This window comes from Podarcis filfolensis, assembly GCF_964270895.1.
Source record: "Podarcis filfolensis genome assembly, chromosome: 11".
Taxonomy (NCBI): domain Eukaryota; kingdom Metazoa; phylum Chordata; class Lepidosauria; order Squamata; family Lacertidae; genus Podarcis; species Podarcis filfolensis.
In genome coordinates this window covers 28,103,687-28,208,289 of record NC_139613.1, presented here as the reverse complement: position 1 = coordinate 28,208,289, position 104,603 = coordinate 28,103,687, and the positions used below count along the sequence as shown (strand labels likewise).

Below are 104,603 nucleotides of genomic sequence, written 5' to 3'. Positions count from 1 at the left end.
CACGACTGGACCTTACGGTCAGGGGTACCTTTACCTTTACCTTTATATGGTAATTTATGGACCTAACAGGTATCTAAAGCCATATTCACATAACAAAATATGTATTTTATCAAAGTAATTGTTGAACTGAAATACAATTAAGAAGTATATTAATAGTGAAATACAATTAAGAAGTATATCAATAGTGTTTTTTATCTTATATTTTGGAAATGTACATCCAGTGGTTTTAAATTTTTTGGGAGCCCTAAGCTACAGCTTCTTTAGCTTATACGTAAATCCGGCACTACCTGGGAACGTGTCTGGCTCTGCTGTTCGGCGCTCCGCGAGCTCGACGGCGGCGCGCAAAGCGACTCCGCCTCCGCGCCACGTTCCAGAGCCCTGAGCTCACCTCGCCCCCCTCCCGAGGGCAGCCAAGAGCGCCTACCTACAGCCAGGCGTGGGGGGAGGGGGAGGGCAGGACTGGAGCGCTGACGTCACGGAGGTGCTGCTGAGGCGCCGCCCCCTCCCGAGCCCTCCACCTCTCCCTTTTTAGGTATCAGTGAAACTGCCCAGTCGCCGTCGACGCTCGAGGAGGAAGTTGGTGGTGGCGCCTTCGCAGCGAGGCGCGTGCCGCGGAAATGGGGCGCCTCAGCCGGGCTTGGCTGAGCTTCGTGGTGCTGCTTGGAGCTCTGATGCTCGCTTCTGCCACAGGTAAGGCACGCAGAGGGGAAGAAGGTGGCGGGGTCCTTTTCTCTGCCTGCCCTCCAGCCTTTCTCCTCCTGGAGATTTCGCTGGCCTCTGGCTCAGGTAGACTTGGTTTGCCTCTTCTTAGTCCGAGCAGCAGGATCGGATCCTTGTTTACGCAAAGTGGAAGTAAGTGCAGTGGGACTCCCAAACAAATGTGCAGAGAGACTTGCACCTTTGGGGATGTTAACCATCCCCCTCCCCACTTTCCATTATTATTTCTCCGTGTGAGGTAAACAAGGCTTAACTTAATGTCCTGCTTTGAGTGCATGGCTGCAAATCGTATAAGCTGCCCCAAGCATATACTGAATGATTCCCTACCCCTCTTTTTTAACTTCTGGGTCGCCATAAGCCGTGTTTACCTGGAGTAAAGCTCTTCAGCAGTGGCTTTCAGACTGCTCAACTTTATGGAGTCTTCTCCACACTGATTTATTTGCCTTTAGAAAGTGCGAACACCACTGACTTACACTTCCTCCTTGCACCTTTTGGCTTTCACTTCAAAGCCACCAAGTGACTAATTTCAGTGCCTAAAACATTTCTTTTTTTGGCGCGGGGCTGGGGGGACGACTTAGAACATTGTGTTAATGTCTGATTTACTTTGAAGTCTACAAGAATTATCTGTGTTCTTGTGAATGGGTACTAGGTGTTATACTTCACTTTGATCTCTTCAGTAAGGCATCCAGTAAATCTTGTAAATAACAACAATAAAAAATTGTCTCTAAGACAGAAGGTTCTTACATAAACCTGATATCTTGACAATGCTTTCCTTTGAACCATGGTTTATATTTAAAATATGTATGTAAAATAGCTTGACACAGACTGATTTTTTTACCACATTAAAAAACCTAGTCTGAAAAAGAAAACTTAAAGATCATTGAATCTTTAATTAGGCTCTCAGACATTAGTTCAAAGGATCTGATCTCCTGAAAAAATCAAAGTATAATCTTTCTGACTGTAGCAAAACAGTTCTATCATGCATTAATATGGGATTTTGGGGCGCAATGGATAACACTTTAGGCCTGGGGTTAGCAAACTTTTTCAGCAGGGGGCTGGTCCAGTGTCCCTCAGACTTTATGGGGGGCCAGACTATATTTTGAAAAAAAGAAGAACAAATTCCTATGCCCCACAAATAACCCAGAGATGCATTTTAAATAAAAGGACACATTCTACTCATGTAAAAACATGCTGATTCCCAGACCATCCACGGGACGGATTTAGAAGGTGATTGGGCCAGATCCGGCCCCTGGGCCTTAGTTTGCCTACCCATGCTTTAGGCTGTGAGATTCAAAATAATTTTATTAGGCTTTGGTATTAGCTTGTAGTAAATGAATAGAATGCATAATCTAAAAGGTTAGGAAAGTTTTGGTAACTTGGGGCTCTTTTCATGCCTCCTGGGTATGCCTTGCAGTGCAAACATTCTCAGGACTTCATTTTACATAAATGCAACTTGTACAATTGTAAAATGGCCTTATACCAGTTCATTGAAGGCTCTTCTTTGATCACTAAATGGACACCCTCTTTTGCTAACTACTTTTTGTAAGAATTGACTGGGCAGTCCAAGTTTCCAGGATACTAAGATTGGATAAAGAAAGTATTTACTTTGTGTCTAAACTGCTCGATGTCAAGGAGTATTTATATATTTAAAGAGAGATAATGTAACTTTTCTGCTTTGCAAAGGTTTCTCTGCAGCTTTTAATTTTGTGATGGTGTTAATGGTTGTTTCCGCATCTGTTAAGCTGCTGTTTGAATCCAAATGTCTTTTATGGTTCCTGCAACTTCTGCCTGTGGAGCACAGTTAATTAAGAACAATCCAATACTTCTTTTCTATGGCATCTGTGCATTTAGACTCTGGTTCTGCTGCTCTGTTATATCAGCTTGAGTAATTTTCTAGAAAAACCACTCTCGTTTTTAAAAAGGGTTCAATATCTACAAAAGATTTTGTAATATATTTGCAGGAGTATAGCACCCGCCCCTAACATCTCTTTCAGCAGAAGCCAATGAAGTGGACTAAAAAGTCTGGCAAACTAGCTACACACACAATTACTCATTTATACCACGCCATTGATGCACATGAAGCTTTCTGGCGTAAAACCAAAAAGGCAGTTCCTGTCATTCAAAGAACCTGTATTCTGAAGCTGGAAAGTGGGGGGAAAGCAGAAGTATGTTGGAGACACGTACATATACTTTGTTGTGTTTGGAGATAAGCTGTATTTCCTGGAGTGATAATCATACAGAAGGTCCCAGATTCAAACCCCAGCATTTCCACGTAGGGCTAGGAAATACTGGAGAGCTGCTGCCAGTCAGTGTAAGACAGTATTGAGCTAGATGGACTAGTGGTCTGACTCAGGAACGTACCAAGAGAGTGGGTGGTTTTCCTAGCCAGGTCTGCCTTGTCCCTTGGGAGTGTGTTTTGCCTTCTCATACTGATCTGTACTGAAAGGGTAGCTACTACCACTTGCGCACTGCCTGTTCACACATAATGTCACTGTATCTAAACCATCCACTGCAGCTCCTGCAATGTGCCTTGGCGCCCTTTTCAAATTTGACACTGGAGATTGTGATTTACATCTTCCTACTGCAGGAGGAATGGTGGAGCAACATTCCTAGGGCTAAGGGACTATATTTGACTCTGTGAGAAATCAATGGGTGTAGTTGTCTTGCAAGACCTAGCTGCAGACGCCAACCTTGCTTCTGAGGATTTCACAATATGTTGTAAAAGAGAGAGAGAGAGAGGGGGGGGGGGAGAGAAAGCATTTTGTAAAATTCCATATGGCTGGCCCTACCATTGGGTAGACAGAGTTGGCTGCCGTAGTCTGCAGATGCTGTAAGGTGTGGAACGATGACAAGATGTTGGGTGATGGAGCTCTGGGCTGCATGGCCTCTCCTGCACCCCCTAGGCTAGCCACCACCTCCAGGGCACAAATGAGGTCGCTATGCTATAATGGCTATTTGATTAAGATCCAACTGTCAAACTTGTTGGTTCCTGTACATAGACCAATGGGGTATGATCTTTTCCTTTAAGCCGGGCAGCAAAATATATTGGGCTGGCCCTGCAGAGTGAGTTTAAAAGTGAAATTAGAGCAGACTTCACATTGTGACCTTTCTGTGGTAGGACATGGGTAATAGTTCCAGAGGCTAAGAGAACACTGGAGGTAGGAGTAGGAGCATGTTTCTTGCTACCTCTTCTTTCCCATACCTCCTGCTCATTATTTGTATACACTAAAAACACTTGCTAACAAAGTGAAAACATAAAAGTTTCAATACTGGTTTTATCAGGTACTTTCGAGTGTGTGCTATACAAAGCACAATCTATTCCAGTTTTCTCCTGCTCATAGCGCTAATGAATGAGTGAGCCTTTTAGTCAGTGGCTCCAGTTAGCATCCAGTGTTAATATCTAACTACATAATGGCATGAGTTGCAGCTGTGTAACAACTGTGCTATTAGTCAGGGCCAAACCCTCTTGCAACCAAGTGTGCTGACCGTGTTAGGTAGTTGGGAGCAGGCGTTGAAGAGAACTTTGGCTTAATGCTCCACCTACTATTGCATTAGTTAGGCAGAACTACGTGCTATGATTGAAACATATTGTTCCCAGTCCTGTGCTTACTTTATATCACTTATGTAGAAGAAAGGTAAAGGTAAAGGGACCCCTAACCATTAGGTCCAGTCGCAGACGACTCTGGGGTTGCAGAGCTCATCTCACTTTATTGGCCGAGGGAGCCAGCATACAGCTTCCGGGTCATGTGGCCAGCATGACTAAGCCGCTTCTGGTGAACCAGAGCAGCGCACGGAAATGCCGTTTACCTTCCCGCCAGAGTGGTACCTATTTATCTACTTGCACTTCATGCTTTCAAACTGCTAGGCTGGCAGGAGCAGGGACCAAGCAATGGGAGCTCACCCTGTTGCGGGGATTCGAACCGCCGACCTTCTGATCGGCAAGCCCTAGGCTCTGTGGTTTAACCCACAGCGCCACCCACGTCCCAGAAGAAAGGTACTGTTAAGTATTTGGGAGATAGATAGATATAGATGAGAATGAATGAATGAAGACAATGTGTTTCTCTCCCTTGAGCCCAAGAAAGGGTTCAGTCCTTTTTGTTTTCAAAACTCTTTCATAGCAGTGCATAGGTTATTAATCCATAGCTTGTCTGTCCTCACCAACTTTTCCAGACAGCATCTGCTTGAAGTCACCACACCCCCAACTTCCACCTCCTTTCCCCAATACCATTTATTCTTTGTGTAATACACTTACAATACAAATGCAATACAAATACTCACTGGATTGCTTGAAAAACTCTTAAGGCACAAAATAATAAGCCTAATTGGCGGCAAAAATGGCTGAGAACCAATGAAGTATAGTGGTTAGAGTCCCAGGCTAGTACTGGAGAGACCTGGGTTCAAATCCCAACTCAGCCATGAAGCTCAAGGTTGAGGCCTTTCTTCAGAAACAATCTTATTTGCATCACAGGATGTTTGTGAGAATAAAATGAAGAGGGGGAAGCAGTCCACCTCCTTGAAGGAAGGGTGGGATAAAAACATGATAGATAATAAAGTAAAATGACCTCCATAGGCTTTAGCAAGAACAATGGTCAGGCATAAGGAAGGATTAAGCATGATGGATAAATAAGGTAAGAACAGCCACTGAGAGTTTTTCCAGGAACAATGGACAGGCATAGGAAGGATTAAGCATGGCCTTCACACTCTCTTCTTCAAAAGATTCTAAATTTGTGGGTAGTCTTGATGGAGTCAAGCTTGCCAGATAGCCCTGTCAGTTGAATGGTAGAACTCCCCCAAACCAAATTGAATTATAGTATCCAATTAAGTATTTAGGAGTGTTCTCTATGTAGGCTTCATGATGATCATGTTTGGTTTTTCACCAATGAGCAGCTAACACTCTTGCTTTTATCTTCTTTTTAGAGAGAAATCCAACCAACTGGACAAAAGGAAGAAGCTTTATTGGTCATAAGGTCAATACAAGCGACACCTCTAAAGATGCATACACTGTGGATGCTTTTGCAGCCAAAATCCTCACTGGCAAATTGACTACAGTCTTCCTTCCCACGGTCTACATTCTAGTGTTCATCATTGGCTTGCCGAGCAATGCTATGGCTCTGTGGGTCTTCTTCTTGAGAACGAAAAAGCGGCACCCAGCGGTGGTCTATATGGCTAACCTGGCAATGGCAGATCTCCTCTTCGTTATCTGGTTCCCTCTGAAAATTGCATACCATATTAACGGCAATAACTGGATCTATGGTGAGGGCTTGTGCAAAGTACTCGTTGGGTTCTTCTATGGAAACATGTACTGCTCTATCCTTTTCATGACATGCCTCAGCGTACAAAGGTATTGGGTGATTGTGAACCCCATATTGCACTCAAGAAAGAAGTCGGAAATTTCTGTGGGGATTTCAGCTGCAATATGGGTACTCATCCTCCTTGGCACCATTCCATTGTATCTCGTTGACCAAACTGTTTATGTTTCTAACCTCAACATCACCACTTGTCATGATGTCCTGCCTCATGCAGTGTTGGCTAAAGACATGTACAACTACTTCCTTTCTCTAGCAATTGGAGTTTTCTTATTCCCCGCTGTTCTCACCACTGTTTCCTACGTCCTCATGATAAAGACTCTGAACGCTTCCATTACAGATGAGAACATTGGCAAGAAACGGAAAAGAGCCATCAAGTTCATCATTACTGTCCTTTCCATGTACTTGATCTGTTTTTTGCCCAGTAATGTTCTGCTCGTGTTACACTACGCCCAGATCACAACCCACAACACCAGTAATGTATATGCCTTGTACATTGTAGCGTTGTGCCTTTCTTCCCTAAACAGCTGCATCGATCCATTTGTCTATTACTTCATTTCAAAGGACTTTAGGGACAACCTTAAAAACGCACTCCTCTGTCGAAGCGTGCGCACTACAAGGAGGATGCAAGTCTCTCTCTCGTCAAACAGATACCCAAGGAAGTCCCCCTCTTATTCCTCCGGTTCACAGACTACGAAGTCAACCTACTAAATTTATATTTGGATGGAAGTTTGGTCTCCTGTTGGCAATGAAAAACTGAACAGTGTTTGCCTTACATAACTTCATAAGAACTTCCAAACTGCTCTATCCTTCCATCTTTCCTTTGGGATGGAAAAACCAAAAGCAGCTGGCCTGATACGTGCGCTAAATAAATCAACAGGTTTCTGCTTCTGTAGACAAGTTTGTTGGTTTTAAAGGGAACCTTCAGTGTAAATGCTAATAGCCACTGACTGCTAGTTCCCAGGTTTATTGTTATGGTCTTATGTAATCACTAATCTTCAGTAATAATTAAAAGGTTTGCGTTTTGAGGGTCACAGTCCTTCATGAGATAAGTCTTACAACACACATGTAGCAGTTTGTAGACAGATGATTCAGTTATATGTTTGCCAAACCTATCTGTTGCCAATCTCTCTCAAGGCCCTATTGTATTACTGATGTCCAAGTGAGTATTGTTTGCACTGAGATATATATAGATATATATCTAAGGTTTTTATATATATATAATTTATAGACAACTCTTTATATTTTAAATATGCTGTGAATATGCAATGAGACCAATAATGTAGTCTCAGTGTAGCATGCAATTATGTGCTTTTTTTCTAAAATGTACTTTGCAGTAATTTTGTTTCCAATATTTTAAACTTTTTATAAAGTGGTACTTTTAATAAACTCCGATTTTTGTCTATTACGTTTAAGGTATTAATATTGTCTCAAAAAGCATTAAAGCAGGGGTGGGAAACCTCATACCATGGAGCCCAAATGTGGTCTTCTAGACCTCTCTGGACTCTTCCCAAGCGGCACCCCTGCAACTTGCTCTGCCCATGAACTGAGCCAAGGTAAGGGTGCCTTGTGATATTTGTATGCTCTGCTCACAGGTAACAAACTGACCAATGACCTTTCCGTTCAGCAAGTTCTTAAATGTGGATTATATGAGGGACTATGGGATCCAGTTTGAAAAATAAATTTGCAGATTTTTAAAAGGACTTATTGGCGACATTTGCACATCATGCTAAGCCAAACGGTCTGCCTTCTGCAATGGTGATTGCAGCCACTTTGTTCCTCCCTGGTTCTTTTAGCTCTGCATAATGCAGCAGCTAAGCTCTGCCTGTTATAAAAAACAGGAATTGTGCTTAAGTTCTTTTTTTCTAACCATGATCTGTAGCCAAGGTTTTTTCTCGGGTACAGATCATGGTTAAGGAGGACTTCAGTGACTAGTATGCATGACACACACTAAGCCAAACCTGAGCAACAAGAATTTGTCAGGAGCAAAACGAGTGTGAGCTTTGCATGAACTTTGCACAGTCCTGCTAAGCCATAGTTTAGTTCAATGAGGCCCTTCTTCATGTGTCTCCTCCATGAGAGGTCCAAAAGGTGACAACACAAAACAGGGCCTTTTCTGCAGTGGCTCCCCATTTGTGGAATGCTCTCCCCAGGGAGGTTCGACTGGCAGCTTCATTATACAGCTTTAGGTGCCAGGTGAAAACATTCCTTCAACCAGGCCTTTGGCTGATTAACATCAATACCCTTTTAAATGAGTTTGTGGGAGGGGGGTTATTGGTTTGTTTTTGTTCTTACTATGTATTTTGTGTTTTTTATATTACAATTTTATGTTGTGAACCTCCCTGAGATCTACGGATGAAGGGCTGTGTACAATTTTTTAAAAACTAAGAATAATAAACATAAATAAAGTGTTATGCAAAGTGGGCCACTGTGTTTCTGAGCCATGGAACAAGAATTTGGTTGGTGCTGTGTTTTGCTTCGTTCTGCTAATAATTACAATCCCTAACTTTTCCTTTAACTCCCGAAGCATGCCATGAGAAACGAAAGGCTCTTGTAGACCATTTTACTTAGATAGCTTCCTGTTTCACCAGCTAGTGTTCTTATTTTGTCTCCTCTGAGTCAGCTGCTGGGGAGACTGGTCAATGTTGCCATGTTTCTGACTCAGAAGTAACTGAATCATCATAAGGTCACTGTAGAAAGACCCACCCTCACAGGTGACTGCTGGCTTCATTTTGGCACAACCAGCCACTACTGGGCTGTTCTCCTAGAAGAGAATCATGCTTTGAATGACGATGATTCATGGAAGAAATACTGGAAGGAGTGGGTTCCTCCAGTTCTAACTTTCTTAATAGCTGGGGTACAAGATTGAGTCGTGCTTCTAATTCAGTGAAGGGTCAAAATGTACCTAAGCAGTTCAGAAAACACTATAAAAAAGAGTTACATAAAGTGTGTCATCACACCTTGAATGGAAAAATTAATAGCTCTGGTGCATCATCAAAATAAAGGACCATCTGGCCCAGCATTTTCTTTCCCCTAGCAGCCTACCCACACATCCCCAGAAAGTCCGCAAGTGGGGCATGAAGACAATAGCCCTCTTCTATTCTGGTTGCTGCTATCAGCAGTTGGCCCTCAGAGCATATAGCTACCATGATTTGCAGCCACTTGTCCTCCATGATGTTTTTTTTAAAAAATGAACCTGAGTTCTCCTGTGTTATAATGTATGCTCAACCGCTGACCTATGGACATGCCAATTTAGTGGGCTGAAATATAAAGTCAGAAGTGACTTTGGGGGTACACCAGCTGAAGCCTTTGCTCAGTGCAGGACCTGCAATGTCAGTTGCAACTGCAGCTTCCCTTATAGATAATGGTTCAACCTCTCCTGAAATTACTCCAGTGAAGGAGAGCCCACCATCTCCCTCTGTAGGCCACATTTAAATCATGCATTTAAAGCACTATTGATACCACTTTGAACAGTCATGACCCGCCCCTCCACGAAAAAGAAAATAATTCTGGGAGCTGTAGTTTGTTAACAGTTCTGAGAGTTTTTGGGAGATTCCTGTTCCTTTCACAGAGCTACAGTTCCCTGAATTCCCTGTGAAGAGGTAGGGAGTGATAAACCACTCTGGCAACTACAGCTGTAGGAGGGGAATAAGAGTTGCCTGGCAACTCTCAGTACCTTTAACAAACTACATATATATAAGAAAGGGCTAATTGGAGTTTCTGGTATCATGCCAGCCTGAATGAGTGCTCTGGTCTACTGTATGGAGAAATAAATTGGACTCTGGCACTTGAAGTGAGCCACTGCAAAGTTCATGATCCTGGGAGTTCAGGTAATACCTGATACTGTATATCATTTTCATTCCATCTCATGTTTTTGGATCAAGGAAGTGCTCTTGTGTGTCCTAATCGTGTTATGTAAGGAATAACAAAGCGCTCTGGGAGTTGCCTTCCCAGAGGAAGCAAAGGGAGGAATCTGAAATACACAAAGCAAGCAGGTACTGTATTCATACCTAATCAAGCCAAGAATGTTGCAGAACAAGATTATTACTGTTTCTTGTTCCAGGTTTCATGCCCTTAGGGTTAATATACCAAATCTACAGGACCATGCTTTGTGTGAATAATAAACTTGATTATGATAATTATGATGGTGATAATACATTTCTTGGACCTGCCCAGGGTGACTAGCAACCATCAGAAAAATACAACCTGATGACCAAAATTTTCCTGATGCAGCACATATAGAAGGCATTAAGGTGTCACTCCCAGTGGATGTAGTTGCCCAAGACTCACTTCCATAAAGCAGCATGCTCAACACACAGGCCTGTTAGACCTTAATCTTGGTGTTGGACATTAGCATCACATTCTCCCATACCCTTGTGGAGAGGCCAGCCATTGGCATTCCTGCCTTGCCAATATGCTTGTCCAGCTCAACATCACTGGAAAGGTTGCTGGTTATGGTGGAGCTCAGGTAGACAAGATAAAAACATTATTCCTTCTTAAAAAAAAAATTAAAGTACAATATACTGAAGAAAATAACTGAAAGATATGGGGCAGACAGGGCTGGCCCAAGGCATTTTAGCACCTGAGGTGAACAACAAAATGGCCAAAAAACAAAACAAAACAAAAAAACTGCTAGGGAAGAAGGGCTGAGTGGAAATCTACATCAGGAACAAGGGGGAAATAAAGATGTGTAATGCTTTATTAAGGAATGCGGGTGGTGCCGTGGGTCAAACCACAGAGCCTAGGACTTGCCAATCAGAAGGATGGCAGTTCGAATCCCCGCAACGGGGTGAGCTCCCGTTGCTTGGTCCCTGCTCCTAGCAGTTCGAAAGTACATCAAAGTGCAAGTAGATAAATAGGTACCGCTCTGGCAGGAAGGTAAACAGTGTTTCCGTACACTGCTCTGGTTCACCAGAAGCGGCTTAGTCATGCTGGCCACATGACCTGGAAGCTACACGCTGGCTCCCTCGGCAATAAAGCGAGATGAGCGCCGCAACCCCAGAGTCAGTCACGACTGGACCTAATGATCAGGGGTCCCTTTACCTTTAATGCTTTATTATGTTTTTATATATGTTGTAAGATGCCCAGAGTGGCTGGGGCAACCCAGTCAGATGGGTAAGGTACAAATAATAAAAATAATTATTATTTACATCTAGAAACGTCCAAGGCATTTGCTTCACCTTGCCTCATGGGTGGGCCAGACCTGGGGAGAGGACTCAGGAGGACTAGAAATGAGCAGCAGCAGGAGCAAAAAGGAAATGAAGCAGGGAGGTATGAATACTCCATAATCCCCAAACCATGATATGCCAAATGTGCATCACAAGGGACAATGAAATGTAGTTGTTTTAGGAAAAAAATTCAGGCTACTATCAGCTATGCCAAAAGCAGGTTTTAAATCCAGGGAAACACATGTATCGCCTAGACAGAAGAAATAATATGTGGTTCACATCTCCAAAATGCAGGAACAAATTACGGTACTAGCCGAATTTTGAAATGGTGCAGGTAAGCCCTCATACATTAGAATAGATATAGTGTATTCTATACGTCATAAGAGCTCCCTCTTCTGGTTATAGCTCATATTAAAGGTCCTTTATAAAAGATCTTCCGATCCTTAGCTAATTTAGGCAAATATCTTTCTTAGATTTAAATATTGCTTCTTAGTTCTCAATATATTATGATTCTCACTACACCTGAGCTATGAACTTGTGTCCTTGGGATCCCTTTCACCCATCCCTCTTTCTTGAGATGTGAGCTGTGACTTGTTCACAGCTGCGTTGTGCCCTTTGCTGGCGCCCAAGGCTCATGCACATGCATGCACCAGGCAGGACCAGAGGATTAGCTTGAAGGCTGAACAAAACCCACTGCACCAGCCCAACCCTCCCTGCCACAGGCACAGAGCATGCATGGTTCACGGGACCGCACTTTGCCACCTGCCTGCCTGCCCACAAAGTGGTCGGCCGGCCGACAGATGCAGCCCTTGTCAGATGAATCCCCCCAATGCTGTCTGGTAGGCGTTCGGTGAGGGGGACAAGTGTGCAGCAGCAAGGCCAGGCTGGGCTCTGGGGCCCAGAGACTCCCAGTGGCAGGCAGGATGGGGATCCCTGTGTGGGGCACCTGGCTTGCGCCCGCTCAAAATCATACAGCTGGGGCCACGGCCCTCCCCATGCTATGCCACTGCTTTGTTGTTGTTTAGTCATTTAGTCATGTCCGACTCTTTGTGACCCCCTGGACCAGAGCACGCCAGGCACTTCTGTCTTCCACTGCCTCCCGCAGTTTGGTCAAACTCATGCTGGTAGCTTCGAGAACACTGTCCAACCATCTCGTCCTCTGTCATCCCCTTCTCCTTGTGCCCTCCATCTTTCCCAACATCAGGGTCTTTTCCAGGGAGTCTTCTCTGCTCATGAGGTGGCCATGGTATTGGAGCCTCAGCTTCAGGATCTGTCCTTCCAGTGAGCACTCAGGGCTGATTTCCTTAAGAATGGAGAGGTTTGATTTTCTTGCAGTCCATGGGACTCTCAAGAGTCTCCTCCAGCACCATAATTCAAAAGCACCAATTCTTCGGCGATCAGCCTTCTTTATGGTCCAGCTCTCACTTCCATACATCACTACTGGGAAAACCATGGCTTTAACTATGCGGACCTTTGTTGGCAAGGTGATGTCTCTGCTTTTTAAGATGCCGTCTAGGTTTGTCATTGCTTTTCTCCCAAGAAGCAGGCATCTTTTAATTTCGTGACTGCTGTCACCATCTGCAGTGATCATGGAGCCCAAGAAAGTAAAATCTCTCTCTGCCTCCATTTCTTCCCCTTCTATTTGCCAGGAGGTGATGGGACCAATGGTCATGACCCTTATATTTGAGGCTGCTGATCCCTTATTTTCAAATCTGTAAGTTGACAGCTATGCATTTTGCTTGTGTCCCTTAACTAGGTCCATGAACCTTCACTTTCAAATGTCAAAAGTTTCCACTGCCTGAGGCACAGTTTGACTACCCATGATCAAACTAGAACTTGAATCAAAATCTCCTTTAAAAGTGCTAAAATAAAACTGGACAGAAGGCAAGGCCAAAACCTATGATAGCATGTTTCATAGGAACTTATTTTGTTGCTGATCTGTACCTGGCTTCCTGTTGCTGCTTCTCCTCATTTGCAACTGGGGCAGGCCCTACCATTAGAGTGTGGCAGCTGCCTCAGGTGGCACATGAGTTGAGAGTGACATCAAGGCTTCAAAGGACAGAGACACCCTATCTATATCTATCTATCTATCATCTATCTATCTATCTATCTATCATCTATCATCTATCATCTATCTATCTATCAATCTATCATCTATCTATCATCTATCTACCTATCTACCTATCTATCTACCGGTATCTATCTATATCTATCTATCTATCTATCTATCTATCTATCTATCTATCTATCTACCGGTATCTATCTATATCTATCTATCTATCTATCTATCTATCTATCTATCTATCTATATCTATCCATCCATCCCACCTGTGAGGATCTGCCAGGCAGAGGTATAAGTACCTAGGGTCCCTTGTACCCTTGGCAAGGAGTTCTGCTGAGGCACTCAGAAGAGCCTGTGCACTTCACCCAAGTCGCCTAGAGCAGTGGAGGAACGGCCTGGGGGGGGCGTGCGCAAAGGGACAGACTTCTAGCCACTCCAAGCCAGAGTGGAGAGGCACAATTTTTGCACCCGCTGGGCCTGTGCTCTTGCAAGGACCAACCTGGCAAACACCTAGGTACACATCTGCTGCCAGGGATGGCCACAGGTAACCAAGGTAGCTCTTACCCACTCCTCCAAACTGGATATTGAGTTGGGAGGTGTGTGCATGTGGCCCCACTGAGTACCACAAACATGAGGTTCTTTGGGGGTTTTTTATTTCTAGAGGCAGCTGGTGATCAAGGTTATTCTTCTAGCTGTCCCAATAAATTGCAGGAATCAGAGGTGCATAAAGCTTAACTATTATTTCCCATGATATTGTTTGTTGATTTTGCTGTCCTCACAGCTTAGAGGACTTAGCTAGCTGTTTAAGGGTTTTTTAGGTAGGTAGATTCCACGTCTATGTGTTTGCTTCTCTAGCAAGATAGCACAGAAAACACTTAACTGTGCCAGTTAAATCTAAAGTAATCAGCATATAACTCCATTTCAGCACACAAGGGGGAGCCACACTCCAAATAAAATTTCGACTTATAATGCACAAAAAATTTCCACCAACAATTATATCTGAACCCTGTAATAGAAGTGTGCATTGGCTCTGTTTGTTCCCTGAATTAAGAGATGAACTTCAGTGATTCAGGTAAGGTCCTCCTGCTTCCTAGTCAGATTGCACCGTTCACAAGGCATCTTAAGATGTCTCAAAGTTATTGAGTGGCTCTGTAGTCTGGCTGTTCCTAACATAAACCTGCTAGTTCCACCGACTCCCAAGAAATGAAACCAGGCTTACTGGGGAAATGCTCAGAGCCAAAAATATGTGGCAGGGGACAGAACCCCAACAACAAGCACCCTTGGGTAACAGGGCCATTGCTGAGGAGTGACATTCCCCATTGCATATTTCCTTGGGACCCATGCTCTTTTTTCCACCTCCACCCATCCCCTCAATGCAAACATCTCACTTTGTGTGAAGCAACCCTAGACACGCCCAAAAACGTAGCACAGGTAGGAAAGATCTTACACCTTCCAGAGCAACCTCATCACCTCCTTAGGGAGGACGACTTCATGTTTTCTGAATCATAGCCCTAAGTGCCAATTAGTAGAAATACAATTTGCTGTATTTACTTCTTAGTAGGGATTGAGAAGAAATTCGATTCAGATCACATGTAAAAGTTGAATCTATCGAATCTGAATTTTTCAAAGCAATATGAGAACTGACACACAGCCATTTTTTGAAATTTTGTGATGCAGTTCTCCAACTAAATAAAGTTTACAAAAATGAACATATTAGGTAAAAGTGGGCATAAATATGAATATATTCTTGAAGATGACATATAAAAAGGCATTCTGTTAAGAAAAATTACAGTACTTGCAAAAATGTGTGCATACAAAAAAATGTGTTAGGAATTTGTACTCAAATGCCAAGTTATTTTGTGAGGATTAGAAAAAAAATCAAATTGCTGTAGAAATGTGAAGAGCCAAATTTTAGATTGGAAAAAATGAGAAATTGGGAAACCAAAATTGATGGACCCTTCCGCTCCTACTTCTAGTGAAGCAGTAAGTTGCAAACAGCATATTCAGTGGAGTGATTGCTTTTGCTACAGTGGTTTCTAAGTGAATTTTCCTGCCATTCTTTCATGAAGAGGGCTATCTTTTAGTGGCACCACCTGTGCTTTGAACGCCTTTGCGTCTCCAGTACTCTTTTGAGTTTGGAAATTATATGCTGAAGGTTCGGTTTTGACTTCTGAAGCGTGACAATCCAGTCTCACACCGGATTGAACTTAGATCAATACCTTATGAAATCAGAGGCAGCCTTCCTTCACCTGGTGCCCTCTAAATGTTTTGGTCTACAACTCCCTTCGTCCTCAGTTTGGATTGGCTGTGCTCAGTGGCGTAGCATGGGTTGTCAGCACCCGGGGCAAGGCAAGTAATTTGCGCCCCCTAACCTGTGGATTTGCGCCCCCTAACCCTAACCCCCAGATGTTGCGCCCGGTGCGGCCGGCCCCCCCTGCACCCCCCACGCTACACCACTGGCTGTGCTGGCTCACTGGGACTGATGGGAACTGTAGTCCAAAACACCCCAAGGGTACAAGGGGAAGGTTAGTGTAATGATTAGTATGTTGGAGTAGCACTGGGAGGAGACAGGTTCAAACCCCCCCTCAGTCATAAAGCTCACTGAATGATCTTGGACCAATCCCTATTTCTCAGCCATCATTACCTCACAGGGTCATTGTAAGGGTGAAATGGGGGAATAGGGGGTAGGAAATGTATACTTCCCTTAGCTCCTTAGGGGAAGGATGGGATATAAATGAAATAAATCATAAGGCAAAGCACTGTATCTTCTTGTTCTGTATTTGTGGTATTCCCTGTGGTTGGCTTCCTAGCAACTAATTGCATTTCCATCCTCGTTGTTTTAATGAAGTTGCCGCTTTTATACTCCTAGCTCCTTATTGAATGCTCAGGGAAGCCAGCCAGCCTCAAGAAAGCCACCTGGGGAAAGATACCTACACCTGTTGATGCATAACAAGCAGTCACAAATAAAGTGAAACCCAGGAAGGGGGAGACATTTTATCATTGGTGATTTCCCTCTAGAAACCCCAGGGGAATTTGGTAAGCTAGGGTGGAACCCTCAGAATAGAGTTGACTACAGTCTGTACCTGCTGGAGACAATACTTTATTTGGGGCCACTTCAGAACAGGTAGGAAGAAATGCTTAAATTTTGCCTTGTTAAATGTATTTTGCTTCTTTTCCCTTTCAGGAAAACGTGTGGCCGCTTAGAGATGACTGCACATCCAATGAGCTCAATACATTTCTTCCTGGATTCATTTGTAAAAGTGCTCTCCTAAATTAGCGTCATAAACAAGTTTGTGCAGCTGGTCAGATGATAAATATTTAGTATCACAGAAGCTCTGAATCCTATATTGACTTTCTGGGCAACTGTGTTTATCTCTGTGCATATACAGAAATGCTTACGTTTTAGATGGTTCATGCAAGGTTGCTGTAAGCCTTCCCTTTATCTCCCTTTGTAGTATGCCAACACTGCTGGAAGGTGCGATGGACACCTTAATCAAGGTCTTTCACCATTACTCAGGAAAAGAAGGGGACAAATATAAACTCAATAAAGGAGAACTCAAGGAGCTCCTCACCAGCGAACTTACTGACTTCCTTTCGGTAAGACAGAGTCATGGTTAATTTTTTTTTTCACCGACTGCTTGCTGGACATGGGGAGGGGGAATAGCTACTGGAGGATCCTTGACGAGTATTTCATATGCCGTTTGTTCACCCAGACATGCAATTAAGTCTTTTCTGCAACAGCAGCTGTACTGTGTGCAAAAATAGTTGCTATATTTTGCCACATCCAAGGAAATGTGCTTTGGTGACCAAGTACTTAGGACCCTTGATTATGTTATTATTAGAAACCTTTATCCAAATAGTCAGCTATAATGTTAAGTTTCGATATGGATGTGAAAGTCTTGGGTTCAAATCCCAGTTAACTTATAAAAGTTGCGGGCTGGCTGTGGGAAAATCTCATGCCATAGCTCAGCTGAATATCTTGTCTAGGCATTACAACCAATGCGGTAGAACTCAGTTTGTGCATTGTGAGCTTCCCTGCCCCCACTGACATGGATCAGTGGTGGACGAACTTGGTACATGAAGACAAGTAATGGGATGGGAAAGGTAGGAGATGCACAGTAGTCATGGTGATCCCCATAGCAAATGTAATATCTAAATGAATGGGGAGCTGATTTTATTCATTCACTGGGGAAGAGGCGATGTTCCTTTTCAAAGTAGAAAAACTGTGTTCCACAGAACACAGCTTCAGTATTGAATTAATGACACAAGTGCACACACTCAACTGTTCTTAGCAATAAAAGCAAAACTAATTCTCAGCTGCTATGTTTTTGCTTAAGAGTTTAAGAATATTTCAAGTGCCATGTTATTTAGAACAAACTACCTATCTAGTCTAAGAATATGGAAGGCTCACAAAAGTGCTGCAGAAGTGAATCATCTGATTTGTTTTATTTATTTATTTTCCTTTTATTCTTTACTGGCCGGTCTTCAGCTGCGGCTCTCAAAGCAGCTTACAACAAATCCACAAAAATGCAATATAGAAAAGAATCCAGTGAAACATACAAATTAGAGCAGAAAACTTAAATGTCCTCTTTGACGTACAGAACAATTCCTCTGCTGCATCCTGCCGTTCCTATAGAGTTTGTATCCAAAGATAACCTCATCCCACTGGCTTTCTCCTCTTTTACCAGGATTTCTGTTATGCCCACAATAGCTGTACTCTTCTTTAAATCCAAGCATTCCAGTTCAGCCATCTTGGCCAGTGTATTAATTGTATTACATTGCTCAGAGGCAGTAAACCTCTGGTATCAAAATAATGCAAACAGCAAGGGGTGGCTATACCTTATTCACTAGGCTAAAGCTGGGACAGAAGGAAGTTGGGTTGGGGTTATGAGACAGAGATTCTATTTTCTTCGATGGTGACCATAGGTTCTCTTTGGGAATGGTTTTAATGTGGTCAGTTAGCTGCATGTGACTCATAGCATGTACAATGTACAAATAGGTATGGGAAAACTGGTGGGTGAGGTTTTTTTTACTTGCATTCCTTTCTCTTGGTTCCTTCTTAGACTGCATATACACCATATATTTAAAGCACATTTCACATGCATTACCCTCCCCCAAAGAATCCTGGGAACTGTAGTTGAATGGTGATTGGAACTGTATCTCCGTGAAGGCAGATTAGTGTCTGGGGTTTTGAGGGGGAAATGTGCTTTTGTATACACAATCTTACTCGCTCTGTCAGCCTCATAGGCTCTCTCTGCATCATCTGTGCAGCTGAATCATAGCCACAGGGTGCTATCCCCAACTGCCTCAAGGGAACCTCACCCCTGCCTCTTCGAGTCCTTTCCCTCTTCCCTTCAGACCTATTCAGCTGCGGCCATGTCAAGCATAACGTTATATGCCCCATTCCTTAGTATGTATGGTTGAGAAGCATGCAAATAGGCCTGATATGAGGGTGGGGATTAGTGTAATGCAGGCGTAGGCAAACTCGGCCCTCCAGATGTTTTGGGACTACAACTCCCATCATCCCTGACCACTGGTCCTGTTAGCTAGGGATGCTGGGAGTTGCAGTCCCAAAACATCTGGAGGGCCAAGTTTGCCTATGCCTGGTGTAATGGCTGCCAATGTCTCAAAGGTACTGATGCCTCCCCAGAGCAAATAATATTCCCTTAGGTAAATTATTAGAAAGAAGAGGCATTTAGGGTATTTTAATAAGTGATAATACCTAGGCGAAAGTTTACAGCAGGGGTGTGCAACCTTTTGGGAGCTGAATACCATTGTGGGCAGAGGTGTGAAGTAGGCAGATCAATGGATGTGACACTTACCTTTGTAAAGTAGGCTACATATCACAGTTAAAGGATGAGATTCCAACTTGGCAAAAGCACTCAAGGAGAGAGCAGATCAGGACAGGTGAGCTGTTCTGCTGGGGAGAGCCCCAAGAATTAGATGGAGAGGCCTGGTGGTTACTCATCCCTGGTTTAAAGAAATCTCAATCATAACTTGCTATCTTCTCCTCCACCTTTCTGGTGGTATTGCTGTTGACCATGCTAGTAAGGTGGGCAGATGGGCAGAAAGATAGAATATGTAGATCAAAGAGTATGTAGATCAAAGTGTATGCAGATGAACTTTGGTCTATGTCTGGAAATTTTCTTGCTTTTTAAGTGCTTCTTCAGGCCTGAAGCCACATGCAGTTTTATTCATAGGTTGATTGGAAAGTCCTGTGGACTCTAAATATAGCTTCCTATCTATCCTGAGCAGAGAGGTGGCTGAGAAGAGCTCTCGCTACAGGACACATTATCAGTCCTGATGTGATTTGTGTTCCTCTATTTTGTTCCTAATTTATAACGCCGCTGAAGTTCTTATGTTAAAAAAAGAAAGATCTGATATATAAGTGGCATCCTGTAGTCTATTAATCCTAAGAAATCGCATAGTCTTAAAAACTGGCAGCTCTGCAAAAAGGGGAAGAAATAAAAAAAGGAACCTGTCATCAATTTTCTTGGATTGGATTCTCTCTGTCCTGCATTCCATCTTAATAAAATATCTCTGTTTGTAGCGACCCAGTCCCCAGAGTAATCAGCCAGCACTAACTAGATGTGCTTCAGACTTTTGAAGATTAAGAAGAAATAGTGGATTATATCTGGTTTAGGTTGAGTCCACATGTTAGCTTCCAGTGCTCCTAATTTAGTCCTGGTTTGTAGAGCATATTTCACACATTAGGATTAAAGCAACTTTTGCTTCTGTCGGGTTTGTAATGATGATTTTTAAAAACTGTAGGAGCCACAATGCTAATTCATATTGCAAATTCGTCTTCTACACAAACAACCATTATCATTAGCATGCAAGAAGCTGAAAACCTCACATGTGAAAATGCCCTTGAAATAATTTCACTAGTACACAGAAGTTCATATAAATCTAGAATGCAAGATACATAGGGTCGCAGAGCGGTTATCTATACAGCTGGTGGTAATTAGGGTAAATTCTAGGTTTAGATTAATTGGGATACAGATACTGGAAATTACTACAATATTTTGAGTTTGGGGAGCTGACTAACAAAACTCGGGTTGCAATTCTATACCCACTTGCCTTGGGAGTAAGCTTCCTTGAACTCTATGGGATTTAGTTCTGAGTATACGTATACTGTATAGGATTGCCATCTTCAAAGATCAATTCCCTCTTCTCCCTCCTACATGAGAGAACACCTCTCTGTGCTCTTGCTTGCAACATGCGTGTGAGGTCCCTAAAAACAAGATCCTTTCTTCTTTTGGGGTATAGCTTTATTTATATGCAGATATAACCAGTTTGTTGTCTAAAATTCAGATACCTGATCTACTAAGACAATACATTGGATGATGGCCCTAGTGGGAAAATATTGACATTTAGCTTATTAATAAAGTAAACCATCTACACTATTAGAAATAAATATTATGTTGTTCAAAGTTGAGGCACCTCTGTCTTGAGACAAATACCTGCTGCAGACACTGGTAAATATCACAGCACATATAATATAAGCACATATATAAGAAATTCCCTGAGGGTTAAGGACAGTGTATGCACATGCCCTCAAGGAAATAAAAAGAAATCTCTAATGTAATTTAACGCACATCTCAGAAGATTCTCTAACTAATCTATCTATCTGTTTTTGTCTTTATAGTGTCAAAAGGATCCCCAGTTGGTTGATAAGATTATGCAAGATCTTGATAGCAATAAAGACAATGAAGTGGATTTTAACGAATTTGTGGTTCTGGTTGCTGCCTTGACTGTTGCATGCAATGATTTCTTTGAAGAGCAAATGAGGAAAAGGGGAGAATAGAAATGGTAGGTGAAGCATGTTTAATTATCACTGTAGCACTTTTCTTGTCTAATGGTTGAGCTCATTGAACCTGGATATTATGGATAACGAATGAAGTTATCATGGAGACATTTCAGCTTTCCTCTCACTTCCTTGTGTAGAATGTCCATCCAAATGTAACTTGCCAATATGAAAAAGAGAGAAAGGAAGAAAATACAAACAAAGCTGAATGTATGCACCTTAATGTGGATAATTTCCTTTTCCTAAGCATGATGTCATTGCTAAATACCTGCTACATCTCTGTTTGCATTGACAGGTTGCAGTCGCCTTTGGGAGACAGGATGGGAGACAGCAACTTCAACGGAACCAATATTTCACTTTTTGTTTTGTGTTTGGCTTTCCCTTCTCTTCCAGCAATACAAGGTTTCCTGTCAACACTCCCACTTCTGTTTTTATATCAGTGCACAATGAGCAGTTCATCCATAGGCAAGATGTGTTCCAAAACCCAGCCATTTACTTTCAGCAAGTCTCTTCGTATGAACCCACCCAGACCCTGAGATCATCATCTGAGGCCCTTCTTCATGTACCTCCTCCATGGAGGGTGGCAACAGGGGAATGGGCCTTTTCTGCAGTGGCTCCCCATTTGTGGAATGCTCTCCCCGAGGAGGTTCTGCTGGTGCCTTCATTATACACTTTCAGGTGCCAGGTGAAAAGGTTCCTCTTTAACCAGCCCTTTGGCTGATGAACATCCTTTTACCCTTTTAAATGTGTTTGGGGGATGGGTCTATTGGTTTGTTTAGTTCTTGCTCTTGTTTTTATTATGTATTTTTGTGTTTATTTATCTTGCATTTTTATGTTGTAAACCACCCTGAGATCTATGGTTCGGTATACACATTTAATAAATAATAAATAATATTAAATAATAATAAATATGGCTGCTGTATGTATTGGACCTTTAGATCTGTCATCACATGGCATATTAGGTGCTGTGTTGTAGGTCAACCCTTGAACCAGTTCAATTCTATTGAGTCCTTTTGAGTAGTGCTGGAACAGAGCCATATAATAGCTGCATAGCTGTTAGTGTGCAGAGCCTGATGTAACAGTGATTTTTACCTTAAGGTTAACCACACCATTGCCACCTTTCTCTGGATTTCTCAGCAGATGGTGAGAGGTAGATATGCTGGAACTAACTGTATGGCTACAGGCCACAGCCACACACGCATGGTGTAGGCATTTATAGCAAGGTTTTTCAGAGGTCACTTGACTCCACCCATAATGCAGAGTTTCAAGTGTATGAGTAAACGACATCTTTTCCATTGCTCTATAAGCTACTAGTTTAAGTGCAAGGCCATAGGAAGAGTACAGGTGTTGACCAGTTCTTTCCTGGTGAGAAGAATATTTAGCTAAAAACAACAGCCTGGGGAGAGAGGAAAGCCAGGGCCACGCACACTTCCTAAATGTTTCATCTGGCCAGATTGAGCCAAGAGCCTGAGATAGCCTCACCTTTAATGGATCATGGCCCCATCATGTCCCTAGTACCCTGCCAGTGACTTAATAAGCGTTATTCAGCTTTTTCTGCTCTAAGAACTCACCAAAAGAAGTCGAATACTCTGTCCCCCAGAACTCGGCACCCCATCTTCCTGACTCAGAAGTCTCCTCTCTCAATCTTGCATTCTTCTGAGTATCTTCCTCCATCTGTTTGAAAAACCCATCCAAATTATTTTCACAAACCATTTGTGGGTCCAGTTTTAGAATTATTGGGTTCAGGGTTCTATTGTTATAAGGATGAAGGTGGTTCTGCTGAATGGCTTGTTTTTTCTCCCATTAACATTTTGTATATGTTTTTCTTTACTTTTAATGTCATTTAAATAAACCACAATAAAGTACTAGACAGAGACTCTGATGTTGGGATTTGTGTATGAAAGGTACACGAGACACTTTATGTGAAAATTATGCTTCTGTCTCTTAACCAGTTAAGAAGGTATGACGTATTTTGTTGAGTCCAGAGTGATGCATCTGTCATTGTGGGTAACCTTTTCCCTCTAAACTGATTTGTTAAGAAGGAGGGCAGTGGTGTTACTGTAGGTGCTAATTTCTGGGGATGGTTGTTCCAGATTTTCATCACAGATTTAGTTGATCAAAGACATTTAGGGCTTGAAATATGCTTTTTATTTAAAACTCTTAAAGTCACTAGAGAACATGAATAGACTTTCTCATGCCAATAGGTAAGCAATAGTCCTTTTCCATATCTCATTTTGAAGCAAGGAAATGGAACAACAGACCTTAACAGCTCTTTTGCAGCTGCCTGGGTATTTAGGAAGGAGCTACATGGTTGACAGCAGAAGGGCTGCATGTGTTGAGGATGCTGGGGGCAGGGGGAGAATGGGGAGTGTATCCACTTTCTTCAACAGGAAGGATATAGCCCATAATTCTTTGTTCTAGACAAAACAATGCTGTATTTTCTATTAGTGTGATCAATTGCAGAGACGGAGTGAGGAAAGCAAAGTCAGATACTGGAGATTTATCTGCTGTCTTTAATTAAATTGCTCCATGATCATGAATTTAGACTAGCCTCCCCCTTTGAACAATGGAAAACGTGCTCACTACATGGGCTTATCCAAACATTCTCAGCTCTACCATTAAACACTTAAATTAAGAAAGGAGTCTATATCAGAGAGTCTACCTTAAAAAATCAATAGAAAAGTAAGAGCTATTTATGGTTTAATATCCTTCTCTGTACATGGGAGATCAGTAAAAATACAGCAGTGTCAAACCATCACTTCTTAAGAGTCTACAAGATCCCGGTTGCATTAGATGTCCCTAAGTTGCTTAGAAAACAAACTGTATTGCCTTTAAGCCTATAGGCATTGGCATTTCCTTTTATGTCTAAATGACCATTGAAGCAGCACTGGGGGAAATTACTGGATTAATGTATTTTGGTATTTGGCAGTTCTGTTTCAATAAGCTTTATCTTCATCATCAAGTGCTTTATCCAATCAGAAATCAGGATAAGGTGCCCGATGACATCAATGAGCTGCTGCTTGCTTCAGAATTCTGCAGTTCTTTCAGGCATTGACTCTCCAAGTAAACCCATGTCAAGGCAACACCTCCTCATCTTCGCGCATTAGTAGCCTGTGTCAAATGGCTCAAGAGCAGAGACTATCAAGGTGAACTGGGAAATGCATAATTGAACCCCAGAGTTAAAAACGAGAACAAGTGAGTGTTTTGAAACTCTAGGCACAAAAATATTGCGGTAAATGGAGAAGAAGAAATTGGAAATGTCATTGAGGGGGATACAGCTGGGTTGTGTTTCCCTTCCCTCTGTTTGATAATTGATAGTATCATTAAAATAATGGCAAATGAAGGAATGAGATGCATTTTGACATTAAAGTCAGGAAGTACCTGCAGAAGTTACAAGGAAGAATCTGGTTCCATTCAAAGGAACACACCATACATTCAGCATTCTTAAACCGTCACTGTGCTGTGAGTTATTCAGGTTGTTACACATGTGAAAATAATGATGGTCGTAGGTTTGTACTGAAGGCACAATCTGCTTAGGATTCATTTTATTTATTTACTATTTGTTTTAAGTATTTATCCGCAGTAGGGTGGTGTACAAAAAGCACAGATAAAATTAACACAGCATAGAAATTTGAAGCCAACAAATAAGCACAAAAAAGACACATTAAAATGAACCAAAAACTAAAAACAGAATACAAATTGCAAAACACATCTGTAATCTAAGGCCTCTCCCAGAAGACCTGTTTATTGACCATTCATTCTGATTTGTCTGCAGCGAGGTTAGATGACATTGCATCTGTTATGTGTTTATCTCACACTTTTCAGTGTATTTTCCCACCGCCTTCCTCATCACAAAAAGATTGATCTTTTGCCAAAGTGGGTTGCTACACAACACCCCCTCACAATCGACTATAATTGCACTACTTGAATTTGACAATATGTGACTGAGTCCCACCCATAAATTGCAACAGTCTGGAAGTGCCCTAAAATGCTTGAGCAAATAGGTAGGTCTTCATGTGGCATCAAAAAGTTTATAATGGCCCTGCTTGACCAGCCTCCTTAAGGAGAGCATTCCAATTTTGTGCCACCATGAAAGAAATATTTGTCAAGGCACAGTATACCTCAGCTGCGTAGTTGAATAAGGACCTCTCCAGAAAATCTTATGAGAAGGGCAGGCTGGTATGAATCAGTCATAAGCAAGTTCTAGGTTTAGCACAAAATCACCTTTCTTAGTTCTTAGAGAGAGCACCAGAAAGTCATAAAATGGTCTACAGAGCAAGTGAGATTTATTTGTTTATTTACAATATTTATACATCTTGTTTATCTTGCTCATGCTTTTTATGCAGTGATATGACATCATCTCCATGTCTAATAAGAGTTTTTGACTGACGGGATAATAATTAACGAATTCTCCATTATTCAGAGGTAATTAGGTTGGCTGCACACTACTGAAGTGTGGCTTCATTGTTCTGAGGCAAACAAGCTATACTGTCAATGTTATCTGCTTTTAGCCACATGTTACTAGATGCAAGATAGTCCTTTGTTATTTGTTAGAGTTATTTGGCTTATTTTCTAAACCCACAGGAGTCTGGACACAACTGCATCCCTTGGAATCACACAAAGTAAACAAACTGTGAGTACAGGGGAAGATACTGTGTTCTTGAATCATGGAATCAATGAAAGGAAGACTATAAACAACAGACTCATAGGGTGCTTGAGAATTTTTCCAAAATATATGGTGTACTAAAGCTTGAAGAGCTAAATGCAACCAGAGGCTGGAATATTCCATGATGGTGATCATTATTATTTTTACCTAACTACACATTTGCTTCAGGAGGAATTCAACATAGTGCTAAGTGGATCACTCCAGCAGCCCAAACATTTCTGCCTACCTGGTGGAACAATGTGCCTTCTCCAGCACCATGTTCTGTTCTGGGAATTCTCCCAGCAACTTGTGCAGTTTGGGGGGAAAGCCCCACTGCACCAGCCGTAGTCCTTGCATGGGCTTTCAGTGGTGGCACCAGTACCGTAAGTTGAATATGGCCCTTTGTCTTCCCTAACACCCCATACCCCCCCATACCCAAAGTGGTGCAGCAGTAAAACAGCTGGCCCACTTGCAAAAGATAAGCAAGCTTCAAATTGTACGGGGGACCACATGCTGAGATTCTTGCATTGCAGGAGGTTGGACTAAATGACCCTTGGAGTCCCTTCCAACTCTATGATTTGATGAAATAGGACTTTTTGATACACCAGGTGACCAAGGTCAATCTTCCTGAATACTGATGAGTGTTTGTTATCATTAGTCCAGGCATAGGAATCAAAGCATCTCTGATATCCTTTTACAGCTGGTACTCAGGGAGGCACTTCAGAAATACAGTAAATGGTGGTTAAAACAGCTTGAAGGACCAGTATAATTACAGTGATTTGGTTGCATCCATTTTAATACAAATGACATAGATCCAAAGCTTGCCAATTTAAAGTTTCATGGTAGGAAAACTGTCTGTTTTTGTTTTTTTGTTGCTGGAACTCTTTTGTGTTTTTTAAAAAAGAAAGTACATATCTTGTATGTACTTTAGGGTTACAGATTTAAAAAGATGCTCTAAAGTACCTAATGATTTTCTGTGTTTCTCCAGCACCATCCACATTCAAAAATAGTAGTTACGTCAATGATGCCATATTCATCCACAGAAAAAATGTTCCATGTAATTACTGTTGGAGGCAGAATAACCAGAAAACGATTTCCCTTTATTATCCTTTATGCCAGGTCAATTATCAATTGATCCAAAATAAAATGACAGTAGTTTATCTTTGAGCTTTATCACCCTTGGCTTTCTTCTGCTTGTCTCCTATATAGGTATCCAATATTGCACTTATTGTGAAGGTTCAATTACTTCCATATTTAAGCCAATATACAATTCAGTTTGCTTGGTGGGAGCTAAAGATGCATGCTAAGAACTAGAAATAGGTTCTCTTTCTCAAATGAATAATGTTTCAAACTGATGTAAGACACAGAAAGGCTGGTAAACTGCTCCACTGAGTGAGCTACAATTTTGAAAAGAAAAACCTTATCCTGTAAAAATCAGCTTTATTTTGTCTCTAAGTTCCCTTCACAGTTCAGATTGTGGAATGTTTATAAGAAGAATGAAAAACATACTTGATAGTGAATAGTGCAATCTAAGGGTTGTGAATTTTGCCATCAACTGTTTTTTATAGTCTCACTGACGCAATTGCATTTTGAGCCTCTGCGTAATTAGAACAAAATGTAAAAAAAATATTGTGGTAGCCTAATTTTAGCATTGAAAAGAAAGTGAGGTTTTCCGTTTAGTAAAAATTATTCAAACATAGCCCTTTGGGGGACTAGAATCATGGTCACAAAAACTCTGATTTAATAATGGTAGCTGATTTTTTCTGACTCAACTGAAAGTTTACACAGGATATGGAGAAGTGAGAAGTAACAGCTAATATTGTTAAGACTGGTTATGGGGGAAAATAGAATTTGCATAGCTTGGGGCATAAAACTCATGAGTTTTCTTGTGGCATTGCAGCTGGTCACGGCTAGGATTATGAGCAAGAGTGACCATGGATGTGATTGTGGGCGCGACAACTGGCACAACAAATCTTGTGTTGCTCATGTTTTAGCATGAGTTTTATAATACCACCTACCAGCAAGCTTCTGAGAATTTATTGGAGGTGCCATGAAAATTATCCCAAATCTTCAGCTTAATCTCAAAAGGAAAAAGGTCAGTGTGGCTTTTATAGCCTCAGAGTTTGTTTTTGACAAGGACTCGTTTATCTTTTAACTCACACTGTGGAACTTTAGTGGTTCTAAAACTCTTATAGATGGGCAAACAACACTTACGTAATTGGGGGGAACTCTAACTGATGATGTGGTTTGGATGTAATTTATTCCTTTTTTTAGTAGAGTTGCCTACCACTGAAATATTTTTATTTGATAAGTCATCTACCTTTTCACCAGTTAGAATAATAATAGGTTAAAAGCTTAAGCAAATGTGTGCATTATAAAATCATTAAAAAGTGTATTTCTAAGATACTGAAAAAAGATAACTAATGAATTAATCAGCGAATGTTATCTCTTAGTGTTAAAAGGAAAAAACACATTTAATATTGCTCCCTAGTATCATATAGCCTCAAAAAATAAAGGTGTGTGCAGTTAACTAAACTAAAATGGTGGTTCCATATGGGTCTTAATAGAGTGATACATTTTTCAGCAATGCCCATCCACATGGCCAATATCTTTTATATATATACTATTTATTAGATTTATATACCACTCTGCATAATAAGATTTAAGGGTAGTTAACAGAATAAAATATAAAATGTTTATTCAAAAGTAAGTAATACTCAGCAGAAATCCCTTGCAACTTTAATTAAAGCTTATTATTTGTGGTTTCTGCCTTTTATTTCTTCCCATTCAGTAATATTTTGCAACAAACTAAAATAAAGTTAAAAATGAGTAACTGAGCCCCACTCCCTTGGGAACAGGCTGCTGAATTAAGGGGCAATTAATCAGTAATGCAACGGTACACTAAACAGAATGAAATTACAGGCACCTTCTATTTGAATGTGCAGGTTCTGGTGGAAAGACTCAACATCATATACAGTGGTACCTTTGGTTAAGAACTTAATTCGTTCCGGAGGTCCGTTCTTAACCTGAAACTTTTCTTAACCTGAGGTACCACTTTATCTAATGTGGCCTCCTGCTGCCACCACACCGCCACCATGTGATTTCCGTTCTCATCCTGAAGTAAAGTTCTTAACCCGAGGTACTACTTCCGGGTTAGCAGAGTCTGTAACCTGATGCGTCTGTAACCCGAAGTGTTTGTAACCTGAGGTACCACTTGTAAGCTATACCTGCAGAATTCCCCCCTTTTTAAGCAGAAGTTCAAGAGGCCTGTCCTCTTCTGCACCTGGTCTAAAGACCTTGAGAAAAGCCCAAAAGGCTCCACGTATTTACAGTGTGGTCTTCCCAAGCCCTTCCATCTGAGATCCTTTCAGTGCTGAGGAATAAGTCAAGAGCTTTATGCCCAGAATGTAGGATGCTGCCCTTATACCAGATCAGGCCCCTGGTCCATTAACATTGTGCCCATGGGTGCTGTGGCACCCACAAACCCTATCAAGTTCCCCGCCAAGTTTTCCATCTTCCTCACACACACCCCAAGTGAATTTCAAAGTCTAAGCTTGAGGAAGCTGTCTCAGTATTCCTTCCTGGTTGCCCACTTCTGCTGAAGCCTCTCTCTTCTTGTGGGAATGTTGAGGGTGGCAGGAGAGGATATATTGTTTATTAATATCCTTCCCAACTTGCGCTAGCAAGTTTCTTCACTTAGCAGAGTGCATCCCCCTTCTTGCGCAGCAGAAAACTAGTTGCAACTCATGTGAGTTTCTTAAGGCAATAAACTATTCAATCTGTCTTGCCCAGATTGAGATATGTTCTAATATTCTTGGTAGGACTCCTTTGAATCCCTCCTAAAAGAATAAAGACACCACAGTCTTATTCATAACTAACAAAAAGTAGTTTTACTCATGATCAGGCAGAGCACGGTGTGATTCCTGAAGGCAGGCTTTAGGCTTAAAGTTACAAACATGTACAAACAGGTTTACCCCATAGAGGAGAGAACCTGGGGGACTGCTTGGCTGGCAGCCAGCAGTCCAGTCCAGGAAGTTCGCAGGACAAAAGGAAGATTGAAGAGAGGAAGGTAGCTGCGTGACTTAGCCTTTTACCAGGTCTGGAAAGGTCACACCCACCTCCTAGTCACATGCAAGGAAGGATGCTCCAGGCCAGGAGGAACAGGAAGTTTTGACTGGCTGGACCAACATCCCCTGTATGACCACTCTAGCAAAACAGGTATTGTTGTACTTGACTGCTCCCAGTGGATTACATCCCACACTTCTGTGATGACCACAGGATAAAAGCCATCAGAGTTTTCAATGGACGCTGGCATTAGACACCAAGGAGAGGAAGAGATAGAAAGGAAAGGGAGAACTATAGTTTGTTCAGGAGCTGAGAATTATTAGAAGACCCCCTTTCCCCTTGCAGAGCTAACAACTCTCAGCACCTTTAATAAACGACAGTTTCCAGGATTCTTGAGGAGAAGCCATGATTGTTTAAAGCTTGAAATGTATGGTGCAGATGAGGCACCTGTGATACTCTTCTGTGTTGTGCTCTGAAGGTTTGAGAACTAACTTTCAAAAGGCTGCCCACTATTTGGGGAAGTTAGAAAAAATCCCCGGAGGGTTAGGTTGTGTTGTGTCTCTTGCAGCAAAGACAGCTAGACACCTTAAAGACTAACACATTTATTCTGATGTATGAAGTGTTATCCTAAGTTGCAAGTACATGGTTGCAAGGTGGGAATTGTAAACAGTCAAGTTAGAAGAAAACAAACGGAGAAAAGTACAGTCTGTTGTCATTGCATTGATAGCACTGCTCATTAACAAAAAAAGAGGAGGAAACAAAGCCAATGGCCATCCAGAGAGCTGGCCTGGCATCTACATCAGTATTTTCTGCACAGATTGGATTTCAGGTCTTTCCCAGCCCATACTGAAGATGCCAAGGATTGCTTATGTTTTGGTTCTCATATTATTTCAGAAACTGTGAATTTTAGAGATTTGAAGTGAATCAGAATTCTCTCCCATTCCTAGTTCTGAGTATTAGCTGGGTTTAGGGAATCTGATTTGATATTGCTATGAAAGCTTTATAACCTGTTTAAACAAGCAAATTAACAGTATATTTTCAATAATGAGGACAAAAAAATGATAGCGCTAGAAAGCCGGATAGAAAAGGTACAATAAATACATAGGAAAGGAAACCAACCATTTAAAAGCTGCTCTGAACTTTCTGCCACCTGTGTGGAAGCCAGGCAGGAAGTGTGCAATGAACTACAATGGTGTTTTTATATCTCCAGTATAAAACTATATTTTTGGCTAATTGGGCAGTGAGTTATGAATGTGTGATTTCCTAGTGCAGATGAGGCCCCAATAACATGAAGCAGAAAACTACATTATTTAATGTTCCCTGAAGCAATGTTAGTCTCTTGATGTGTTTTCATTAGATTATATAATAACAAATAAGATTCCTAGCAGGTGCTAACAAAAATCATCTTAATGAATGCCATGTGAAACCATATCCATTTGCCTAAGGATATGGCTGGTACAATGTTTCCTGTTACAATGTTGTTTCTGTTTCCATTTGTGTTTGTGGGAAACTTAAGGGATCTTTTTGCTGAAGTATTTGGACAGAGCCTTGGGAGATAAAACTGGAAATTCTGTGGTGCAGCTCCTAAGAAACAAAAGTAAATAAGTTCTGCCGGCACAGCAGCTAGAACCCCATTTCATCAGATTTCCCTTCCTGCAGGATTTCTGATGACCAGACTAGATCCCCAAATGCCAGCTTGTCAGACTTTCCTACTATGTGTGTTAGATCCTTGCCCTTCCTGGCTCATTAAAAAGACCAGCGGGGGACTAGCTTGAGTAGCCAGTGCCTCCTTGCAACAAGGCAATGTTCCAGCATGCCTAAAGGAGGACGGCCCTTCCCCCTCAAAAAAAGCCCTTCCTGAATCCCACCACACTGGATACTTCTCAGCCAGCCTCCAATATCCCATGCATGTGGTGGCATCTCAGCTCCAGGGGTTTCTTGGTTATCTAGCTCCATTTCAAGCTGGTTTCAAGCCTGGTTATTGGATGGAGACAGCTTTGGTCCCCTCGGTGGATAACTTACACTGGGAAATGGATGGGGGAGTGTGGTTCTGCTGGACCAGCACAGAAGGAAACAGCACAGAAATTGACTCTGGCTACAAACCTGTGCATATTTTCAGGGGAGAGCAGGTAAGAACATAAAAATAACCTGCTGGATCAGGCCAATGGCCCATTTAGTCCAGCATCCTGTTCTCACTGTGGCCAGCTAGATTCCTGTGGGAAACCTGAAAGCAGGACCTGAGCACAACAGCATTCTCCCATCCTGAATTTCCAGCAGCTGGCAACCAGTGGAGATAGGATGTGAACTTTGTGGCTAGTGCCCACTGAAATCAGCAGGGTTTAATTCTGGATAGACTTGAATAGAATTACACTGTCCATCAATTAAAATGGGTTTCGTTTAGTCAATTTAGTCATGGGCCATTGTGGACATCATTCAATCAACCATTGCAAAAAATAATGAGGATCGAGACCAGGAACAGAGGAAACGGAAGGAAGAGAAAAATAGGCTTTGTAGCAGGTTTTCAGTATGGATCCCTTTCCTCCAACTGAAACAAACAGAACACAGCTAGCACAATGGAAGCTCGTCTTCAGCTGCTCAGCACAACTCTTCATTACAGTTAATCATAAAAAAAATTGTTACCATCTGCAAACTAGTAGATAAGCGTATCATAGTAATATTTCTTCTCATAAATTTAAGCATCACTTTGCATTTCTTTTGTTCAGCAAATTCATCAGCTATGTGTCCTAATTTAATTTTCCTGTGTTCTTTCATATTCAGTGGATAATAGCTCTAAGCCATAAGGACTCCCTTGTTTCAATATCTTCCTCATCTGTATCAAATGAAACTGCACATACAACTCTCAACTCATAAAAGTGGTGTTGTTACTATAGCTAAGCAGATGGTGCTATTAAAAGGCTGGTCACAGTTGCAAATGAAGGTCACACCTCTCTGACATCACATGCTCCATCACACAGTTTATTTCACTTAGCCTCTGGATCCCATCCATACCCTGCCAAGTCCCCTCTGATATCTTAGGTGGGTATCTAAGGTAGTCCATCTGTCTACTGAAAGCAACTCCAGTGAGCCTTACTTGCAATGACCAGTGCATCATAATGTTTTATCACACCCCTCTAAGCAGCAAGCAGCTCCTCTTGGGTTATTTACAACCCTGCCTTGGTTTTCCAGCATAAAGGGGCAAAAGTTCTGACACCCAGAATCTTCAGGCAGCATCAGAATGGTTGACAATGTATCCACAGATGAGTCAAGCTGGAATTAGAACATCTCTGAAATGATACTGCCTTAAAAGATGCAACCAGATGGTATTTGTGAAGGGGTACAAATTTTAATCCTGTGCAAAGGTTGGCTTGATTAACTATCAGGTTGGTGACCCCATCACAGATTTGCAACTGGAGTGCTTTCTATTTATTTCAGAGAACCGGCTAGGACAGCTCTGTAGCCAGCCTTCTTGGATATATACTGCACCCAGGGTTGAGGTGAGGTAAAGTTAAGTGCAGCCACACAGTAATAACATAACAAACAGTGGCAGAGTTTATTTTCACAGAGGTTGCCTTAGTGCTGTTGGTTCTATAATGTTGTCCACAAGTGAATGCAGCCCCAAGGATGAGAAATGCTTCTGGCTAGAAGAAACGGTGACTCTGTGTCCTTCTCAGGATTTGATTGTGTAGCAAGGCCAGCTGGTCACTGGGATTCATTTAGGATTGCTGGGAATTCTAACTGTGAGGGGTAAACCACAGTACATGAGGGGGGGGGGAATGTGCTTTGAATGTGCTTTAAAAAGTATAGTGTATATCCAGCTATGTTTGAGATGAGGAAAGAGAAAAAGGTTTATTTGTACCTCCTTCATTTGGGAAAACCAGGACTTAATTTAGACCAAGGCTTGGCCCCAGAGCCTGACTTCAGCTTGCAGTAAACTTAGCCTTGGGGCATGTGGTGGTTAATGAAGAGCATAGTGCTTCTGAGCATGTGACAACTGCTTTCTTCCCCCCACCACTGAGAAGACTCTTGCACATCTGGGATGATTAGGAGGAAAGGCTGTCAGGTAAGGGAATGTACCTTGCAAGCATTCTTAAAAGCCTGACAGCTCTCCTATCAGAGGTGAAGCAGGGCTGCAAATCTTGATATATATATTGATTGTTGGCTGCAGGGGGGTTGGACTAGACGGCCCTCGGGGTCCCTTCCAAATCGACAGTTCTGTGATTCTATGGTTCTATGATGTATGCAGTTTGCATTCAGTTTAGATGTGGAAATGCTAAATTATCCCAAAATCTGGAAGTGGGCAAACAGCGAGCGAGAGACAGCACATCTCGCTGGGGCTTTGCAAGCAGGGAGTGGGCACGAGGAGGCGCGCAGCTGTCAATTTGGACCCTCCTCGTCATCGCCACGCACTTTGTCGCCCTGTCAGGAATCCCGTTACCATGGGTTACCCTATCAGACAGGGGACAGGATGCCTCCCCTTCCCAAGTCCTCTATAAAAAGAAAAAGGGGGAGAGGGAAGGAGCCCCATAGACGACGCTGCTGCTGCTGCTGCTGCTTCCTCCTATCAGCGGAGGCAGGAGAGCAAACTTCAGCGAGGACCAGCGTGGGAACAGCAGCATGGCTCTCCGGCTCCAGGCTCCCCTCCTCCTGGTCTTCCTGGCAGCCCTCCGGGTGGGAGAGAGCCGGTACTTCGAGGTGAGCAATGCCCTGGCGCTCGGACGCCCCTTCCCCTCTTAGAGATCCCCAGCCTGAAAGCGCTTAGGATGTGGAAGAGAGAGCGTGTCTCTCCTTCCGGAGCTGGGCGCGCTGCTGCTGCTGCTGCTGCTGACGCCGCTGTTGTCCTTTTTGCCTTTGTGTCTCCAGGTGAGGGACGCGGGCGCCGAGGAGCCCTTTCTGCTGCTCAACGCGGAGCTGAAGAGGGAGCTCTCCGAGGGGCAGTTCTACCGCCGGGCGCTGCGTGAGTCGCTTCCTTCTGGGCGGACGAGGAGGGGAGCCCACTTCGTGGATGGGACTCCGGGCTGGGCTGGGAAAGGGATGGAAGCCGAAGAGCCCGGGGAGAGGAGGGGATGGAGGCCAGGGGAATGCGCCAGGCAGCGCAGTGTAGTGGCTAGAGCAAAGGTGAGGAGACCTGTGGCCCTCCAGGGAGTTGAACAGGAGATGGGATTTCTGCATCCTGTCAAACTCTTTTGTATAGCTATGAAAGGCACAGGACAGGAGGAACCGCAACTAGTTCTCCCCAGAAAGGCACTCTGCACATGTTCAGAAGCACTTTCATTTTTATTCTTACCAAGGCCATTCTTTGGCATTCTCAAAAAGGGCTCCTTAGCTAATTTCCCATTATGTAGGTGTAGACTAGAGGGAAAAGCTAGGAGCATGGGAGAGTCCCAGGTTGAAATGCCGCTCCACCATGAAGCTCTTTGGGTGACCTTGAGCCAGTCACTCTCTTTCAGCCTAAGTCTGCAGTCCTGGCGCCAGTTACCTGAATTCAATAGGACTTACTTCCAAATAGGCGTGGTTAAGATTTCACTGTAAACTGAGTTATAAAATTGGGGAGGAGGGGTGGGCTTAAAGGTTACAAAGGGAAGGAATGAAGAGGTGATAAATACATATACATAATGGGAAATTAGCTATGGAGCCCTTTTCTTGAGTGCCAAAGCACAGTGTTGGCAAGAAAAAAGAAAGTGCCTTTGTAGGGTGATCTGCAACATAAGCCATTTCTTTAATAGTACAGAGATCGTTGCATAGCTACATAGAAGAGAACAGTTTGACAGGAGAAGTTTGCAGAAATCCCTTCTTCTGTTCAACTCTGAAAAATATTGTTCTGTTTTGCATCTGATCACTCCATGCATTTCGGATTCTAACAAATAAGGACAGTCAAGCATCCTTTTCCCCCCTGGAATTAAGGAGCCAGGACCTCTAGTTCATGGGGCTCACTTCCAGGATGTGGGGCTCACTTCCAGCTTCAGCATCTCCCCAGTGTTTCTACAAATGAATTCTTCTTGTGGTGGAGTTTTGACAACTGGGAGATGATGACCTAGAGGAAGTGCGGCAGGAAAGAAAACTGAGGGAGAGGAAGAAAAAGTGTTGTTGAAATATGAGTACAGAGGGCTGTGGTGACCTTTGAGAGGGAAGAGGGAACAGAAGTTGGTTAAGGGAAGTAGTACGGAGAGAGATTATGAGGCCCATCTCGTCTTAAAAGTAATGCTGCTTCTTTTGGAATCCCCTTACCACTAATTCCCAATATGTCAGTTCTAATTTTGATTCTTTTGTATTGAGAGAAAAGCACCCTAGGGTGTGGCCTTCATTGCGATGTTACACTGCTGAGCCCTTGCACTTCCAAGTTTATTAACCCCTAGCTGGGGAAACAGGAGGTATGGATTCCCTTTGGGAGGAAAAACTGTACACCATTCTTTTCAGCGAGCGTTATTGTGGCTGCCACCTCAGAAAACAGTGCTCTACCCTGAGCAGAGTGGGGACAAAATAGTAGGCAATGAATGCCAGGATGTGGGGGGGAGGCTTGACAATGTTCTGCTCCTGACAGTGTTCTGCAGAGAGCATCTCTGGGACAGAGAATTGAGATGTGCTCATTGGGAATAGATGGATACCGAATGAAAGGCAGATTGTACGTAAGAGCTCCCTTCATAAGATGCATGGAGTGCTATCTTCAGAAGCAGTGTGTGTGTGTGTGTGTGTGTGTGTGTGTGTGTGATCTCTCACACTCTTTCTCTCTCTTCCACACACACAAATGTAACCACATATCCACATACTTAGAGGAGAAATTGTAAATAGTGGGGTCAAAAGGCAATGAAATAAAAGAGAGACATTTTACGGCCATTCATTGTAAAGTTTTTAGGTTTACAAAATAAGCATAGTAACTGTTATCTTTATTGCGTTAATTTTAAAAACTGAGGACGATGCCTTATACATGGTCAGACTATTTGCCCATATGGCAGTGTCAAGAATTCCATCCATCCTCCACCAGCTCACTCACTGGCCAGCATGGAATTTCTGGTTCGCTAAGAGGTACAAGCAGGCAATTTATTAAAGCCGTGGTTGTCTTGATTCCATGAAGATCAGCTTAAATTGATGACTTGAAAAATACTTATTAGAGTTGTCCATTAAGGAAACCAAGATGGAAATATGAGAAAGCATCATCTTTAGATTGAGCTACCGTAAGCCCAGTGAAGCTTAGCAAGGTCTGAATGCATAAATAGGAGTCAGGTAATACTTAGCAGGGCCACAAAAGGTGTTTTAGAGGGAAGCTTAACATCATAAACAGGTCACTGGGAACAGGTTTTCTTTGGTAATTGGATTTTCCATGAAAGGGGGCAATCTCGATTAAATTGGGGGGGGGCGGATGTTTTAGTATTTTGTGCAGACCCCGCAAGCAGCTTGTGTTCCTGAGAATTGCTGATCCCACAATACATCACTCATCAGGAACACCCTTGATGAAAGGCTGTTTTACTTTTCATTCTGGTATCTCTGTTTGAAAACAAAATATAGAATGAGAATCAGCTGTGAGACAGAAAGGAATCACTCGGTTGCCTTTATTCTCCCCATCTCCAGGATGCATTGACATGCTGAGCATAGAAGGACAATTCAGCTTCACGGCGCAGCAGCCCCAGCTGCACTGTGCTACTTTCTTCATAGCAGACCCAGCCGAGCTCCTCACAATAGACTTTGATTTTGTCAACATTGACTGTCAAGCAGGAGATTTCCTGAAGGTATGAGGTTTGCAATGCCTGATGGTCTTAGCAGGGCTGTCCTGAATGTGTGAATGTGTGCAGCAGGGCAGAAGAGAGAAAACTGTTGCCCCTTTTGGAGGATTTGGCATGCTGATTTGGCAGTGGATACACAAACAGGGTCAGAATAAAGGTTGTCCTCCCAATCCATTCTCAAAATTTTCCCAGTTAATCACACACATGGCAAGTGGAAGAACTCACCATACCAGAATCCCTTCTCTGCAGGTCTGCTGTTAGCTGCAGGGCTAATGTTTGCTTCAGGGTCAGCCCACCCATAAAGCAGACTGAAGCATCTGCCTCAGGCAGTGGAAACCCACTGAACAGTGCCCCTGGTACCACGGTGGTCACATGAGATCTTGCCGGAAGCTGCCACATGATCTCAGTAAGCAAGGTTTCGGCAAGAGAGCAGGAGGGACAGCAGTTGGGGGTGCCACCTTCCCATTTATCCTCAGGGAGCAAAAGAGAATTGGCCGCTCCTGGTTTCCTTCATAGCTGCTAGTGGGGCTAAGAATCAGCACATAGTAAATTCTGTTCAGTGGTGAAAATAGTCAAGAGCAGAGAGGTAAAGTCTTGGCAGAAAATTGTCAGAGTTTTGCTCCAAATCTAGCATGTTTTGGCCAGTTATGCTTCATTGACAAGAAGCACTAGAAATAAAGGAAAACAAGGATGATGAACCTGCAGCCCTCTGGATTCTTTGGCCATTATTCCTGACTGTTGGCCACTCTGGCTAAGGCTGATGGAGCTGGTGTCCAACAACAGCTAGAGGACCACAGGTTCCCTATCCTTGCTTTAAAAGGTCCTTCTGTAAAGAGCCACCTAATAGAAGGACAGGGATGTGTATCTCATCACCGCTCACATCAGCAGCAATGCCCAGTAGGGTGCCTGTGACAGTTATGGTCACATTTAGCAATTTCAATAGCAAATAAGGCACTACTTGCAAGGAAGAATTACATTTTCCCAATTAGAAAATGAAGCACATCCACTGCTGGGAAATGTTGTCACTACAAGCAAAGCATGGCCTTGAAGGATAATGTCTAGACACCATGCAACAAATAAATAATAACTGTGCATTTATTTGCACTTAACGATGATCGCATGGAAAGGCCTTATGTGCAGCATCTAAAGTAATTGCTAAGTAAACACAATTAGCAATCGGTTCTGTCAATGCACTTGTTTGTCTGCCTCAACAGAGCATACAAGCATTTTAATTTTCTTAGATCTGAAATATGAAGTATCTTTCACAGTTCTCTGTACATCTTAAGGACCTAGCATGATCAGAGCCAAGAGTAGCAAGCATGAATTCAGACAGCATGGAAATATGTGCATAACTTATGCTGTGTGCCAGAATCTCTGGATCAGGCCATGGATGGCAATATAAGCTTTGCAGAAAATGTTTGGGAAAGAGAGGAGGGACCAGCATCCGTTTCTTTACAGCTGGCACAAACTTCAAAGTGAGACAAATAAGAGAGCAACAGCTGAAAAGGAGTCTGACATACTAATACTGTCACTCGTTTGACACTGCATATTGATCACTCAGATTGCTCCAAGTTTAAATGCCAGGCTTCAGAAATGTGTCCCCTCTAATTAAGCACAATTATTAAAATATTTGAAGTGGAAAACTGCAGGGAATGTCAGAGTAATTAAGCACTGCTGTATAAAGTGATGACTTATGATTGATGTTAATGCCAAGTCTTAAGTGGAACAGATTGGTCAACATTTCAGATAAGGGTTAGGAAGGGGGGAAGTGGTCCCAGGACTCCAAATAAAAATATCACTGGACTGTTCTATAACCAAAAGGATTACCACTGTGTTCCCAATCCAAAGTGGGGCCCAATGGCTCCTATTTAATTAAAAAAACACATATGGGAGACAAGATGTCCCATAACTCAGAACTACACGGGCAAGCCCTGTTAAGTGGTTCATTCCCTCCCAAGTGTTAACATTCCTCCTGGATCTGCAAAATATGAATGGGATCTTAAGCTTCTACTCTTGAGCCATTTATTCCTGAGCAGTAGTCATTGCATTTCTGCGGGGCTTCTCCAGGATATCTAGCTCTGAGTGCTGTGGTCTGTGCCTCTGCAAAGCAGATCAGCATAAAAACTTCATATTTATGGGGTTGTGATTGTGCTTTAAGGGAAAACTGCTACACAGGTGCCACTCAGGTGCTGGCTTGTGCTTCTGGGAATTGTAGTGAGAAAGTAAACACTAATTGTCCTTTTTGTTGCTGCATCTCTCTAGGTGTTTGATGGCTGGATATTGAAAGGTGAGAAGTTTCCCAGTTCCTTGGACCATCCTCTCCCCACCTCCGAAAGATACATAGATTTTTGTGAAGGCAACAGCATCAGGAGCACCATCAGGTCATCACAGAATGTGGCAATGATCTTCTTTGGGATTCATGACCCGGGAAATGGATTCACAGTAACAATAAAGAAAATGCCCAACCTTTTCCGTAAGCATTGTTTCATGTTGTCATCTGAGTAAAAAGAATGCCAGTGATCTCATATGAAAGGATACACATTTATATGAGCAATGCTGTGATAAAATAGCCTGTGGTCCAGTCAAAAGATTTGTTCTGCCAAAAAACAAGTGCATTGGGTAGTATATGAGTCTTGAGTGCTGTCTCATAATATCATGATGAAGATGATGATGCAGAATCATTGTGGCCTTTCAGGCAATCAGGACATTGCAAATGTTTAGTGTCAGGTACCAAGCATTTGTCTGAAATAATTTAGAATAGTCTATTGTAGACTGAGTTAATTAAACACACCAGTTTCAGGAGCAATATACCAATTCACACTAGCTCTTGTGCTACTTGACGAGGACAAACAAATCATTTTGCAAGCATTTGAGGAATTCCATGCTAGGGACAATTAGGAAAGGAACTGAAAATAAAACTGTCAATGTCTTAATGCTATACTGTACAAATCTATGGTGTGGTTGCATTTGGAATACAGTGTACAGTTCTGGTTACCTTGCCTCAGAAAGGATATTGTAGAGTTAGAAAAGGCTCCAGAAAGGGAAACCAAAATGATCAAGGGGAGGAATGAGGAAAGGCTGCAGCATTTTAGTGTAGAAAAAAAAAGAGTCAGAGGAAACATGCCATAGAGAAGGCGGATAGAGAAAAGTTTTGGCTCCCTCTCAACGCTAGATCTTGTGCACATCCAATGAAGATTAATGTTGGAAGATTGAGGACAGCTAAACCAAAGTACTTATTCACTCAGCAGATAGATAAACTATGGAAATCACTTCCACAGGAGGGAATCATGACCACCAACTTGGATGACTTTAAAAGAATAGACAAATTCATGGAGGATACAGCTGTCAATGCCTCCCAGAATATCAGTTTCTGGAAACTGCAGAAGGGGAAAGTGCTCATGCACTCTGGTCCTATTTGTGGGTCTCTGTAAGAACAGGATGCTGCACTAGATGGGTCAGTGGCTTGATCCAGCAGGCTCTTTTTATGCTTAAACATTCATTTAGTTTAGTCCTGAGGCATCAGGTAAAAAGTCTGCATTAAACATATTGTGATCAAGTAACTCTGTATCTTTCCCCTATACTAAAGCTTGCAATGTCATCTCTCAGACCCCTGCTGGAAGGTTTACCATGGTCATTCCTCATCAGCGCAGGAACTGCAGCTTTTCCATAATCTACCCAGTGGTGATAAAAATATCTGATCTTATGCTGGGGCACTTGAATGGCCTCCGCTTAAAGGTGAGTTGATGGTTTTGTACTAAGCCATCAATGGAAATTTTATATGGGTCACCAGGTTATGCTGTGAATCCTTTATACAGGCCACACCAGTATTTCTTTTAAATAGCCCATTTTGTAAAGATAAATCTGTACTTATTCTGGAGTTACATCCTTGCAGAGTGCAATGCAAACTGGCAAAATATCTTTTATATAAAAGGGGGCTTTTTGCATATTGAGAGCTCTCCTAGTAGAATCATGCTGACAATGGACTTACCAACTTGAGCATTTATTTGTTTTTACTTTGGTTGTGTTTTTGATTTTTTTAAAAATTGTTTCACTGTATTTTGTAAATAGAGTTTGGGACATTCTGTTGTGGAAATTGATTAATGAATTCAACTAACTAACTTATCAACGGTCATGATACACAATACCTTTGACTGAGGGTGAGGATCAGTTTCTTCTTGCATGGTGAGATCCATAAACTCTGCTGAGATCCATAAACTCTGCTGCAGTGCTATGATTCTTCAGCAATAGCTGCCACCATGCATGGCATCACTGCACACCAATGGCTACCGGTGGATAATTTTCCTGGTCTATGCAGCATATATCCTAGGCAATGGACACTCTAAGTAGCACAAGCTTCTGTATGGAGGCTAACCATTTAAAAAATAAAAATATTTAAAGAGCTACATGAAACCTTCTGCAGTTGGATAAAATTCAGAGTAAAATATATTTGGTCAATGTTATTGCACTTAATTCTGCATCTCTTTTTACAGAAACCCACCGTAGGCTGTGGAGGAGTAGGAGATTTTTTGGAGCTCTTGGGAGGAAATGGGTTAGATCCCTCTAAGATGTTCCCTTTAGCTGATCTGTGCCACTCCTTCCATGGCCCAGGTGAGTTCTTGCTTTAATGTCACCTGTTCAAATGTTTCTAAAGAATGATACAGAAAGAGTTGTGAAATCTGATTGCTTTACACTCAAGTCCTAAATATTTTGCTGCTATTTACCTGCACTGCTGGAATAACACCTTACTCTGCGAGACTGCACGGACACTGCTATCTGTTGGGTCCATCGCATATGGTGCTAGGCTAAGAAGCAAGAGAATGACACTGTGCCAACTTTCCCCAACTTGGTGCCCTTCAGGCATTTCAGACTCTAATGCCCATCAACCTCAGTCAACGTGGTTGTGTTGGTTGAGATGAGATTTGTATTCCAAAATATCTGGAGACACCAAGTTGAGGTAAGTTTCACTATGCCAGTGCTGTACTTTATTTAAAAAAAAACAGTTTTAACAGGACGAAGTAACAGAGATGGATATAACATAAAAAGCTAACATCACAGAGCCTTTCAAAACTCCCTTCTCACTGTATGCAAACCTTGTTTTAAACTGCTACCTTTCCTACTCAGTTTCATTCCCTGCCCACTCTACTAAAACCTCTACCGTTGTTTAAAATCAGTACTTTCCCCATCCCCCTTTTATTCAAATTCCTGTCATTGTTTAAAATGGCCACTTTCCCCCTCTCAGTATCTCTCCATTTCTGCTTTACTCAAACCTCTACCAGTTTTAGAAACTGGCAATGTCCCCCTTTCAGTGTTTCATTTTTATTTTTTTATTTTTTTGCTATACTCACACTTCCATTCCTAACTGCCTCATGTGAGAGGGATAATGAATGTTGAGCCCTCAAATATTTCATAGTACTTTCATATAAGGAATGCAATTAACCCAAACCTCTGTTGTTTAAAACTTCCATTCCCCTCTCAGTTTCTTTCACCCCTCCTCTACTCAAACTTCTGTTGTTACATTTTAAACCACCACTTTTCCTCTCTGTGTTCCTCGCTTCTTTCTTCCATGCCATGACCACTGCTGTTGTGCAACTTTTGTTCCCTCGCCCTACCCTGACTTCATTCAAATCCAGAATTCTACAAATCCTTCAGTGGGAGCTGTGCATTGACATTCTTCCTTTTTTATTACATAGAAATAGGCTTTAGATATAGACTAATGCAACCTTCACAAACAGTGCTTTCCTCATATTTTGGACAGCTCCATCTGACATGGTCATGCATTGTCTGTTATTCCAAACAATAACAAGGTGTTCTTTATCTTTTGACTAGCCCAAATGAAGATAGGCTGTGACAACACTGTGCTGCGAATGGTCTCCAGTGGCAAACATATCAATCGTGTAACATTTGAGTATCATCAGCTGGAGCAACATGAACTGGAAAACAGAAAGGAGAACAGCCTTGAAGAGTTTTGTCTTTCAAATATTTGAGAAACAAGACAAGTCACTCGTGATTGAAATGTAATGTTAATTTTAAGCAGCTAACTTTATGTAACCTTTCTAGGGTTCAGACATTTATCTTTTCTTACTAAATCATTTTTCCCCATTATCAGAACAGTATTGATCCTAGCTTTTCTCCCTTAAGTGTATTTAGTATTATCTAATACACACGGATCCATATGGTTTCTGAAAGCATGTGTACACATCCATTGATTCAGAGCAAAAGACAAGCACACAGACCAATTGTTTCCAATGGAAGTATTATTTCAAATACTTTTGTAATTGTTTTGAGTGCACATGTAACGCTGAGGGCACTCCAGAGTTCACTTAGCAATTTCCCCTCTTTTGCATCAGTCACAAGTATAAAAAGATGCATAAAGAGAAATTACACTTCAATTTTGTAAGTGAACGTTCTGTATTAGTGCGTGCCAATTCAATTGTTTGTTAATTTATTGATACAAATGTATAATTAGTTGTTTTTAATAAAATTTATAGCATGGAAAATGGTTTTTCTTCTACTGGTCCAGACATGAATAAATATATTCACAGTATTGGCAAAATCTAATTTTAGTGGTATTTTTTCCCCTTCATAAATCTCATCAGCAAGGGGAAGGGCCATAGCTCAGTGGTTAGAGCATCTGCTTTTCATGCAGAAGATGCCAGGTTGAATCCCTGGCATCTCCAGGTAGAGGCTGGAGAGACTTCTGTCTGAACCCCTGGAGAGCCTCTGCCAGTCATTTTCGAAATACAGAGCTTGATGGACCAATGGTCTGGCTCAATATTTGGCAGCTTCTGAAGTTTCCATGTACTAAAACCAATAATTGTTGATCTCTCTCACTAAAAAAAAGCCTGTGGACAATTCAACTAACATTGCTGCAGATATCAACTAAGTTTTTACACATGTATTAAAATGCAGGGTAAGTATTGTTTCTTGTACAGAGTTTTTAATTCTGTGATATTAGATAAGTGGGCATAAGCATCCATGAGCAGAGACATATTTATAGGCAGGTATGTTTGTCCCTCAACATTGATCCAGCTGTTGGAATGCCCTGTAGGCAATGCAGCAAGCATGGGCATAGTTGGGGAGGCAGGGAGGGGCAGCTACCCCCCTCGCCCGATCAAGTAAAACAATAAAAATACTTTACTAACTGACCAATCACGTTGGTTCTACCCCCCCCCCAACGAAAGTCCTACCCCCCTAACAAAAATCCTGGCTATGCCCATGGCAGCAAGGTAACCTTGCTTTTCATTGTTAGTATCCCCATATACTAACCTTAGTTCACAAAACATGCACTTAGCGTAACTTTTAACAGAGTCGCAAGTGCAGAAAAGATTACAGGAGCTTCTCTAAGCCTTTCACATTCCATTTCACACATTCAGTGGTATGAATGGGAACAGGATCATGGGCGCAGGGAACTGTGCATTTGGTGGAATGCAAGAATGGGTTTGCCCCTGTCCACCATGCAATACAATGTAATGGTGCAGTGGTAGTTTTGAAGTAGGGGAGCTCATCCTGTCAGCTCCCACAGCCACTCCTTCAAGGAGAGTCCATAGCCATGGCAGCAATGTTGATTTATATGCACACTAAAGCAGAAGTAGAGAATGTTTTGTGGCCCAAGGGCCACATCCCCTTCTGAGGAATCTTCTGGCTGTGGTGGGTGTGGCCAGAGACAAAAGTGGGAGGAGCAAGCCATGCATCGCTTACCTTAGTACAATAGTTTACATTCCAGCCATGGAAAAGGCAGAGCTTTCTTCATGTACATGCCCACCTCTCTATTCTCTATCCAGGCAAGGACACATTCCAGCCAACCAAAAGCACTGAAGGAGGATGCAGAGTAAGCCCATTGAGGGGAGTTGCCTGCGGAAGGAAGAAGAAAGGGCCAAGGAAGGTTCTAAGGATTGTATAATGAGGCCAGAAAGGCCACGTTTGGCCCCTTGGCACAAGGTTCCCCAACCCTGCTCTACAAAGCAGGCAGTATATAACATAATACCCATTCATGATCAGTTGACAGTCAATAGTGAATTGGCAAAGAGTGGTGTAGCACTCGACATGTTAGACTTTGGCTGTGTCGACCTGGGTTCACATCTCTGATTAGTTATGAAGTTCACAGGGTGATCTTGCCTGAGCCTAGCCTTCCTAACAAAGAGGCTGTGTGCCAGTCCATACCTGTCATCTAATTCTCCCAAACTTGCAACACTGGAAAGTCCTGCTTCATCTTATGACTCCATCACTCCTGCTATGAAAAAAGTACAGTGGTACCTCGGGTTACATACGCTTCAGGTTACATACACTTCAGGTTACAGACTCCGCTAACCCAAAAATAGTGCTTCAGGTTAATAACTTTGCTCCAGGGTGAGAACAGAAATCGGGCTCCGGCGGCACGGCAGCAGTGGGAGGCCCCATTAGCTAAAGTGGTGCTTCAGGTTAAGAACAGTTTCAGGTTAAGTACGGACCTCCAGAATGAATTAAGTACTTAACCCGAGGTACCACTGTACCAGAGCTACACTCACCTGTATTCCTGCTCCACTACACCACTGGCTCCATATATTGGGTGGAGCATGAAAAAAACAGGCACATAGCACTTTATGTGTGGCTACAGAGTCTGTATTTACAGTAAGGAACACTGATCATACGTAGAACCTATTCTCGCATTCCTTTGAGTACATGGTGGTCAGGAGCAGAGGCAGCAAGTGTCTTCAAGTTGAGTCATGGGGGGGGGGGCACTGGATGATGGAGCATGTGGGCTGGAGAGACTCAAGTCTAACAAAAACTTCATAATCAAAGGCTGAGACTGCTGAACTAACTGGGATGGTACATGGAGATTAAAAACTATTTCCCCACCACTACAAATTGACTTTGGTGTCTAACAATCCCTGTTTCTGAGTGCTGCCCAGCAGGAGTGATGTGGAAGCTAGAATTGTGAAGCCCTCTACAAGAATGGATTTCACACAGTCTGCTATCAAGAGATGACTGCCAAAGAAAACACATCACAAGGTCATTTGAACCAACCTTTCATTATCAGAGGCAGTAAACAAGGCATATGGTTAAAAGAAACTGCACACGAAGCTGAGGTAAAGTTTGAGATAATCCTAATTAATGCCTTCCAGGTTTCTATCTCTCCTTCTGTCTAGGCTTGTTTAGATAAAATATTATTATTATTGTAATTATTATTTAGATTTCTTAGCTGCCCTTCACCATGAGGCCCCAAGGCAGGGTACAATTTTAAAATAGAGTATTAAAACCAGTTAGCATATTTTACAGTTGAGAAAATAGAATGAGTCCTAAAATATCCCTCATCCTTTGTCAAAGGCCACAATAGAAAGGTCTACCTTACTTTCCCCATCTCCCCCACCCCCCCATGTGTTTTTCCCCTTCAGCTACAACCTCTTATGCCCTCTGGGCTCTCCTTTCAATATAAGTTAGAGTGTACTTCAATGAAATGATTCATTACAATCATTTTTATTTACAGCCTCATCCTTCTGCTATCTGAGGAGATTTTCTTGCTGAGAAAATGACGCACTTTCCCCCCCTTTCCCACTTTGTCTTGGCTACTTATCTCTGAAGATCAGCAACTACTAATCATAGAAGCTATGGATTTTGTTCGCACATCATTTCCTATAAAAGGATATGCAGTATATTACACGTGAGTCACTAAAAAATGAACAGCTTTCATTATCTGCCACTATTTCAAACTAAATTGACATTTACAGTATGACAAAAGGCATGGTGCCACTTCAGATCCCCACCAAACTCCCTCCCTTTCTCTCTTTTTAAAAAACAATATTGAGTAATTTAATATAATGCTAGGCACTGATGGTAAATCAGGAGTTGCCTAAGCAGCATTTTTGTCCAAGAAGGCATTTATATTATTGAAGAAAACCCCTTTGTCCTGCATCCAGGAAAGAGAAAACAAGCTATTATCCACTTGTACTTTTGGGTTTTATTGCCTCCTGCAATTCACTACCCCCATTTCCCCATCCCTTTGAAAAGCCACAAGGAATTCTCCAGAATGGGATGGCGGGGTGTGTGTGTGTGTGTGTGTGTGTGCAAAACCATTGTGGATCTGAACCATTCACACTGTGGTCTATAAGCAAATGTATCTAGAATTTGGGTCCTAAACTGCACTCCTCATCTTAGAAGCTTGATTGGTTTTTTTTTAAATAAAAATAAAGGTTTTACAACTAAGGAGAAAATACCTTTGAGAAAAAAGTTTTCCCATAGCAATACTGACTAATCTTAAACTGCAGTCTTACTTGTGGGAGTTGAGACTGCTATGGGTTTTTGTTTTGTTTTTCCATTGAGATGGAAGTTGAGAAAGGACACTGCGTAGAAGATAAGAGAAGATCTGCGTGAATTCCACTCATCCTTCTATTTTTACCAAGGCAAATTATATGTTATCTTCCACCCTTCATGATTACAAATCATTTTAGCTATTGTTGTCAAATCTCTAGTAGCTTCATTCACTTCTTTTTCAATGAAGCCCATTCCCAAGTCTCCTTATGAGATTTACTTTTTTAATTGGAAAGTGCTCCCCAATGCCTACAGGAACAATGACTCTTCCGGTGATCACTGATGTCAATAGTTGCTCTCGGAACTGATAAGTGTATTATTGCCGAGTCTTTGTTTAAAAGAGGCATCTAACTTGAATGTGCAATTTTGATTTGTCTCTTTGCCTTCAGTCTAAACCAGTTCTTCTTTAATTAAATTACTTTTATTAACAAGGCTCTTTCCAGAATTCCATGGAGAAACATAAGGTTTCTCTGCTGAATCAAACTCAAGAATAACACAGATAGGAAATTACTCCTGTTTTATACTGCTAAATGTATTTCTGTTTGCTTCCACCACGTTTGCCCTACACATAGTTGAAAAGACTAAATTCTGGAACAAAGCAAGCCTCAAAAGAGAGGAAAATAGCAATAGCATTGTTGTGGAATAAGGTATCAGTAGATGAGACAGTTAAATTACATCTAAATTGAGATTAGGGACATGTTTTCTGGCAGTCATAACTGCTAGCATTAGTTACTCTCTTAATTATTCTGTGGTGCACAGACCAGGAAATGTTAAGTTTTTCCTTCCACTGCCAGATGATATTTTCCCTTTATTTATTTTTCCACCATTTATGAATGTGGGAATATTCTCAACAAATTTAGATCACAGGAGTCTGGTTGTTATTATGTTTCTGTTTTCCAAAGCATGAAAAATACACAATGCCGCCTCACTTTTCTGATACAGAACCAGCCCAGCAACTCAACAAGTTGCAGCTTGTGGACCGGAGATACATTAGTGGCACAGGCCTCCAGTGGGAAGGTCTTTTAAAATATTGTTGCCATGACAGTGCAGCCATTCCCAAGTGACACAGTCTTAATTGGGTCCTGGGAATGCCTTGTTCCAGCATACAATTATTTTCAGATAAGCATCATAAGCAGTGCAGGCTGGGATTCTATAGAAGAGGTTAAAAACTCTCCCCCTACCTCAATTATATAGTTGTCCCAGATAATTCTAAGCCCGGATAACATATATTCTCTCCCTGAAGCTGATAAAATATCAGGAGCCCTCTCCACAGCAATATGGAGCAGGCCTGTCAGTGTGGCTACCCCTGTTTTGTGGAACAGCTAGCATCCCTGTTGAGTTACAATAGGCAGTCACTATTTCATGTCTTCCAACATGCTGAGTCCCAAAACTGGGGCACATGTTTTCCTGTCTGTGCTGCTGCGCAAGTCAGGTGACCCAAGCAAGATCACGGAGCCCAAAAGACACACTTTGGGGGGGGCTGTGCTCACAGCACACAAAAACTCACATTTTGGGGCACCGCCTGAGATCGCAGCCCTGAGAAAAGCACTTTTTCAGGGTGAGAACACAGTTCGAAATCTCTTGAGACTGCAGTGACCAAAATGGCCACTGTGCTCTCAGAGGAAAAAATGGGATGCCCCATTTTTTTGTGGGACGCTTGCGGGGTGTGCTATTTTCAGGGAACAATTGTAGGCATTTTTGTCTGACTTTTCCAGCTGTGAGAATATATATATATAGGTCTCTGACTTGAGTGTCTATAGCTTTAAACTGACCTTTAGATGTATTTTATTATTTTAAATTGCCTTGAAGATGAAATGAAAGGCAATTAACAAATTGTATAAAGATGAAGAATAGGTCTGAGGACAACAGGGACAGGTGACTTGTGTCCTCCCCCCCCCCCCATGTTGTTGGACTGCAGATCCCATCCTTGACCACTGGCATGCTAGCTAGTCATCCCTGCAATTACATTTTGAATTCCTATCAGTCCTTTAGTCCCTATATGTGCTTCAAACTCATGCACCCTTCTGAGTATACACACATAGAATTGCACAGTAAATCTTACACACACACCCTGCATTTCCAGTCCTTTGCAATGAGAATGATGACCCCGTCATGGGTTCAAATCTGCAAAATGCTGTGCTCTCCTCGGAGGTGAAACTAGGCTTTATTTCACCCGGGTCAAAGACCCAGTTTGGTACCCCCCATGTGTATTTGCATACATACACACACAGGCTGGGAGCCTCAGTGGTGCCCCTCTGGAGGCTTCACCTGGGGCAAAAAACCAGGCTCCTCAACCCCACCCCTGTAGCTGCAGCTCTGACTCCTGTTTGGCTGAGAACATCACTTGCTGCAACAAGCACTCAGCAAGATTCTGTAGGAATCATCTGGGAGTTCTCACCTTGCTCTATTAGGAATTGCTCTGTTCTCCAAGAGATTTCCTACTGCTATTAAAACAGCAACATAATTTGATGGAACTGTTCAAGGTCTAACATCCACTGCCTATAAATAACATGTTTTCAACCTTGTTTACTGCAAGAACCAAAGGTGAACCATTTACAAAGACTCCTCTTTGTGGGGAGTCATGCGCCTTAAATTTGGTGTGTATGCAGCCTTAGCCCCAGTAAAGCTGGAAACTAACTACTCCTTCAGAAACTGGGAAAGTCTTTGGTAACCCAAATTTGCTTGGGTTAAATGTCTGAAGGGGTGGAAATTGTAGCTTTCCCACAATGGCAGCATTTAACTCCCACCGAAGTTGCATGACGCAACCCGCTCAGCCCCCTCATATGCAAATAGTGTCTTCATAACATAAATCTCTATTTCCTGCTTATCATTGTTACACACTAAAAGTAAACTGTTTGTGTCCATACCTTTTCATAACGCCCAGGATTTCTTCAGCTGCTCTCAACTCCACCTGTACATAGTACGTCAGCCTTGCCATATCCAGTAATAAAGGCAACTAAAAATATCTACCCAGTCACTTCCACATTCAATATTTAAATATGGGCACATTTACAGCAAGGATGGTTAAACTTTGGCTCTCCAGATGTTTCTGGACTATAACTCCCATCGTTCCTAATGATGCTGGGGCTGATGGGCCCTGGAATCCACAACATCTCATGACCCACATGTTAGCCAGCTCTGATCTACAGCCAAGGGAGCAAACTTCATTTGCTAGACCATTTCCCATTAGTCCCTGCCAGCATGACCAATAGTCAGAGAAGATGGGTGTTGTAGACCAATAGTTTACCCCTGGTCTAGACACAGAGGTGGTTATGTGTGTTCCTAGTTTGCAAGAGAGTGTCTTTTATGTGCTCCAGCATAGCAAACGAGACTGTAGCATTAAAAACAAAATGTGAGAGGTGGCATATGTGGTATTAGCTATATAAACACCAGGGACAAAAGGTGGTGCTAGCCGAGGAGGAAGGGAAGGGGAAATAAGTTTAAAGTATTCTTATACCATTTTAAAATTCACAGAGAATCTTGGGAACTGTAGTTAGTTAAGGCGTTGAGACCTACAGGTCTGTGAGGTCAGCACCCCTAAATATCTACAGTTCCCAAGTTCCTCCATGACCATTAAAGTGGCATAAGAGTGCTTTAAATCAACGGTGTGGGTGTGACCTAGTTTTCAGGTTCAGCCCAACATGGTATCTAGGATCTCTGCATTATAGTGTTAAACTGAAGAGTAACTGGACCATCAACAAGACACAGATCTTCCAAAAAGAAACAGAGAGCAGGTTCACATGTAACACTAAGCCAAACCATGGCTTGGCATATAATCCCAACCCAGGCTCGTGTTTTGACTCCTCCAGACAAAGCATGGGCTCTTACAGTTTGTGTTTTGCTTGGTGGGAGACAAACCATGAGTCTGGGTCCAGGTCACACACTAAGCCAAACCATGGCTGAAAACAATGGGATCAAGACTAGCAGGCGGGGCCCAGAATATAGTGCTGATGGAACAAAATTGCATGGAAGATGAACATTGTACACAAGTGCCCAGGCAGTTAACAGTTGTTTCAGACAACTTTACCATAAGGGGAAATATATATAGGTGCTTGCTGTAGAATTATAATGCCTGAATCATTCAGTGATAAAGAAACACTTTGGAAATAGACATGACAGTGAATGACACTGTGCATTTTTATACTATTGTGTACTTATGACATACTTTCATTAGATAAGCAGTAAGGTTATTCATAGAATGTGCATTAAAAATTAACCATTTACTACTCAGCCTGCAGGGTGCACATCTTGATGAATCTGCCAATCTAGAAGTTCGAAAGCATACAAGTGCAAGTAAATAGGTACCGCTCCGGCAGAGAGGTATATGGTGTTTCTGTGCACTCTGGCACTCATCACGGTGTCCCATTGCACCAGAAGCGGTTTAGTCATACTGGCCACACGACTTGGAAAGCTGTCTGTGGACAAACGCCGGGTCCCTCAGCCTGAAAAGTGAGATGAGCGCTGCACCCCATAGTTGTCTTTGACTGAACTTAACCATTCAAGAGTCCTTTACCTTTTATCTTTATGAATGCATGCTCCTGCTGGAAAAACATGTGCTAGCTATTGTAAACATCGAGAGTTAGTATAGATTTAGGAGACTTACCATCACATATATAGTTCATTTCTTGGTAACACAGTTACACCTGTAGCATTTATTAAGAGATTATACCTGCATGCGTACAGTGGGGTAGAGAAGTGAAGTTCAGAGATAGAGCAAAACACCAAAATTCAGTTTTGTTTTGTTTTGTTTCAACATATCCAATAGAGGTGGATTGCAAATGGTCTGATTCTGCATAACGGCATTTCTAGACATGAGCTTGATGTTGCAAATGTGGTGTTAAGATACCACAAACAGATTGTTGACAACAAGTTTATTCATTTAACTTTATCGTATTTACCCTGCAAAGGGAAAATCCATATTAAATTGAGAAAAAGTACAGGCTGTGATTTTGATGCCAACAATGTTGTGTGGATGCTGCAAAATGTGAGCATGCATGGGGAAATACCTATCCCACATGAAATATACCACCTCCATATTCAACGTTATAAAAGTGCTAATATGTCCTGGAAAAGTCAAGTTTATGGTTGGTATCATCCACTGGCTGCCCCTGGGCCAAAAGCATCCCCCTCATTTGTTAACCTGATGGTGCTATTCTCTGATTCTTGCTCAGAATGTAGGTCCCATAAAATGAGGTGCTGGCCATATGGTGTGTTTCTTAGGTTGGGAGTTTTGCAAGGTCCTCATCAGCTTGTTGAAGTATGAGTCACTATGCTGACTTGACTCATGCCATATCTGGGAATAATAGAAGAAAGGAACACACTACGTATATTTTTATCATCAATTACAGCTTGAGGCCCTTTCTGCAAAAAGCTAATTTATCAGGGGATGCAGATTGATTATAGGGTGTGTGTGTTTTAGTGAGTTGCCGCTATATAAGGATACAACCTTTTGTCCCAATGATATAACTGTTTGTTTGTTTGTTTAAAAAACTTATTGTTCAAAATCACTTTAATGGAGGGTCATGGGCTAGGCTGGATTTGATCTGCTCATTCTACAAATTTCAGTATACAGTTGGAATCATATGTGAATGCCTCCCCACATAAAAAAAAACATGCTGAGGAGGACTGCACTGAGGAGGAATGGTGGGAGCCTCCCCCTGCTCCTGATCCAGATCCTGAATCTCCCCAAGAGCAGGAAGACAGTATAGATTTGGAACAGTGGTTTGCAGAGGGACATAGTTCAGAAGGCAGAAGCTGGGAAATACTGGATGGAGAACAGCTAGGAGAAGAAACACTAGAAGAAAGAGGGTTAACAGATTCATAGTCTCTGGACAGCATTCATCCGCCCCTTCTCCAAAGTCACGGAGAGTTCAGAAAGTGGCAGAACAGAAGCACAGAGGTTACAAGCTCAGATTAATATAAGACGTAGAAGTGACATAGATGTATAGGGACGGAAGAGGGTGGGGTTCTTAATTGGGAGCACCGCCATTCTAGGAGATGTGTTCTTTGTTCTCTTGTTGTGATTATTAAAGTTTCTAACTGGTAAGAAGACTCCTTTTCCTTTATTCTGCTCATCTACTGCCATGGGGGAGGATTGGAAGCGGATTCCCTGAAGCCTGACATCTGAGGAATCCACTACTAGCATCTGGAAAGAGCTGTGCTTTTTTCTGAATAGGTATCTTGGACCACTCTTCAGTTCTCTGGTGTCAATACTAGGAATAACAATGGTCTGTGCCATGGCGGATGTTCATGAGGATGAATGAAAGAAATCTATTATCCTTATACAAACCTTTACAGCTGAGAGTAGTTTTGTGTGTTACGTGCAGGTACAGAAAGCGTAACCTGGGCAGGTTCTTCCTGCATGGTGAGGTCATGCTCAAAGCCATTCTCTGTAACTCTTTCAGTCTCTTAATGCCATAATTTAAAAGTGGTTGCATAGATCTGTGTCCTTCGGCCTCTGCTCTTCTCTCAAGTTGCCATACCATTAAGCATCCATAGCCACATCTGCAGGTAATAAAAGGAAAAAACCATTGAACATTCTCATTTCCACTTTCACTAGGCTTTGAGCAGCTTCAGAATAGGAAATCTTGTTTATATATTAGAGAAATAAAACAATAAATGAAACTAACTGGAAAAGTAATGGAAAAGAATAAAATTACCAAGCTGTCTTCAGAGATGAATTGTCACCAAGTTAATTAAACTAGAATTTCTAGTTGACTCATATTTCCTGGTAAATTCTATACGTTTAGTGTTTATTAAGGAACAACTGGAGGTGGCATATCAGCACTTATGACATTTATAGTCATTCAAAAATATGTTTTAAGTAGTAATCTCCTAATGCATTATCCCAGGACTGTGATTTAGGGTAAGCTGCTTTAACAAGCACATTATGTAAAGAGCCTGGCTCTACAGTCAATAAATATGCCTCATCATGACCTTAACTACATGAATAAATGCATAATTTATTTGTATGCCAGCTTTCCATAGTTAAAACCATGCTCAGTGTTGAATGGAAAAAATTGCATAATTACAAACATAAAAAAACAAAAAATTAAACATCAAAAAGTACACAACCAAACTGAAACAATTTCAACATATATGATAAGATAAAAAATAAATGCCATAAGTCTCCAGTGATCTCAAGCAAAGGAAGGAATTCAGAACACGAAAACGCTCACCATGTAACAATGTTAGCTCAACTGGCTACTTATGCACTCGCTGCAAAAAAGATCAGGAAAAATGAGGTAGATAAAATTGCCATAAGCTGATTTAGTAATTCAGAGGTTTAAGCTCATTGGTGTCTCTGTCATCTTCTTTTTCTGACCCTGGACATCAGTTTATATCATGGATGAATGTTCTGTATTATTTTAATAATATTATTGCTCTGACCTAAATCATAGCTCCCATTACATGTGAAGAAGCTGATGTGGTGCAGCTGTCTCGTGTGATTGTACCAGATAAGAATTTGAACAGGTGCTGAATGTATGAAGGTGCCTGTCAAGAGCTGTCATGCTCCTTCTAGGGTAGTTTGTCTACCTTTGGTCCCCACCCCAGTGGCGAAGCTGCATGCTGTGCTACCGGGCATGGCGAGCAGGCAGGGGCGTGGCTGGCGCACCCCAGGGACTGTGATGCGTGCCCCGGGGGGGCATGATGTGCATCCCAGGGGCATGGCACACATTCTGGGGGCGTGGCACCTGGCACGTGGGGGGTGCACAGTGTGTGTCCAGGGGGCCACCATGATGGCACCCTACCGGAATAGTGGTACCTGGGGCGGTCCGCTCCCTCCGCACCCCCGTTCCTCCACCAGTGCCCCACCCTACACTCACCTGTGACTCCTAGAAGCTGTCAGCATCCCAGGAACTGCTTCAACTGGCTGGCTAGACCAGGTGAGGGGAGCTAATGGGTCTCAAACCCTTAGTGAATTAGGGGCTTTCCTAGCATGTAAAGTCAGGCTCCAGCAAATTGAGTGGACAAGACCAATACTGGGTCCAACGTTCAAGAAGGCGGTTTCTGCTCATGCTGTAGAGGCAGGTGAGGGGCAGATGGGGTTCATGAACCTGGGGAAGTAGAAGGAAGGAATACTCTGGTCCTAAACCCTCTGGAGGCGCACTCTATTGTCTCTCAAGACAGATGGATGCCAACAAATTGGAATAGAAGACACTTTCATTCAAATAGGTTAATATTTGTATTACAGAATCTCTTTTGATACAGAATCTCTTTCTTGGATTTCCAGTTTACAATCCAGAGAACATGAATTGATTTCATTATTTATTTCTTAAATGGCAGCCTACAAAACAGTAACAATGTATGAACAACATTCTTAAAACACAATCCAGAATATGATCAGTTACCAAAAAACACACACCTAGTGATGCATATTGAAACATTTAAAACAGCAGTCCAAAGCCATAAAGGCACAACAATCAAAGCCTATATAACTGTTGCAGCTCCTGATCTTCCCCAGGTCCTTTTTTTCAATTCTCTTTCACGTGGTGGGGTCTCATTTGCTACTGCATGTAGGGAAAGAGGGAGTATGAAAGGCTCAAGGGAGCAGCAGGTAGGAGCAGCTGCTGCAGCTACTTCATCTCTGATTTGATTGGTACTTTTAAAGGTAAACATATGATCGCTGAACTGCAACATTTTGTTCATTCTTTCTAATACACACATTTCCAAAATAAAAGAGAATTCTTGCTGGTATGTGTTATAAGAATTCTAAGGTTATATATATATATATATATATATATATATATATATATATATATAAAATCGTATGTTCATAAATTTAGAAGGCAAAAACAATCATAAGTATATAAACCATGTGTCTGAAATAGTAGAGGAGAGCAATCCTGTAACCATTTTGACTCTCCCAAACTGACCTCAAATTATTTCTCTGCAAGGAGGAAGGAAATGGGAAAGCCTCTCCGTTGTCTTTTTCTTACCTGTCTTAAGGGTGTATTTGTGTATGAATAGGGTGAGCCTGTGATCTGGATTCAGGGACTAAGTATTTAGCATCTCAAAAGGAATGGCCAGGCTGCCCAGGTAAAGCAATCAAGTGACCATTATCAGTATCCTGCCAGACAAGATTTCTGTTGTAGACTGCCCCCAATGATGTATTTCTGCTGTAGCCCGCCTCCTTCTGTGATGTATGTATGATGTTTTGGGGAGGTGGTCTTGAATCACAGGGTGACCAATTTCAAAAGTCTATATAAGGGCTTGCACAACGTTGTTCTGGGTCCCTCCTGCCTCCTGTGTGTGGTTGTGAGCACCCTGTTGCAACTGTTACCGTAATAAAGATCAGGCTTACGAGCTACCTCGCTTCTCAAGATTCTCTGGTTGGCCTCTGTTATTTTCTCTTTCTGATAGATAACATACTTAAGGACTCTATACGGGCTCTTGGATACCCCATAAGGAAAAAGGAGCAGGTTTTTTTCTCTTATAACATCTGAAGTAAATTCTCCCTAAAGAATTAATAGCTTTAGCAAGGCACCAATGTGTGCCTTGGAAAGACCACCACTACTATCAACAGTACACCATCACCACCTTCTGGATGCTATGGGAAATACTGACATCCCAGAAGAGCAAAAAGATACATTGTACCTTCACAGGATATTCAGTAATTGGACATTAACAAACTGGTTGTTTTTTATCAAAAAAATTAGCTGTGCTGTTTTTATGATACAGTGGTAGCTCGGGTTACATACGCTTCAGGTTACAGACTCTGCTAACCCAGAAATAGTACCTTGGGTTAAGAACTTTGCTTCAGGATGAGAACAGAAATCATGCTCTGGCGGTGCAGCAGCAGCAGGAGGCCCCATTAGCTAAAGTGGTGCTTCAGGTTAAGAACAGTTTCAGGTTACGAACGGACCTCCGGAACGAATTAAGTACTTAACCTGAGGTACCACTGTATATACCTTCTGGTTATTTTTATTTATATATCTTGCTTTTAAATGTGGAGTACAAATTTACCTGTGTGAAAGTGTGCGCACAAATGTGTACCTGTGTGTGAAAGTGCATGCACACACAAGTAAAAAAGAAAAGCATACACAAATGATATCCAACAAGAATGACAATAAGATATCACCAAGTGAATGTCAGTAAACTACATAAGAAACTATTAAAATGCATTAGAATCACAATGTGTATCAAAATGCACTAAATAAATTGGAAAATTCTACAGTACTTGAGTAATCATGTCAGCAATGTGGAGTGTGAATAAAAAAGTGTGTTGATGATTGGGGTCTCTTTTAAATCATTTTTTGCAGCCCACTACTGGCTAGCTGGGGTTAGCCACCATTTTAACTACTCACAACACTCACAAAGCACTTTTAGCACTCCTCAGAGCACCACCGCTGCTGCCTCTATCATGCAAGCCAAACCAATGGTGGAAAGGTGCTTTAGAGGGCATTTTGACTCAGAGCTTTTCAAATGTGGATCCTTCCCCCGCTCTCAAGTGAGGGAAAGCCTATGCACCCAACCAAATCACCTGCAATCTGCCAAAAAAAATGCCTCATCCTTGTTACAACTCCGCTCTCCAGCAAAAAAAAAGCAGCTCTGTTCAATACGGTGCGTTCCAATGCGTTACTGGAAGTTCAGGTCCGCGCGTCCCTCTAACACAGTTCTTAAATCTATGTTTCCCGCTCCCTCCCCCCCCCCCGCTCAATTGGCGTCACTTCCTGTTTTCATGAAAACGAGATCCGGGTCACTTGCATGCCCCGAAGAAAAAGTTTTCCACTCTTTCCCCGCTCCTCAGCCGGTCTCCCATTAAGAAAGCGGCGGGGCGAAGGGGGGGGTGGGGGCAAAAGGGGGCGGGGCCTGTCCGCGCGGCCGCTGCCATGGCTGCGAGGGGCGCCGACGGGTCGCGGGCGCTGAGGAGCAGCCGTTACGGTCGCTGGGCTCGCTTCGCTCGGCCGCTGCGTTTGCGTCCCTGCCTCGGCCGTTGAGGAGGAGGCGGCGGCCAGGCTGGGGTCAGTGGAAGCCGAAGGATGGCCGAAGCCCCGGGACCGCCAGGCGACGAGGTGGCGACCCTGCGGGGGAAAGTGGCTGCGCTGGAGTCGGAGCTGGGCGCCTGCCAGAGCCGCCTGGAGCGGGAGAAGAAGCTGCGCCTCAAAGCCCAGGCCAGCGCCGCCAAGTTACGGAGACGGGTAGGGGCGGCCCTCTCGCCTCAGGGGGTCGGGGGCCAGGCGGGGAAACCTCCGGGATAAGGTCGCCCCGCAACGGCCTTTGGGTTCAAGGGCTCTGCTGCTCTGGGGACAGGCGGTTGCTCCGCTTCCAGCCTGGGCCGCTTAGGCTCACTGCTGACTTCCTTGTCTCTCACCTGTTAGAAGGTATAGGAGCCTCACCAGGAGGAACGCCGGCCTTCCTAAGCACCTGGATGCTTTGATTTATTACATTTCTTTCTTCTTTCTTTCTTTCTTTCTTTCTTTCTGTTTATTTATTTATTTTTACAAAGTAATAATCATAAATAAGAGTAAAAATGTGCACTCCAACACTGAGACCATTCCATGGTCACTATCCAACCTCCCAAAATTTCAACACCTCTTGCGATGGTTTGACCCCTTTCTGTTTTTACAGTACAAATTCTACAGACACCTTCCATATCTCCTCAAAATCATTTCTTCTGCATATTCCCTGGTTTACCATAACGACACATGTTAATTTATCATTAATAGCTATATCCCTCACTTCCTCCTTTCTTTCACCAAGGCACAGCAGCTTACATGGTTTCCTTCCCTGCTCCCGCTTTTGAAGTACAGTGGTACTTCGGGTTAAGTACTTAATTCGTTCCAGAGGTCCGTTCTTTTTTTATTAATATTAAACTGTTCTTAACCTGAAGCACCACTTTAGCTAATTGGGCCTCCTGCTGCTGCCGCTCCGCCAGAGCACGATTTCTGTTCTCATCCTGAAGCAAAGTTCTTAACCCAAGGTACTATTTCTGGGTTAGTGGAGTCTGTAACCTGAAGCGTATGTAACCCCAGGTACCACTGTATTTGACCGTGTTAATCAGGGGTCAACAAACTCTTTCAGCCAGGGGGCGGGCCACTGTCCCTCAGACCTTGTGGGGGGCCAGGCTATATTTGGGGGAGGGGGAATGAACAAATTCTCATGCCCCACAAATAACCCAGAGATGCATTTTAAATAAAAGGACACGTTCTACTCATGTAAAAACACACTGATTCCCGGACTGTCCGCGGGCTGGATTCAGAAGGCGATTGGGCCGCATCTGGGCCTTAGTTTGCCTACCCATGGTGTTAATGCTCCAATATTGGCGACTGCTTTCCCTGGCTTTGTGCAAGAAGAGATAACCATAAATGTTATAATTCACTTGGTTTCCAACTCATTGTGTTACTCACATGATATGTATTTTTTTCACAACCCTTTACTGATAAAGGAAGTTCCACAAAGCCTAGGATTAGTAATGGATCATTCAGGCTTTTCTTAAGGCACACTGCTAATCCTAATGAAATTCATGGGTCAGTCCCGCTAAGAGCAAGCAGGTGGTTGAGTGCAAACAGGATTGGAGTCTAGACACTGAGAAACAAGAGGGAGATATCGGCATGATTCTGTAGATCATGGTGTATGCAGAAATACAGTGTGTAAAGGGGAGTCAACTCCACAGCCCAAGGAGGATTTAGCAAGCTTGGTGGCCTTTAGGACCCCTGGAGAAAACTTCCTAAACTGCTTATAGTATCTGGGAGGAGAGCATGGCTGGCTAGAATCCTGAGGTCAGGGGTTGGCAAGGCTTACTGGGCATGTGCTGGATCACTCCCGCGGAGATCCTCCATGGGCCAGGCCAGTGCAGTGCAACACCAGAAATCACGTCTGCACATGTCCACGGTGCCAGAAATCGCTTCTGCGCATGCCCAGATGCTGGAAATCGTGCCTGCACAGAAGCGATTTTCGGCATCTGGGCATGCGCAGAAGCAATTTCCAGCGCTGTGGACATGCTTAGGCACGATTTCTGGCATGTGCATGCACAGAAGCAATTTCCGGAGCCGCGAAAGAGAGTTGCCGCGCTGTGCCAGTTTAGCGTAGTGCGCAGGGACTCGCCAAGCGGGCAGCTCGGTTCGGGGGTGGCTCATGGGCCAGTTAAGTGACCCTCATGGGCCGCTTCCAGCCCATGGGCCTTAGGTTGCCGACCTCTGCCTGAGGTGGAGCACTCCGGTTTGCAACATTTTGTACTTACAAGTTGAACCAGCAACATAATTATCCTGTTTTGTAGATTGAAGAACTCAAGAAAATCAGTGACGGAGAAAGATATGAGAAGGCAACATCCAATGTAGAAGTGCAAACCGAAGATGCTGCTGAATGGTCACATGAAGGTAAATAGCAAATGGTGCAACGTCAGTAATTAAAATAATTTTCAAAGGGGTAGCCGTGTTAGTTTCTTGCAGCAAAAACAGTCTAAAGGGACATGCAGCTTTCGTGGTCTCGAACCCATTTTATTAGGCTAAAATAATCTAACAGATAAATGATTCCTGTCCATTGCATTAATCCCATTGTTTGAAAAAAGTGAAAGGAGTTTTAATGAAATAAAAAAGAGGTGGAATTTTCCACCTTAAAAAGAGGTAAATTCCAGGTGTATCTATTTGTATTTTAAAACATTTCCCATTTATATTTCAGATATAAATTACTTGGTTGGTTGATTTATTTTGGATCATTTTATACCCACATTTTTTCTGTCTCTAAAGAAATACTTAAGTCAGCTTACATCCTTCATCAAATACAAAAACACCCCCTTTATGCAAACTCCTGACTCAGTTGTAGGTCTCATTTGTGTGTCACCAAACAGATGGGGAAGTGTTAATCCAAATTCTTTACACTTAAAAAAAATAAATCCTGACATGCTTTGGTGCTATTTAGTTATATACATTAAATGGAAATCTCTTTTTTTAAGGCTTGGTTGCCTTGCGTCATTATCTCATCTACTTTGGAATTTCTAGACACTTAACATTATTATTTGCATGACCTTTGAGGCAAAGATGCTTATATAAATCCTAAGGTGGTGGTGCTTAATCTTCTGTGGGGATTTAGCTGTTAATGAAAGTAACAATAGCATTACTTGCAAGAAGTGCAAAGTTAAGCATATGTAAATATTTGATTTGCTTTTTGATTATTTAATTTATAAACTACTTAATATATTAATATATATATATCTAAGCAGTTGTACAAAAATAATATGAATTGTAAGGTTTTGTTATCCTTTTGGCATGCTTGACAAATATAGATAAGATGTACTGTTATAAATCCAACTTCCACATACTGTACTGTACAATATCAAATCAAAACAGCATTGCTAATACATTTATTTCCTAACTTTTTGCAGGCTATTACTATTTTCATAATTATTATTATAATAGTTCTGATCCTCATGAGCTAAATGGAGCACAAATACAGCCAAGTTATGATAATGAAGGATCAAACTCTGATTGTGCAGATCAGTTACAATTAGGTGATCAGCCAGATGTTAATGGCACAGAGCATTGCGAGGTTGGAAAACAGGATGCTGTGGTTCATAACATGCAGGTGAGCTGAGTGTTTCTCAACTTTTCTAGTAGTATTATTAGAATTATTACCCACTCTTCATCAGAAAGTCCAAGGGCAAGCCATAGCAATATAAACACAACATTAAAAATGGTTTAAAACAACTAGAGTGGCAAAGTGCGAGACTGGTTACACTATGCTCAGATTAAAGAAGTGTTTAAAAATGACAAAAAGCTAGGATTCCAAGTGGAAAAGTCAAAGTTAGAAACTGAACTGTTAGAACCTAAGACTAAGGTACTTTCAAGAATGTATAACTTGCTGCTGAAATGGAACACACATGACGAAATGGTAAAATCAACAATGATAAAATGGGCGCAGGATATTGGGTATAATATTATGTTTGAAGATTGGGAAAGGTTGTGGACCTCTGGGCTGAACTTCACTGCATGTAATGCGTTGAAGGAAAATGTGATGAAAATGATGTATAGATGGTACATGACCCCTGTTAAACTGGCTAAAATATACCATTCGTCTGATAGCAAATGTTGGAAATGTAAGGAAAATGAAGGAACATTTTTTCACCTCTGGTGGACCTGCCCTAGAGTGAAGGCCTTTTGGGAGAAGATATATAATGAATTAAAAAAGGTGTTTAAATACACCTTCACTAAGAAATCAGAGGCCTTTCTCCTGGGTATTGTCGGCCAGAGTGTGTTAAAAGAGGACAGAACATTCTTTTTGTACGCAACAACAGCAGCAAGAATATTAATTGCCAAGAATTGGAAAACTCAGGAGCTACCCACTGTGGAAGAATGGCAGATGCAACTGATGGACTATATGCAATTAGCCGAGATGACCGGCAGAATTCGAGACCAGGGAGAAGAAAGGATGGAAGAAGACTGGAGGAAATTTAAGATTTATTTACAAAAATATTGTAATTTGGTTGAGTGCTGAATTGGATGCCAGTGCAGACAATTGTCTACCATTAAATTAGATTTAAGGTTGAATTATATGTCAAACCAAATTAAGATTATTAATTAAGATGAATTAAATGATAATTTGTTTGAAACTAATTTAATAATGATGTAAGTGTATGCGGGAGGTGTGGGGGAGTCCCATGTAACAATTGAGAGATGTTAAATGGACAATGATAAGTGCTTATCTAATATATGCTTTATTTGAAAACTTTAATAAATATATTATAAAAAAAAAAATAAAACAACTAGAGTGGGTTTCATTCATATACGTACTATCACTAGAGAACAAAGCCATTCCCTGTCCTTAAGAGCCAGTGTGGTGTAGTGGTTAAGAGCGGTAGACTCGTAATCTGGGGAACCGGGTTCGCGTCTCCACTCCTCCACATGCAGCTGCTGGGTGACCTTGGGCTAGTCACACTTCTTTGAAGTCTCTCAGCCCCACTCACCTCACAGAGTGTTTGTTGTGGGAGAGAAAGGGAAAGGAGAATGTTGGCCACTTTGAGACTCCTTCGGGTAGTGATAAAGCGGGATATCAAATCCAAACTCTTCTTCTCAAGATCCTTTGACTTGGTTCCCTTGGTTTTCCCACAGCACAAATGATTGCTACTATCTTTATGCAGAGGATTGTGTACAGAAACAACAATCTAGTTTCAATTGTTGGATTTTTATTTCTTAATGACTTGGTATTAAGTGGTATTAAGTGCTGTATACATACAAAGTATGCTTTGTTCTGCTTTATAACTAGAACCTCAGTTAAATCAGTAACTCTTTTTGTACAAGAACTAGCTTTATTAATGTGATTCCTTAACTGCATTAACTTTCATGTAGAACAGTGCAAATGGAATGATTAAAACAAATGGAATGATACTCACATTTGATTGACTTTTACCCTTATAATTTACAATGTGGGGAAAACCTAAGTAGGATTACCTATTTATATAAACAAGTATATTCCAGTGGATAGTGTTAGAGCCGAAATTGGATGTTGGCTTAGTCAGGGACTTTTTTTGAGCAGTTCACTATTTTGAGCTTCTATTCCCCATCTGTGGGATGATATAATAGCAGTGTACCTCAGGGTTGCTATGGGTAGAAACAAAATTAAGACTGTGTGTTTCAAAGTGCTACATAAATATCCTCTTTATGTTGTCTTTCATAATCTTAGAAACCAGAAGAGCCTCTATTAACAGAAGGTACATTAGCAGAAAACTTGAGGGCTGCTGCAGAGGCTGCTGTGTCACAAACAGGATTTATATATGATGAAACCACCGGATTATATTATGACCACAGCACTGGATTCTATTATAACTCGGTAAATATTTGATTTGTTGCTTACTTCATATAAAATAATCTCATACTCCTCAATATAAATAACAAATTTAAACTAATAATGGATTTGTTGATAGTTTTTCTCTTGAAAAATATTTTCTTGGCTGTGAATAGCTTTTTCTTAATGTAATAGGTAACGTTCATGTAAATACCAAAATCATTCACTCTGATTACAAATAAGACCTGTATGTCACAAAGGAGCTCTCCCATCTCCTGATCCTGCAGTTTTCCTTAAACTACCGGTAGATATTGATCTTATAAAGTTGTTCCATGCCTTCCCCACCCCACCCCCTCAAAAAAATCCTGGTGTTTTCCTTAGCAGACACTTGTCTGCTGCATGTTTTTAATGTCTGGTTTGCCAAGGCAGCACAAAGTGCTTAGATTTGATTTGATTTGCAGAGCTTTGTATAAATCCCACTTCCCCTTGTGCAACTCCAAAATCCTTCTGAGGCATCCCAACTTGGTTTGGTGTGTGTTAGAATCCAGTACACACCTAATTGTATGCCTCCTATTCCACAAAGCAGTGAGCAATATATTTTGGAATGATGCAGCTCATTCAAAATGTGTTGATCATAGGCAAATGGTATCTGCAGTTGTACGTGTTTGTAGGGTGGCCCACTATCTTTGTTCTTGACTCAAGTTCACTGTCAAAATTCACAATATCAGTAAAGAAAGCTAATCCTTTTATCTGACTCCACTATTATTTCCAACTGCCAGCCTGAAATTTAACTGCCACATTGTTGTGTGTCAGTTATATGTACCAATATAATCTGTTGTGATTAATTTCACTGATTCAACTGTATACCTGTTTCTGTGTACCTACTTTTGGGCCACCCTGTATATGAATTAGCAGATCTGCACTTATGCACAGTGAATCAATCACAGCCATTTATACCTAGCCCTTCTAATATGAGACTAATTAATGAATGAATAAGATGGTATTTGTATGTCCATTTTGGAATCCCTTGTAGTCAGTTACAGTAAGTTAAAGATTACCCTTCACACATTTTTAAAATATGCATTGTTTTTCATTCTCAAAGTCTGGGTTGACTGAAGCATTGTTTAAAGTTAGACATGTTTCTGTGCTTGGATCAGTGTGCTTTAAACACATTCATCTTGTTTTTAAATTCATCCTTCCATCCTTTTGCCGGAGGTAGTTTTGTAGTTGAGCTGAAGCAGAAGAAATTTATGCATGCCAGAAGTTATTCAGTAGTCTTGCTTACCTATATATTTTAATTATCTTGATGGCCTGGAATACAGAGTTTACCATTCTTTTAAATGGATATGCATATCTATAGGATTGTTAAATTCTCAAGGTTGTATTTGACATGGTGCTAAGTAAATCCTTATGTGAGCAGAACAAATTTGACTTGCACAATGGGACTATTCTCTATTTGCCTGCATGTCCCCTGAATTTGTTCTGAGTGTTCCCCCAACCCTGAAGAACAAATAAGGGAATGGTGTGGATATGGGAGAAGTCATGTTGTGCAAATGGGAGTAGTTCTACCCATGCAAGGATTTAGTTGAATATATAGTTGATATACTGAAGCCTTTGTAGCCATTGCTTATTTAAATTTGCTTTTGTTCCTGCTAATTTACTGTTCCCTTTCTAAGCTTTTCCATATTTTAATTTATGATTTTGCTATGTTAGTATACAACCTGCTTTATTTAATTTTAAGCGATTTGCTGTTCTTGTTTCATTAAAGGAAAACCAACTATATTATGATCCAAATACTGGAATTTATTACTATTGTGATGTTGAAAGTGGCCGATATCAGTTCCATTCACGAGTGGATCTACAGTCTTATGAAACAGCAACTGCTCAGTATAGCAAAGACAGGAAAGGCAAAAAGAAGAGGAAAGATGCAGAATGGCCTAGGGCGAATGAGCTTAAGGTATCTTCACAACAAATTACATTTTAGTAAATAAAAATGTGATTGATGATGCATTTTTATCAAAATTAGCATCTTTCTAAGGTCAGGTAAGTATGGAGCATGTTTAAGAGAAACGTTTATACAGTATGCATTCTAAATGGCTCAGAATGACAGTAAAATTCTCTTATTTTCTACATGGGGATTGATTTGTACTATATAAATGGATTATGCATGATGTGAGAAATAAAATTTGTAGCAGTTAGTTACTATATCCATTATAATTTGGTAAAACAATTGCTAAAAATTGGTCATTAATACATTCTTAGGAAGGAATACAACTTTGTGCTTCATTTAATGTTCTATCAGTGTATATATTTCATCTTGCCAAACAGAACAATCCTCCCTCTTTCCCTATGCTTAACCTATTCCCAGTTAACTGTGTCCATCCCAAATATACATGCCTTAGAGAATAGAAAATCAGACTGAGTGGATAAAGTGCCACTCTAGGAAGCCATGCTTAACTAAACAGAAAGATTGAATTGATAAATGGCTATCAGCCCTTGGTACATCAAGCTGCCAATGCTGTTAGGTTCTATAACTGTAGATAGAAGTGACTTGTCTTCACCTCTACAGACACGATATTAAAAAAACCAGCAAACTACTCTGATGCTGTATGAGAAAATGGTTCCCATGCAGCAAAGTACACTTCAGTTTAGTTGTGTCTCATGACTGAGTGATGTATTTTTCTTATCTTTTCGCTTTCTTTTATTGTGCATGAGAGCAGGCAGGATCTGTAAGTTGCTGGCTGGTCAAAATCAAGCTGTGTCAACTTGAGATCCTTTCTCCAACCTATTCCCAGTTACTTCAGTGTAAGTCTCACTGAACTCTGTGGGACTTGTTTCTGGATTGTGCTGTTAAGGGCACTTACATTTACTCAATACGTTAAAGAGGGAAGTTGGTGGGTGAGGGGAGAAAAGGCTTGTACAGGCTGATTAAGTTGATAGATAATTTTATTGTGACTATGAATTTCTTCATCCACTGCCGTTTGCTCATTTTCTCAGAGGAGGGAGGAGAATGGGAGAAATGGAACAGATAACAATATCAGAAGAGAGGAAAATAAAACTGTCCTCCTCAACTCCTCTGCAGGCCTATTCTAGACTAGCCTTGCCTACCAGTTGATAAGCATTTTTAAGCTTTCCAGACTGACATGAGGTCCTAGGGTGAGTTACAGGAAAACAAAAGATGAATTTTTAAACCACGTAAACCCAATACAAAATGCAGAACCCAAAATAGAGTTTAGAATGAATTAAAAAGTTGGGTCTTTGACATATATCTCAGCTGTCAAAGACCAGGGTAAAGAGATGCATCTTCAGCATGCAATAAAAGCCACATGATGGCTCTATTCTACCTCCAGAATTAAAGGCAGCATACCAGTTGTTGGGGAGATACCCTGAATCTCTTTTTGACAGGAATGTATGTCAGCAGCGGGTGCTGAGTATAATACTCTATTTAGACCTTAAAGCTGGCTGCTTGGAAATGATTGGCTGCCAAACCAATCCGTGGATCTCTTAGATCGCATGGCAATGGTAATATTTTGACTCCTTTCACTTGCAACACTTGCCACTCACCAAAGTGATACAACATTTTATACTGAGCAGTGGGCTATATTGGGTAACTGTTAAACTTCAGCACACCATTGCTGCAGCTCATTTCCCATCTTCAAGCTGAAAAGCAGGAAGGCTGTGTGATACTGTTGGTGCCGTGATGTTGGCGAAGGGTTTAGCTGTAATGATGCAAACAGTGATTTACTGAACCCTGAAGCCAGGGTTTGAGCAGGTGTCTAGAAAATGGGGAGAGTCAGCAGTTAATTTCCAGGCAGCAGTGTACTGGAGGATGCAAGAAGTCACCCTCTCTGCTGATGTTCTCTACATGTCCCCTAGGCAGGGATCACATACTGCCAGTCATTGCTGTTGCACTGAGTAAGGAGATAGCTACCACATCTGCCTCAAGGACACCCTTGTGGCCTTGTGTTGGGATAGACTTCTGAATTTCTGCATCTGTGCATAAGTCTTAAAACTGAAAGTGTCCTGGCTGCAAAGTATATCATGTTTCTGTAGCTTTGTACCTTCCATGCATACATGTGTGAGAGAAGGACATGGTAGCATTTGATCTTTTTGTTGTGTTAAGGAAATTGAAATATGCAGAATTTGGAAGCAATTTGTCCAGAGGTAATATATTTCCATAGTACTCTCAACACATACTTCATTTTTGCACTGTATTGTTTACTGTTTGCTACTGTTCATCTTTAGGTACATCAGTTGACAGAAACCATGGCTAATCTGAAGATTTCATCTTCTGGATTGGCAACTTCTAGTGAAGGTAGAGTTATGATACCAAACGCATCAGTCTGATGATGTTTAAAGTTGATCTTAAAGCACCATTAAAACAATTAATTACATGAAGATATAATTTAAGATCAATTCTAATTTACACACATATGCTGTGATTAAATAGGGGTTCTTTCTGCCTTAGACATGCTAAATAACAATCAATGATTCATTTGTTTTAAGTTAAGTTTCAGGTATAGTAAGTTTATTAAAATAACCTAGTATAAAATGAAATAAATCTAAACATATAATCTCATAAAATTGGATTTATGGCCCTCTTATGCAGGGTTCTATTTCTTCGTAATAAGAGAAGTGCAGGAAACACATCTTCAGTCATCGGACAGGTCATGTATTTATATTCTTGGAGTCAGGAACTAGCAAGGCATCACAGTATCTAGGTGGAATTACCATCCGTTATTTCACCAAGATGCACTACTGAGTCCTTACGATCTCATCCTGAGCTCTGCAGTATTTTCAGTGAAGAAACTTAATATTTTTGGTTCTACCAACTAAACAGATGAGGAAAGACTATTTTGCCCAGAGGCAAAACTGAAAAGTTCTTGATACTTGTTGCAGCCCATCTTATACATGCTGGTTCAGATGTAAATTTCACTTCATTCATTGGGACTTGTTTCCAAATAAGGGTACATAGGATGGAAGCCTTAGCCTTCAAGTAAGTGATCTCCATTAGTATCCTTGCATGCAGACATGCCTTATCTATAAATAGACATAATTCTACAGTACGAGAGATGTGTGGAGCACATGGCCAGTGGTTTTATATTATTCCTTTAGATTACATAAAAAGATTTATTTAGTTGCACACCAGTATCATTTAACTGTGGGAAACAGAAGATAGAAGGAATGCTTGCTCGGCATTTTTTAAGGAAATATGTGCATTTTAAATGGGAATCTTTATTTAAATTTATATCTTTTTCTTGGCAATTTGCATAATTTAAAGCGCTTTGATTTAAATGAGTCCACTTTGCTTGAAATAATGTGGGGAGAATGGCCCTCTTTACCACTCACACAGGCTCCTCTTAACTGTTCACCTTCCCCAGTTGCTTACACGCTCCTATTTCCCTAGCTACATGCACTTCTTTTTCTCTATATATTCACCATTTCGAAATGAAATGCCACTCCACAGGGGTTGCAAATTCTCTTTCACTTCAGATTTTGCTACAATTGGGAAATGACTGTGGTGCTTGCAGCAGGAATGATGAAGTGGAGCAGCAAGCAAAATAGGCTAGTGCAGGGATGGCAGGCACATTATGCATTGGGGGTTTTCAAATGGCAAACTGTATTGGACATATTAGCCATCATCTGCTTGTAGCAAAAATCTGTACAAGTCCATCTCTGAGAACTACTTGGATAAGTTTTTTCCAAAATATTTTGTTCCTAGTACAGCAGCAAAAACATCTAACACAGCAGATCTCACATGGACCATAGCTCTATGAATCTAGAAAGCTTCATTTATCCTTATGTATGACTATTTGTTCATTCTCAACAATATATATATTTTGTTGTAAAATGTGTTCAGATATCTGATTGAACTTCCATTTTCAGAGAAATTTTGTGTGTAATAAGTTTAGAGAATGGCTTGATAGTTCATGAGTTGTATTTATTCTACTACAAGTCTGAATGGTAAAGAAGAATATTTGTAATTGTTTAATTTTTTTAAAGAAGCATTTTTAATTTCCATGTAGTCCACTGTTAATCTTGGCTTGCTTTCCTTTCTGTGATAACAGGAAATATTGCAGGCAGATTAATTATCTGAGAATATGAGAAGTGTTTTGTGTTTTAGTGTTACTTGTTTTTGTATGTTAAGCAGAGAGAAATATTATATATTTGGGTTTCTTGAATGACATGTTGAGAGAAATCTAATAAATAAATGAAGCTTAAGGGAAAATAAGAAAAGGAATAATAGAGTCATAGAATTGTAGAATTGGAAGGGATCCCAAGGGTCATCTAGTCCAATCGCCTGCAAGGCATGATTCTCAGCTTGATTATACATGACAAATGGCCATCCGAACACTGTTTAAAAACATCCAAGGAAGGACAGTCCACCACCTGTCATGGAAATCTGTTCCACTAGTCGGAATCTCCTTTCTTGTAACTTGAATCCATTGGTTCAGGTCCTAGCCTCTGAAACAGGAGAGAACAAGCTTTCTCCATGTGACAGCCCTTTAGATATTTGAAGATGGCTATCCTATCTCCTCTCAGTCTTCTCTTCACCAGGCTAAACATACCAAATCCTCTCAACCATTTCTCATAAGGCTTGGTTTCCAGGTCCTTTATCATATTGGTTGCCCTCCTCTGCACATCTCCCAGCTTGTCAATATCCTTCTTAAATTATGGTGGCCAGAACTGGACACGGTATTCCAGATGTGCTCTGACAAAGGCAAAATATAACAGGACTTCCCTTGATCGGAACACTAAACTCTGTTGATGCAGCCTAGAATAGCATTAGTGGGGGTTTTTTTTGCTGCTGCATCACAGTGTGGACTCAGATTTGGCTTATGGTCTACTAAGACCCCTAGATCCTTTTCACGTGCACTACTGGCAAGCCAGGTGCCCCATATCTTATATTTGTGCAGCTGGTTCTTCCTGCCTAAGTGTAGAACCATACATTTGTTGCTATTGAAATTAATTTAGTTAGTTTGGGGGAGAGGACACATATTATCCTAAGAGATGTTCAGTTCATCTCATGCTTATGGAGGAGAGATAGTAACTGGCTTTTGTTTTATATGCCTGGGATGAATGGTAGCATTCATCCCAGTACAGATCAGGTCATTGATGCTGATACATTTGGGAATAATCACCAAACTGTTGGGCTGAGGGAGAAAACTGAAAATGTATTGATTAAGTAGCTGGTCTTAAATAATGCAGTATTTTGTGAAAAGATGGTTTGTGTTGTGTATTATTTGGATATGCCTATCGATACTGCAAAATTGCAGAAATGTAGTCGTTTGATAGCTGTGTTTACAGTTCTGTTGCAGTGTGTGGCAGTGGATGAGAGTGTACAAATAGTTGTACATAGAGCACTGTTTGAACTGTAAAGGAACATTTCTACTGATAGGATATTGACGAGTATTGGTGATAGGACCTTAGTATTAAGTGTTGTGTGGATTTCCCACCTTAAAACTGGGATGATTCAGATACTAGCATACTTGTATAGTACTTTTTCTAATTTTGAATAAGAAAAAAATTGGTTTAAATAATCTGCAAATGTTGGTGTGTGAGAGTGAAATGCTTTTATCCTAAATATTTACACTAGTGTAATGCCATGATGTCTGGGGCTGAGCTAGATCATTGGCCCCCTTGAGGGGGCTTGAGCACTGTATGACTTAGTTTTCCAGGCTAGGGATTTGTAAAGTACAGACATGTGAAAGGAGCAAGTGATCCCCAAATGCAATCTCCCTATGAGATGAGGAGCTAGCCTGCATAGTTCGTGAACAGCATTTGAAGGGAAGAAGAAAAACTTCCCTATATCAAGGAGCTAGTTCAAACGCTAGGTGCCTGTGTACAGAACAGTGATCAAGAATTAAAAGAAGGTTGGCAATCTCGTTCTCCCTCCCAAACAAATCTAGCCCAAGGAAAGTCAACAGCAGATCCACTATTCTGAAGGAGCAACTGGTCTGCTTGCTTTCTGTCTGGCTAGTTCATCACGTTGGAGGTCCATGCCAGGCATACACTCTCTTCTATGAAAAGGAATGGACAGCTATTTGGAGAAATATATTGTTACTGTTCCTCGGTGTTTCCTGTCACAATCTGAAAGTAATAGTTAGTTGGTTGGTTTGCTGGCTAGTGCAGTACAAGAGCACTGAAGCAAGTAGCTTAGAACAAAGAAAGGAAGTTTGGAACACAGGGTTTTTTAACTGGGAAAGGGGGAAAGAGGAAAAAATATAGAAACCTCCGCAAATGAATGTCTAGAATGGATAGCATCCTTTGCCTTTTTTATTTTAAGTAAAGACAGAAACTCTGAAAAGTTAATGAAGGGGTTTGAAGATTGGAAGAGGACCTTTAGTCATGATATCTTAGAATGGTTAAAATTGATCAGATACCAAATGATTTTTCTATTTCCCATTACAGTACTAGCTTGCTTGCTTGCTTACAGATTTTGCATCTTGTGCCTTAAAAGAATCCAGTCATTAAAAGAACAACGTTATTATCATTCCTCAAGTTTGATTTTCATTCAATCTTCTTCAGGACTTGAAAACAGATGAGCAGAAATCATCCAGCAATCTGAATTGCCTTTTTACCACCAATGAGCTTAGTTCTCCAGAAGAAGAAAAACGTCCAAATCTGAAAAAGGCTAAGGTGGACACTGATACAAGAAACAGCCTATCAGCCAAAGAATCAATTACCACAACTGGCGCCAATTTACGTTTTGAGAACACACAATGTACTGCTGTGATAGAGGACAGTAAAACAGAGACAGAGAGTGAGCCTGAAGAAGGGGAAATTACAGACTCTGAAGAGGAGGACTATAGCAGTGAAGATGAAGTAACAAGTGAAGAAACTGTAAATTCAGAAGACACTGACAGTGAAGGTGAATCCTGGGTTTTTACAAAGTATCCTTAAATATGTATAGTTTGGGGAACAAGCAAAAATGGATAATATCAAAAATTGAAACCTACAAGTTTGAATGCTATAGATCTTCAGCAAAATGGCAAAAGTTGTCTTGATCTCTCCGTTTCTAGTCTTCAGATGTTGCAACTAAGTATGGATAACTGTAAAAGCTGTATCTTATCACTATAAAAGCTGTCAGATGAAGATACTTCATGACGTTGCTGCTTACATGGATCTATTTAGACTTCTTACTTGAAAATATTGTATGTGTAAAGTGGAGGGACACTAATGTTACGTTCAGAAATTAGTGTTTTTCTTCAGATGCTTACTCTTATTCATGTGTGTATAAAAATGTACACCTGCATAGCTGGTTGGTTAAGAAGCTGTTTATATGGCATTGCTTCTGAAACAGACACCCCCCTCGACTAATCAATATTTTATTTTCATAGTTTGATGTTAAGAAAGTTTTGTTCTTTTTGGTCTAGGAATATTCCAGATACTGGGAGCAATACAGTGTCCCCTGTATATAGGAGTCTAGGCGCCCTTCGTTCTTTTGTTGGTATCATTGAATACCACTTGGCAAGCACTGGTTATTAGTTTGTCCTTGTGCTTCCCACAGTGGCAAGTAGTAGGACCTTTCTCTTCATCTTAGAGCCTGTATCCAGGTTCACATCTGGAGTAGCTGTCATGTAGTTTAGTATTCAAGTTGGCTAAATATCCAGATTCTGTGAACAGCCCCAGTGTCTTCTTCCTCTGTTGCTGCAAAAGCTCTGTCTCCTTCGTGGCAAGACTTATCTTCAGTGCCCCTTTCAACTAATTCAGCACATGGTCATTGCATCAGTTAGGAAACTTAGCACTAGCCTTCTTTCTACTCTAAGAAGAAGTGGGAGTTCTGTCTGCTGGCCTTGGCTGCTAGCAAAAATAATTGTAACTATCCTGATGCTGCCTACTTTTTAATTTAAATGTCTATTACCAAGATAAACTTCCTGGCACAACAGAATAACCAGGCTGTTGATATCTATGGGCTCTTAAAAGGCCAACTTTGGGAAAATATGCTAGTCAAAAGTTTTTCTACTAGATGTGCTTGTACAGTTAATTTTTACAGTGTTTTGATACATTAACCCTTTTTTGGTTTAACTGATGTACTGGCTGAACTCAATGGTTACTAGCCACAAGGCTGGCTATTTCTGCCTCCATGTTTAAAGGCAGCACACTTCTGAATAACAGATGCTGGAAACTGCAGGACAGGAGAGTGCTTCTCATATGCATGTGGTTGGCCACTGTGAGAATAAGATGCTGTGGGGCATTAGTCTGATCCAACAGGCTGTTCCTACAGTCTTAACTCTACTTTTGAAAATCAAGGGTGATTGGGGAAATATGACATTGATTTGTCTGATGCTTATTTTTTATTGATTTAGGCGGAGACAAGATTTGGCCCCCTTGTATTAGAGTGATTGTGATTAGATCACCAGTACTGCAAATGGGATCTCTGTATATCATCACAGCTGTCAAACCTGCCACAATTGGAAGGTAATACAAAATATGCAAAAGAAATCCATGCTTATGTTAGCTGATAAGATTGCCAATTCTATTGAACCAGATTGAATTGAGTGGCTTACAATCAGACAGCACGATTTTTCTGTTTAAATCAATTCATCATACTCTTTGACTCCTAGAATAGTAGCATGCCAGGGATAGATGCCATGGCAGTTCACTATAAGAAACTAGGGTGGTGATTGAATTCTGTTGAACTTTGTGTATTGCCAAAGGCAAAATACTGTGTATTGGGAATTAGTGCAGTACAATAAATAGTATTTTAATATATCTGAACTAGATCATTCAGTGGTAAGACTACCACTAAAGTCCATATTCACTACATATTTAAATTGGTTTGAAGACAGCATGACTAAGAGAAATTTGTAGTTTTTGTAGTCTAGCATTTTGGTCTAAAGAGCTTTACAAGCAGCGCTGGTTAGCTGAGTCTAGCTGCTGTTTTAATTTCTTAAAATGCCACCCATGTAGCATCCCTCCAGTGAGAAACTATAATGATGGCTAGACCCAGCCACCCAGCACTGCTTGGGGTACTGGACTGTAAAATATAATTTAAAAGGAGAGCCGTATGCAAGCATAGATGGTAGGTCCTGCCAGAGTGCTGCTCAGTGTTATAGCATAAGATTGCACAGTTGAGTCCTTAAGGCGTCTTTTCACAGTACTTCTCCTTGTGGGCTTTGTAACTGTTGCTTCTGTTTACAGAGAAAAAGATATGGAACATACACTGCAGATTCCAGAGGTTGGAGTTAGTAAGGTAATTAACTCTTTAAGGACTTTAAAAAGAGATCTTAACTTGTCAGTTACTTCATTTTAAACCTAATGCTGTGTTAGTGAAATGTGCTCTGTATTAAAACACTTTATTTTTTAACAGTTTCATGCAGAAGTATACTTTGATAACGAATTGCAAAGTTACGTTCTTGTGGATCAAGGCAGTCAGAATGGTACTGTGGTTAACGGAAATCAAATTTTACAGGTAAGCATAACCATTAGGTGCTGCTGCCTGGTCTACCCTTTACCCATCACTAGAAATTGCCACTCCCCTTTTTATCCTTTCTGCCCTTCCCACCCCCACCCCATAATGCTGCTACTGCTTGTACACACTTTGTGATCCCCTTGATCTTTCTCTGAAGCAGCAGTACAGAAACCTTTTATCAGCACTTATCTGCAGTCTAGCTTTCCCCCTTTTTTTCCTTCTAGCCTAAAACAAAGAGTGAACCTCATGTTCTGGAACATGGTGATGAAGTGAAAATTGGGGAAACGGTTTTATCCTTTCACATACACCCTGGGAGTGAAACCTGCGATGGATGTGAACCAGGGCAAGTCAGAGCCCATCTTCGCCTTGATAAGAAAAGTGCATCTTCAAGTAAGTGATAAAAATGGCTTGAGGGTTTTGTTTTGTTTTGTTTTGTTTTGTTTTTTTAATGCACTGTCAATTTCCAGGAAAAAGATTGATCCCAAGTTGAAGTAGATAAACAAATGATTAAACTTGGAAAAAGGCTACACGTTTTTGTTATTTTTACACTACTGAAGCATTTTTAAAATAAATTTGCCTTCAGCCTAAAGGTGGTCTTGCCTCCATTAAGCAAACTAAATCTAAGATGCAAAAGTTTCCAGACTTCATAATTTCATCTTTTGTTTTAGCTCACCATCTTCCAATTGGATACTCAGAATGGTTAGGTAAGGGTTAGCTACCTGGGCAGCATTCAGCCCCATCCTACTTTTCTGCAACTCCCATTTCAGCTGAAAGAAGTGAAGGTCAGCTGGGAACGATTAAAGAGCTGCAGTTTGCTCCTGGTGCCCCAAGTGCAATGAGAGAACTTCATCTCATGGTGCTTGCAGGACCATAGATCAGCAGTAGAGCACCTACTTTGGATTCGTATGGTCCAGGTTCAATCCTCAGCATCTTAAAGTATAGTTTGAATGTCCCATCTGAAGCCATAGGTAGCCACCTACAGTCAGTGTAGACAGTGCTGAGCTAGATGACCTAGTCGACTGGCTCTGTATAAGACAGCTTCCTATGTTCCTGTGCTGGGAGGAGAGAGGTACTTAGTCCTGAAAAGGCAAGCTTGAAGGAAAGCACTAATCACTGGCTTATATACTTCTCAGTACTGAATGAGGATACCAGACAACCTTCAGCGTAGTACTCTTACAGCTATATATCAACTGTGCCCTACCTCCCAATATGCAGTGTAGGGACTGGCAGTTTGACATGAAACTTACTGCAAACCCCCAAAGCTGAAGAAGATAATCCATTATTTAGATCGAGGTGGGGAGCTTTAGGTTCAGAAGCTAAATAGATGGCCTCCCCTATCTCTCACTGGCCCTGCTCTGCACTCGTGTGCAAACTTACCAAGTTGGAATATATTTTTGAACTGTTATAATACCCTTTGCTTGCCTGGAGGAAGGCTGGAGAGCCGTGTGTGTGTGGCCACATCCACCAATAGTGCACAGCCCCTGGAAGGTTACCTGTGAGTTAACATGGCCCTCAGATTTAGAAAGGTTCCTCATCCAATTTAGATAATAGGGAATCCATGGTATGCCTAGAAGTTGAATTCAAATGGCCAATAAGATATTTTGAAAGTGCTGTTGTGCCTACAAGTAAATTCGCACACTAGCCTTAGCATAACACAAAAATTCCTCTAGTTGAATTCCCATCTGCCAGTGGGTCTCTGCTGACTTAGTTGAATCATCTTCTTGTACTCTTTCAGTTTGCACTGTTCTGACAAAAGAAGAGAAGGAATTGGTTAGAAGAAAAGAATTAAAACAAATTCGTGTTAAGTATGGCTTGCAGGTAAGTTCCTTTTTAACAAAAGTTGTCTGATAAATTACTGGATTTGGGGACATACAGGTTTTTTAAAAATATTTGTACTGTATTCTGCATCATATTCTTAGTTGTAGAAGTTACAAGTGTTGGTTAGATGGGAATGAATTGTCTTATGAAACACAAGAGTAGAATTCATTGAGCCTGTGTATTCAGGGTAATTTTACAGCAGTTGTACCAGGGACGACACTGTCAAAGAGAAGACAACTCAATCTTCTAGATTGTTCCCCTGCCCCCTTAGCTGTCATTTTTCCCACTCAGTTAAGAAGCCCTTAGTCATTTCACCTTGTAGGGAAGATGTTTCAAGTCCCAATCATTTTTACTGCACGTATCTGCACCTTTTCTATACTGCAAGGTTTTAAAGGAATCTATGGAATATTTCTAGAATTACATCAAACTCTACAGTATAATATGCTGGGAATTGAGTGTATTTAATATGCACCTAAAATGTGTATGAGTTGTTTTTCCCATTGCCTGTGCCTTATTGTTAAATGTATTGTTTGGAAACAAATAAGTTTCCAAACATGGGGTTGATTGGTTGTTGTTTTTTTTAAAGAATACAGAATATGAAAATGAAAAAGTTATAAAAAACCCAAACTACAAAGACAGAGCAGGAAAACGCCGTGAGACAGTTGGAAGTGAAGGAAACTTTCACAGAGATGATGCTCCAGCCTCTGTTCATGTGTAAGTTGCTAGTTGGTTGGTTTTCTGCGAGTATATATATCTCTAGAAATGCGTTAACCTATCACACATGCAGTGCAGTTATTCACATGGCTTACTTCCAGTTCTCTAAACCACATATCATTTACTATCTTTTTTTGAAAGTTGTTTATCTATTCACTGTGCATTTGAACACCTCTTAAAATAATTGTAATCAAACTTTATTTACTAACTTAAAAATATACACAACTTGATTGTAAAAAAAAGCCTCAAAGTGGTTTACAAAAAGATAGAACAAAATTAAGAAAAAATAACAACCCTATTTTAAAATTACATCAAATTTCTATGCATCTGAGTAGGCTTGTCTAAATAAGCATGTTTTTAGCAGACACTAAAATGAGTATAGTGACAGTTTTGCATTATGGTTTCTGAGATCAAAGAGCAGGTTCTTGTCTGTGTATGGATACAATTGGATGCCATTTGAATCAAGATAGTGAACTGGACCTTTTAAAAACAGCATTGATCTTGGCCTCCAATTTCAAAATGGCACTGATTTTTTTGTTTCTTCGCATTCTTGAGCAAATGCCAGGTATGAGTTTGCTAGTATTATATTGTTAGTAAATAGTCTACCATGCAGAAACATATTTAGGTCCTGATATAAACTATGGATAAGCAGATTTCACTGAACCATTTCAAAAAAATGACAATTTGTAGTAAGGCCACTGTATCTTCACTTATTTTGGCTGTAAGAGAAACAGTTTTCTCTCAAAGTGTAAAAAAGTAAATAGTTCCTTCCCATGTAAAAGTTCTTTTTTTTTTTAAAGTGAAATTAGTGATAGCAACAAAGGTCACAAAATGTTGGAGAAGATGGGATGGAAGAAAGGAGATGGGCTCGGAAAGAGTGGTGGCGGAATGAAGGATCCGGTAGGTCTACTTCAATGTATAAATTGGGCAAAGCTTAGACTAAAGCTGCTATCCTATTTTCACTTCCTTGGAAGTAAACCCTGTTGAAACGAATGATACTTGTTTAATAGGATTGTGCTGTGGAGTACACTCACACTGCAATCCTATGCACAATTTGAAGTGTCATTGAACTTTGTGGGACTTCTGAGGTTGCTTACTTTTAGTAGTTTTTGATGGGTTTTTTTGTTTTCTGGGATGTATGTTTTGATTATTGAACCTATTTTATTAATGCACAATGAATGATAGATACATATTGTAGTAAAATGGGGGTCATCAGTTACTATTTCAGATGTGTCTTGTGATTTGGCCTTGTTTCAGCGAACCACTTCACTCAGTTCAGGTGAGCCCAAACAGGAAGTAGATTTTTTCCTTGCAAATTGTGCTAGATGAGAGGGGAAGAGGGTTGCTGCTACTGTTTGTTTTAGGAAACAGGCTTGAGTGGAGGTAGGCAACACACAAACACCCAACAATGGGAAAGCTTGGATATGAGGGAAGTTTTACAGACACTTTTTCTATCTATGTCCTATTCTATGATAGTCATTCAAATGTGCAATTAATATTTCATCAAAAGAACCCATATCATTATATTAAAGAAAGAAGCTGAGTGAACTGCAAAGGGCACTTTACTTATGGGGAAGTTTGAGTTCACTGGTGGGGAATTTCCTCTAGTGTGTGTCTACACACACACACACATGCCACAAACTATCATTGCTTTCATGCTATTTCCGGTCAATCTTGTGGACTTCCCTTAGGCATCTGGCTGGTCATTGTAAGAGCAGAATGCTGGACTGACAGGCCTCTGGTCTGATCAGCAGGACTCTTCTTGGAGCCATTCCACTCAGAAAATATTGGAATTCCCCCCAGTACCTGTCACTATGGTGCAGGTACAGTGGTACCTCAGGTTACATACGCTTCAGGTTACATACGCTTCAGGTTACAGACGCCGCTAACCCAGAAATAGTGCTTCAGGTTAAGAACTTTGCTTCAGGATGAGAACAGAAATCATGGTCTGGCGGCGCGGCAGCAGCAGGAGGCCCCATTAGCTAAAGTGGTGCTTCAGGTTAAGAACAGTTTCAGGTTAAGAACGGACCTTCAGAACAAATTAAGTACTTAACCCGAGGTACCACTGTATATATTCTAGCTTGTGAAGTGTACCTTCAGCTAGATAATTTATTTGACCTCTTCTACTCTTTCATGGCTATCCTGAATAAAAACATACTTTTGAGATTTGAAGGTACTACAGTTTGTGTACAAGAAAAGTCACCGGCTGTTTCAGTCAATAAAATGGTTGTATAAGTGGGCATTTGGAAGTAAAATAAAATAGTGTGACTGATATTGTTACCTGTTAATCCCACTGTTCTTTTAGGTTTAGACTTATTTTTTATATAATGTTCTGTTTTTATTTTTGGGGGTAAGCTTTGCTGAAAGTGTCAGTTGCATCACACATACACAGATGGTGGCTTTATCATGAGAACATAGTTTTCAGGTTTCCTCATTATGTGCTTCTCTCCAGCTTTTCAAGATATTAAAAGTTATTGCATGCATATTATTTGTTGAATTTATGCTTATAAGAATTCATTGTCTGGCAGATCAAACTTCAGCTGCACAGAAAGCATGCAGGCTTAGGTTCAGCTACTCCTACATCTGCAGAAGAGGTTCAGATCATCAGCACCAAGAACAGAAGGAACTGGGAAAAAGCAAGAGAGAGGTTTGCAGAAAAATTTCAGGAGCCTAAAACACAGAAAAATGCACCAAAGGATCTGACTTGGGTTAGAGAAACTGCAGAGTGACATTCAGCATTTAATATTACCTTGGTTAAATAGATTTTTATTTTATGCTAAAATGGAAGCTGAATTATTTGTATATTTCTTAGACTGCTGTATTGGCTAGTTATCTGCAATACATGGTTGGTTTATATGTTTTCATTTTTCTTTAAAACACAAAACGTGTGACTGGCCCAGGACTTGGTTGAATGGATTTTGATATTAAACTTTCAGAACTTGTGGGTAATTTATGAGGGAAGACATTTTAACCCACCTAGTCAGTGAATTGATATATTCATTAATCTATTCTTGGACTCTTCATGGATCTCATAGAAATGTGTGAACTGATGCAAAAAAAAAAAAATGCCTTGTGTATATGGTTAAAGTCCTTTGAGAATTTTTGTAGCAAAAGAGGGAGCATTATTGATATGCTTCACCACTTCACTATTATATGAAATTAACCAAGATTTTCTAACAACCTTATTTTCTTCTGTGAAGGACATTATTGAGGGTTAAGTATTCATCTTGTTGTAGTCTTGAGGTAGCATGTTCAGAAACTGCCATGATATTCAAAGCTGTAATACACTTTTAAGAATTGTTACTACAGAATTTATATGGGAGGATTGTGACTGATTGCAGATTTCCTGGCTGGACTCAAGAATTCTCCTTGAAAGGTTAGCATACAATTCTAGCCTAATTTTTCAGTGTGCATTGGGTTCCAAGAAAACTATATTCAATCATGCATTTTTTCCACCTGCATTCCAAGAGTTCTGTACTACAATTATTCTTAAAGTGTAAATTGGTCCTAAAATATAAACTGCTATCTGATTACTATGTAAGTCTTCAAGCCACTCTGAAATAGGCCGTTTTGAAATCAGTGGAGTGGCTTCGAATCTCGGCAGACGAGCATTATTTATTAACCTGTTGGGCCTGTTCTGTATCCATTGCTGGCAATGGAGTTTAGGCCAGGAATCTTGGTTTACTTTTGTTTCAGGGCGGAGGTTGAACACTTATTTATTGAATGTTAATAAAACAGTGCTTTCAACATTTGTGGTGTAAAACTTTAATTCATGAAGGTGCTAGGCAAAAGGCAGTTAAACTTCATTTTTAAAAATCTCTTGTATTTCTGGGTATAGCAATCTGATTTCCAAGAGCCATTCAAACTGGCAATTAGCTGAAGAGGTGTATACCTTACCATAGCATAACTTACTCAATCAGTTATAATTTATTACTTAAAGATGAGATGCTGAAGCGATTAAACTGACTACTCCATGGAAGGCTCTCCCCTCTGCTATTCTGGACTCCAGTGACTTTAAAAATATGAGATTCAGTGACTTTAAACTACAGCTTGGGGGGGGGGCGTTCTGAGACTAAGCCTTAATCCTTAATGTTTCAGTCCGTCCCTTATAAAACCAGTTTAGACTGACAAAGATTGCAGTTATCAGTTTAACTGATCAGAAATGTCTTGGGCTGCAATACTAACAGTGTCTGAGCAGGAATAAGTCCCACTGAATTCACTTGGGCTCACTCCCATTGTACCCATAATCAGTTTCCCAAATGCTGCTGGGTGGCGCTGTGGGTTAAACCACAGAGCCTAGAACTTGCTGATCAGAAGGTCGCCGGTTCGAATCCCCGCGATGGGGTGAGCTCCCGTTGCTCGGTCCCTGCTGCCAACCTAGCAGTTCGAAAGCACATCAAAGTGCGAGTGCAAGTAGATAAATAGGTACTGCTCCAGCGGGAAGGTAAACGGAGTTTCTGTGTTCCAGCGGGAAGGTAAACGGCGTTTCTGTGTGCTGCTCTGGTTCGCCAGAAGCAGCTTCGTTATGCTGGCCACATGAAGCTGTACGCCGGCTCCCTCAGCCAATAAAGTGAGATGGGCGCCGCAACCCCAGAGTCAGCCACAACTGGACCTAATGGTCAGGGGTCCCTTTACCTTTAACTACTTAATAGAGCTGAGCAATGTCTGGTTTTAAACATTGTGATATATCAGCAGCTAAACATCACAATATTTCAATATATCAGGGGTAGGCAACCTAAGGCTTGTGGGCCAGATGCGGCCCAATCACCTTCTCAATCCGGCCCACGGACGGTCCAGGAATCATTGTGTTTTTACATGAGTAGAATGTGTCCTTTTATTTAAAATGCATCTCTGGGTTATTTGTGGGGCATAAGAATTTATTTTTTATTTATTTTTTAAAATATAGTCCAGCCCACCACATAGTCTGAGGGATGGTGGACCAGCCCACAGCTGAAAAAGGTTGCTGACTGACGGAAATCCAGCCGTCATGAGATCGCTTAGCATAGAAAAATGACACAGGGAGCCAGCTATATTTTCATGATGGATAAGAGCAGCTCCTTTCTCTGCCCTCCTCCGATTTATTCTCCTTTGTTCTCCCCAGCCGCATGGCCGTTTGCCAATGTCTCACGTTACCTCATCCGGTCAAGGCTTTTATTACACACATCACCATATAGGGTCATCACTGCCCAGAGGAAACACAACTCCATTTAAGGTCAATACATTCCAATACATCGTAAAGCTCGGAGTGCTGGTCAGCCGAGGTCAGGGGGCACCCTGCAATATTACAAGCCTCTGCTATGGCTTTATGACTCCCACAGCTGACCCCTGTGATATACATATCATGATGTCTGAAATTGGAGATCAGGTGTAGGGATGGGGAGGGGAGAGTAACCTCCACCACATGGTTTGAGTGGGAGGGGATGGGGGTGCCTCAAGCCACAGTCCGTCCCTCCGTAGCAAAGATGTTTGTCCACTGGCTGCTGCTTTCCTGTTGACTGAGAAAAACACCTCCACCTCCTCAGTGCCAGGGGAAGGTAGTGCCACGGTGCTTCAGCAATGGCCATGCCTCCTGATCAGCTTAGATCAGCAGTGATGGCAGCTGCCCTGTTTTCTCTGAGGCAACTCAGATCATTGGCTGAGATCATGCAATGTTGGCGGTGCCTTGAAATCAGCTGCCTGGCTATCCCTTGCATGAGCAACAATGTATTGCTGAGTCAAAATCGTTGCCGTGGTGTGATTTTGAAACTGATTTGGGCCAATATGAAAAATTGCAATGCTACTACTTAAAATTTGTACTGCATCTTCCCCTCCCTCTTATGTTTTAGATACAACACAGTCCATAATTATTGAAATAATCAGGATACTTACTGTTAGAGGGGACTGCAACTTATGTTTAACATTAGAGTCACATGAGGATGGACTTTTTAACTCTTAGTGCCATCACCCTATTACAGCAGCTACCTGGTTTTTATGCAAGTATACACAGCGATTCATTTTAAATTGTTCACTGATGAAGTTGCATTCAGTTACCAAGCAAAATCTTGGTATTTGGTTCCAATTACCTACTGAAACCCTTTTAGTATGCAAAGGCAGTGTTCAAAAGAGTGAATCCTGGTTAGAGAGCAGACTTTTAACTTGCAATCACACACAGAGATGCTTGTTTGTAAAAAAAGTAACCAAGTAGTTTATTATAGGAAATACATACTTAGACCAGAACTAGGAATATTTCTACCCAACTAGTCTACAGTAGAACAAAGCCATGTTGGCTCCTTTGATCTCTTGGAGGGTAGTTCCAGAATGACCTCTTAACTTCAGGGCAGAGAGAAGTGTAATCTCACAATATCATTCTAATACCATGATGCCTGACAGAGTAAAAGACTTACAGGTTAAAGGTATAGGGATGGTCTGGAAATCTGGAGGTACCTAACTGTCTTAACCTATGCAGGACCCCTCTTCTGCTGAATTGCACCCAAACTTCCCAACAATCCTCAACCTTAAAGTAGATAAGATTATAATAGCTTTTCAGTAAGAGGGTGTTGGAATAACTTTCATTGTGAAATCTGGGAATGGTTCTCAAAACAAGGTAACATGTGCACCTGTGTAATTGCCATAGGCATGAGCAGAACAAAAATGAAAATACAAATCTTCGATTTTTCTAGCCCACCATTATCACATATCCAAGGCAGCTAAAAAAAAGGCAGGAGAATAAAATTATTTCTAAGTAGTCATGCTGCTTAAAAGCTTTTATGGGAAACACAAGTGGATTCACATGGTCTATTGTCGTTTCACCCTCAAAAGTTTTACACATAGTTCCATTGGTAGAGCATCTATATTTTAAATCGGGGGTGGCCAACTCCCAAGAGACTGTGATCTACTAACAGAGTTAAAGACTGGCAGTGATCTACCCTATTTTGGGGGGTTCAGTTCACAGTTGTTCAGCTTTTTTGAGGGAGGAGGAAAGCCCGTTTCTTTGGGGTTCAAGGCAAAGGTTTGAGCTTTTTTGAGGGGAGCCGAACTTGTTGAGCTTCTTTGGGGGGGAGCCACTGAGCTACCAGTGATCTATCACAGACATCCAGTGATCTTCCGGTAGTTCACAATCTACCTGTTGGACATGCCTGTTTCAAATAAATGGGGGGGGGGTGTCCACATTTTGCTTTGCATGGAAACGTATTTCTAGTGTGTCAAAGCTCTGGATCCAACTTTCACAGCTTCTCAGTCAACCTATAAAGAAAAGAGAACATTTAAGGATTACTGCCTATGGTATGACTTGTCTAAAAAACAAATAGTTTGTGGCTCCTTGTACAGACACTGTAATGGGAGCTTTGCATAACTACAAAATCTACTCCCTTAAGCAGTCATTAGGTTTTGGGGGAAAATATATATGCAACCAGCAATAGAGTTCCTACACAGGTCAAAGGAACAGGACTTGCTTTTGCAGTTTTGATTTTGGAGGCTGTAACCAATAAATGCAGTACATTTAACTGCCTTATTTTCTCAAACCTCCGTAACTTGCCATTTAATCACACGCATTTAAGAAAGCATTTGATAAAATTTATGCAACCAGGACAAGAGCAAGGTCTTGGTTCAATCTTTTTCTGCAACCAACGCAACCTTAACAAGCTTGGTACTCCCATACCATGGAAAATCTCCACCCTCACCCTCTCGATATAATAAGCCAGAAAGAGCCTAGTAATGTTCCCACAGAGAAGTGTGTTTGCTTTACTTGAAAATTCCTTCAATGAAAGCAAGTATTTTTAGATTGTGTACTCCTGTGATTGGGATAAGGGAGGGAGGGAGGAGAACCAGAGCAAACCCCAACCCCTTTCCCCTAAAATCCTTGCTTGTAGCAAGCCCTTGCTGTAAAAACCTCCCTTTAAGAGAAGCCCACATTGTCTGAGGGCTGACAAACTAGCAGCAGGTACTTGCAAACTACTAACATCATATGGGCTTTAAAGTGATTCTTTTCTAGTAGTCTTTCTCCTCCAACATCCCATCCTAAAACACTTACCTGAGGGGGGGGTGCAGTAATAAAAATGTCACAAGTCCAGGTAGCAGTGTTAACTCCCAGCACTTATAAAACGGACCAGAAGTACACTCTGATGTATTTGTTTTACCTGGTGCTTAGTTTTCACCACTTACAAGGCCACTCAATACCTCACCTTGCTGCACTGATGGAGCGAGGCGTGCAGCAGCAGCAATGGTGCGTCTTCCTCTACTGCTGCTGTCCAGTAACGCGACAACATTGGACTTAAGCGGGAAAACGCTCCGGACTGTGGCCCCGCCCCGCTCCATACCTTTGAGAAACATGAGCAATTACAGGACACGGAAATGTTCTAGCCCGAGTTATTCACGTTACACCGCCGCATGGGCATAGCTAAGGGGAGCAGGGGGGCAGCTGCTCCCCCCCCATCAAACAAAACTATAGGAATACTTAACTGACCAATCACGTCGGTTCTGCCCCCCTAACAAAAGTCCTGCCCCCCAAAAAAAGTCCTGTCCGCCCCCTAACAAAAATCCTGCCTACACCTATGCTTAGCACTCTGGAGTAGAAATAGCAAGGAAAAGTAACTCTGCACGTGTTCAGAGGCATACTTTCACTCCGCAAGTCTAACGTGTTTTTAACATTAAAAAACAAACAATTCAACCGTGCGCAAGGAAGATGTTTCATGATCTGCTAGCGAAATAGAACTACGTACTGGTCACCAAGGCCTACACACCAAGGCCTAGGAGTAAATCCCACTGAATTCCGACAAGACTTACTTCGGAGTAAAGAAATGCGTTTGCTTGTTTGCGCTGCAAAGTGCGCGCCGCTGCTCACTGCTAAATGGTTGCAGAATCTTGCTTTTCCGATTCAGCGATTATCGTCGTTCTGTATCCTCCAGTTGGCAGTCTCAGCTTGGTCCGGGTTCATCCTACGGCGGCCTTGCAAGTTGCTTTCTCTTTTCATATCTCAATTTAGAAGCAGTTAGAGGCTGAGCGATGTCTCCATTCCACCCAGCTCATTTTCCTTCCAGCCCCTTTTCAGATCTGATGCAAAGCGAGCCTTCGCTTGAAAGTCCGGGGGAGCAAAGCCACGGCGCATTCCTCCACCTTCCCTGACTCGAAGAGAGCCATCTTGCTCTGCTTAAAAGGTGCAAAACGTCACGTGCTTTCTCTTAAAGAAGCCGTGCTCTCTTCTGTTTCCGCGCTAAAATTCATTGACGTTCAAAACTCGTGTGCTTTTCTCCACTTTGAAACAGTTCAAAATTATTTTGCAGTACTCTGGGGGAGGGGAAACCCAGATAGAGCTTTCACATATGCCCTGCTGTCAAGGTAGATGTAGAATTCATGCATCTGATTTTGCCTGCATAAATACTATCTCTTGAAATTCATTTTTGTGAAAGATTGTGCCACACTGTTTGCAGTACACCACAGTATTGCGCGAACTGCGGGTGTGCATTTGTGCTGCACCCCCTACTTACAACATTGTTATGGTGTGCATCTTATGAATAGGAAAAAAGTGTGAAAACCAAACATCAAGGGTCACACATCTGGTTTCAGTCCTCACTCAAAATTTTCAAGCCATCCATGCAGTAGAAGGTGTGGGGAATCCTTGGCCCTCCAGATATTATTAGAGTACAGTAATTTTGTTTATTATCGCTGGCCACTGACTTTGTTTGCTAGGGCTGATGGGAGTTGTGGCATAGTAACATGCCGAAAGCCAAATGAGCTCTGCTCCTGCTGTAGCCAATAAAGGACTATGCACCTTATTACTATTATTGCTGTATTTACTTACACATTTGTTTTATTTCCTGCCATATTGCCTGGCGGGACCCAAGGCAGCTTACAAATAAATAAAAGAATCAGAAAAAACAAGTAAACATTAATAGAATTAAAACTATACAAATATAAAATATGTTAAAACCTACAAATAATTACAATAAAAACAGCACTGCACCAGCCCTTTCATTAAAAGCAGTCAATTCTCAAAAGCCTGTTAGAACAAAAAGGTCTTAAGACACATGCTGGCATAAGAACAAGGAGGGAGCCAGTCTAGCTTCCCCAGGAAGGAAGTTGCAGAGTAATGCATAAATATCTCAAATATATATAAAACAGTCAAAAGTAGTGTGCCTGACATTTTTCATTATGAAAATAATCAACAGAATAGTTGCAGAGAAACAGATGTTTATGCAATTTTCTTATGTGCCCATCTACACGAAGTTTTCTGTGTCTGAAATGCATGACATTTTAGGTGGACTCACGGATCCTTGCATTGAGAAATGTAATTAATTTCAAAAAAGTCATGTACAATTAGAGAGCAACTTCTAGCCAGAAAGTTTATGTTTTCATTGACTGACAATTTAGGTAATTTTGTTTAATGTAGTTAAAGGCTGCCGTTCAAGGCCATACCTTCACAAACCAAAGAAAAAGGCACATCAAATTAGCATACATTACTATGAGACATCACTTTTGTATCAGACCAAAACAGCAACAAAGATTTCAGTAAATTATATCAACAGCTCTGGGTGCCCAGAAACAGCCTCAGGGATAGTTTTTAAGGGCTCATTTGAAAGCTTGTAATGAAAGTACCAAGTGCAATCTACTGAGAAGGAAGTTCCATTACAGTGGAGCCACAACCAAGAAGACCATGCTTCTCATGTCTAACTGGTTTTATCTGTGAGCAGGACCTCTGAAAGTGATCTTAAAAGTATGGTCTGGCTGCGGGATCTTATTTACATAGCCTGGAGAAGAGAAGATTAAAGAGAAACATGATAGTGATCTTCAAATATCAGAAAAGCTGATAGTCAGGAGATGAAGCAGACTATTCTCTGTTATCCAGAAGGGAGGGCTGGAACCGGTTGCTGGACAGTTTCCTACACATGAGGAAATTATGTTTTTATTTCATGTTGTAAGGAGCATGGCGTCAAACTACAAATCAAAACCAAATCTTCAGTTTCCAACAGTGTATCCTTTCATTGTCTACATTACATTAATTACCTGCGGAAGAACATTCTGTTCTGATGTGTTTAAAAGGCCATGAAATGTTTGTGTATATTACAGGAACATTTGCCAGTTTGTTGGCTCTTTGGAGCTAGAACATTAGATGCAACTATGATATCAGTAGGCATAATCACCTTATACTGAGAGGCACAGAGTTGCTTGGTTGGGGCGGGCATTGTTTACTTTGGGACTCTGCTGCTCTTTCTTCAATATCAGTGTTCAGCATCCTTGTTTAAAACTGGATGGTGAAATCCAGTGTCAAGCCAGCAGACTTCCACTCACCCAATGGAAATCCTCTTCCTTTCCTGCTGCTCCCAGATAATTAAAGATCAAGCAATGGGCAGCTGATGTCTTACTCTGGCAAACAAGCACAACTGGTTATCTATCACTTGTGAGAATGGTCTGCTGTCAAACCTCTCCCCCCCCCCCTTTAACAATCTTTAGCAACATGGGCAGGGTAAGAATAATAAAAATTATTATTATTAATGATTAAACTTGCCAGTTTCAAAGTTTCTAGCTTTGTTTACTAAATACAAGTAAAATGAATATGCAAAAAGAGATTACTCTCTAATAATAATAATAATAATAATAATAATAATAATAATGTATTATTTATACCCCGCCCATCTGGCTGAGTTTCCCCAGCCACTCTGGGCAGCTCCCAATCAAGTGTTAAAAACAGTACAGCGTTAAATATTAAAAACTTCCCTGAACAGGGCTGCCTTAAGATGTCTTCTGAATGTCAGGTAGTTGTTTATCTCTTTGACATCTGATGGGAGGGCGTTCCACAGGGTGGGCGCCACTACCGAGAAGGCCCTCTATCTGGTTCCCTGTAACCTTACTTCTCGCAATGAGGGAACCGCCAGAAGGCCCTCAGCGCTGGATCTCAGTGTCCGGGCTGAACGATGGGGGTGGAGACGCTCCTTCAGGTATACTGGACCGAGGCCGTTTAGGGCTTTAAAGGTCAGCACCAACACTTTGAATCGTGCTCGGAAACGTACTGGGAGCCAATGCAGCTCTCTCAGAACCGGTGTTATGTGGTCCCAGCGGCCACTCCCAGTCACCAGTCTAGCTGCCACATTCTGGATTAATTGCAGACTTCAGGCAATTAGACTCTAGGACTTCAGACAATTTTCCAATTCCAAATTGCCCTAATTTTCCAATTCACAATTAAGAAGCAATACAATAACGTGTTGGTTCTGCTGGTTCAGAAAGACTTACAATCAGTGAAAAACTGCACATGTTAAAAATGTCAAGTCTTTCACAAAGCCTACCGCATACTGAATAAAATAGTACCAAATTAATAATTCCAGCCCAACGTAGGGCTTTTATGCTGGCCCGTTTGAATGTTTTTCCCTCAGCACTTGTCAGGGGAAGATATCAAAACATCCCTAGAAACAAGAGATTCTGCAGATGTTTTATGAATGTCCCGGACACGGTAGAGCACATTCTCTTTCAGTGCCCATTGTACAGTACGCTCCGTCAACGCGTGCTGCCCCCTCTTTTGGGTGGTCTGGAGCCCCAACAAGGTGAATGTGTGGGATTCTGCCTATCCGACGTTGACCAAAGGGTAACGGCGGGGGTAGCCGAGTTTTTGGTAGCAGTCCTCCAAGGAGCAGGTTAACAAGGAAAACCACTGATTTTATATGTATATATATATATATGTATGTAGCCAACTGCTGCCTTTCTGTATATATCTCAAGGCTTTTATATGTTACTTTTTCTTTTATCGTTTTATTTGTATAATGCCTAATAAAGGTTTGAATAAGTAAGTAGAATAAAATAGTTTTGCATCGCTACAACCAGCAGACCAGGGTCATAATTTGTATGGCGAGTTTGTACTGCATTACTTTCACCCCTGCAGTAAACCTTTGTCAACAAGGGGCAAAAGTTTCAATCTTCCTAGGCTAATTCATACATAGCCAATTTTGCAGAGAATCCTCTGCTTTTTTATTGGTATCATGGCGCAGCCAAAAGCAGGATGTGTAAATAAATTATATTTTCATTTCCCCTTCACTGTTCCCACTGTTTTGGAATCTCACTGTCATACCTGACACTCTCAGATAGTTGGGAGAACTCAGCATTTTGTAATTAAATATGTTAGTCCAATTTCAGCGACTTCCATACAATGTTGTACTTGCCCATAGATTGATTCAGGCTCCTTATTTTCCATGCACTTTGGTGCATTCTGCGAAACTAAAGACAACTTGCTATGAAATTGAATCTTTAAAAGAGAATGATTTATTCTAATTTAGCTTCTCTGATCATGTTTTCCAATTCCCTTCCAATTTCACATCCCTCCATGCTCTTGATTTCCACTTTTCCCCCCCACCGAGTGCTGCTAACTGCTGCATGCCAGGATGCTTCTCCTGGAGCAACAGCAATAATGGCAAACATACTACTGCATGCCACCTCCGAGTGGTGTGAGATTCCAGGGGTTCCAGACACTTATGATGGAGGGCTTCACAGCATTAACACCCCAAAAAGGTCTTGCTTCTCCTTGGATTCAAACAGAAATCAAACTGTACTCCAACGACTCTCTCTCCAGCTTGCTGCTTTTCCTCTAGCTCACATCTCTTCAACCTCACTGGCTAGGTCCTTCTAACTTTTGTAATATGAATGTTTTTTATTGAAGCTTGAAAAATAAAAATGAAAAGTTAACATCAAATACCAAGCATTTTATTCAACATAAAAACTGGAAAAGAAAGACTTCAGATTTTCTTTCATCTATATATAGACTTATGCAAAACAGACTCATGCTCCAGAATAACAGCCAACTCTTTTGCTTTCCACAAGCCAACCTTTTTGCAGTCTTCAAACCCGTATATCATAAATGGCTCTGCAAAGTCTCATAGTTTTCCAGTCCTGTCTGGAGATATCAGGGATGGAACCTGAAACCATTGGCATTCAAGGCAGATTCTCTGCCACTGAGCTATGATCCTCTCTGCTGCACCACCACCACCACTCCAACAGAAGCTGCCCGATACTGTGTCAAACCTAGCTCAGTATTGTCCACACTGACTGGCAGCAGCTCTTCTACCAGATGTCAGGAATTGAACCTGGGGATTGAATAGGTGAAGGGCAGACTTGCATGCTGCATGCACCTAAGGTTCAGATGGCCTTTACAAGGGGCTGAGTGCCTTGAACCCCTGGTCTACCTGGCAGCAAGTCACTATGTAAAGTCTGGGGGTCAAGTCACACAAGCAAAGTCCAAAGCTCAGGAACTGCAGTCCAGAGTCAATCCAAGTAGCCAAGTCTGAAGTCCGGCAGCCAGAATAGCCAGTCCAGAGTCAAACCCAAAGCACATTCTATAGAGGTCCAGGAGCATCCAAGCTGAGGTCCATCAACATGGCCAGCTGAACAGACACAGCATCTCAGCTCTGCTTCCCTTTTATACCTTGCATACTGATTGCGGCATCTGGGCTTGATGAGGCTCGTGACTCTCACCTGTTATGAGCCTGCTCCAGCTGAAGAACCACATCCCTCCTCCCAAAGCTAGTGAACCCCACCTGGCCAGCTAGGGAGCTGAGCTGTGGGCTCTTGCCTCTCTCAGCCTCCTAGAATGTATCTCCTGCTGCTCCCTAGGCCTCAGAGCCGCCATCTTTGTGAGGACAGGGGCCCCTCTGGCTCTGGTGACGGGTCCTGCTGTTCTGATTCCTGTGCATTGACTTCCATCCCTTCAGCATCCTCTGGCACCCTGTGAGTACTTCCTTCCCCATCCTTCTTGTCCCAGTGTATCCCAGTCCCAGCTACACCCCTCGCTGGGATTCTCTTCCTCCTCCCCATCATCCTACCAGTTCATGACACCAAACCTCTAGTATGGCAGGCCCCGCTCTGTGGAACTCCTTGCCAATAGAAGTTCTCCTTGCCAATAGGAGCCATCACTGATCGTTTTAAGATGTCATCTAAAGACTGTATTATTCAAACAGGCTTTCAAACCTGAGGTTCTTTGTCAGCTAGCCTATACTGATTCAGTTGACTTGTTATTTTTTGCATTACTGTGTTTTTAGTCTACTGTGTTCTGATATTTTATGAAAATGTGGTTTATAAATATTTAAATCAATTACTTCAACATGCACATATTAGGGAACATGGCCAATCAGATCTCTCCTGTAAGTCTCCTCAAGTCTTTAGAAATGGATGCATACAGACTTACCTGTTTACTGCAAAAAAAAACCTGTTCTGGCTGTAACAACACAATTTGCATAATGTGTGCACAAATTGCAAAATGGTTTTAGACCTTGGCATACAAAAACTTGTTCACTCATGAAATCACTGGCTGTTCTGCCTAGGACTCTGTTTCCCATTTGTAGTGTGCGGATATTTGCTGCTCAGCCTTACGGAATCAGGACATGTAGAATTGTAAATCATTTTGTCACAGTTAAGGTACAATAGAAATGTTTTGTATTCCTATCTGCCTGGGTTGCTAGAGCTACATATATTAACACTGTTACCTTCCACCTGATGAAACCATACCTGCAGTTCACACTTCACAAAATTTATTTGATCATTAAATAGAGATCCAGGAAGGATTCTAAGCACCCTCAAGGAATCTGAAAGCCTCATAGAGAATTGTAAAATTCAACATAACTACATCTGCCCTCCTTCACATTGTAAAATAATAATTAATAATTAATAATCAGGAACTAGGGCAACTAATTCTTAATGGAAGTAAACATGATTAGAAGATGCTCTAGCTCAGTGCTACAGCACTTGCTTTGTATTTATTAATATATTAGAGGTCAATCCCCAACATCTCCAGATACTGCTTTATAACGCATCGGACCATTGGTTTATGTAGCTCAGTACTGTCTAGCTTGGCTATAGACAGAAGTCCTCTACGGCACCAAGGTCTCAAGCAGGTAGCACTGCTGGAGGAGACAGGCTAGATAGCATTGAACTTCATAGACCAAGAGAGGCGTGGGGTTTGGCAAAGGAGGTGGGAGGCTCTGGCAGCCCTTCCATCTCTTTCCCAAAGCTTGGAAAGCGTTAACTAGGCTTTGAGAAGGAGTTGGGAGGATTCGAAGACCCTGTCAGAGCCTCCTGTGTCCTTCTCCAAACCCAGTGCCTTGTTTACCAGGCTTTGAGAAGGCGCCCCCATTTGGCTCAGCACCTAGAGCAGGGATAGGCAACCTAAGGCCCGTGGGCCGCATGCGGCCCAATCGCCTTCTAAATCTGGCCCTCAGACGGTCCAGGAATCAGCGTGTTTTTACATGAGTAGAATATGTCCTTTTATTTAAAATGCGTCCCTGGGTAATATTTGTGGGGCCTGCCTGGTGTTTTTACATGAGTAGAATGTGTGCTTTTATTTAAAATGCATCTCTGGGTTATTGGTGGGGCATAGGAATTCATTCATTTTTCCCCAAAAAATATAATCCAGCCCCCCACATGGTCTGAGGGATGGTGGACCGGCCCACAGCTGAAAAAGGTTGCTGACCCCTGACCTAGAGCATAGGCACTGCTCACACAGCCCTGAACCCACCCCTGCCTTCACAACCACACAATACTTTGAAAGCATGTGGCATTCCCCCAAAGTATCCTGGGTACAGTATGTTGCACTTCACTGAACTACTATTCCCAGCAACCTTAACCAACCACACATCCCAGGATTCTTTGGTGGAGGAGTCATGTGATTTAAATGTAGGTTGAATGTCCTTTTATGTTTGGTATGCTGTGGGTGCTTCTTTTGTGCTTCTTCTGCCTCTCTGAAAAGACAGGTGCTCCCAGGTTGCAGGATACTTGCTGAGTCTAGGCAAGCAATCAGTTGGTTGTCTTTGTTTTCTTAAAAGAGAGAGAGAAGATGTTTTCGTCTTTACCAGCTAGCCGTGCCTACACAACATATCATTTGATTTCCAAAATACTTGGGGGGGGGGATAGGCCTCCACATCTGTGCATTCATCAATTTCCCCCTTTGTTCCCAGCCTCGCTCATCACATTTTCATTAGGGAACAGCTGTTAAATGCTCCCAGGGTTTTGTCTTGCTTCGCTTATAATTCTTGCACAAACACAGAATGGCTAATTTATAGCTGGAAAGAATGACAGTGTGAAGCTGTTTTTAATTTAGCTTAGTTCGGTTTTGATGCTAAACTGCAGCTATATCAAATTATTTCTCGGTTTTTTTAATGGCCATCTTCTCTATAAGTCATCCTTAGGCCTATTTCTTTGCCTATATCACAAACGAGGAATATCAGGCCTGGTGGACAAATGCAGTCCTCTGTATCAAACGGCGTACAATGCACTCTGTGTTGCCATTAAAGTTGGCCTAGAAGCTACAGCACCGGAAGAATTGCCACAGCCCATTGATCAGGCAACAATGGCCATATACTACCCAGACACAGAGGCAGCCAATGAATGGCACTGGCTTGACAGGTAGCAGGGTAGCAGGTGTGGTGTCTTCCAGCTTCATGGTAAGAGCACTTTCTCATGTTGTAAAGGTTGGGGGCTAACAATCCCACAGAAGCACTCACTGCTGGGAGCATCCCAGTCACTGCTAGTGGTCAAGAGGTGGGCTTCCCTCCTAGCATAGAGCCAACTCCCAGAGGCCGTGGGTGCTTCAGCCACCACAAAAAAAATATTTGAGGCCAGCAGCGTAGTTAACCACTTGGGTGCCTGGGGCTTTGTGTGTGCCCTGCACAGGGGGTGGGGACAGGTGCCCGTGAGATGGAACAGGGCAGGGTGCACCAGAACCCCAGTGCCCGAGCCCCGTTCCACTCCGGCACCCTGCAGGACCGCATTGCTTTTCCAGGCAGCACAGAGCCTGCAGGCACAGGAAAGATGTGTGGCTTGGGCGTGGTAAGTGCTGCCCCCTGCGGTGTGGCGCCCAGTGTCCCCCACCCCCCTAGCTACGCCCACAAAGTTGATGTGCATTCCCATTCAAATGTGTCATGTGATTGATTATGCGTGGCGGGGCTTACCTGGGCCCCCACAATATTTTATTCAAGATGGCTCCCCTGTGTCCTAGCCTGCAAGGAGAGGGTGTGGGAAGAATCCTGTTCTTTGGCAGACTGACCTGTTAGATTCAAGGGAAGATATATAGAGCAATAGCCAGCAGGTAGGGCACATAGGCCCTAAACCTGGATGCGCAGCAGGTGTTTGTGAGGGAGTGCCACATACCACAGACTTCTCCTTCATGGGGGAGGAAGAGGCTAGAGAGAGTCTGCATGTTCCTTGCATTTTCGGGGTTTCAATGGAACTCTGTGTATGTGGTGACAGCTTGTTCTGCACCAGAGGTGAGGGCCACATTCCCTTCTAGGGAACTTTCCAGGCACCACATGCCAGGGGCAAAAATGGAGAGAGCAATGAATGTGAATGTCACCTTCGTACAGTAGGCAAGTTTCTGCACACCTCACATACCTCTTTTGTTTTCAAAGTGCCTTTCCTCCCTATTTCCCAGTTGCCAACATTTCCTCTTTTGTGCAGAAGAGATACAGCCCTGTCCCATGTCCTGCCATCTGAGTTGTGGTCTACATATGTGGGCTTTATGTCTTGGTAATAGTCGTGTGCTGAGTTACACCATATCCCATGTTCTGTCAGAATAATGTGGGTGCGAAGGTCATTGACAGAATGACCAGTCCTAATTCCTTCCCTCCCACTGAAGTTAATGGGGAGGAAATTTCTCCTGCCACGGCTTGGCTATAAATTCAGTATTGAAAACTGAATGTTTATTTGCAAAAACAACCTAAGGGCACTGGCATAGAACTATGCCCTTATTTAAAGTCTGATATTTCGCCACTTTTTTTTCTCTTCCTTCCTTGCCCCAAGGAAGCATGCCATATAGCCAGCCATGTGAATATTGACTGGTCCTCATAAAAGTACTGTGACTTTTGTTACATTCAGCTGACAAACACTTTCTGGAGCAATACTGTAGTGTGGATGAGTTCATTGATGCATCTTCCCACTAGAGGGTGCCTGGACTGCAATGTTAGCAGAATCACATTAAGCAAGTACCGGTATATATATTGTTGAACACCACCCCAATCTCTGAGTGGTGCCAGATTCCAGGGGTTCTGGGTGCTTACCCAGGGTTTGTGTTTCCTTTTGGAATGAAGCACAACGGAGACTGTGGTGTCTTTATGATATATTGTTTACAAGTATTTAACACATACAGTGGTACCTCGCGTTACATACGCTTCAGCTTACAGACTTCAGGTTACAGACTCTCCTAACCCAGAAATAGTACCTCGGGTTAAGAACTTGGCTTCAGGATGAGAACAGAAATCATGCTCTGGCGGCACGGCAGCAGCAGGAGGCCCCATTAGCTAAAGTGGTACCTCAGGTTAAGAACACTTTCAGGTTAAGAACGGACCTCCAGAATGAATTAAGTTCTTAACCCAAGGTACCACTGTATATACAACCTGAGCCTACGATGGAGGCATTCACAGCATTCACACCTCAAAAGGGCCTTGTTTCTCCCATAGTTGCAGGCTTGGATTCAAGCAGAGATCCGACATGGCTATCTCTCTCTGCTTGCTACTTTGCTTCTAGGTCACATCACTGCCCTCTCTCCAACTCTCTACTTTAAACTCTGGCTTTATTTGTTGAGGGAGGGGCTCCCACCCATTTGCCACCTTGCAGTGAGCCCTTTAATCCCTCTTAATGGCTCATCACCATCACCTTAATGGTTATCACCTCACCAGGAGGCTGGCCTGGCTATTAAAAGAATTAGGAGCTTTTATCAAATTCTAACACTTGTTGGATCCAGGGGTTAGAGGAGCCTGGCACACAGTTTAACACCCCACGCTCACAGCCCTATGCTCCTTAGGAGTCTGTGCTCATTCACTAGGTAACCTGTGCTCCTAAATTTCTCTCTCTTCTTTTTGGTCCCTCTGCTGCTTTGCGCACCTGCCATTCTGCTGCCAGATCCACATCTTGGTAATGCATATGCAACAGGATCCTTGCCCTGTTTGATGGAACCTGATTGTCACAATGCCTCTAAGTAATACCTTCACACCTTCCCTCTCTTGCAGATCTCAAGTGATCGCTAAAGAACATGAACAACAATAGCAAAAGCTGCTGTAACAATGTTGTTGTTGCTGTTTAGTCGTTTAGTCGTGTCCGACTCTTCGTGACCCCATGGACCAGAGCACGCCAGGCATTCCTGCCTTCCACTGCCTCCCATAGTTTGGTCAAACTCATGCTGGTAGCTTCGAGAACACTGTCCAACCATCTCGTCCTCTGTTATCCCCTTCTCCTTGTGCCCTCAATCTTTCTCAACATCAGGGTCTTTTCCAGGGAGTCTTCTCTTCTCACGATGTGGCCAAAGTATTGGAGCCTCAGCTTCAGGATCTGTCCTTCCAGTGAGCACTCAGGGCTGATTTCCTTAAGAATGGATAGGTTTGATCTTCTTGCAGTCCATGGGACTCTCAAGAGTCTCCTCCAGCACCATAATTCAAAAGCATCAATTCTTCGGTGATCAGCCTTCTTTATGGTCCAGCTCTCACTTCCATACATCGCTACTGGGAAAACCATAGCTTTAACTATACGGACCTTTGTTGGCAAGGACCTTTGTATTGCTGTAACAATACAGAGGGTTTAATTCCACACAACTGAAGTCACCTGAGAAAATATGAAGATGAAGTAAATAGACTGATTTGTACTGGCACATACCCGATTGCTTTGCTTTTAATTAGGGAGCAGACTTCCATGCCACATCAAAAACTCCATTCGAGAATCTCCTCAGTTTCCAAAGTCATCTGTAATGTTAAAAAGGGGCTTGCTGCTATTTGTGAACCACAATCCCCACCCTCCACCCCAGGCACCCGGAAATAATTGCACTTTGTTTGTAACCAGACTTTGATTTTTACTAGAGGCACCCATGGCTGTTGCTTGTTGACATTTACATCTGGAGGCAGTTAGGCCCTTTTGTCACCAACTGGCACTTCTCAAATGACCTCATCTTTGTTTCAGAGCACAATGACTAACTCCTTGCATTGCTTCGTGGCCAAGTATTGTCTCTTACCAGCTTCCACTTGTTTTTCTGGCCTCTGAAGTCTTGTTTGCTTCCTCTCTCACTGGGAAGAGTTTTAAGAGCATTAAAGGTGACTGGATACAGGACCATCTCCAGCAACATTTATTTTGAAAGAACCCATTGTATGGGTATGTTCAGTGCCATAGTTGGTAGTGAGAGATTCCCCCCCCCCCCAGGTTAGATTGGTTGGTGACTTTGGGGGTAAGGCTGGTTGCCTTTCCATGTAATATGTGGCTCAGCTTGCTTGAGTCACATGTTTGCCAACAAATAAGGGCAAATGGGGAAGAATGATTTCCACAACACCAGTATCTGTTTTGGAATGGGACGCTGAACAATCCCACCATTGGAAGTTGGGGAGCATATTTGTTGCTAGAAAACCCAGTTCTGTCCTACTTATTTGGACTAGGTTGAATAACTCCTTCATTTGGGGGGGGGGGTTGTGCTTTTTATTTTTTATTGTTGTAAGCCACTTTGATATATTTTTCATGACATCACCATATAATTTTTTTCATAAAAATAAATGTTCTGCCACTGAGCTGCTTCCCTTCCTGTTACTTTACTGCAACAGTAGGTAATATGCATTCTACAGTGGTACCTCAGGTTACAGACGCTTCAGGTTACAGACTCCGCTAACTCAGAAATAGTACCTCGGGTTAAGAACGTTGCTTCAGGATGAGAACTGAAGTCACGCAGCAGAGGGAGGCCCCATTAGCTAAAGTGGTACCTCAGGTTAAGAACAGTTTCAGGTTAAGAACGGACCTCCAGAATGAATTATGTTTGTAACCCAAGGTACCGCTATGTTTTAAAGGGCTGCCTTTCTGTTGCTTCCTGTTTGTTTACATCCTCCGAACTAGTGGGTACGTCTCTCTTGGGACTCAGCTATTCAGCTGCAAATAAAATGTTTTAAGTGTAAAGTTCATTATACAAATGTGACACTAGGTGGCAATGGTGAGCTATGACAAATTCAATATATATTTTTTCAAACCGTTTTTAAAAAAAGCATTTTCGTTTTTTTTTATATGTGTCTAGATTCCATCTTGGATCTCCATTGCACAAGCACCAAGAAGGTGTGGCCTGGATTGTGGGGCTTGTTCTGCAAAGGGGGCTGCTCTGTGGGTGTTCCTGCCACTCTGCACACTTCACTTGATTTGATGGACTTTTGCAAAACTCTTCCCAAACTACACACACACACACACACACGGAGATGTGTATTGGTCTGTCAGCATTACAGGAATGGTCAGATTTTTAAAACGCCACCACTGAATGCAAACAACTTTGATTTATTGACTTTTCCAACACACAGAATTTCAGTTGCAGTTTTTGTGAACAACAATCCCTGGCAGTTGTGTTGTGCTCTCCCCACACTTCCGTGATCTCTGAGTTTTATTATTATTAATGACTTATTACACATACCGTTTCTATTGATTGCTCTGTGTTGACCCAGGTACATTTTTTTTTCATGCATGGTTACAGAATCAGGATACAAATGCTATTGTTTAAGAAAAGCAGATTAATAGGTTACGCATGGCCTCCCATAGAAACTTTTTGCATGCCCACACGTAAGTACTACTTTGGGCACTGGGCAAGTTGGAAACTGAAGTTAAAAACAGAGAAAAACAACAACCCTAAGTCAGTTCCAAATGTGAAAAGCAAACCTCCCAAATGTTTGTATTGGAAAAGATCTCAAGTAGGTAAACAAAATCCATTACCTGAAACAACTGCTATAGAAATAACCCTGTTAGTCTGTTGCAGCAGACAGTCTCATAGTGGCGCCTTAGAAGGGGTTGCTGTCTGAGTGGATTAGGTTGCATTCTGCTTGAAGGATCGATCAGGGAGTGTTCTTCACCCCAGGCTTGCTCCTGGAGGCCTTTGTGGTGGCTGAGTGCCTTTGTTCACTTTTGGTTTCTGTGTGCCTCTAAGCTAGTCTGCTGCCTGTACATGTGATGGAGGATGATGTCTCATCATCTATGTTGAAGTACAAGTCAGTCCAGTCAGCATGGAATGGGAGGGTAGGGGAACACAACCTTATTCTTCATCTCAAGCAGCAAAATTGTTTGGGATGGCGCTGCCAGCTGCTGGGGATGAACAGAGAGGGGTGCTTGTAAACTTCACAGGAGCATCTGGCAAAATGGTGTGTGAATCAGGATTCTGGACTAGAAGGATGCTTGTCCTGATAAAAAAGGACTCTTACAATGTTGATACTGCAGTCAGTTGGACATAACTAACTTCATTATGTATCTGAAACAGACTCAGTAAAAACCAAGTCATCTTAACACTTGCAGCAGGCAGAATAAATCCTTTATTTTGCAGGAGCGTAAAGTTTTAATATATGTAAGGTGTTGTTGTTTTTGGCCTTACACATATAGGTTGTGCTCAGATGTTATGTTAAACCATTTTTTAGTGTGATGACAATGAACTGCACCCCAGCATGGCACCAAGGAGGAGTTCAGAAGCATTCAATTTCAATTTTCATTAACCAAAGTTTAGCATGTTGTCCCAACCCTAAACTGTGATTAATGTTAGCTATCATTTGTTTAAGCATGCCAGCTTCATAACCCATGTCTGAAGCTGACTTGTTTCAAACAAATCATATTTGACCCACAGATTGTTGAGTTTGGACAGCACAAGAAGCTATAGTTAATCTAACCCAGGAGTAAAAGTTTCCATACTTCTCATAGCTGAGTGAGACAGAGAGAAGAACATTCATGCCAGGGCCTTGTCCTGATCATGTTTAGCTGCATTACATCCAAAAGTGGGCAATAATTAACCACCAGGAGTTTTGGGATAAATCCTATGAAATCTGCTTTTCCTATGTGATATTGCTATTTCATGTTACCAGAACAACTTAGGATGCAGTTGTGGAAAAGCAGCCACCATGCCATAGTTGGAGCACCCTCAATCGTAACACATATTCTCACAAACTCCTTATAAGGGGATCTTTGTGAAGCATGACCCAGAATGGACTGCTTTTCCTGCTGGGTTTTTAATTCATGAAGATAGTAATCTGGAACTGGCCTGTACTATTGTTGGATAAAATGTTGCTGTGTGCCGTTGTATCTCTAGGAAACAGTGACCATGTGAAAGGGCACTGGTTCCTCTTACTATAGCTCAAGCATAAATGGCAGATGCTTTGAGAACCAGTCATTCCATTGGAGGGGAGGACTGTTAGGGAGGGTGGGAGTAGGAGGGGCAGAGATAACTGACCATGACTGGAAGCATATAATAGAAAGTTATCTTCAGTCAGCTGAGATGAAAAGCTGTTACATCAACTAACTCTAAATTAAATAGGCATTGAAAGAAAAGCTAGTGCCAAACCATTTCCATCAGTCTTCTGATTTTGCTTGGAGTACTACATTGCCATAGGAATCCCTTCTAATATGAATGGAAGTAGACACCAGGAGACAGACTTGCCTCAGAGGAAGGTAACGAGAAAATGGCACAGAGCTGCTAGAGATTTGCTAAGGAGCAAGGAAAACTAAAGTGACAGACGAATGGGAATGTTGGCAAAGAGATCTAACATAGAGCACCTTTAAATCCAGAGTTCTGATGGTAAATATATTAATATTAATGCCTTTTTTCTAAATAGCTGAGCAGAAGGGACAAATGAATAGTGTTATCAATGGCCTGCAGGTGCTGTATTCAGGGTTTGTTTTATCTATTGCTCAAATATAAGTTGGCATTATGCGTTTTATGTACTTTGAAAGCTAATGTGGGTAGCTATTATCTGCCTCCTTGGGCTATTAAAATCTGACAGTTGTCAAAAAGAATATGCCTAGCAAGTGTTGGTGGATTTCCCCACCTCAATAAATAGCATTAAGTGTTGCATGTGAATCTGATATATTTATGTTACTTGCTATGATTGTGACATAGATTATGGTTCCTTTGTGCTCTATCCACACCCCTCAAAAGCTTCTCCTGTGGCTTGGGGGACCCTGGGGAACAGTAGGGGACATGGCCTAGAAGACTGCCACAGACAGGGGAAATTGGATGCCCTACGTTGTATAAGTGAATTCACTTTTCTGCTAGCGCAAATCCACTATGGCATATGGCCCATTGTTGTCCTTCTAATTATTATTTTGCTACTGCCATTTAATCTATTGTGTGTGGTGCACTTACAGCTTCTGGCTGCAAAACTAACATTCAACATAACCTCTTAAAAACAACAAAGACACTGTTTTAAAGCTTCTCTTGCTGAGAGCTTTGTTTACTGCACAGTATTGGGATTTTGCCCATGCAGATCCTTTAACTGATTGCTGTCTTTCTGTTTCTGTACAGACATGCTTTTAATCTCACCATTGTAAGGGAAATCCTCCCAGAAACTATTGTTAAATGCTTCTCACTCCCCCAAGTGATGGGAAAATCCAGGGACAGTATTACTAGATTTTGTTTCCTAGGGAGCAAGAGAGCAAGGAAACTTACAGCATCTTAGCAAGATATGCTTTGTTGGCAAGTAGGCAAGCACAACATAAGTGGATGCATACAGACTCTCCCTAGAAGGCAGCAGATCCACTGTTCTGCACCAGATCCCCAGACAGGGACCCCCTAGGTGCTTTGCCTTCAGCCAAATCACAGCAGTCTCAACTCACATTTTGGGTAACTTAAACAACAGGCAGCCATTGCAGACAGGAGCTGAGCTTGGCTACTGTTCAAAATTGGCACTACTGCCCACCATTGAAAAGGATCTGGGACTCCAGCAGGGAGAGCACTGAATGGTGGCACATCTGGGCTGGGCTGGGCTGGTGAAGGGCCATATAGACTCATAGACTCACAGAGCTGGATCATCTAGTCCAACCCTGAGGACCATCTAGTCCAACCCCCTGCAATGCAGGAATATGCAGGTGTCTCTTACGAGGATCAAACCTGCAACTTTGGCATTGTCAGCACCACACACTAACCAACTGAGCTATCCTGTGTGTATGCCTGACCTGGTTGACTGTTGGGGCCATGTCTGTTTTATTTGAACTCTCTGTTGATAGTGTAGACAATTGCTCCCATCTTTTAAATATCTGAATCCATCAACAAATCTCACTTGTCCTTTCTCTGTTCCACACCTTGAAAATTCTTTCAATACTTCCTCATAAATCACACATTCTATCTGCATTAGTATCTTAGTAGCTTCCTTCTGCATTATTTCCATCTTGTCAATATACAGCTTAAACAGATCACAAAACTCCAGTTGCGGTATAGCAGTGCTCTGCTATTGTCTTCCAAGTCTTGGGA

The 104,603-nt window shown here is 41.8% G+C and overlaps 4 protein-coding genes and 2 long non-coding RNA genes across 9 annotated transcripts; 4 read left to right on the top strand and 2 right to left on the bottom strand.

The window, feature by feature from the left end:
* The first annotated feature begins 530 nt into the window (after nt 1-530).
* Nucleotides 531-8,443, top strand: F2RL1 (F2R like trypsin receptor 1). Its single transcript, XM_083576247.1, has 2 exons — nt 531-690; nt 5,635-8,443. The coding sequence occupies exons 1-2, from the start codon at nt 618-620 to the stop codon at nt 6,732-6,734; spliced, it is 1,173 nt and encodes a 390-aa protein (XP_083432373.1). The 5' UTR covers nt 531-617; the 3' UTR covers nt 6,735-8,443.
* A 1,276-nt stretch (nt 8,444-9,719) lies between these two features.
* S100Z (S100 calcium binding protein Z) lies at nt 9,720-22,655 on the top strand. Of its 2 annotated transcripts, none has more exons than XM_083576342.1 (4): nt 9,720-9,853; nt 16,709-16,850; nt 20,902-21,065; nt 21,356-22,655. In XM_083576342.1, the coding sequence occupies exons 2-3, from the start codon at nt 16,710-16,712 to the stop codon at nt 21,058-21,060; spliced, it is 300 nt and encodes a 99-aa protein (XP_083432468.1). In that variant the 5' UTR covers nt 9,720-9,853; nt 16,709; the 3' UTR covers nt 21,061-21,065; nt 21,356-22,655. The 2 variants fall into 2 exon arrangements, with proteins under 2 accessions (XP_083432468.1, XP_083432467.1); XM_083576341.1 differs by lacking the exon at nt 9,720-9,853 and adding an exon at nt 16,305-16,377.
* An 11,522-nt stretch (nt 22,656-34,177) lies between these two features.
* CRHBP (corticotropin releasing hormone binding protein) lies at nt 34,178-43,975 on the top strand. Its single transcript, XM_083576266.1, has 7 exons — nt 34,178-34,462; nt 34,631-34,724; nt 37,334-37,491; nt 39,748-39,958; nt 41,072-41,220; nt 41,976-42,093; nt 43,312-43,975. The coding sequence occupies exons 1-7, from the start codon at nt 34,385-34,387 to the stop codon at nt 43,467-43,469; spliced, it is 966 nt and encodes a 321-aa protein (XP_083432392.1). The 5' UTR covers nt 34,178-34,384; the 3' UTR covers nt 43,470-43,975.
* Nucleotides 39,984-58,379, bottom strand: LOC310744708. Of its 2 annotated transcripts, XR_014539686.1 has the most exons (7): nt 58,253-58,379; nt 54,059-54,273; nt 52,910-53,062; nt 52,373-52,438; nt 45,184-45,336; nt 41,984-42,116; nt 39,984-40,081 (listed from the first exon to the last, which is right to left on the bottom strand). It is a non-coding gene; the product is annotated as an uncharacterized lncRNA (long non-coding RNA). The 2 variants fall into 2 exon arrangements; XR_014539687.1 differs by lacking the exons at nt 39,984-40,081; nt 41,984-42,116; nt 52,910-53,062 and adding an exon at nt 43,148-43,415.
* Nucleotides 58,380-58,442: 63 nt separating this feature from the next.
* AGGF1 (angiogenic factor with G-patch and FHA domains 1) lies at nt 58,443-82,185 on the top strand. 2 transcript variants are annotated; one of them, XM_083576150.1, is made up of 14 exons: nt 58,443-58,910; nt 60,989-61,088; nt 62,093-62,292; nt 64,387-64,533; nt 66,257-66,445; nt 73,018-73,360; nt 74,799-74,910; nt 75,634-75,685; nt 75,803-75,904; nt 76,129-76,294; nt 77,640-77,722; nt 78,309-78,436; nt 79,237-79,336; nt 80,965-82,185. In XM_083576150.1, exons 1-14 carry the CDS (start codon nt 58,752-58,754, stop codon nt 81,163-81,165), a joined length of 2,082 nt encoding a protein of 693 aa, XP_083432276.1. In that variant the 5' UTR covers nt 58,443-58,751; the 3' UTR covers nt 81,166-82,185. The 2 variants fall into 2 exon arrangements, with proteins under 2 accessions (XP_083432276.1, XP_083432277.1); XM_083576151.1 differs by lacking the exon at nt 73,018-73,360 and adding an exon at nt 68,734-68,803.
* Nucleotides 82,186-84,593: 2,408 nt separating this feature from the next.
* Nucleotides 84,594-88,124, bottom strand: LOC310744687. The gene is made up of 2 exons (XR_014539647.1): nt 87,197-88,124; nt 84,594-85,657 (listed from the first exon to the last, which is right to left on the bottom strand). It is a non-coding gene; the product is annotated as an uncharacterized lncRNA (long non-coding RNA).
* Between the last annotated feature and the right edge of the window lie 16,479 nt (nt 88,125-104,603).

Bases quoted from the DNA above. Each gene is read 5' to 3' on its own strand.
- F2RL1 (XM_083576247.1), top strand. From the start codon at position 618: ATGGGGCGCCTCAGCCGGGCTTGGCTGAGCTTCGTGGTGCTGCTTGGA. The intron at 691-5,634 runs GTAAGGCACGCA...TCTTCTTTTTAG, and splicing joins GATGCTCGCTTCTGCCACAG to AGAGAAATCCAACCAACTGG.
- S100Z (XM_083576342.1), top strand. From the start codon at position 16,710: ATGCCAACACTGCTGGAAGGTGCGATGGACACCTTAATCAAGGTCTTT. The intron at 16,851-20,901 runs GTAAGACAGAGT...TTGTCTTTATAG, and splicing joins AACTTACTGACTTCCTTTCG to TGTCAAAAGGATCCCCAGTT.
- CRHBP (XM_083576266.1), top strand. From the start codon at position 34,385: ATGGCTCTCCGGCTCCAGGCTCCCCTCCTCCTGGTCTTCCTGGCAGCC. The intron at 34,463-34,630 runs GTGAGCAATGCC...TTGTGTCTCCAG, and splicing joins GAGAGAGCCGGTACTTCGAG to GTGAGGGACGCGGGCGCCGA. The intron at 37,492-39,747 runs GTATGAGGTTTG...GCATCTCTCTAG, and splicing joins AAGCAGGAGATTTCCTGAAG to GTGTTTGATGGCTGGATATT.
- AGGF1 (XM_083576150.1), top strand. From the start codon at position 58,752: ATGGCCGAAGCCCCGGGACCGCCAGGCGACGAGGTGGCGACCCTGCGG. The intron at 75,905-76,128 runs GTAAGCATAACC...TTTTCCTTCTAG, and splicing joins ACGGAAATCAAATTTTACAG to CCTAAAACAAAGAGTGAACC. The intron at 77,723-78,308 runs GTAAGTTCCTTT...TTTTTTTTAAAG, and splicing joins GTGTTAAGTATGGCTTGCAG to AATACAGAATATGAAAATGA.